At 47.8% G+C, this 140,601-nt stretch overlaps 4 protein-coding genes, 1 long non-coding RNA gene and 1 pseudogene across 6 annotated transcripts; 2 read left to right on the top strand and 4 right to left on the bottom strand.

The window, feature by feature from the left end:
• Positions 1-9,169: 9,169 nt before the first annotated feature.
• On the bottom strand, positions 9,170-16,489 carry LOC150022669 (uncharacterized). Of its 2 annotated transcripts, XR_016509655.1 has the most exons (4): positions 16,357-16,489; positions 11,834-12,008; positions 11,681-11,763; positions 9,170-9,362 (listed from the first exon to the last, which is right to left on the bottom strand). It is a non-coding gene; the product is annotated as an uncharacterized LOC150022669 (long non-coding RNA). The 2 variants fall into 2 exon arrangements; XR_016509654.1 differs by having other exon boundaries at positions 11,681-12,008.
• Positions 16,490-32,012: 15,523 nt separating this feature from the next.
• On the bottom strand, positions 32,013-44,661 carry WNT10A (Wnt family member 10A). The gene is made up of 4 exons (XM_090284073.1): positions 44,027-44,661; positions 42,775-43,037; positions 35,429-35,808; positions 32,013-33,146 (listed from the first exon to the last, which is right to left on the bottom strand). The coding sequence occupies exons 1-4, from the start codon at positions 44,140-44,142 to the stop codon at positions 32,649-32,651; spliced, it is 1,257 nt and encodes a 418-aa protein (XP_090140199.1). The 5' UTR covers positions 44,143-44,661; the 3' UTR covers positions 32,013-32,648.
• A 5,742-nt stretch (positions 44,662-50,403) lies between these two features.
• WNT6 (Wnt family member 6) lies at positions 50,404-64,813 on the bottom strand. The gene is made up of 4 exons (XM_090284085.1): positions 64,427-64,813; positions 53,923-54,143; positions 53,381-53,715; positions 50,404-51,846 (listed from the first exon to the last, which is right to left on the bottom strand). Exons 1-4 carry the CDS (start codon positions 64,504-64,506, stop codon positions 51,385-51,387), a joined length of 1,098 nt encoding a protein of 365 aa, XP_090140211.1. The 5' UTR covers positions 64,507-64,813; the 3' UTR covers positions 50,404-51,384.
• A 26,545-nt stretch (positions 64,814-91,358) lies between these two features.
• Positions 91,359-97,840, top strand: PRKAG3 (protein kinase AMP-activated non-catalytic subunit gamma 3). The gene is made up of 13 exons (XM_090284060.1): positions 91,359-91,391; positions 91,774-91,813; positions 92,268-92,423; positions 92,786-93,159; positions 94,171-94,252; positions 94,663-94,721; positions 94,837-94,882; positions 95,091-95,145; positions 95,329-95,455; positions 95,554-95,719; positions 96,949-96,986; positions 97,160-97,306; positions 97,654-97,840. The coding sequence occupies exons 1-13, from the start codon at positions 91,359-91,361 to the stop codon at positions 97,768-97,770; spliced, it is 1,440 nt and encodes a 479-aa protein (XP_090140186.1). The 3' UTR covers positions 97,771-97,840.
• A 6,284-nt stretch (positions 97,841-104,124) lies between these two features.
• On the bottom strand, positions 104,125-139,524 carry CYP27A1 (cytochrome P450 family 27 subfamily A member 1). Its single transcript, XM_090284045.1, has 10 exons — positions 139,353-139,524; positions 138,782-139,205; positions 110,703-110,893; positions 106,638-106,837; positions 106,316-106,513; positions 105,977-106,149; positions 105,248-105,414; positions 104,965-105,046; positions 104,667-104,879; positions 104,125-104,512 (listed from the first exon to the last, which is right to left on the bottom strand). Exons 2-10 carry the CDS (start codon positions 139,049-139,051, stop codon positions 104,393-104,395), a joined length of 1,614 nt encoding a protein of 537 aa, XP_090140171.1. The 5' UTR covers positions 139,052-139,205; positions 139,353-139,524; the 3' UTR covers positions 104,125-104,392.
• On the top strand, positions 108,130-108,639 carry LOC150022665 (steroid receptor-associated and regulated protein pseudogene; annotated as a pseudogene).
• Positions 139,525-140,601: the final 1,077 nt, after the last annotated feature.

Raw genomic sequence — 140,601 nt, 5'->3', positions numbered from 1 at the left:
TTGGGGAATGAAATAGACTTACAGGTCCAGGAAGCACAGAGAGTTCCAAAAAAACTGGACCCAGGGAGAACCACTCCAAGACACATTATAATCAGAACAGAAGGGCAGAGAAAGTGCTTCCAGGGCAAAGTAAAACTGAAGGAGTTCATCAGATCCAAACCACTGTTATATGAAATGTTTAAGGGACTTGTTTAGGAGAAAGAGGATCAAAACTATGAACATAAAAATGAAAACTGTATCACAACAACCAATGACAGAAGCTAGGGAACCAAAACAAAGGCAAACTAAGTAGGCAATGAGAATGGGAAAGGAATTATAGGCATGGGGAACATTATGGGGGGAGGTCAGCAGGGAGGGGGAAGGGGGGAAAGGGAGGGGGATGGTACAGGAATTAAGAAGCATATTAGGAGGGAGTGAAGTAGACAGGAAGATGTTGAGAAGAACTATATGCACAACCAATAGGCATGGACTAAGTGGGGTGGGCAACTGGAGGGAGTGGGGGTCACTGGGTGGAGGAGAACAAAGGGAAAAGAAATTGGGACAACTGTAACAGCATAATCAAAATAAATCAGGGCTGGGCTGGTGACCCAAAGCAGTCCAATGACACTCAATTCTTGGAGTTTTACTAGAAGTGCTGAGGAAAAGATGCTTTCCTTTCTCTGAGGTTGCTAAGCCAGTGGGATGAAAGCCTGAGATCCTGGTGTGATTTTAGCCCCTGCATCCAGCTGGGCCTGATGAAGGTCAATGAGGCAAGAAACACCCCTCCTCCCCATTTTTTTCTAATCGTAAGATAATTTGAGTTGAAAATCCAGTATTTCTAAGCAAAAAAAATTCTAATAGTTGTGCTTTGAAATTTTACTTCTAAAACTGTGTCCGTAACTTTAGAGAAGTGCATGTTTGGATTTAATGACTGCGAAGGGTGGTCTCTCACATCTAGTTATCAGTGAAGGACTAATTCTGGAAGAAACACTGTTGACCAACAACCTGGGTTCTGACCTCAAGGCCCATTTCCTGCTGGATTTTTCAAACCGTAGCTAGTGATAGGAGTTCTTTCACAGGTCCCATGACCCTTCCTCCAAGTAAAAGCCTTAGGATAGGAGAGCCATTTCCCCACAGCCTGCACAGTTGTCAAGTCTTCTTTCTGGGCTGCTGCCAGGTTACATTCCTTAGGTATCAACTTCCTGCTCAAATAAGAAATTTGATGCTTCATCCTCCATTATGCTTCTGAATCAAGTTTGCCCCCAGCCAGTGTAAGAGGCAGCTGTAGCCACACAGAACCATTTGTTGTGATAAGGGCCATTAGCACAGTGTCTCTGGGGGCCTGGGGTGGAGGTGGGTTTCGGCTCTAAGCTGCCCCAGGGTTCTCCTTCTGCTCCAGAACTCTAATCTGGCCTGCCTTTGGGGAGTTCTCTCAGGGGAGTGGCTGGAGCTCCAATCAAAGCAAATTTTTCAGTTACAACATGGTTCACATCTTTCTTTCTTTCGCTCCAAGACTGTTTACTTCCAAATAGTTTGTGAGTCATATTTTCCTATCCCATTCTGTTACCCAGATATACAATTTTAAGTATATTTTATTGATTACGCTGTTACAGTTGTCCCAATTTTTTCCCCTTTGCTCCCCTCCACCCAGTATCCCCTTTCCCTCCAGGAATCCCCTTCTTAGTTCATGTCCATGGGTCATGCATTTAAGTTCTTTGGATTCACCCTTTCCTACACTATTCTTAACACACCCTATTTTGTTCCTACCAATCATGCTTCTTAATCCCTGCACCATCTTCCCCAGTCTCCCCCATTTCCCCCTCCCAGCTGATAACCTTCCAAATGTTCTGCTTACCTATGATTCTGTTCCTGTTCTGGTTATTTGCTTAGTTTGTTTTTGTTTTTATTTTTTAGATTCAGTTGTTGATAGTTGTGAGTTGGTTGTGATTTTAATGTTCAAAGTTTTGATATTTTTTTTCTTAAGTAAGTCCATTTAACATTTCATGTAATAATGGCTTGGTGATGATAAATTCCTTTAGCTTTATCTTGACTGGGAAGCACTATATCTGCCCTTCCATTCTAAATGATAGCTTTGCTAGATACAGTAATCTTGGTTGTAGGTCCTTGCTTTTCTTCACTTGGAGTACTTCTTGCCAGTCCCTCCTTGCCTGCAAAGTTTCTTTTGAGAAATCAGCTGATATTCTTATAGGCACCCCTTTGCAGGTAACTCTGCTTTTCTCTTGCTGCTTTTAAGATTCCCTCTTTACTTTTAAACATTGGTATTTTAATTATGATGTGTCTTGGTGTGGTCCTCTTTGGGTTCAACTTGTTTGGGACTCCCTGTGCTTCCTGGACTTGTATGTCTATTTTCTTCATCAAATTAGAGAAGTTTTCTTCCATTATTTTTTCAAATAAGTTTTCAATTTCTTGCTCTTCCTCTTCTTCTGGCATCCCTGTGATTCAGATGTTGGTATGTTTAAAGTTATCCCAAAGGTTCTTAAGCCTCTCCTCACTTTTATGCATTCTTGTTTCTTCTTTATGTCCTGGTTGAAAGTTTATTTCTTCCTTTTGTTCTAAATCGCTGATCTGAATCCTGGCTTCCTTTCCTCCACTGTTGGTTCCTTGTGGATTTTTATTTCACATTGTGTAACCTTCATTTCTTCTATTTATTTATTTATTTACTGTACTTTATGAGTTCTCTGAGCATTTTTATCACCAGTGTTTTGAACTCTGCATCTGATAGGTTGGCTTTCTCCATTTCATTTAGTTCTTTTTTCTGGGGTTTTCTTCTGTCCTTTCATTTGGACCATATTTCTTTGCCTCCTCTATTTGGCAGCCTCCCTGTGTTTGTTTCTGTGTATAGGTAGAGCTGCTTTGACTCCTCGTCTTAGTAGTATGGCCTGTGTAGAAAGAGGGGGGAAAACACTGATATGTGAGAGATACACCAATCAGTTGCCTCTCCCACTGGCGACCTTTTGGTTCACAAGCTAGCACTCAATCCACTGAGCCACACCAGCCAGGGTGAAACTTCCTGCTTTTAAACAGTTCATATTATTAGGTTAGTTAGGTTTACCCAGATAATCTCCCTATTTTAAAGTCAACTGATAAGTAACTTCAATTACATCTGCCAAAATCCCCTTTACTACATTACATTACATAATAATGGGAGTAACATGGGAAAGATGGACCAAGGAGGCCATCTTAGAATTCTGTCTGTCTGTCCATCTTTCTATATGTATATCCCTCTACTGAAAGACAGTTGTTCATATTTTAACTTTATACAAGTAAAACTATATGATATTACTCTGAACTATTAATGTTCTGGGGCCAGGCCAGAATGATAAAAAGAATAAATTAATCAGAAAAAAAGATAGACAACTCAATTATTTAAATAGGTAAAAGACTCGAGTTAGTGTTTTATAGATGGAAATGTCTAAATGGACATTAAGCTTTTGGAAAGGTGCTAAACTTCATTAGATACCACAAAAATGTGAATTAAAACTACAGTGAAGCCCTGGCCAGGTGGCTCAGGTAGCTGGAGTGTCGCCCCTGTACACCAAAAGGTTGCGGGATCCCGAGTCAAGGCACACACAAGGGTCGGGGTTCCATTCCCATTAGGGGTGTGTACAGAAGGCAACAGATAGATGTTTCTCTCTTACATCAATACTTTCCTCCCTCTCTCTCTCTCTCTCTCCCTTTCTCTTTCTCTGAAATCAATAAGCATATCCTCAGGTGAGGATTTTTTAAAAAATAGCTACAGTGAGATTCCACTATAAACCATCAAAAAAGCTAGAATTAAAAAGACAGAAATATCAAGTGCTGGTAAGATTATAAGTAATGAACTCATATACTGCTGGTGAGAGTGTAAATTGATATAAGCACTGTGGAAAATGCTTCTGCAATATCTACTGATGCTGAACATATGTGTATTCCATGACCCGGCTTTTTATTTTTACTTCTAGGTTTATATCCAACAGAAATGCACATATATTCACATAAGACATATGTTAGAATGTGCAGAGCAGGAATATTTGAAATAGCTCCATACTGGAAGCTATCTTAATGCCCATTATATTAGTTACCTTTTGCTGCATTAAAAAATGACTCTGGTCTGGCCAAGATGGAGGCATAGATAGACACGTTGCGTCTCCCTCCACAACTAAGAAGGAATACAACTACCTCAAAACTAGAAACAACCAGAAGTTCCAGAAAATCAGACAGCATGGGAGTCCAACAAACAAAGATATAAAGAAGAAATACTCATCCAGACAGGTAGGAGGGGGCGGAGCTGGGACGGAGAGGACGCAGTATGGTGGCGACAGCAGCGGCAGCAGTGGCAGGCCAGCGGAAAGTACAGTTTCACATTTTAAAAAGTCAGGAGGGACACCTGGAGAGCATTCCCAGCTCCTCACCGGACCCCACAGCTCATGGTCCCAGTGCCAGGGAAAATAAAGCCTCATTGCTTCTGAGGCTATCAGCTGATTTCTCAAAAGACACTTTGCAGGCAAGAAGGGACTGGCAAGCAGTATTCAATGTGATGAAAAGCAAGGACCTACAACCAAGATTACTCTATCCAGCAAAGCTATCATTTGGAATGGAAGGGCAGATGAAGTGCTTCCCAGACAAGGTAAAGCTAAAGGAGTTCATCATCACCAAGCCATTATTATATGAAATGTCAAAGGGACTTACTTAAGAAAAAGAAGATTAAAGTTATGAACATTAAAATGACAACAAACTCATAACTATCAACAATTGAATCTAAAAAATAAAAACAAAACCCAATTAAGAAAACCAGAATAGGAACAGAATCATAGGTAATGGGATCATTTGGAGGGTTATCAGCTGGGAGGGGGAAAGGGGAGAAATGGGGAAATGGTGCAGGGATTAAGAAGTATAATCGGTTGGTACAAAATAGACTGGGGGAAGTTAAGAATAATATAGGAAAGGGTGAAGCCAAAGAACTTATATACACAACCCATAGATATGAACTAAGGGGGGGTGGGATTGCTGCAGGGAAGGGGGGTACTGGGAAGAGGGGAGCAAAGGGGAAGAAATTGAAACTATTGTAACAACATAATCAGTAAAATATACTTTAAAAAAATGCTCTGAAACTTAGTGGTTTAAAATTATAAACATGTATTATCTCACATCCTCCCAGATCAGGAGCTTGGCTGAATGGTTCTGGTTCAGGGTCTCTCATGAAGTTACAATAAGGTTACAAGGAGAGGACTGCAGAATTTGGAGACTTGACTGGGGCTGGAAGACCCACACCCAAGCTCAATGAAGTGGGCATTGGCAGGAGGCCTCAGTTCCTCACAAATGTTTGGCTGGAGGTTTCAGTTCCTCACTGTGTGCACCTCCCCATTGTATTAATTCTGTTTTCTTGCCTTGATTTTTTTTTTCTTCCAAGATTTCTATTTACTGTGTGTTGAGTCTTACTTGCCTATCTTTAATATTCATAATTTTCTCTCTTTGAATTCTTTTCATCTTTTAAAATTTCATTTTAATTTTTAATGTATTTCTTGTTTTCACCTCCTGTTTCTCTTCAGGCATTATCTACTATATTAATTCACTCTAGTGTTTTTTCCAATTTAGCCTTCCTTTCTGAAATTACTTTTTCATTTCTAAATCTTTCCTGAGTTGTTACCTCATTTCAGAGTTTCTCTAACTTTATGTTGTTCTTTTATGTCTTGTATTATTTTTAATGTCTTTTATCTTCTTCCCAGATAGTTACGGTTAACAGTTTTTATCTGCTTTGTGCATATGTCTTTCTGACACGCTTTCTTTGCCTGTAGGTATTATTGTGGTTTTGCTTTTTACTTTCTTATAACTCTGTAATTGATTTGGCCTCAATACTTTCTTTGCTTACTTATACATGAAATTAATTTTCCTGAACTTTTAGAAGAAAGTGTGGGCCAGGGTAGCTCTCCTAACTAAAAAGTCTCATTTTCTGTTATTTTCATGTAGTAATAAAAAAGATGGCAGCATGCTTTCTAAGATTTCTTGGCTCTGCTCACCTTTCCATTTTTATCTTGGCCTTGTCTTTATCTTTGATGTCTCTCTCCTGTTCAATTTTGCTTCTTTTCCTAGCATTTTTTCCTACATGTGAGATTCTGTCCCAGCAGGGAGCCCTGATGGCCAGTCTTGCTAGAGAACTTCATTTATTTCAGACCTTGCCACAGCTTGCTGGCTCTCACCCACCACTGAATTAGGCAAAAACCCTCCCAATTTCTGTTGCTTTCTCAAATTGACCCATGAACACCTACCTACTGGTTATTACGGTGTTCTCCTATCCTCAGCTCCATCAGAAGCTCACTATTCCCTGCTTTCTTCTGCACACGTGCCAGTTCCATGCAGATGGTGTTGCCTTGTCCTGTATTTCGAGGTTTCTGGAAACACCTTGCCACCTAATTTTGTTGTAAATATTATCCATGGGCTTTTAGTTGTTTTTTAATTGCGATATAATCAGCTAATGTAATTAACATTATATTAGTTTCAGGTATACGAGATCTGTCTGGAAAATGTCCAGCCATTGTTAATATGACAGTTTGCGTGACATCATGTAAGTTGGCAGCCGAGGAGAGTGGACTGGAACGCACATGCATGAACAATGACAGCTTCACTGTACTAGTCAGTGGGGCAGTAGATACACTGAGTGAGCGTGTGTACTGTGTGGCGGTTGTATTTAAAATGACTGCATGAATAGAGCAACGAGTCTCCATCAGATTGTACATTAAGCTTGAACATTCCTCTGCAGAAACTATTTGGATGATTCAGAAGGACCCAGCTCTGGGCAGCTGATGATTGGCAGCTTCATTCTCACAACACGTCCACTCATGCATCACGTCTCGCGCAGTTTTTTTGCCTAACATCAAATCACCCAGTTGACTGAGCTCCCCCCCACAGGCCCAGATTTGGTGTCCTGCAACTTCTGGTTTTTCCCCAAACTAAAAACACCTTTGAAAGGGAAAAAGATTTCAGACCATAAATGATATTCAGGAAAATACGACAGGGCAGCTGACGGCAACTGGGAGAACTGTGTGAGGTCCCAAGGTGCCTACTATGAAGGGGACTGAGGTGTCACTGTCCTATGTAGATGTTTCTTGTATCTTGTATCTTCTTCCATAAAGGTCTCTATTTTTCATATTACATGGCTGGATACTTTCTGGACAGACCTCATATATCTTCTTATGGATGGTGGCTGAGTATGTTCACTTTATACAATTTCACTGAGCTGTGCCCTTCATATTTGTGTACTTCGTTTATGTATATTATAAATTATTGTCCTGGCTGGTTTGGCTCAGTGGATTGAGCATCGGCCTGCGAGCTAAGTGTCGCTGGTTCGGTCTTCCAGTCAGGACACATCAGAGAAGGAAAACTCTGACTCCAAAAAACCTCCGCTGCCTTGCAGCATACCTCTTCAGGGGAAAGGCTAAGGGAGTAAACCCCGACAGAAAATCCGGAGCCGGAGTCCCTAAGGCGGTTTGACGTTGTAGTCAACACCGGCAACTCCTGCGGCGCACCTGAAACCAAGCTGTATTGACTCCGTCTTTCCCTTGGACCTTCGGCTGCGAAGAGAGGGGGGGTCTGCTGCATGGGCAACAGCAGACCCTCCATATCACCCTGCCCAGGCTCTGTAGCTTCAGCTTCACTGGAGAGGACACTCCAGCGTCATCGCAAGATGTCGATTCAACACGGGAGGAGACAGATACCGTGTCACTCCCGAGTCGGACTGCACAGCCATTCTCGGCGGTGCAGATAGACTCTTAAGAAACTACACCATCGTCTCTCGAGACGGACGGCTGCCGACGACGACGATTATAAATTAATAGAAAGTTTACCCCTGTATTGTTCGAACTTCTCCAGAGAAACAAAAGATGTCCGTGTGTGTGTGTGTGTGTGTGTGTGTGTGTGTGTGTGTGTGTGTGTGTGTACGGAGAGAAAGAGAGAGAGATTTATCTTAAAGAATCGGCTTACGTGATTATGAAGCCTGGCAAGTCCAAAATCTCCAGGGAAGATAGGCATGCTGGAGACCCAGGGAAGAGCTGATATTGCAATTCAAGTCTGAAGAATGCCTTACAATTTGCCATATTCCTCATAGAAAGAATCATAATTTGAACTTATAGATGAGATGCTAAGTAACTTACCTAAGGTCATGACTACATAGTAGTGCATCCTGTAGTAGAACTTAGCTCTCCCTGAAGCTAGAGTTCATTTTCTTTCCACTATACCAGGCAAAAGGTGTTCTAATGGGGTCTGGCCTCATCTTGATAGCTACATTGTAGGTACAAGGCATCCTCCTCCTCAATGGGGGGCTACAATGGTTTTTGACTGTTCTCACTACTTTTACCTTCCACACACAGTAGCCCGAGTGATCATTTCAACATGCAAATCTGATTCCGTCACCTGGAATATTTCAATGGTGCATTTTAGTCCATTCAGCCTGCTCAAACAAAAATACTGTCTCACAGTTCTGGAAGATAGGAAGACCAAGATCAAGGTGCTGGCAGATTCGGTGTCTAATGAGAGCCCACTTCGGTGATGACTATCACTGACAGATGACTATCTCCTCACTGTGTCCTCACATGGTAGAGGGGTAAGAAAGCTCTTGGCAGTCTCTTTTTTAAGCGCACTAATCCAATTCATAAGGGCTCTACCCTCATGACATAATCACCTCCCAAAGGCCCCACCCCCTAATACCATTGGGTAGGATTTCAACAAATGAATTTTGGGGAAGCAGAAACATTCAGTTCATAATAGTCATGAAGAATATAGGTATACCCCTCCACACCCCCACTCTTATTAGGGATTTCTGGACCCAAGGGTAGGTAGGACGATGATCATGTCCAGCTTGAAGCAGCTAGAGGAGCACAAGACCTTCGCCCATTGTCCTTTATAAGATTATAAAAGGTCTTAAGTCTGAGAGGGGGGAATTGTTATTTTTTAATGTTATAAAAAATAATTAATTAATTATTTTTTAAAAAGACTAATATAGGAAAGAATGAAGCCAGGGAACTTACATGCATGACCCGCAGACATGAACTAAGGGGGGTGGGATTGCTGGCGGAGGAGGGGTGCTTGGCAGAGGGGAGCAAAGGGGGAAAAAATTGGAACTATTGTAACAATATAATCAATAAAATATACCAAAAAAATAATATAGGTATAACTGCTATGATAAAGACAGAAAAATAAAAACAGTAGTTTAAACAAGTTAGAAGTTTATCAATGTGTCACTTATAGTCTAAGTTTAACAGTCCAGGGTGGCTATGGCTGCTCCATGGTGCTGGATGTCCAGTTTCCTTCTATCTTGTTGCTTTGTCATCCTCAACATATGGCTTCCATCTTATGGGCTGGGGTGGCTCCTCCAGCCCCGACCATCAATGCTGCATTCCAGCCAGAGAGAAGAAAGTAGGAAAAAAATAGAAGAATAGAAGAAAAGCCTCATCCTTCTCACTACCCATTTGGTCAGAACCTGGTCACACAGGCAAGCCCATATGCAAAGGAGCCTGGGAAATGGGCTTTAATTGGTAGCCATGTGCTGAGCCAAAGCTCTGGGGTTTGAATACTAAGGAATAGAGGGGAACTGGACAGCTAACACTTTGTGCCACAACTGTCTTCCATTGCTCTCACAAAAATACTTTACATGTCTCTTGGCTTTACCCTGCCAGGCTCCAGACTCACCTTTCAGCACAACTCCCTCACTTTCTGCCCTCTAATCACGTTCTCTTTCTTCCAGTTCCTTGAGTGTTTCACACTCCCCGTACCTCCCACCCCAGGGCCTTTGCAGGAACTATACTTTTTGCCTGGAATGCTCTTCTCCCACAACCATCCAGTAAACTCCCACTCATTCTTTAGATGTCAGCTCAAATGTCATTTCCTCAGGCAGACCTTTCTGATTCTGTTCTAAAATGGGTATTTTTCTTAACTACCCTTTTCCACCATGAACCCTTCCTCTATAATTCTTAACTGAGTTATAATTGCACACCTATTTGATAATTATTCAACTAATTGCCATCTCCTCCTCTAGACTGTAAATCAATAAAGGCAAAGCCATTTCCGCTCTGCTCACTGTTGTATTCCTAGCATGTCACAGGGTGCAGGGAACAAATACTTGTTTCTCTTTAATGAATGGGCCAGTCAAGTAAGTCCTTAAAATCATCTGGATGATACTGACAGGACAATTTTAGTTGTGTGGACAAGTTCTCAGACCACATAGCTTGACCTAGCGAGTTTTCAGCTTTGTAATCACTATAGCAAGTCTGAATTATCTGCGTCCTTTTGTGGTCAGAGAGTGGGTTGTTTGAATTCCACATTATAAGGCTTGATTCTAGCATCTAGTGCATTGCCCTCTTGCCCCCTAACTGCAAATATTCTGCCAGTCTTTTAGCTTTTAGCTTTGATGGGGTTGTCTTTAAAAGAAGCCAAGCAGGTTGAACCCTGCCAGGTTGCATCTCTGCACAGAAATTCCCATGGCTGTATCATGAGTGGCTGGCTGCTCTGAGGTCCAGAGCTCAGAATATCCAGAAAGGGGATGCACTTGGGAGTGCCTGGTAGGGTTAAAAATGGAGTAAACTGGAGACTTTCTGAAAATCAAAGATTTAACTCCCTTGTTCTGCATATTCCAGATCCAAACACAAGGACCTCCATAGACTTCAGAGTTATATATCTGGATGCTTTTGGCTACAAGTCACAGAAGACTCCCTTCTCAGCTAGCTTAAACAATAAGGAGTTTCTTATCACACATCACAAGGAGTCTGGAGGCAAGACAGCCCAGGGTTCTTTAATTCAGCCATTGAAATATTCCACAGAGGACTTGAATTCTTTCCATCCCCATTTTACACAAATGGTTCTGCCCCTTGCTTTTGAGAAAAAAAAAAATGAATTTGACAATACATCATTCTGAACAGGACACATAGGTACCTTATTCTTTACTTTCTTTTTAGACTGAATAGTGTCCCATTTTAAAGAGATATCACAATTTGCTTAACCACGCCCCTTCTGATAAACATTTAACTTGCTCCCAGTCTTTTGCTATTACAGACAACAATATGATGGATACTTGGGCATAAGTTATTTTACATATGAGTAAGTGCACCTGAGGGTAAGTTCCTAGAAGTGAAATTGCTGGGTCACAGAATTATATGCAGCATTTACAATTTTGACAGACATTGCTTATCTGTCTTCCTTACAGGTTATACCAATTTACACCACCCCCCAAATGTATACAGCAGTACTTTAAGTCTTTTTGACACTTTAACTTAAACATAAAGTAGAAAAAAATGCAGCAGATATCTGAATGGTTTCTGCAGAGAAACAGTAGGTGGATTGCATATCAACTCGGTCATTTTAACTGGTAGCAACACAAGCCTCAAGCCTCCTTCTCAATAAGTCATTAATCCCTGCGCATTCTTCCACCCCACCGTTGTCTGTGGGTGCCAGGCTGCCATGAGCAGTCCATATTTCAGAACCCAGGCAGTCTCTGTAACTTGGTCATTCTCACTACAAATGACCAGATGTCTTTTCTACCCCTCTCCACCCGGCCATCTCCTAGTCCTCCCTCAGAACCACAGGAAATGTTTCCTCCTCCATCAAACATTGTCTGACACCCTGAGGCAGAATTAGTCACTTTTTTCTGCTCTACAGAATTTTGTTCACACCTTCATCATAGTACAAATCACCTGTGAAATAACTGTCCACTTACCTGCCTCTCTCCCACGCTGCGCTCCTCAAGGATAGAAACCTTCATGTTCTTCATCTTTGGGCCAGCACCTCCGCATGTGGCACCTGGAACATAAAAGGTTCACAGTAAAGGCTTGCTAAAATGAAATGAGTCAAGGGCACAGTTTCACAATACCTGGTGGCATATATAACACTGCTTCTCTTTTTCCTTTTCTGGTGGTGTTGATCAGAGGTTCAAAACTACAGACACTCCTGAATATTTCTTTATTTCTTTGTTATATTTCTGGACTTTCCTCTTCTCCTGGAATCTGTTCTGTTCTCTGCTATGTTCTCAATGCCTAGAAAAGTGCCTGGGAGACAACAATAAATTTTGAATGAATGAATATCTCTGATCAGAAGGAACATTTACAGTGCAGCTGGTCTTCCTTTTTTTCTTTCTTTTTTCTTTTCTTTTTTTGGCCTGCTTGCTATAAAAATGAGTAACATTATTAACCAGTTTGATCTAATTACTATTTATAGACCACCCCTCTCAACACCACCAAAATACATATTCTTTCAGTTGAATATGCAGGACTGTAGCTTAGGAGAGCCATCTATGTAGGAAACAGCCTTGAAAACCATTAGCTTTAAGCCCTGACCAGTGTGGCTCAGTTGGATGGGCATCATCCCACGAAGCGAAAGGTTGCTGCTGGCCAGGGTACATGCCTGGGTTGCAGGTTCAGTTCCCATCAGGGCACATATAAGAAGCAACCCATCAATGTTCCCCTCCCTCTCTTTCCCTCTCTCTAAAAATATATAAGTAAAAGTCTTTCTAAAAATATTTGCAAAATACTCATATATATCTGATAAGGGACTTCTATCTAGGATATATTAAGAACTCCTATAACTCAATAATAAAAAGACAAATAACCCAATTAAAAATGAACAGAGGGTTTGAATAGAACCTTATTCAAATAAGATACACCAATGGCTAATAAGCATGTGAAAGTATGCTCAAAATCTTGTGCATTAAGGAAATGCAAATCAAAACCAAAATGAGGTACAACTTGATACCCAAAATGATGGTTATAATACATTTAAAATGGAAAATAACAAGTGTCTGTGAATATACTAGTTTGCTAAAGCTGCCATAACAAAGTGCCATAAACCAAGTGGCTTAAACAACAGAAATCTATTGTCTCATAGTTATGGAGGTGTTAAAAGATAAATTGAGACATATTTTTAAAGTGTTAAGTTTATTTGAACAAATGTTGATTTGAATTGGGCAGCAGCCAATCCAGCAGATAGAGAGGCGCTCCCAGGAGCTGTGTAACACCTTTATAAGCAGAAATAAGAAAGTTATACTAGGCAAAAAGTGGGTTGGTTACTTTAAGGTTACTTTCCTTCCGGAGGTGGCAAGTCCATCAGGCAGATCACCTACCTAGTGCTGATCAGGTGGTTCCTGACTGACTGGTTTGAGATACCATTTCTGGGAGAGCCAAAACTAATTAAGTCTTGCTTTGGTGGCATGGGGCTCAGCACAAGGGACTCCATTTTGAGCCTGTTGTTTTGTTTTTAAAAGAGGCAGGAAGTCTGGAATCAAACTGGCAGTAAGGCCACGCTCCCTGCAAAGGTGCTGGGAAGAATCTGTTCCAAGCTTCTCTCCCAACTTCTGGTAGTTCGTTGGTTTGTGGCAGCATAACGCCAATCTTCACATGGCGTTCTCCCTGAGTGTGAGTCTGTGTCTACATGTCCTCTTTTTATAAAGAACACCAGCCAGAGGCCTAATCCTAACTAATGACATCTGCAGTGACCTTATTTCTAGATAAGTTTACATTATGAGGGACCTAGGGTTAGGACTTCAACATGAATTTTGGAGGGGCACAATTCAACCCATACAGCAAGAACGTGGAGAAACTGGAACCTTCATACAGTGCTGGTGGGAGTATAAAATGGTGCAGCCACTTTGAAAAAACAGTTGAGTAGTTTGTCAAAATGTTAAACATAGACTTATCATATAATCTAGCAATTCTCCTAGGTATATAGCCAAGAAAATAAAAACATGCTCATACCAAAAAAATAATTATACACAAATATTCATAGCAGCATTATTCATAATAGTCAAAAGGTAGAAACAACCCAGATATCCTTCAGTTGATGAATGGATAAATAAAACATGGTATAGTATACCACAGAATATTATTATTTGGCAATAAAAAGAAATAAAGTACTTAAACTTGCACAGTGTTATATGTCAATTATATCTCAATTTTAAAAAAATATAAAAGAAAATAAAGTACATGCCTCAGCATGGCAGCATGGATAAACCTGGAAAATATTATGCTAAGTGAAAGAAGCCAGTCACAAAAGACCACATAATGTATGGTTCCATTTATATGAAATGTCCAGAATCTTCAAATTTATGGAGACAGAAAGTAGACTGGTTGCCTAGAGTTGGGGAGATTTGCAGGGAGGAGGAGTGACTACTAATCAGTACAGAATTTCTTTCTGGGGTGATGAAAATGTTCTAAAATTGCTGTGATGGTTGTACAACTCTGCATATATTAAATTGAACTGTAACACTCTAAATGGGTAAATTTCATGGTATGTGAATTGTATCTCAATAAAGCTGTTATTTTTAAAAAATAAATAAATAGGTCCCTGGCTGGTGTGACTCAGTGGATTGAGCTTTGGCCTGAGAACCAAAAGGTCACTGGTTCGAGTCCATCCCAACCAGGGAACACGCCTGGGTTGTAGGTCAGTTCCCCAGTTGGGGGTGTGGAGAGAAAACCAATTGATGTATCTCTCGCACATCGATGTTTCCCTCCCTCTTTTTCTCCCTCCCTTCCCCTCTCTCTAAAAATAAATAAAATCATTTTTAAAAATTAAAAAATAAATAAATAGGAATAAACTTCTTACTATGGAAAAAAAAAGAGGAAAGGGGAAGAACATTCCAGAAAAAAACAGTCACCAGAAGGTGAGCTCCAGAACAGCAGCAACTTCTGCTTGCTTTGTTTGTTGTATCTCCAGCACCAAAACAAGGTCAGGAGTATAATAGATGTAAGTAAAATAGTATATATATTGTTAGGTACAAATAAAATATATGAGGGGGGACCCCCAAAAACCTGGAACTTATTTATTAAAATTTTTGTATTTATTCTTACATGTTTAAACTTCAGTCACCTTCAAAGTACTCTCCATGTGATTCAATACACCTATTGAGACGTTTTTTCCACTGCTCAGTTTTTTTTAAAATAATTTATTTATTTGTTCATTTATTTTATTTTTAGAGAGAGGGGAAAGGAGAAAGAGAAGGAGAGAAACATCACTGTGTGGTTGCCTCTCACTTGCACTCCCAACTGGGGACCTGACGTGCAACCTAGTCATGTGCCCTGACTGGGAATCAAACCAGTGACACTTGGCTCGCAGGCTGACACTCAGTCCACTGACCCACAGCAGCCAGGGGCTCCACTGCTCAGTTTTTGAACTCACCAATTTTGACGCCTTTTAGTACTTCTGCCATTTTTTGTTTCACCTCTTCCATACTGACAAAACATTTCCCTTTGAAGACTTTTTTCACCGGAGAAACAAAATAAAAGTCACTCAGGGCAAGATCGGTGAATAGGGAGGGTGAGGCATGGGGGGTCATGTGGTTTTTGGTCAAAAACTGCTGAACAGTCAGGCAAGTGTGGGCAGGTGCCCTTGTAAATCACTCATCATGAAATGGGCAAAGGCGTTGAGTCTTCAAAAAAATTCACTGAAGCTGAATGCAACCTCTCACAGCAACACCAGCTGGTACACTGATACAGAGGGGTTCCTAGAACACTCACCTAGTGGGGGGAAGCCTGCACTACAAAGGACTCCTCCTCCAGAAGATAATTCTGGTTTTTTTGGGGGGTCCCCCTCATACACACACACACACACAGGTGCCAAAATATAAACATAATACATTAGTATAAATAAAATAGGATATATATTTATATGCAATGGGTAAAGAAATGAGTATGTGCAAAAGCTCTGTAATCAGGAAGAGAGCATGCCTCATTGGCAAATGAAAGATTAGTGTATAACTGGGATGGCCTGGAGAGAACTGGGTCTGGCCAGGCAGCTCAGATTTGGATCTTAATCCTAAAAGCGATGAGGAGCTACAGAAGGACTTTAAATGGAGGTAGATCAAATTTACATTTCAAAAGAATACTTGTAGCCCTGACCTATGTGGCTCAGTTGGTTGGGCAGTCCTCCCACAAAGTGGAGGGCTGAGATCAGGGCACATGCCTGGGTTGCGGGTTTGGTCTGATCAGGGTGCGTAGGAGAGGCAACCAATCAATGTTTCTCTCCCTCTCTACCTCCTTTCCCCCTCTTTAAAATAAATAAATAAAATCTTTAAACATATATAAATAAATAAAAAGAACACCTGTAGCAGGGGGGAGTCAATTAAGGTAAGGACTGAAAAGTTGGATTAACAACAAAGTTTGGTGACCTTACACAAGATCAGTCTAGGTGGGGAAATGAGGTGACTAATTTTGGAAATTGGAAAGGAAGCAGAGCCGACAAAATTAAACTACACTTGGTAAGGCCTCTCCATATTCTCAAGTCTCCAAGGAAACCAACCAAAAATATACTTGGCTTGAAAAATAACAAAAGACATGTTCGCATGCATATGCACACACAGCTGGTTCACCGGTTGATTCTGTTTCTATCTGAGGGTTCCACACTTACCTGACACAGAGCGAGGACCCATGGCTGCAGTTCTTTGGCCATTCTTTCCCACCAGATGCTGTCCTTTCATTGCTAGAAGGGGTTGGTGCGAGGACACAAAGAAGGCTGCCGTCATCTGAGATTTGGCAGCGGTTCAGAAATACAATTTGTTCCCTTTTAGCTTTACTGGGCCTCTCATCTGTATATTGACCATCGGAGACACAGTCATGCCCTATTCACCGAAGGCTGAAGGTGAAAGGTTTTGGAATAGTGCACTTGCTCCTCGTGTCACCAGATACCTGAAGTGAGAATTGGAAAGGGCTAGGTTCTAGTTCTAGTTCTGCCAGTCACGGTAGCAAAACCTAGGGCAAGTAACTTAACCCCTCTGGGCTTCCATCTCCTCATCTCAAAAATTAAGAGAATAAATATGTGTCCCGTCCTGATCAGAGTGGTTAGCAGAAGACACTCAGGCAAGGAGATACGGATTATGTCATTTCATGGGACTCCTTTAAGAAAAATATAAAATTAAAATACAAAATTACACATATATATGAATGTATATTTATAATGAGAAATTACATCAAACTACAAACTTTAAATAGTTAATAAAATACCAAAATAATCACAAAAATATTTTAAAATGACATTTATGTTAAATTAAGTGCTTGACCTATACACTTTATTTTTTTACTACTTTTAGCTGCATATTCTTTAATGACCTTCTCAAAGACAACAATTTTGTAATGCTTTCTATGGAGAGAACAGGAAGATAATTCATTCTTTCCTCTCCTGTGGTTGATCAAATTTTGCTCTTTATTATTGCTAGTTTAGAAAAGATTCTTACAGCTTCCTAATTCATTGTTTTAGGCTGGTTGTCAAATTTGGGCAGATCTATCGAGCTTCTTTTCTTTGTGAGCTATAAGATTTCAAGGAATTTCACATTTCTTGTGCAGTGATTAATATTTTATATCTCCTCATTCTTCTGGGGCTGCAAATCCTAGGACCAAAGGATTTCTGGCACCTTCGGGTCACCATGCTTGTAATTCAGCACCGGAGCATTCCTAGAAGCCATTCCTTCACCCGGACGGCCGGAGATAACTTAGTTGTGTATCCAACCTATCTCTAGATAGGTAGGTAAATAGATGGATAGATAGATAGATAGATAAATAGATAGATAGATCCCACTTAACTCAAATCTAGAGTACTCCCTATTCCAACATGCCTAAAAATACCTACAGTCACTTCAATGCCCCATATAGGGAAGTCTCCGTGGAAAGACGGCGGTCTTCACATAAATTAAAATATCTTAGTTTGGCTAATTCTATAAAACATGATCGTAGGGTCTCTTTCATGCCATAGAAGGCGCCTGGGCAAGAGAGGGCTCAGAAAGTGGTTTCATGCGTTGGGGCAAATCACGGCCGTGGCCACCAAAGCTCACTAAACCAAAAGAGGGGACCGTTACTAGTGTTTGGAGGGAGGGGCGGCGGACCTGGCTCTGTCCTGTGGAAGCAACGAGTACCTCGCCAATCTGGCTCGCACAGCATGGCCGGCCCGTAGTAGCCGCCCCATGAGTGAAGCTGTGGCAGATGCCAACCAAACCTCAAGCAAAGGTCTCCGCTGAGCCAGCTGCTCCCTCCGGGGCCCCGGATCTACTCCTACAAGGCACAACAACCTCCAACCCACTCTTCTCCTCCGCAGGCCTGCGCCTCCGGTTTCAAAAGGGGCGCTTTGCCGGGCGCCCGCCCCTCACTTCCGGTCTGGAAGCCCATTGGTCTTGCCAGGTCTCGCGACATCACGTCCTCTCGTCTGACCGAGCTGACCCAGAGTAGCAGCACCCGTGGGTGTGCTGGTGCTGGTTGCGCTGGAAGGTGATGGGGATCGGAGCTCTTCGTCCGGTCCATATCCTAGCAGCACTGACGGGGCTATGAAGGCCCACCGTCTCATTTAAGTCCACCGGGTCCTAACGGTTCAGATCAGAAGCCAAAGATCAGAAAACCTCCTTCAACCCGTGTTCTTGCCTGACCACGGCCCTGGTGGAGTTCTGCTGTGTACGGGTCTCAAATGCTAACGACTGCCTGTCCTATGCGCTCACAGGGTCCCGGACTCCGGGCTCCACATCATCGTCGCCTTTAATCCCCACAATAACCCTAAGAGAAAGGTGTGGTTTTTTAACCGTCGTTATACAGATGGGGAAACAGGCTCGAAAGTGAAGGAGCCTAACCGGGGCCACAGAAAGGATGCGACCAAAATTCAACCCCAGACAGTGTTGACTTAAGCACTAAGGCCTCGTTGCTCTGGTAGAGCAATTTGTTAACATATCTCACCAACCCCTAGACTCTTGGAAGACTATTTCAGTGAAAAGTGTCCCAGCTTTGGATTCACACAGACTCAGGTTCAAATGAAAATCCCGACACTTTTTATGTTGTGTGACCTTGAGCAACTTCCTGAACCTTTCCGAGACTCTTCCACTAACCCTAACACTTCATGGGATCATTGTGAGCACTGGATGTGTGCTCAGTGCCTACTTCAAAATAAACACCCAATAAATGGAAGCTAATCTTTATCCCCTTACATGCTGTATGGTGTTCAATGTGTAGGAGATGCTGTTATCAGCCCTAAATGAATGAGGGAATGAAGGGAGAAATGAAAATAAGTCTGGTCAGACATTAGGTGGCCCTTGCCTCCAACCCTCTACTCTTTTACCCCCCTTCCCTGATGTGGTGACACCTCAAAGGGCTTGAAGTGAGAAATGACTAAACATCCACATTTCTCAAACAGTTGTGTGTGTGTGTGTGTGTGTGTGTGTGCGTGCGCGTGCGCACACGTGTTAACTTGTTGTTGAAGCAACGTACAGAAGAGTACACAAATCTCAAGTGCACTTAAGATTTTAGAAAATGAACACACTGAGGTATCCAGACTCCTGATGAAGAAGCAAAATGTTGTGAGTCCCCAGAATCCCCCTTATGTTTCCTTCTAGTCATTACTTCCCTTGCAGAGGTAAGCACTAGTCTGTCTTCTAACCGTATAAATTGGATTTGCCTATTTTTGCACAGGATGCAACTGGAATCTTACAGCATGTGCTCTTCTGTAACCGTCCAGATTTCCATGTCTCCTCACCTTCAGCATGAGTCCAAGAAAGAATCCAATGGGGTTACCTCCTACATGGTCAGAGCTAAGTTCCAAATTCCACCCATCTTACCATCATGCTGGCCTCTCTGCCTGTCCCCTGGCTCATGGACCCCTGGCATGCCTCTCTATCTCTGAGATAGGAAAGCATCTTCTAGTTCTTTTTCTCAGCTCTTTCATAAGAGTTTCCGTGGTAAAAATATGTGTCCCCAGTGACCCCTGTGAGCATTGGATCTGTGTTCAGTGCCTACTCCAAAATAAGAGCTCAATAAATGGAAGCTACTACTAATCTTTTTATCCCCTTACATGTTGTACAGTGTTCAATGTGTAGGAGGTGCTATTGTAAACCATAAGTAAATGAGTGAATGAATGGAGGAATAAATGAGATAAGGCCCTGGCACAGTAGGGGATGGGGATGGTGAGCCACAAGATGGTCATACCCAGCCTCACACCATTCTTCTGTATACCCCTCCCCCTTCCATGAAAAACTCTTTCTCACCCAGGGTGGTGAACTCTCAGGGCCTCCGCTGTTTCTCCTTGCAGTTTGGCATCCACCAATTGTGGGAATGGTTTTCATCCTCTTCCAAAAGATTCCTGATGCCATGCAGGATTAAGGGATCTGGGCATTCTGCCTCGAGGGGGCAGTGTTGCCTCACATCATGAGACAGCCCAGTCCATAGCCAAGTCAAGAAGCCCCGTTACACAGATAGTATCACTAAACCCATGCTACATATGAGGAGGGAAAAGCTCAGATGTTTAAGGACTTTATCCAAAACCATAGAGTTCATAAGTGATAAGAATCAGATCTTGGAGTACCATTTAATGTCTAGAAGGCTGGGTATCTCCTAAAGGCCACCCACTCAATGAGACTAAATGGACCGGATGCATAGATATTTCACATATTTTACATATATACTGCTCAAAACAACTCCAGGAGATAGGTGATTTATTTCTATATGGCAGAAACTGAGGTTCAGGGAAATTATGTTGTTCAAAGTCACAGGGATAGTGAGAGACTAAATTAAGATTCAACCTCTTCCATCCCACAGCCTGACCCCAAAGCCTGCCTCTTTCCTCTGCCCTGTGCCATCCTAAGCAGAGAGATTTTGACAAGAACAGATATAAGTGGGTATGTGGATAGGATAGGGCAGTGGGGGGACATTCCAGGGAGAGAAAAACATGCACCACAAAGGGGCTGTTTCAGTTTTCTATTACTGTGTACCAAACCACTTGAAAATTTAGTCACTTAAAATAACAATTTACTATTGTCTCTCACAGTCCTATGGGTTGACTACACTTAGCTTGGCAGTTCTCACTTGGGGTCAGATGGAAGCTGGGACTGGAGTCAACTAAAGGCCAACTGGGCTGAATGTCCAAGATGGCTTTTTTAAATTGCATGTCTGGCACCTTATCTGAATTGGCTGGAATAGATCGGGACTGGCCAGGCATTTTTCTCTCCACACAATCATTCCATGTGGCTTTCTTAGGTTTCCTCATAGTATGAGACCACTTCATACTTAGGTGGTTTCAAGGTAGACAGACCTCATACATGGCAGCTGACTTCCCCCTTGCAGCTGAGGCAGAAGCTGCAAGACTTCTTATGACTTCTCTTTGGAAGTCATGCAACATCACTTCCACAGCATGCTATGAGTGAAAATAAATCACAGGTCCAGCCCAGATTCAAAGGAAGTGGAGATACATAGGTATAAATATCAAGAAGTATGGTTCAATGATCTTTGGAGGTAAGCTGCAACAGGGGCTGAAGCAAGAAGGATCAACTCAGGGAACTACATGCAGTCCTATTTCAGTGGAGCTTGGTATGAAAGGGAGAAATCTGGAACTGACCATTTGTGGCAGGTGGTGAAGGGCTTCAATGACATGCCCAGGAACCTGTATGTGGGTACATACTGGCCTCATCAGCTGCTCAGCATCTGAGTCTCCTCCCTGTGTTGGAGGATCCTCCTTACCGGAAATCTTAATGGGAGGTTAGATGCTTGCTCCCTTGACCCCTGGCAGGAAGGTCACAGAACTGTGACTTCAAAAGTGTGCCAAATCAATGATCCACTCAGGACTGTTTATAATTCATCCTAGAGGCAGCAAGAGCCAGATCTCAGGGTAGTGATGGCTGTGTGAGAGGTGGCCCTCAGAGCCCAGGGGCAGCAGCCCCCTAATCAGGCTGCACCTGGGGCAAGACCTGGCTGAGGTTCTGGCTGCTTAGCTTCTCTTAGTTCCTGCCTGTTTCCTGACACTGATTCTTGAGGCTTCTTGTCAATTCTGTGACTTTCTGCTATCATTCCAATACATTTCTCTTCTACTAAAGTGAACCAGAGTTCATTTATGTTGTTTGCAATTAAGAATCCTGATTGGAGGACTTCCAGCCAAGATGGAAGCGTAGACAGATACGTTGCGTCTCCCTCCACAACTAAGAAGGAAAACAACTACCTCAAAACTAGAAACAACCAGAAATTCCAGAAAATCAAACTGCATGAAAGTCCAACAAACAAAGATATAAAGAAGAAATACTCATCCAGACAGGTAGGAGGGGCGGAGCCAGGGTGGAGGGAACGCGGTGTGGTGGTGGCAGCAGTGGTGGCAGCAGCAGGCTAGTGGAAAGCACAGTTACATGTTTTCAAAAGTCAGGAGGGACACCTGGGGAGTGTTCCCAGCTCCTCACCAAACCACACAGCTCATGGTCCTAGCACCGGGGAAAATAAAGCCTCATTGCTTCTGTCTGTGCAAACCAGTGGGGGTTGGGGTGAAGGCAGAAACTGCCAGTCTCTCAACAGAGTCCACTTGTTTAAAGGGCCCCCACAGTCCTAGAATATCCATAGACCCACCCACTCTGGGAACGACAGCCAGGGCAACAGCTAGAGAGGCACCAGTCCCATACAAAGTGGGAGAAGTGCCTGGAAAAGGGGCAAGTGCCGGGCAAGTGGCATTGTTCCCTCTCAGACCCCTTCCCCCACATACAGCGCCACAATGTGGTGAAACAGGCCTCCCTGTACTGATAAATCCCTAAGGCTCCGCCCCTTACAACATAACAGGAGCAACAGCTCTACCTAAGACACAGAGGCAAACACACACAGGAGCTTGTCAAGATGAGGAACAGATCAAGGTTACAGTGGGAGAACTAAGTGAGGAGGAGGTAGCCAACCTAACAGATGCAGAATTCCAAACACTGGTGATAAAGATGCTTACAGGCTTGACAGATATGCTTAAGTATGGCAAACACGTAAGAGAAGAAGTGAAGACTATGCTAAATTAAACGAAGGAAAATCCACACAAAACCAATGGTGCAGGGAAGAAAACCGGGTTCCAAATCAATGATTTGGAACATAAGGAAGAAAAAAACAGTCAACCAGTACAGAACAAGGAAACAAGAATTGAAAAAAATGAGAAGCCTGGGAACGTCTGGGACAACTTTAAACATGCCAACATCCGAATCATAGGGGTGCCAGAAGGAGAAGAGGAAGAGCAAGAAATTGAAAACTTATGTGAAAAAATAATGGAGGAAAACTTTCCAAATTTGGCAAAGGAAATAGACATACAAGTCCAGGAAGCACGGAGAGTCCCAGGTGAGCTGGACCCAGAGGGGACCACACCAAGACACATCATGATTAAAAAGCCAAAGGTGAAAGATAAGGAGAGAATTCTAAAAGCAGCAAGAGTGAAGCGGAGAGTTGCCTACAAAGGGGTGCCTATATGACTATCAGCTGATTTCTCAAAAGACACTTTGCAGGCAAGAAGGAACTGGCAAGCAGTATTCAATGTGATGAAAAGCAAGGACATACAACCAAGATTACTCTATCCAGCAAAGCTATCATTTAGAATGGAAGGGCAGATGAAGTGCTTCCCAGACAAGGTAAAGCTAAAGGAGTTCATTATCACCAAGCCATTATTATATGAAATGTCAAAGGGACTTACTTAAGAAAAAAGAAGGTCAGAATTATGAACACTAAAATGACAACAAACTCACAACTATCAACAACTGAATCTAAAAAATAAAAACAAAATCCAAGTAAGCAAACCAGAATAGGAACAGAATCATAGGTAAGGGGATCATTTGGAGGATTATCAGCTGGGAGGGGGAAAGGGGAGAAATGGGGAAATGGTGCAGGGATTAGGAAGCATAATTGGTTGGTACAAAATAGACAGGGGGAAGTTAAGAATAATATAGGAAAGGGTGAAGCCAAAGAACTTATATGCACAACCCATGGACATGAACTAAGGGGGGTGGGATTGCTGGAGGGAAGGGGTTACTGAACAGAGGGGAGCAAAGAGGAAAAATATTGGAACTACTGTAACAACATAATCAATAAAGTATACTTTAAAAAAAATCCTGATTGGTACAAAGCCCCATTGAAAGCTTCAGTCAGAGGAAATAACATGGCCAGAGCACTTTATGGGAGAGAAAAATAGAAAAATCTGATAGAGATAGATTAAAGAGGCAAAACAGGAACAAGAGAAGCCAGGTGGCAGGCTGTTGTGACATTTGAGGTGTGTGATGAACTACAACATTGACGGTGCTGATGAAATAGGAGAACGGGCAGGTTTTGGTCACTGATTGAATACAGAAAAGAGAAGAGAAGGGAAAGTCCAAGTTGGCAGAAGATTTGAACCTTAGTAACTAGGAAAATTATGATGTTACAAAGAGAAACAAGCAAGTCAGGGAGAACTAGTTTGGAGGAGGAAATCAATCATTCATTTATTCAATGACTAGTAAATGTCTGCTATACTATGCCAGCTGCTGTTCTAGGCAGTGAGAAGGTAAAAGGAACAACAAAAAGGCTCAGTCCTTAAATTAACAAATACATACATGAGATAATGAAACTGCCTTCGTAAAGCTTTAGTTTGTGGAGCCACAGATGCACAGCAAAACATGTCTAGCTGGCAGCCAGAACTTTAAGAAAGATCCTAGAAAGGAAGGCTGGGCCTAATGACAGATTGGTAGTCATTTCCAAAGACATTCATTCACTCATTCACTTATATTTACTAAGTACTTACTTATGTACATAGTATCCTTCTTGCCATAGAAAAACAAAAACAAAAAAGTGTCTCAGCTCTCATGGAGTTGCCATTACGGAGTACAGAGGGAGACAGTAAACAAATAGGCAAATGTAGCAAATATGTGCTGGGTACTGTGAAGGAAAATAAAGTAAGGTAATGATGAGAGGTGGCTTGGTATTTTAGACAGGATGGTCTGTGAAGGCCCCTCTTGCAGGGAGATATTTGAGTGAAGTCCAGAATAAAGAGAGGCAACATCCATGTGGTTGTCTGAGAGAAAACTATTTCAAGTAGAGAGAATAATGGGTGCAATAGCCCTGAGACAGGATAATTTGGTTTGTTCAAAGAACTGTCCGGAGGCCAATGTGTTGAAGCAAAATGGATGAGGGTGAGAGTAAGAGAAAGCAAAGTGAATGTGGTTGTGGGAGCCAGATCTGGTAGGACATTGTAAGTCATTATAAGTAATTTGCTAATGGTTTGGATATGAGGTGTCAAAAAAAATAGAGGAGTCCAGCAACTCCGAAGTTTTCAACAAGAATAGTTGGGAGAACAGTTGCCATTTGCTGAATAAAGAGGATTGAGAATCACAGCTAAAGCTTCAAGAGAGAGTAAAATTGTTTCTAGCCTTCCTGCCTGCCTGCCTGCCTTTCAGAATAATTTAGCTCAAAAGCATCCATGTGAGGGCAGAGGTAACACTGGCTGGCATAGGTTATCAAGGCCAAGATGGGAGAAGACAAAGTCTGCAAGAGGATTGAAGGAGGTAGCAGCAGTGGTGGGGAATAAGTTAATTACAAAGGGGTTATTCCAGCAAGAAGGAAGTAGGAAGTTATATAACTAGAAAGGGAGAAGATTAGAATGAGTCTTGTGATTTTGGATTGGAATTGTAAGTATAATGTGAACCCGTGATCTTCCCCATAAAGAGATTGATAAATGATAGGTAGACAGACAGAGAGATATAAATGTGTGTGTGTAATTTCCCAGCACTGTCTACTGAGAGGCCTGGAAGTAGTGATATCCCAAGAACAATGAGCACATTTAGCATCCAAATTTTGACTTCTAAATATCATTTGCCATTAAAAAAAGCAAAGATTCCTTGGAGAAATGGCTGATTGCAGGGCTGGAGCAGAGAAAGTATAAGATGAGCTTGGAACATCTTGTGCCAGAAAGTAAGGAAGTACTCAAAGAATTATGGTGACAGGAGCCAGCCTGGCAACTGGCCAAATCTGGGGAATTTTGAGCATGAAAATAAATAATGAGACAGTGAGTGAAACACTCACGTCTGTAATATTGCTGCTAAAGCTACACAACCCAAATCTAATTGTGAGGAAACTACAGATAAACCCAAATTAAGGGACATTCTATTTATAATAGGTCTGTAGTCTTGTAAACTGTCCTGATCATAAAAGTAAAGGAAGCTTTAGAAACTGTCTCAGACTGATGGAGACTGGAATACAGTAAATAATTCTGGACGGCATCCTGCCATCACCAGGCCAACTGATGGAAGTCCAATAAGGTATGGGGATTAGACAGTATTATCATATCGATGTTAATTCCTGATTGTTAACATTGTGTTAGGTTATGTAATAGAATGTCATTATTTGTAAGAAATATACACTACTGTATTGGGGTGATGGGGCATCATGTAGACAACTTACTATCAAGTGGTTTCAGGGAGGGGAACGTTCTTTGTATTATTGTGATTTTCTGTTACAACAAAAGAAAATAAGAAAAACAATAAGAGTGAATGAAACCCTTGAGACAGTAGAGAATGAGAGGAGGGCCAGGCAGTGTAACATCAACTACATGTACTAAAGGGTTAAATATGTCCAAGGAGAGAACAGTTAATAATGTGTACTGCCGTAAAGACATCGAAGAGGATCAAGACTGAGAAAAGGGAATTAAACTTAAATGTTTTTCTATATTGTTAATTATGGCAGTATCTGCAGTACATTTGCAGTACAATCAAAAATAAATAAGCTATTCCATTCACAATAATACTGATATATATATGGATTTGAAGACCCTTCTAACAACTTCTCAGGTTTCCTGGTCTCTGAGGTTCAGAGGTTGGAAGCCTGCTTTCACTGCAATCATTATTATTTTAAGAATTAAATCCCAGTGACTTAATCATATTAGCTCTTGCCAGGAGGTCAGGTCCCTCTAATTTCTAATTTTCAAAGGGTATTTCCTCTTTTAAAAAAATTATATGTTATTGTTTATGGTATTACAGTTGTCCCAATTTTCCCCCATTTGCCCACTTCCACCCAGTCCTCCCCACTCCCTCAGGAAATCCCCACACCATTGTCCATGTCAAAAGGGTTCTTTCTTACATTCAATATATCCTGATGACATAATTTGATGCTCACATTTTGGGCAAAAGTATCCTGGGTGTGGAATTATTATTGTAGCCAAGTGATACACGTCACATTCATTATAGACAAAAGAAAAATGTAAGTAAAAAGAGAGATTTTAAACCACCTTACAGTCCCATCATCCAAAATAATTTATTAGCATTCATTTTGCTGCCTATTTTAGACTTTTTAAATGCAAAAAAATCTATAATTTTTGTTACAATAACGGAGGGACCCTATACCCTTGCTATTTTATATTTTGCACACACGCACACACACAGATAGAGCAAACATTGTCTCAGACACTAAATATACTTCAACCACTTCAGTTTTAAGGACGCTGTGAGGAATTCCATTGAGCAGATGGGCAGTGATTTATGTAATCATGTTCCTATTTGCAGACTTTTATCTTGGACTCTAAGAGATCGCACCGCACCACGTGCCTTCGAAGCCAGGAAGACTAGAGAAGGTGGGAGATTGGGGAATGCTTAAGTCACTGGATAGATTTGAAGCACGCGGAGAAGGAGGAAAGAAGGTCAGCGAGGCTGCGGCCCGCGGAATGCAAAGGGCCTAAAGGAGTGGCCGTGGGAGCGCCGTAGTGCAGAGGGCGGGTTGTACTCAAGAGCAAGGGGCGCTGTATGGTGGAACGCGAACCCACCAAACTGGAGCGAGACCCCAGGCCGGCTGCAGCGGCGGGCTGTCCAGGCTCAAAAGCTGGTGCGCCGCCGATCCTCACCAACAGAGGGCGCTGGGTTCGTAGCAGTTCGCAGTGGGCGCGTCCCAGCTGCCCGCCAGATGTGAACAGCTGGACCGCGGGAGAAATGAGCCCGACCCTAGCCGTTGCAGACCCCAGGCAGGGCGAGAGTGAAGAAGAGTTGACAGGGGGCAAGGGTAGTGGCAGAGTGCCCCACCGTCGGTGCTCTGCAGGCTCCCGGATTGCCTCTACTAGTGGGTCAGAAAGGGAGCCTCCCGCCCAGAGGGGGCGCCGTTTTCTGATTGCCACAAAAGTGCGGTGTGGAGTGGCCGGCCCGGGCCCTGGGGCTGGCTCAGCAAGACAGTGTCGGGTCCACTGGGCGGGGCCCAGGGCCAGTAGAGACCCACGCGACCGTCTGCGGCGGGAAAGAGAGCCGACCTTGAGGGCTTTGGGCTTCTAGAATGCCCAGGACTCGATTTCAATACTCCAACGTCCGCACAGACAGAAACTGCTCTTTCTGCCCTGGGTTCGGTGTGAAATCCAGAAGAGAGAAACTGAGGCAAAGCAGGACGCAACAGTTTGTAGAAAAGTCCTCTCCGTATTGTCTGGAGCGACGAAGTTGGACTAAGAAGACCTCCACCCGAAGCTCCAGTTAAGGACCCTGGTCAGGGGGCAACCCTAGAGAACTCGCCCTCTAGACCTGCCTGCTGCTGTCCCCACCCCTGGCCGCTTCCCGGGCTCCGGAGTAATCAGCTGCTGCTCGCTGCTGTAATTGGCGGTGCAGGCCCTACCTAGCAGAGGACCGGCGCGCAGCGCAGGGGCAGCCGAGGGGCTTAATTGCAGGGCTTCGGGTCGCAGTCTGGGCTGCAGCTCCGCTCGGGGGGAAGGGAACAGACACTTAGCTCGGAGAGACCATCATCGGAGGAAGCCAAAAGACCTTCGGGTCGGTAGTAGGGTATCCTTTCCCCGGAAACTGAGGGATTGGGGGACTTGAACCCCAGCGAGAGTGCGAGAGGAGCGGAATGTTCCCGGAGAGCTGGGGGGGGGGGCAGATTCCAGACTCCCCACCCCAACCCCAGAAGTCCTGGTTAGTCTTGTCCGAGTCTCCTCCCACGTCTTGACCCCCCCCCACTCCTCTTTCTGCTACCCCCGTCACCCCCCTTCTCGTATCCCTAAGGCGCTCCCACCCTGGGGAAGAATGTGCCCTACTAGCGCACCCTTGCCATGGTAACGGCACACCCCCACCCCCGCGCACCGCAGCAATCGGGCCTGGCCCGGAGGGCGGCGAGAATAGGTGGGGGTGGGCGCCTCCCAGCCCTGCGGACACACCTCGACTGCCCTGGTTGCCACAGCAACCGGGGGCGTTTCGAAGTGCGCAGTCGCAAAGTGGCAAAGGGCTCAGTTCTGCTCAAGATCCCTCACCCCTCTAATCCACCAACAGAGGATCCTGGTTCTGCGGGAGACTGCCCTTCCTTAACTTCAAGGGCAAAGTCCAGAGGAGGATCATGGGGTGTCCCAGCTTTGCCTAGGGAGCAAAGGCAACTAGAGAGCCCCAGAGAGCCTGGAACCTGAAAAGGGATCCCCCCTGTCGCCAGCCGGTCCTCCACTGCCAGCAGAGCCCGAGGGGGGCGCTGGCAGCAGGAAGCCGGGGTAGGCCCCGGAGGCGCGCAAGCCCAACAGCGGAGCGGTGATTACAGGGACCTGTCCCTCCCGCTCCCGGCTCCCACTCTCATTAAGTCATTTTTTCCCCTGTTGGAAAGTCCCCGTGCCTTGAGCGCAGGGGTTGGGGCGACCGCAGGCAGCTGCCGGCAACCACATGAGAAGTGGGGGTGGGAAGGGAGGAGGGGGACTGCGACTAGGGCCTGGCTAGACTCCAACGTGGAAGGCCCCCTGCTGGGGGCACCTTAATTCCGGGGAAGGAGGGGTGGGGCGCGAATGCCCCTGACCTCGCTTCTCACCCACCAGGGCCCTCCTACAGCCGCCAAGGCCTCTACTTTTGCCTCTCCCCTCCTCTTTTTTCCAACCCTCGGATCCTGTAAAGCAGGATGATTGGGTTCTGATCCCCACCCCAATCTGTTTGCCTCTCCCTGACCCTTAACCCCACTACTGCCTGCTGATCTGTCCACCACCCTCATTCTCTATTAGTTCCCTCCCTTCCTCTCCCTGGGACCATCCAGGCTCCATTAGACCATACTATTTTTGCCTCCTGCAAGAAGATGACTCAGTGTCAATCAAGATGAAAAGTGTGGGGGGTGGAGATGGTCCCCTTTCTGAATGTTCTCTGGTCCACCTTGTTCTCACTTACAAATCGCAACCCTGGTCCTCTCTGAGTTGTTGGAAAGTTCTTCCATCTACCTCCACTGTCCGACTTGATTTCAGCCCATTTCCCCTATTTGCAATCAGCACATTGATTCCTGCCTTGCCTCTCAGTCAGTATGCATAAGCCCAGTGCCTCTTGGGCCCCATTTTTCCACCCTTCATCACCTCCACATCTCCCTTCAGGGCCTTTACCAAATTCTACACACCCCTGACTGTTTAGTTATGGGGTCCAGCTTTGGTCCCAGGTCTCTAGTCAGCTTCAGGCCCAGAGAGAGGATGGGGGTGGGCAACAGCATGTTTGTTCCTCCCCTAACTTTTCCTCTTCCTTTGCAGGTCAGACTAGCATATGTCAGATCACCACCACTTGACTGGACTAGTGTCCAACCCCCTGCTGCACCCCACCCCCCCTCTACAGGCAGTATGTTCTGCAATGTTACAGCCTCCATACTTCAACCCAGGCCCTATAGCCCTTATCTTCAGTCTCTCCTTCCCCCAGCCCTGTCCTCCTTAAGCATGGAAAGCAGAGGGTGAGGCCAAAGCCAATGCTGTAGTGGACACTGCTAGGATGGAAGTGTCCCCCTCCCAAGGCCACCACTCCCCCACCCCTTTCCTTCTCCTCCCTGGGACAGGATAGCAGGGAACCCAGCCCCCACAGCTCTCTCCTGGGTGAACAAGAGGAAAGGAATGAGGCAGGTGTGTCTGGCTGCTCCTGCCTACCCCTCCTCCCTGGGGACTCTTACCCGCCTGCCTGCCTGCCTGCCTGCCTGTGAGGCTGTCTTTTGGGGGATGGGGAGAAAAACCCTGTATTCCACAGAGGCAGAAGAGTTGAGCATGTGGAAGGAAGGCCATGCTGCCTTAGGCATGTCTGGAAGCTGCTGGGATACAGACACTGGAGGGGAAGGAGCTGAGGACAAGCTAGTGGGGTCAAATCTCCAAGCTGGTGGGCCTACAGGAGTGCATCTCACCCCTCCCCAGGGGTAGGGAGCTGTAGGATAGGGCTAGAGAAATATGGGGGACCTTTGTAGGCTGGCAGTTGAAGAGAGGAATAAGACTTCATCCTTGTCTGGTTGATCAAGAAGGGTGCCATTCAGGGGTGAACTGAGGCAGACAGCGGGGTCCCCAGTTGTGAACAGCAGGAGACCTGGATGAAGTAGGTGAAGTGTTCTTTCCCCAAGAGCTTGATCCCACCTTCTCTACCTCCCTCCTCCTCCTTGAGGGTCTGTTCCAGAAAAACATCAGATCTTAGAGCCAAGGAAAGTGGCACTGAACCAGCTCAGCAGTGTTGACCTGCCAAGGGCACCCTGGTTGGGGATCTGGGGGCACAAGAGGCCCAGGAAGGATGTCCCCCCTATCCCTAGTCTTACATACCCCCTCCCCTACCTGGAGTCCAGAATCCAGACAGGGAGTCTCCTGGCCCTCCCCCGCCACCCTTCTCACAGCCGCACCTTTTAGCCCCACCTGCTCCCTGGGGCACTGGGCTGGGTTGAGCTGGGTCTTGCCCAGAATTATTCCTCTCAGAGTGCCTCCTGTCTCTGCTGAGGGGTGCTGCTGAGCACTGCCACTTACCCTGGCTTGTGGCAGAGGGTTCAGGCACAAAGTGGAGGGCTAGAGCTCTGGTATCGGGGCCCTTGATCCAGCCCCTTGTCAACATTCCCTGCCTCCATCCAGTCCAGGCCCCAGCTCTGGTTTGGAAGATAGCCAGTCTCCTAACTGGCCCCCCTGCTGTCAATGTGTCCCCCTTCACCCAGTTCCCCATACAGTAATCCACATGGGAATCAGACATGGCACTTGCTTGCTTAAGACCCTGTGAAGATTTCCATTCCTCTTAAATAAAACTCCAACTCCTTACATAGGCCAAGGACACATGATGTGACCCCTGCCGCTCACCCAGCTCCTTGCCTGCTGATCTGCACCTTGATTTCTTCACTCCAACTACATTGGTGCCTTTGCTGTTCCTTATCAGAGTTTTGCATTGACATGGCTTCTGCCTGGAAAGCCCTTACCCTCAATCTGTGCATGGCTCTCTCTTCATCATGCATGTCTTAGCATAACTGTCCCAACTCTGAGAGGCCTTCCTGGACCAATCAATGACTTTATCTAAAGGATCCCCACTCCCCAAATCACTCTCTACCTAGCACCCTGCTTTAGTTTCTTCATCACACACAGCATTGTCTGAAATGATCTTGTTAGTGTATTTACTTGTTTATTGTCCATCTTCCCTGGCCAGAATGTAAACTCCAAGAGGGCAGGTGCTGTCTCTTTTATTCACATCTGTATCCCCAGCACCCCTTATCCCCTGAGGAGTACCAGGTCACAAAGAGTGCAAAATAAATATTTGTTAATTGAATGATGAGGGGCAGAGGCCTGTTGGGGACGGTGTTTGGGGCCTCTTTAGAATTACTGCAGCTCAGTTATGTCCATTTCTTTCTTTCTTTCTTTCTTCCTTTCTTTTTAATCGTCTTCCCCCTGCCTATCAGCTTCCATTTATTCCCTCTCACTCCAGGGGAAACGGTGAAGGGATGAAAGGAGACAGGCCTGAGGTTGCCCGGCTGACACTTGCCCTAGGGTGTGGGCAATTCCCAGCCCAACTGAGCAGTCTGAGCTTGGGGCAGGGACGTGGGGAAGTGAATCAGTCCTGGAGCTCGCAGAAATGAGTGATGAGGTCTAGACTTTCCCTCGATTGCAAACCTGGCGACCCTCAGAACTAGGAGGTTCCTATAAGATTTAGTGGTCCAGCCTCCTTTCCCAGGAGCCAAAGCGACTCTGCCAAGATCGCAAGCATCGAGAAAGGGCCAGTCTCAGGGAAGGGAGCCCTCCGATCACTTGCAGACGCTGACCCACTCGGTGATGCGGCACTCCTCGCAGACCACGAAGCAGCACCAGTGGAAGCGGCAGTGGCAGCGCTCACTGCGTGTCTGGCGCAGGATGTTGTGGCCGCGACCGCAGCACATGCTGCCGCAGCTGTCGGGACCTGTGCTACTCTTGTTGCAAAGGCGGCCCACGGTGCCTGCCGAGTCCAGACGCGGCTCGCGCTCGCAGAAGTCGGGCGACTTCTCGAAATAGACCAGGTCTGCAGGGTTGGCCCGGCGGCGTGGCCCGGGAACGCCCGGGACCGGAGAGGGTGCCCCGACGGGGCCGGCCTCCAGCTGGCCGCCGTTGCGGTTATGCGGCCGGATGAGCGTGGCTCGGTGGAAGCGGTTGCGCAGCAGCGCCCCCACGGCGCGAAACTCCGGCGTCACCTGCCAGCACGTCCTGAGCTGGCAGCTGCCTGACGTGCCGTGGCACTTGCACTTCCGCCGCATGTTCTCCATCACCGCCTGCAGAGGGAGGCCAGGTGAGAGGTGACGCCTGCGGCCAACCTCACTGCCCTCCTTCCCACACAAAACGCTGGCCCGCGAGAATCAACGGCTTTTGAAACCAACTCCCATTGAACAGAGGCAAAAGCTGAGGCCCCAAGCGGGCTTGGTGGGGGAGGGGTGGTGTTGGCACAACTCCTGAGCCAGGTTGTCCAGAAAAGCGATCTGCCCACCTCCCACCAGGCCAGGCCCTGGGGGAATTCCCTGCTTCCTGCTTCCCCTCCTCTCCTGCCCGCCTGTCCCAGCACCTGTAGGGGGCCCTTGGGGCTGGAGGCTCTGGCTTCCTGAGGGGGGATCCCAGATCTTCAGGGAAATTCCCTCTCCTTCCATTCCTCGGGTGGGGGCTAAGAGCTGGGGTTTGCTGGCCCCACTACATCCCATCCCCAAAGCCTCTGGCCTTTCTCCAGGCTGTGAGTGGGGGCTGCAGGGAGTCTGAGAAAGCTCCTTTCCTCATCTGGGCCCTGCAAGCTCCTTAGGCTTAAGGAGTGGGGGAAGGACTGGGGAGACACCCCTTCCCCCAGTACACTAGCTGGGGCGTATTCTGCCCAATGCTGAGTGCCAAAGTTCCTCCTAGAAAACAATGAACGCCAACAGACCCCGAAGAGCTAGATCCCCAACCCAATGAAAGTGGAAAGAGGTTCCCAGACCTCCAAAGGAGGTGGTTAGTGAACAGAACCTACCCATGGCCTGCCCAGCTCTCAACCTGCTCTGGAGTTTCCTCCCAAAGAAGCCTCACTAGAGCTGACCACATCCTTCTCTCTCCCCATTCCACTTCAAAAACACCCTCAGATAGGGAGAGCAATAATCTGAGGCCCTCAAACCTGGGCAGTAGGGGCATAAGAGAGCGAGCCTGGTCCTCCCAAGCTTTAAAGGACTCCTCAGCCTGTATGTACAGCCTGCAGTGTCAGCACGACGTGGGAACCAGCCCAAGGCCTCCCCTGGCCAACAGCTCCAGAACATCTGCTTCCCACAGGCAGCAGCCATTAATTAACCAGTTTAACGAGGAGGAGGAGGAGGCACGGCTGGTATGGGCGGGGATAGTACTGAAGCTTGGGAAAAGAGTTGCACGGACAGGGCAGGGCTGGGTGGGAGCTGGACCGGACCTGAGGGTGGGTATGCCTCAGTCTACCTCACCTAACTCAGAATGGGAAGAGTTGAATCAGCTTGGAGCTTTTGTGGAAGGAGAAGGTGATCCAGCCTGGGCTGAGAGGCCAGGAGAAAGGGGAATGAGATGGAGAAGGTGTCAGCCCAAGTGCAGGGAAGCCAGGACCAAGGCCTCCGCAGGCCTGACAGGGTGAGAGGACTAGGGGCCAAGTAATCAGGAAAGACGGGTGCTGAGCGGCCACAAGGGCTAGGAGGCACCTCAGTGTGTGTGTGCACATAGAATAGACTCCACTGTAAGTAAAAGAGCTCAGCTGCCTGGGGATGAATCCTGCCTCTACCACTTTCTTACTAGTTACATCACCTTGTGCAAGTTTAAGTGTCTCTGAGCCTCAGTTTCTGTATCTTAACCTGAGGTTCATAACCCGCAATAGGAAGTTGTATGGATTAAATAGGCTAGTATGTAGTACAGTGCTCCAAACAGTGCCTAACATATAGGGAGCACTCAATAAGTCCAGTTAATTATTGCTTTCATTTCTTCTCATCCTCTCTCTTTCTCTCTCTCTCTCTCTCTCTCTCTCTCTCTCTCTCTCTCTCTCTCAAACGAATGAAACCTTTGAGTTACTATGAACATTTGAGGGTAGGGGAGCCTAGAGCACAGTTCCAAGGCAGTTCCTAGGAGCCCCACTTTGAAAAATTCCCCATTCTGCACAGAAAGGTTGGGAGAGGAGGGCAGTTGCTGCAGAGGATATCGCAGAATCATGGAAGACTAGAGCTGATGGGCCTTCCGGGTGATCCAGTTCAACCTTCTCACTTTATAGGGGAGGAGAGGGGGTGGCAGAGCCAGGTCTAGACCCTCGAGGTCTGACTGCAACCCTGTCTTTCAACATTATTCCCAAAGGAAATGGGCAGAGCAGGCTGCTCAGCAGAGGGTGAGCTAAAGAGGGCACAGGCTGTTTCTGCCCTCCATCCCCAGGACTAATCAAGTGCCTAACACACAGTAGGTAGACAATGGGAAACTGCTGAGTTAGGGGGGCCCTGTGGTCCCCAGAGGAGAGTGCAGGTGGAGGGTGAAGGGGCGGGGGTAGGGGCCCTTGGCGGAGGGATTTGGTGCAGGAGGGCATGGGGAGGGGAGCTCTCACCTGCCTCCCGACTCGGTTGTTGTGGAGCCTCATGCGCGCGTGGATGTCTCTGTGAGGCTCCCGGGAATCCAGAAAATCTTTAGAGAAGCGCTCCCCAAAGCCCACATCCGGGCTACAGCCGCCCCACTCCCAGGAGTCCTGCAGGCCAGGGCTGGCAGGGGGCAAGGCTGGGTGTTCAGGAACCCCATGGCTCAGGCCCTTACCGCGCTGCAGCGCGTCCAGCTGCAGGCGGTGCAGCTTCCGACGGAAGGCCTCCTCATCCCCGCGCCGGGATGCATCGCAGCCACATGCCCTCAGTTTGCCCAGGGCGCACGCATTGGACACCGCGTGCACCACGCCGGCTGCAGCGATGGCGTAGGCGAAGGCACTCTCCCGGAAACCTGCGAGTAGAGATCCCGGAAACGTAGCCTCTGAGAGGCCTTGACATCCCATCCCTCTGCCTTCCCTACCCAATCTTTTCACCATACAGAGGGGAAACTGAGGCCTGCTGTTGGGGGAAGGTCTATTACAGGGCCCAGAGTCAAAGGGGGTCAGAAATCACACCGGAAGTTCTGCACAGAGGATGGAGTGGCAGATTTCTCCCCCATAACCCTCTTTTTTCACACTCCCTTCCCCATTTCATTAACACTACCCCTTAGCAAGCTCAAAATTTGTGTCTACATCTCTCCTGTTGAATAGAAAGTGTCTGGTAAGCTTTCTTTTTAAGATCAGGTACTTAATCTATTACTACTCGTGTAATCGTTGCGTTTTAACAATAAGCCTGCAGAAATAAGGCAAATGTAACCTAAAGAATAAATTACCAGCCATGGAATTCCAGGCTGTAGGAAATGTTAGTGCACAGAAGGGTTAGTCAGAGGAGCTGGTGTCCTCAAGCTTGCCTGCCTGGTGCCCCCCCCCCCATCCACCATAGAACCCTCTCTGGGGCCAATTTGAGAGGCAGAGAAATGAACCAGCAGCTTCCCCTTTTGCTGTCCACAGGACATCCCTGAAAGCCTGCTGCGAAAAGGGCACCACCCAGCCACCTATGGTGAGTCTAGGTGAGCTGAGGGCTGTTTGAGGAGGGCTGGAGGCAAGTCCTGTGCCTTGCACAGGGTCAAGCATATGGCAGAGTTACCAACGGAGAGGGAAGGGTGAGCTAAGGCAGACGCTTTCCCTGAGATGCTCAGGGGGCACAAACACTCCCTGATGAGCCGCTCTCAGGGGCTCAGGGCTGGGCCAGCCTGGCCATGGACTTGTCTACACTGCTTTCCTCCTTGGTGTGCCCAGCCTGAGCCACTCTCTGGGAAAGCCCTGGTAGGTCTCCGCCCATGGCAGGGGAAGGTCTACTTGCAGAGGAGTGTCTGGCTCCTGGACCCACAAGCTGCTTCTTGCTTATTCTGCATCTGAAAGAGGACTAGCTAGGAGCAGGTTCTGGTACAAGTCTCTGACCAGCCTCTGAAGCTGTGTGAAGGATGGGAGAAGCCAAGAGCAATAATAACCCCCATATGAGGAGGAGAATCTATCAGTGCCATGGGCCTCTGTTGAGGAAGCCCAAACCTGGCCAGAGGCTGATGGCCTTGGGGGAGGTCAGAGGTTCAAAGAAAAAACTCTGGGTTCTTCTGTCCCAGCACCAAAGGCTGGGAGGACATGCTCTCAGAGGACTCACAGATCCAGAGAGCAGACCAGGACTGGACAGAGACCCTTAACCCCTCCTGCCCCTAAGGCTCACCATCTGCATCACAGCGCCTTCCTCCTTTACCTGCCCAGCCAAAAAAACAAAACAAAACAAACAAACAAGCAAACATTAAAAAACCCCACACAAGATGTACAGTAGTAGTTAAGAATATGAACTCTAAAGCCGGATTGCCTGGTTCAAATCTTGGCTCTTTCACTTACTAGGTATCAATAGCTATGTGACCTTGGCCAAGTGACCTGACTTCTCTGGGTCTTAGTTTTCTCATCTGTAAAACAGGGTTATTATTATCTGCCTCATTGTTATTCCTAGAATTACATGAGTTGGTAAATTTAAAGTGCTTAAAATGATACCTTACTTATAATAAGTACTATATAAACATTAGATGTTAGTGAGTTCTTGTTATCTGATCTTACTCACTATTTCTATAGTTTTAGGACATTGTTTTTAGTTTCCCTGATCAGGGACAAAGCCCAGCAGCTCATAACACACTAGAATAAATCATGTGGGCCACCAGAAGCCCATAAAGCAGACTGTCCCTCTCTATTTTCTCTTTCCAGCTCATGGCATCTTGGGAGCAGACAAGAAGGTATGGGGATTGGGCTGGAGCCTTCAAAGGGGGTCCTGGGAAGCTGCAGAGGAGCAGACACTGCTCTGGGAGGTAGGGCCCAAGGGAAAGGAGGACAAACCCAAGCTGGGGTGCACACCCTGTATTTATCCATTGCCTTTTGTCTGTGGAATTCTGAAACACTTCTCCTATTGCTGAGGGAGTCATCAGTCTGCTCCTAGGATGCATGGCAATATTCAGACCTCCAGAGGTAGTCCAGGCCTCAGAAATCACCCCCCTCCCACAGAGTCACAGGGGTTATAGAGCTGGACCCAGCCCCGGCTCTCCCAGCTCCCACAGCTGACAACTTTCTGCTGAAGAGGTTTAATTCTAGGGGAGACCTGCTGCTGAAAAAGTAACCCAGGTAGCCCAGTTCCCAGTTTTCATGGACCTGTCTCTGCATGGCACCAGGAAAGAGCAAGAAGCTGGTCCTGCCCTGGCTGGTGTGGCTCCGTGGATTGAGCTTCGGTCTGCAAACCTAAAGGTCATTGGTTCTGTTCAGGTCAGGGCAAATACCTATGTTTTGGGCCAGTTAGGGGCATGTGAGAGTCAGCTGAGCAGCCGATCCATGTTTCTCTCCCTCCCTTTTCTTCTCTCTATAAATTAATAATTAATTAATTTTTTTAGAAAAAAGAGGAAGAAGCTGGTCAGGGAAGATGTGCTGAGCCAACCACCATCTTACCAGCTCTGTTATATTCAAGGAAGGGCTGGGGGGATCTGAAGAAATGTAGCCCACAGCCTGCAGAGAACACCCATGCCTACCCCCAACCCCAACAGCAAAAGAAACCACCCCATGGCCTCTAGTCGCTGTCCCAGCCACGTGTAGGTGTGCCCAGGCAGGGTTTGTGTGGCCATCCTCTGTTTTAAGCACCCAGGCCTCAGAGAAGTCCAGCCCTCTGGGTCTGCCCCCAGCTCGCATTCAGGGCCCCAGTTTCGGTCCTGGCCCCGACTGTCTGGGGCAGACACAGGCACTGTGCCATCTGGCCAGCTGGAGGGGGAGAGGGGTGGGGCCATGGCCAGCTGGGCTGCCCCAAGCATTGGTGGGGGGGCTCGTTAAGACGCACAATTAGCTTCCCTGCCTTTGATCTGGGACAGGGACTGCCAGCATCTAAGTGGAGTCAGCTGCTGCTACAGGCTGAAGCCAACCCAGGAAGGGACTGTGGGAGGAGGTTTGGAGGGTAGGGGAGTGTGGAGGAGAGAGGATTCAGGAGCCAGTGGGAACCAGGAGGGTCTAGAGAAGCTTGGGCCCTGCCCCTGTGAATCAAAGAGACAAGGAAGGTGAAAGGTCTGCTCTCCATTCCCTCTGTGCAAATTAATCTGTGCATGCTTGTGTGCCTGGGCTGAGAATTGTGTGTATGTGGGAACACTTAGGGATGACACTGAATGTGGGTACATGTTTGCTCACACATGGGTAGGAGTGTGTGTGTGTGTGTGTGTGTGTGTGTGTGTGTGCATCACTTTCATTCCTTGGACTATTCTCTCATTGTACAGCTCACCTCTGGGCACACGGAGCTCATGGGAGGCAGTATGGCAGGGGTTGAGTGCAATCTCTAGTCAGCTGGCCTGCATTTGAGTCCTGGTTCTACAGCTCACTTTACAAGCTGTGTGACTAATCCTCTCAGCTTCATTTGTAAAATGAGGATGATAATAGGACCTACTGAGTGGGGATTGTTGTGAGGGCCCTAAAGTATAGATAAAGTGCTTTAGAAAAGTCCTGACACACAGCAAGTACTTAGTATGTGTTGTCTGATTTACTGGGTGCCATTAGACTAACAGGACCTTAGGTGACCCTGGGATATGATTATCTGTGCCTCTGTGTCCCCATTAAGTGCTACCACATACCCCAAGCCTGGAGACCTAGGCATAAGACCAAGACTCTCTGAGAATGAATGTAAAAGGGAGGTGGGAGAAGAAAGAGCCAGGGACTCGGAGAACAAAGGCTGCACTCTGATTTGCTGGCTTCCCCTGCGCAGGGACCCTGGCTTGCTGCAAGGCCTCACTCACCTTCTTTGCATTCTTTTCGAACAGGCCTGGGCCTTAGGGAGGGCAGTGCCTAAACTGTGTGGGAGCCTACTCCTTGAATCTAGCGCATTCCCCTCCATCAAACCTCTCTGTCCTCTCATCTGCTCTCACTCTGGGGCCCAGGTCCAGACTGAAGCAGCCGCGTCCTCAAATCCCCCTTGGGTCCCTGCATCCTGCATAAAAGATGGATGGGTTCTCTAGTCCTCACAATGAAGAGCTCCCCTGTAGCTGCTGTTCTGCCCAGCATGCCACCTACCCAGACACCAACCCTCTGGGTCCTAGAACAAAAAGTTGGGGATATCAGTGCCCTTAGCACTTAGGTCACAGCTTTTTTCTGACTCTAGCTCCTTGCCCCCCAATCCCAGGCTCCAGCACCCTTCCCACCATCCTCTCTCCTTGGCTAGGTAAAGCCCTATTATATGTCCTGTCTTCCCAAGCACCTACTACAGCTTCTCAATCTCCTTTCGTTCTCTGTCCCACGTTAGAACGCTATCCCTTCAGCCCAACCCACCTCAGGGAAGGTGCCAGAACAATTAGATGACCGTAACAGCATTAAGATGGAAGCCTCAAGGGAGCACCTCTTTCTAGCAGTCTGTATTTTAAACATGGCAAAATGCACCTTTAAGAACCCCTATTGGTGGCCTGGGGCAGAATAGGGCTCAGAACCCTGGTATTCCACTTGGGGGGAACTGAGGTCACCTGACCCCACAATGCACAATCCATAGCTTAAAAAGAAGTGAAACTTGGAAAGGGCTCAGACCAGGGACTGGGCGCCACCAAGAGTGGTCCCATGGGATTTAAATTTAGCTGGTCCTTGAGGTGATGGGCCAAGAGGCACCAGGAAATGACCGAGATGAGGGTGAACAGGGATGTGGCCTGAGAGAGGGGGAAAAATGGTGGTCCTTTGAGGGAGGAGTGACAATTTCTTTCCAGAAGCCGAGAGTCCCCTTCTCGAGGGAGAGGTACAGATGAGGTGTCGCAATGCGGGGAGCAGAAGCCAAGAAGTGCACGACGTTGTTCTGAGGCCAAAGGAAGGAGCCCAGCTCCCCCGCCGAGCCAGGAGCCGCTGTCCCGCCCCCTCCCCGCTTTGGGCACCGCCCCACCCGGCTAGCCCTGGCAAGTCTCCCCCTCCACCCCTAACCTCTCCCCCCACCCGTCCCCCCAGCTCACCTCCCGCTTATTAAACTGCAGGTGAACCCGGGAGCGCCTGGCGCCGCGCCAACTCTGCACGGTTCCACCGCTGAGAACTCGCCCCCAGTGTCAAAGACCCCACGTTCTCCACCAGGCGCAGCCGTTAGGACGCCCGGCTTCACTCACTCTAGAGGGGACAGGAGGCCCAGAGGGGAAGAGGGGACACCGAGGCCCGGGAGGGGTACCGAGCTGGCTTTGCCTTGCCCCTTCGGAAGCGTCGGGGTGTGAAGCTCAGCGCCCGCCTGGGTCCCCGGGGGAGCGAAACCGAAGCGAGGGCTGCAGCGTCCTCATCGCCCGGGCGCGAGCACTGGAGGGACATCGAGGCTGCGGGGTACGCGAGTGACCCAGAAACCCGGAGTGGGAGCGGGTGCGCGGCGGCGACGAGCGCCGGCCTGGCCCGGCGGGGCAGGAGAGATGCAGAGGCCTGTCACTTCGTGTCGGCCGCGCGGGCGGCGGGGCGGGGCGGGGCGCCGGATGGGCCGGCCAGCGGGTGTCCCGGCCTGCAGCTCTCGGAGGGCTGGAGAGGCTAGAGAGCTGAGGAGCGGGCGGGGCTGGGGCGCAGGTCCGGGTGGGGGGCGCCCCCTTTGAGAGCGGCACGGCTGGGCCCGGGAGCCGTCTGCCGCGGCCCGCAGGGGATTAGTTCGCGGCTGCATGCCGCCACACGCGTCGGGCTGGGCTCAGCCAGGGAGAAACAGCGCCCCAGGCTCGCGGGGGAGGCAGGAGGGAGAGCGCGCGGGGGCGGGGCGGGCGGCTAGGGGCTGGGCTGGGGGAGACTGGTGGCCCCTGACTTGGGGCCCCAGGAATGCTCGAAGGGGTCCTGCTGAAAAGAGAAAGGCTGTGGCTTTCTAAGCGCTCTCTGAAGTTGGGGTCCATTGGAATCTGATTCTCCCAGAAGCCTCAGACCCCAGGGCCAAAGGGTATAGTGGTACCCCTCCTTTCTCCTCCACTGTCAGCTCAGAATTGGACAAGTCTCAAGGACCCGGGTCTCCACACTATCCCACCCCAGCAGCTGAGAGGTGGAGATATAGATACCCAGCCAGGCCATCCAGAAGGCAGGACCCCCATCTTTCCCAAAAGATATGAATTAGGGCCTAAGATACCAACACAGGAGGTGGGTGTGATCAGAAAGGAGTGACAAAATCTTCCTCCATCTGGGAAGCCATTCTGGGGGTTACTGGGGTGAGACCTGGGTCACCCAGCCATCAGGAAGGACAAAAGCGGGCTTCTCTCTGAGTTGTGAGGGGAAAAGGAATTGGCAGGGCCACCAGGCCCACTGCGCTGGAGGCACACACACACCCAGAACCTCTGATTCAGAGAGGGTTTTCCAAGGCGGTGAGGATGACACAGAGGCTGGTGGTGTACCCTGCCGGGAAGAGCTGCTTCGGAAGTACAGACCTTTTACCTGCCCAGGCTTCCCTCACCTACACCATTTGGCAAAAGTCCCTGACCCCTCTGCATGCTGATTCTGGGTACTTTACCACAGGCTTGCTAACCTCAGTGCTGTTTGGTAGGTAGAGGGCAAAATGAGACAGATCACAGATATAGCTATTTCCTGAGATCTGCAGTGTCAATGACAGGACAGGATAACCCATGAGTCCAGTTCTTAGGCATGGAACCTGTCACCCTTGGCCCACACAGCCCAACTGGGAGCCACATCTGCACCATTTGTCTGCTCCCCCTCCCCGGGCAGGGGGCTTTCTGAGACCAGGCAGAGGCAAGAGAGCAGCCTGGCTGGCAGATGGGCACCTGGGGAGGTTGCCAGCTTGAGGGAGTCGGCTGGGAAGGCTAGCAGATCCATTCTGGGGTGGAAGTGCTGGATGGGGTGGGGACAGGGGCAAGATGAGGGGCAGCTACCTCTGCTGAAGATGGGACTCTCGTAGGGGATCTTATTTCGAGTCTCGAGACTAGAGCAGTTCCAGCGCTGGTCCCGGAACTGGTGCTGACACTCGTGGATGGCAATCTGGATGCCCTGGATGGCTGAGGCGGCCACGTCAGGGTGGCGCACACACACCTCCATCTGCCGCCTGCTCAGGCCGGGCAATGTCAGGCACACGGTGTTGGCGTTGAGAACGGGCTCCGGGGGAAGGCGGAGGCCCAGAATGTCATTGGGTGCAGACCTGCAGGCGTGTGGGAGGGGGGTGGGTGAGTGTTTGGGGGACTACAAGGACCCCATCTAACAATACACAGTCTGTCCCAAAGGCCATACTCCCTGTGTTTCAACCCTTGCCTTTAAATTTGGGTGCCTCAGGGCACCGCAAAAGCACTTTCCTTTCCTTGACCTTCTCACCATCATCACCTCCAACAAAACCCACCCAGCTGCACACCCACACAGGTTAACATGTGCAAATACACACATCCAGAATGCCTGTGCACACAGTATTTAATAAGTACATCCCTGGGCATAGCTGCTCACATACACACAATTTCCCAGAAGACCACTCTTAAAGACATGTTTCAGAGAGTCATATTCTGCACATCGAAGTGAACACCCAGACTCAGGAACACACACATGCACATTTCATCAGACATAGTTACACACATACACAAAGACACGCAAATATATACGGTGTTCGTTTTGTACATTAATCCAGGACCTCTTACATGTGCACATACAGACTGCTGTTTACAACATAGCTTGCTGGACTCACTCAAACACACACACATACACACACACACAGAATACTTCCATCTGCAGTCTCTCATTGACCCCACTTGGGCTATACCCTTCCAGCCCCCAACCTCTGTCCCTGCCTCTGGGCCATCTCCAAGGTGGAGCAAGGCAGTTTGAGCTTCCTGGGGTGGGATGCATTCCCCCAGCACAGCACTAACTCCAACTTGGTACTTGCTCCCCACCCCCAATACACACACCTTCACTTCTGGTAGCCATCACTCTCCCCGGCACTGCCTGTCTCCCTGGACTGCCCATATTCTGTCACCAGTTCAACGTCCTCCTATGAGAGCACTGTCTTTCATTGGGCACCAGAACTTTCCTGCGACACTGTCCCTCCCTCCTTCCAGGGTCCCCTACCCCAGCAGGAGCGCCAGAGGTCCCTGTGGCTGGGGGTCCCAGCTCTCCAGGAGGGCGGAGCATAAGGTGAGGGCTCACCTGGGCAGGGCGGCAGCCAGCAGCAGTAGGAAGAACAGGAGCGCGCAGAGCGCGGGCCGCGGCTGGGGCCCAGGTCGGAGAAGCCGCAGCCAGGGGCACGGGTGGGTGCTGCCCATGGCTCGCGGGCCGTGACGGGTGGGGAGTGGGGGGCTCACAGCCCAGCGGGACTGGAGAGCCAGGGGCGCCGGCGCATGATCCGCGGGGGTCGGGGCGGCTGCGACACACAACTCCGACTTGGGTCACGGCTCCGGGAGCAGCCGGCGCCCGCCTCCCCGCTCCATGGGGCAGCGCCCCCGGGCACCGCCCCCGGGGGGGGGTGGCGGGCGGGCACACCGGGCACCTCCTGGCACAGGGGTCCAGGGAATTTCCCGAGGCCCCCCTGCGACAACTCCTGGTGCCTCTGGAGGGTAAGGGGGGTCCGGAGGTGCTGCGGGCTGGGGATGAGAGGCTAGGGTGCTGGGGAGCCCCCCAGTGCTGCGCTGCTAGCCTGTGCTTCCGAGGGCGTGTGGGGCGGAACGGGGTGGAGGGTGAGGGGGGGCGGCGCTGGCTGTGCCGGGCCCCACCGCCCAGAGAGTGAGTGACTGTCCCGGCTCGGCTGGGGAGCTCTGCTGCCTCCCCACCACCACCAAGTAGAGTGTCTCAGGGCTCTACCCCACGTGACGTCACGCCGGGGGTGGGTGGAGGCGTGTACACGACTTGGGGCCACTGCATCCACTCAGGACTCCGGGTGGGAGCGGCCACCGGCGGGCAGAGGAAGGAAAGGTGTTAGAGTCTATGCGCGTGGGCACAGGGAGGTGCCAGTGCTCGGGATGAGCTGGTTTGTGTCGGGAGGTGTGTGTTACTCGGAGGTGTGGGTGCCTGGCTGAGATGCAGCTGCTGCGGACTGGTCCCCCTCCCCACTCCCTCTGCCAATATACACACCTGCAAGGGCTGGAGGGGAGAGGTTGGCCCCTCTGCTCGCCTCCCCCACCTCAGGAGGGACTTCCCAGGCTTGGCTGGTGAGGCAGGTGTGGGATCCTACAAAGGGGGTTGGTAGCTTCTGGATCTTGCTCTCCTTCACTGTGTGACCTTAAACGGATGCCTGCTGCTCAGTGAGCCACTCTCTGTCCCTTCGTGAAATTAGATTAAGGAGGCCCACCTCATCTAGTCACCTCATCTAGCCAATGAAGGTAAAATTGCTGAGACTCCAGCAGCAAATGCTTGTCTGGGAGCAGAGCACCAAAGGGAGGCACATCCTGGGAGGAGGGATTAGAGCCTTTTAATCCTGAAAGTGTGTTTTAAGGTCAACTTATTTTATCCCCTTTTATTTCACAAGAAAATATTGAGGCTCAGAGAGGGTCATGACTTACTCAAGGTCACACAGCAAGTAGGTGGCAGAGCTGGAACCAAACACAGTTGGCTTGACTCTGAGCATAGCAGCAACTGCCCCAACACTGAGTACTGCTTGCCAGGGCCCTGCTTTCTGATGGTCCAGGTCTTGCTCTGGCTCTGCCACCTACCTGTACTTGGTCCTCTGGGAGCTTTCGCACACCAGCCTCCTGGCTCAGGCCCACTCCACTGGGATCCCTTCCTGTCTTCCCTCCATACCTGAACACTGGACTGAGTTTACTGGACCCAGGAAAGGCCAAGAGCCAGAGGGTTGGGGACAGAGGCTTCAGCTTCTGGTTCTGGTTCTAATCTGGGCCCTGATAGTGAATCCTACTCTCATTGTGGCCTTGACATCCTCCTCTATAAAATGGGTACAAGCCTCCCACTCTAGACAAACACCTCCCTCCCAACCTCTCTGAAGAGAGCCCCTATTGGGTAAGGACAAACTACTCTGAACCTCTGGGCTCAGAGACAAAAGGGGCCCTTTCCTGGAACTGGCCATTCCCAGGGAATTGGAGGAGAGGGGTGGGGCCTTCTCTGTCCCCAGACTGTCAGGTGGTGGAGGCAGTCTGAGCAACAGCAGGCTGACAGTGTACTCCCCCTTTCATTCCCCCATTTCTGCCGGCAGGCACTGCAGCTGTCAGGAATTAAGGGCTTGAGGCTGCTGGGGGTGTGTAGGGGGGTTGTGGGGGGGGCTGTGGGGGGGACAGTCTGGCTGGACAGCAGGAAAACAGCCGGGGGCAGGAAGCAGTCTGCGTCAGCCAGAGCCTTGTTTGACCCTATCCACCCCCTGCCTTCCCCACTCTCTCCCACCACACTACGGGCACTGGGAGTTTGAGAAGGGCATGGGCAGAGACAGGGCAGAACCAAACTCAACACAGGAAGGAGGCCTGAGCCCAGGGTGGGAGAGGACACCCGTGGGGGCAAACCAGGTTGGGGAGTCATGCTCCCATTGGCTGCTGGGCAACGGAGGCCCAGAAAGGATTAGGAACACACTCAGTTAGGAATGTGATGCACCGCATGAGTTCCTAACCCTCCTTACTCCCTGGCTAGTGCTCACACTAGCAGTTCCCACCATCCGTGCATCATATATGTATATCCCCTGGGGAGGGCCATTGTGGGAAATACTGATTCTATCCCCGAGCAGCTGATTCATCCTTTCTGGGCAAGGCCTGGGGGTCGGCATTTCTAATCAGCATCCCAAGTGATTTTTGTGAGGATCACATTTGGGAACACACTGCTGATCTGCTTGAGTGACTGATTTTTTTCCCTTTGGCCTCCCTCTAATGAGGGAGGGTCTCTTTGCTCCCCCTCCCCCTACTGTTCATGAACTGTAGATGTGTACAGGAGAGAGAGAAGACCCTCTTTTTGAAAACCTCAGCAGGCAAACAATGATGCCCAAGCCTTGCTTGCACTAGGGCGAGGTTCTGGACTTATGTTATGAGGGTTTAGAAGCACCCAGGCCTGGGGCACCTCTCCACAGTTTAGGGAAGAGAGGGCATTGTAGGCCCAGGGCCTTGGCCTATGTGCAGATGAAGCCCAGAGTGTCTGGCCCAGCCCCATGTGACCCATGCCATGGGTAGCCCCTAGGCCCCACCCTGGCCCTGCCCTGGGCTCTGGCCCTCAGCCCAGGCCCAGCCCCCGCAGCCGCAGCCTGAGACCACAATTACAGGAGCCACTGGGGGTGGGGGAGCACCAGGGCTGAAAGGCAGCTCGGAGAATGGATCCAGCTGTGGTGGCTCTGGAGGAGGTTTCAGGGAAGAGAGAGCTGGAGAGGCGTCAGGGTGAGAACAGGTGGGACCTTCAGTCCTGATGCTTTGCCAAAGTTCATCTTGGTGAAGAAGAGAGGGAAGACATTCCAGACCAATAAGAGGGCTCTTTGTCCTGTTGTCTGGGTCTCAGGGACCACTGCCCTCAGCAAGGTAAGGGAGCATAGCTTGCTGCCCCACTCTCCCAAACACCTGATTTGTTTGGTCATTGAAGGAAAGGGGAAATGGTTTTTGGGCCCTTAGTTTCTGGCTGATCCTGAGCCTTCCAGAGGGCCTCCCCACCCATCTGCCTGCATTCTGGCTCTTCCTGGTATAGTCACACACACATCTGGAGCATCTCTGTGCTCTTCCACCCCCCTCCTTGGTTCCACGTGTCCTCCATCACTCAGCCAGCAAGAAACCTTGATGGCTCAGACTGGGCCTGGGGCTGAGCAACTGGGTAGGCAAGCGGGGTGGGGGTGGTGGTGGTGTGATGTGGCATTTCTGAACTGTGTTTCCAGTCCCTATTCCCAGGCAGCAGTGCAAGAGCAGAGCCATCTCTGAGCTTAAACAACCAGGCTAATGGTCAAAATGGTGCCTCTTGGGTCATTATTCTCACCCTTCGCAGATAGTTTCCAGACTCCTGCTGGGCTTGGTCACAGAAGATGGACCACTGACATGTGACTAGCAGTTAAAGAGTGCAATCTAAGCAGTGTACTCTTACAATGTACTAACAAGCTACCAGGCACCTCCATTTCATGATGGGAAAACTAGGGCTCAGAGAGATTAACTGTCTTGATCAAGGTCAAGCTAGCAAACCAGGCCTTTTTTTTTTTTCACTGTATCGTGCTACTTCCTCTGAATTCCTTTTAATCTGCTTGGGTTGGCATCAGTGCATGCCACTGCCTCAGTTTCCCTCTCTGGCATCACCCACTCCATATACTTTCCACCCCTAGAAACTAGAAGTAAAGATGGGGAAGAAGGCATCCCAGAGAGTCTGGAACCCTAGCAGCTTGACCCAAGCTGTCTGTGAGTCTCGTGCTTCCTTTCATCCAACCCTCTCTTGCCTACCTCTCTGAGTTCCCCAAAAGACATGTTGGTCGCTTTTCATAGGGAAACCGGGCTCTGTGCACCCTCTGGTGGTCTCTAAGAGAATTACAGGAGATTATTTTTGAAGGGTTGTACCCATTGCAGAGCTCTGGGGAAAGGCAGAACTGTTAATATAATCCTTGTCTATAGGAAGCTTCATTTCGCCTCCATGTGGCCCACAATGCCAGTTTCACTTTTTTTGCCTTAGTTAATTATCCACGACCGCTTTGGTCGAGAAATTCTGAGTCCAAATTCTCCAGGACACTTTCCTAACATCCAGGCATTTAACCTGAGGGAGCCAAGAGAAGCAGGAAAGAAAACCCAGATGCCCCTTCTTTCCCACAGCAACCTATACCCACCCCCACTCCATGCATGCCGCACTCCGGGGCCCCCATCTGATCCTTGAGGGCTGAACCAGGCTAGGTCATAGATGTGGATAGAGGGGCATTGTTGGGGGAAAAGAGATGCTCTGAAAGCCATGGTTCGGGTCTGTCACATCCAGGATGAGTTCCCCTTCCTTGTGTTTCATACTCTGCTGTCTTCCCTGTGTCCCTATTCCCTGTGCTCTTAAGGGGGCTTCCAGTCACAGTCACAGTAGTACATTTCCCTGGGCACTGTTATTGGCTCAGAAATAGGCAAGTGACCCAAACTGACTCAATCAGTTTCTTCCTAGGACCTCTGCTGGAAGGCTATTCTTTTTCAGATCACCAGCTCTAAGAATATAGGCACAGAACTGCCATTTAGAGAAAGTCTGTCTGCAGCAAGAGAGAATGAGGATGGCATGAAAAGAGAGGCAGAGACCCTGTGCATGCCACTGGCCAGGTAGCTAAGTTTGTCAGAGTATATACGCCAAGGTTGTGGGTTCGATCCCCTGTCAGGGCACATATAAGAATCAACCAATGAATACATAAGTACGGGGAATAACAAATTGATATTTCTTTCTTTCATTCTCTTTCTAAAAGTCAATTTGAAAAAAGAAAGGAGAGGTAGAGATAAGCAGAAACAATAGATGTGGGGGTGGGACAAGAGACATGACATCCTTTGGGCCCCTGGGTTCAGCTGTGCCTGAATTCAGTCTTACCCCTGGACTTCCCACGTATAAAACCCATTAATTAATTTTCTTTGGGTCAAACTAGTTTGAGTTGGGTATCTATTTGCAATCAGGGTCTGCCTAATACCTGCAAAAGAAGACATCAGCTTTCTATCCCCATTCTCACAGTAACTACCATTTATTAAGCATAAATTTTACATAACTTATTGTGTCAAATGCTGTGCTGAGTGCTTTTCACAGTTTGGAAATATCCTTCCCACAAGTCGATGAAGACATGGGATGAATTACGATGGCTGAAAATCCTTTGCCACTCTCCCATTGAGAGGTGGAGTCTAGTACCGCTTCCCTTGAATTTTGGCTGGTTCTGTGACTTGTGTCAACCCATAGAGAGAGAACGCAAAGCTGTGTAACTTCTAAGGCTGGGACCAAAGAAGAGACTGGCAGTTTCTGCTTCCCAGTTTGGCGGTCTATTTCAAAAGCCAACCTTATGTAAGATGTCCAACTATACTGAGGCCACCATGCTGTGAGGAAGCCCAAGTTAGGTACATGGAAGGAAGGAGGCTGCTGGAGAAGCTCTGAGACACTAGACATCCATGAGTGAAGCCTCTTGGATTGTTCAGCCCAGCCCAGCCGCCAGTGGCATAGTTAACTGAATGACCACAGCCAATAGTTCTGCCATAAGGAGCAGAACCACCAAGCTAAGTTTTGACAAATTCCTAACCAAAAGGATCGTGGGAAGTAGTTACATTGGGGTTGTTTGTTATGCAGCAATGGGTAACTGAAATAGGATGATATTTTCATTATATAGGTAAAGAAACGAGACTCACATGATCTGTACTGTAAACTTCTAAGCAGCAACACCAGCTTCAGACCTAAAGCTCTTGCTTTGCCCTACATACCCTTGATGGGAGCATTCACAGCATTTGGAATATGAGAAAATTGGGAGCTTTGAATCACAGCCACTTGGCTATGCCCTCCCCACTTCTTCTAGGAGGAAGATGGGGACATGATGTTCAGCTCTGGAGAACCCAGATCCTCAATCCCTCCTCTCTTCCCTCCACACTCACCATCAGCTTCCCAAGAAAGAACTAGAAGGAAGGAAATGTAGTTGGGTGCCAGGAGAAACCTTGGGACAACTTTTTTTGTCTCCCTCTAAGTGTAATTAGAAATGCTGTTTTGAGCAGTCCTTTCAATTGTTAACGGGGGTGAAGTTAGTTTCAGTGTGAAATCTGATGTTACTAATAACATATTTCATCACATTCTACAGTTCATAAAGTGCTTTAATCCTATGGGCTTGGGTGGCCCTAAAAGTCTACCCACAAGTCCCCCAGGGATCACAAACAAAAGGGCAGATGAAAGTGTTACACTCTCCTAGAACTTTGATGGGAGCTGAAGAAGAGCCAAGTACACCAGCAGAGGCTTCTCTCCCCGGACCGTCTCAAGAGTCTGCTTCTTTAAAGAGGGATTACTGCTTCTTCCCCAGATTGTAGATCCAGGCCCTAGATGTGTGACAAGAGTGAACAAGAAGAATGCCAAGGGGAGATCTGGCACTCTTCACCATGGTTGCCAGGAGAGCCCAGTCCCATGGGGGGAGGATAGGGACCCAGGGTGAGGATCTCTTAATTGCTAGTTCTAGCAAAACCATCTCCCTTAAGACACTCCTTCCAGATCCTGACCCCATGAAAACCCTCAGGAGACCAGCCCCCCTCCCAAACTGTGGGCCCAGTCCTATTGGTTTAAATATCTTTATTGATACTAAACTCACCCACCCAACCCATGGCCAGCAGTTCTAGGGGCCCCGCATCCAGAGTCCTAGAGAAGGGCTCTTTGGTTTCCATCTGGGGACCAAGGAGAGAGAACTCCCTAGAGCATATAGTCTCCACCAGAACTCTCTAAGGTGCGCCTGGGGCGGGAGTCCCTCCAATGCCCTGGGCTTCCTGGGCGCGCCTGTATCTCCAGCCTCACCGCCTGTTTCCAGAGGCCTGGGAGATGCACTTTGGTAAGGGTAAGCTGGGCCGGGGCAGCGCCCCCTGCTGGATCCAAGAGGTCACAAAGGTACTGAGAGGCGGGTGGGCGCGCCGTTTTGAGAGCAGCGCGGTGGGTCAGAGGCAGAGGCTGAGCTCCTTGCGCACCAGGCATTGGTGGCACTGCACTACGCAGCACCAGTGGAAGCGGCACAGGCAGTTCTCCTCGAGCTGCACACTCTCCTGGCGGTGCCCGCGACCGCAGCACAGCAGGTCGCAGCCGCTGAGGTCCAGGGCACTACTGTTGCAGGCGCGGCCCCGCGTGCCGGGAGAGCCTGTGCGCCGGTTGGGGGCGCAGAAGTCGGGTGAGTCAGCGACGTAGAGTAGGTCAGCTCCACTAGGCGGCTTAAGACTGCGGACAGCGGGCAGCAGAGCCTTGCCATCGTTGGTACCCATGACCCGTGAGGCTCCGTGGAAGCGCTCGAGCAGCTCCGCGCCCACCTCGCGGAACGGGGGCAGCTTTTGCCAGCAGGTGCGCAGAGCACAGGAGCCCGACAGTCCGTGGCATTTGCACTCGGTGCGCGTATGGCTCCGCACGGCCTGCAGGGAGCAGAGGAGCGGTGCTGATGGAGACAGATGTGGGGCACGGGGCGCGGAAAGGCCCAGAGGACCGACAGACAGAAAATAAGAAACGTGGAGCGGACGAAATTGAGGAAAACCAGAACCCCCAACCTCCAAACCAAAACAAACAAACAAAAACAAAAAAACAAACAAACAAAAAAAGAGCAAGTGCAACATGGAGAGTAGGAAGTCAAGGAAGCGACAGCCCCAAGAGGATGTGAGGAATGATAAGGGTGGAGGAGTACGAGAAGTGGGGAGCATGGGACAAAATGTAGCACGGAGATCCCAGGATGCAAAGCAAGCGAATGCGGAGAAAGTAGAATGGACAGCAGCGGTGAGATTCTCCCTGGAGGAGGTGGCAGTGGAAGCTGCCAACTCTCAGGGCCCCAGGCAGGACTCAGTAGAGACTCGGAGCCTACTCCCTGGGTGTCTGTCTACCACCACTCCCCAACCCTCTTCAACAGATATGTGGGCCTGTCAGGACATTCTTCTCTGGGCCCCCTCTTACCCTCTCCACGATGCCTCAAGTGCAAACCCCAGAGGACACAAGATATGTGTGGGGATGCGCCTAGAGCGCCCTAGAACTGTGGCATCGGGCCCACCGTGGACGCGCTACTGAGAGATGGAACCCAGGCCCTTTATTTGCTCTTTGTGTCTAAGAGTCACAGCCCCACTAGAGATTTATGGGATCAAATGACCCAGGAGGAGCATCTCTGGAAGCTCAAGGTCCAGGCTCTCTCCTTCCCTCTGGAAACAGCTGACCCTGACAGCTTTTTTTGTCCCTAAACAGGAGCTTCTCGAGCCTCCTCATTGCAGAGAGAAAGGGAGAGGCTGCCCGGGTTCTAGGCAGGGCCTGGTCTGGGGTTGCTGGGCAGCCAGTTGACAAGAGCTCATGTTCAGCTACAGCTTTCCTGGCCTCTGCCTGACCCCCTCTCCTGCCTCCACCTGGATCTACTTGTCCTTCCATCCTTTCCAAGCTCATTGCCCCTTGGGCCTGTTTTTACCCCTTTTCAGGACTCCCTCATAACCCTATAACTTTGCCCTAGCTTCTGTCCTTCCTTTCATCCCCAGCCTTTGTCTCCATCCTCTCTCTCTGCCCTGGCAGCCACATCTCTACCCACCCCAAGCTTTGCCACACCTGTCCTGTCTCAGAGGGATGCCCTTTCTGCCTGTGGTCCCTAGAGGTCCCACCCAAGTCCTCTTCCCTGGGCAACCTCTCCCTACCCTGCCCCAGGCCCTCCCAGGCCTCCCCAAGTGACTCCATATTCTAGGCTGGCTACCTCGCCTCCCACATGCCCACCCAGGCCCTCAGACAATCTTCCCAAGTGGCCCCCACTGCCATGCTGGCTCCCACACACATTAGCGTACTCCTACACGTACACACTCTCTCTCACACCCTCACTGCCTCACACACTGGCACAGATGTGCTCCTGCACTAACCTACTCTCACACAACTGTCCCGCAGCCACTGACACTCATGCACACACCCTTACACGCCCCTGCTGGTACTCACCAGCCTGCCGGCCTCATTGTTGTGAAGCTGCACCAGCGCTCGGATGTCTCCACTTCCCCGCTTGTGCCGCGCATCCATAAAAAGCCTGGACTTCTCATCCCCGAAGTCCACATCATCACCGCAGCCTCCCCACTCCCAGGCTGCGCTGCCCTCTGGGGAGCCCACAAGGCCAGGGGGCCCAAGGGTGCCTGGCAGGCCAGGGGGTCGCGGTGGGGTGCGCCTGCGGGGCGCCTGGCAGCCACACTGCAGCAGCTCACCCATAGAGCAGGCCTGCGTGACTGCGTGGCTGGCGCCAGCAGCTGTGACAGCAAAGACGAAGGCAGTCTCCCGGATGTCTGTGGGGACAGGGAGTGGCAGTCAGCCCGCAGAACCAAAGCTGAGTCTTGGGGGACTTGGGGCGTGAGGCAATGAGGTGTGGGGCTGGGTGGGAGACAGGGCCAGGACAGAATGCCCAGAGATCCATGGGAGAGGTGGGGCTCAGACAGTGTCCCCAAACCTCCACCCTCTCCTCTGGGCCCCCAGGTCCCCCTCCTCACACTGACCCTGCTGCAGGATGCGCCCAAAGGCCTTGCTGTGGCTGGAGCAGTTCCAGCGGCGGAAACGGAACTGGAACTGGCACTCTCGAACCCCAAGGCGGGCGCCCCGTGCTAGCTCGGCCACCACTTCTGGCTCCTCCTGGCACAGCTCAGCCTGCCGCCCTGCCAGTCTCCGTGCCTTCCTGCAGATACTGGTAGGGTCCATGACCAAAGGGCTGCCCACCGCCCTGGGGAGCAAAACACAGCAGGTCAGGGATGTAACTCAGAGGGCTGGGGTGACAGAAAGGAAAACCAGCCCGACTCAGCCCACAGCCAGGAGCTCAGATGTGTCTCCCCCAGCCCCAACAAAGATTGAGATTCTCCTATCTGGTTCTTTTACCATTCCATCCATGTCTGTGTCCCCTTTTCACTAGATTCTAGACTGAAATTACTACAGAGAAAGAATTCAGTCTTATCTTTGGTGCACATCTTCATTAATAAATCTTTATACGATTTTGATTCAAGGTGAAGGCAGCTGGCACCAGGTAGGCCAAGACTAAAATTCAACAGGCCTCGCCCAAAAGGGAGAAGAGGAAGAAATGAACAGAAGGACAATCAAGAAGGATGTCAAAGAAAATAAATTATTTATAGATATTAAAGAAAAGGCTCTTTAGAAAAAATTAGAAAAAGGCCTGGTCTTAGTGGACCACAAGCTGCATATGTCAACTGAACAGCCCTGATGCTAGAAAGGCATGGGCAATTCCAAGGGATATAGAAAGCCATAAGATGACTGGGGAATGAAGCCTCTGAGGAAAGTCACACTCCCTCTGTCACCCAAGTTTCTCCTATAAAATGGAAAGGATGAGCTTTGATCTCTAAGGTGGGCCCTGTCACCCCTGAACTGGAGAGCAGGAGGAAGGAGCCAGAGACCAAGTCTCTGAAGCACTGTGAAGCAAGTGACAGTGACCCTTCTGCTCCAGGAACTGTGGCCTTTCCAGAGCAGGATGGCAGCAAGCCAAGCCCTGTGTGGTGGAGTGACATAACCGATCGGAGAACCGGGACACTGACTGGGTGGGTGAACACCTCATGGGAAGTTCCACACATTTGCAGAAATCCTTCCACGTCCAGCCTTCATTCTGACAGAGAGCTACCATTTGGTTTTCATATACCATGCCCCTGCAGGTTAATTTGACTGAGTATCCACACCTGGGTGTCAGGGCTTTCCTCAGATTGCTCTTATTTGAATGCTTAACTGGGATCCCTGTCTTGTAGGAATGAGTGGATTGAGCACTTCGAAGCTGAGGGCAATTTGAGGTCACTCATAAACCATTCAGCAGAGGGCAGATAAAGACCCTGGGCAGGGAGAGAGAAATGGTTCCAGAAGATAGAAAATGTAGAGGGAAAGGGAGGTAGTGAGGTACAAAGGTCAAGGTGGCCTCTTTTCAGTTTAGCTTTAGTGCACATCCACCCCCACTGTCCCCATTTGCTCCACAGGTACAGGCTTCCCGGGCGTGTTTTGGCTCCACAACAATGAGATGTAATGGCCTTAAATAGTAGCAAGAAGAATCTAGGTCTTAAGATAAAACTTAACATTGAGGAGTGAGATGCTTGAAGAGGTGATTGCAGGAAGATGTGTAGGCTCAGTCCTTTAAGGTCTCCTACACACACACACACACACACACACACAACACACAACACTCACATACACACACAACACTCACACACACCTTATAGGTCATTGCCATCATCCCTATCCAAGCAGTCCAGGAGCCAAGGTTCTCTCCTCAGTGGAGAGACTTATAGTCCAGACCAGCGATGTACAACCTGTGTGTCACAAGAATTTTTAAAATGTGCAACACCTGACTATTTAGTCAGGGGCACTGATCTTTTTTCCCTTAGGTTGTCAAATTTAAAAAATGACAGCAGCCAACACAACAATAGTGGTCCGGCGTGAATGAATTAAAATTATATCTATTTTTTGTCAGATTGGCAAAATCTGACATTTTTATATAATATACTTATATATTTTTATAATATGTAGTATATTCTGTGCCACAGAATTTTAGTGATTAGTGTACGTGTGCCTTGAGTTGAAAAAAGTTGAAAATCACAGGTCCAGACCTTCCCTCCTCCATGCTTATGGCCTGTGCATCACTGCATTTCAACGGTAGCCTGGGACATTCCAGCCCCACCCCTTTCCCAACCCTAGAGAGGTGATGGATGGAGCAGTGGGGAGTATACCAAGGGTAAGGAGCCAAGCTGGCTCCCAGGGGCCCAGTGACCTTCAAGAATAATCTCTATCTCTCTCTTTATCTACTTACCCTGCCCCCATCTACTAATTTTACCTCATTACAAAAAGAATTTGACGTAGCTCCCCGCATGGTCTACAAGGTCCGTAGTAAGACTATAAGAATCTTAAGAGTTAGAACCACCATTATCTTTTGTCTCCTAGGTAGATTTTTAGGTGCTTAATCATATTTCCCCTCAATTTTAATGAAAAACTTGCATATTATGAATAAGTACTCTAATACTACAATGCATACCATTTAACATATGTTTTTGAGTGAATAAATGAGCCATCTAAGGAGAAGGTCTTCACTTGAGTTCAGCCCTTGCCCACATGACTACTAATTAGTTTCCATGAACATTTTATTTCTCCCACTGGATTCAGAGGCAGGGAAGCAGACCTCCCCAGGCTGTCCAGGTCCTCTCCTGCCACCCACATGTCCAGGACTCCACCTACGAGTCTGGGCCTCTGCACACTCAACCTTCCACATGCTACTAAGTTCCCCAGTTCCCCTCCCCAACCCTGCCCTCTGCTAACTCCCTACTTTCCCAAGGTCGACTGGCCTTATCATCCCAAGGTTACTCAGCCCCCATCCTTCTCCTCCCCTTTCTCCTGTCCAAGGAAAGCAGGAGAGGGAGTGGGTATGCAGAGAAGAAAGGCAAAAATCTCTTGACCTTATCTGCTTCCCAGGGGCCAGAGATAGAAGACTCCGGAGGATTCCTGGCTGCCTGGGAACTAGACTTGTTTACAAGCTGGTCAGGAGAAGGGATGGGCAGTAGTAGCGGCCAGAATCCCAAGGGACCACTTTGGTCCCTGCCCTCCTGTCCTCGCTTCCATCCTCAAGTTACAGGAAAGGGAACTCCAGAAAATGAGTGGCAGGGGAGCATTGGGCAAAACACTGAGCCTCATTTTAGTATCCTGGTCTCTGTCAGCTGAGTCATTCTGGGCAAGTCAGTTCCTTCTCTGGGCTTCAGAAACATGAGGAGTTAGCATGAAATGTTTGAATACCCCCTCTAACTTGAACACTTGACTCTGCATCAAGAAATAACTCCCTGATCTTCCCTCTTCCTTTACCCTCCTTCCTTCCCTTCTGCTTCCTTAGGGAATGAACTCTGCTATTGGTGCCTCTGACTAAGCATTGTCTTGGGATCAGCCCAGAGAAGCTGTGCCCATATGGGAACATCTGCCTGTTTTGGGGCTGGAGCACAGTGGTAGCAATAAGTATGTAATATAGAATATGTAAGGTCTGAGATCCTAATCAAATAGACATTCCTGGGCATAGAAACAATGGGGCTAGCCCTAAAAGAAATCAGTATGCAGACAAGAAGGGACAAGCCTAGGGTTAGCCATTCTAACTGGCTTGGCCTGCGCCAAGATCTTCCTCCCAGGGAGTTTGGTGACAACAGGGGCTGGCTAGTTCCTACTGGCAACCTTTGTAGATCTTGCCCAGGAGGCCCCTGGTTCTGGCCTAATCTACCTTTTCTTTTGCAAATTCACAGGGCCTACAAGAATGTCGGAGATCATGTAGTCCAGCTCCACTGATCTGACCTCCATTATACAGATGAACAGTCTGGGAAGGGAGGCCACTGATACTGGTCATTGCAAGAAACTTAGGTGAGCCCTAGCTGGTGTGGCTCAGTGGACTGAGTGCCGTCCTGCGAACCAAAGGGTCGCCGGTTCAGTTCCCAGCTGGGGCACATGCCTGGGTTGCTTGCCAGGTCCCCAGTTGGGCGCTCATGAGAGGCAACCACACACTGATGTTTCTCTCCCTCTCTTTCTCCCTCCCTTACCCTCTCTCTAAAAACAAAGAAAGAAAGAAAGGAAGAAAGAAAGAAAGAAACTTAGGCGACTACTTGCAAAACCAAAGGGCCAGATGGAAATGCCCACCAGAGGTATCAGAAGGCATCAGGTGGCCTTGCACACCATCCCCCATACAGCCCTTACTCCTAGTAGTGTTGGTTAAGTCTGCAGCCACCCCAGATTACACCGCTAAATTCCTGGACTCAGAGCCGCACCCTCCCCACCCCTAAGTCATCAAAACCTTACCCAGCTTCTCTCCAAGCTCATCTTGATCTCACTTGTCCTAAGGCACCTCCTCTGGGCCCCAGCCCTCACTGACCTCACCCTTTTCATCATTCTACCTGTCACTCACTGGGGGGTTGGTTACTTGTTATCCTGCCAATGGCATAATTATTTTGTCATGGTTTCTTGTCTATCTCTCCAATTAGATAGGAAACTCATTAAAGACAAAGATCTCATGAGGAAGCATAATGCCGGTAGTCAGAGCACACTCAAGGCTTTGGGGATCCAGCAGACATGGGTTGGATCTGGGCTCTGCCGTTTGCTTGCTCTATGATGTTGAGCAAGTGCTTAGTATATGAAATTGGCACTCAGTATTTGCTAAATGGATGATGAGACTTAACCTTCTGAGCCTGTCTCTGCACCTGTGAAATGGAAGCAAATAATAACACCTGCCTGCTTCCCAGGTGACATATGAAAGAAGCCTGTCCAAAGAGTGGGCTTCCACAGGTGCTTTTTGCCTTCCCATTCACACCCTTATCCACCTCTCGGACTGCACAGTGCAGGGCAGGTAGTAGCAGTGTAGGCAGCATTTGTGGATTCCTGAGAACTCTTTTTTCTCCAACTTTCTGTTCTTACTTCTCAGCCTGGATCCATGTGTCTCCTCGCCTATCATCCCTATCCATGGCCCAGAGGGCCCTCCAGGACCCCTGCCCCTCCTTCCCCAGAGACCATTCCTGGGTGGATTATTGAGGCTAAGGGGAGCACAGACCCTTCTGATGCCCATCCTCCTCAGAAAGGTCTCACAGACAGCTACTTTCCAACACCACCCCCCTCCACCCCAGGGTCCCTTATCTGACCCTCACCTACTGGAGCCAGCAGAGGGAGCCCCGAACCCTGGGGCTGTGGGTGGGGGCGGCACGGGGGTGGGGGAGGTGGGTGGTGGAGAAGGGGCAGAAAAATGTTGCCTGACTGCTGCTGAAGCGGCTGGGCCCGGGCCTGTGCCCGCCCGCCTGTCCTGTCCTGCTCTGTCTAACTCCCTAATTACTGCTCCCCCTCCCCCAGTCCCTACTCCCACCCCAACCACCACATCAAAGCCAGTGATGCCCCAGCTCCATTAACCCCTGCCTCCCCACCCCCCACCCCATTCCACCCCTCCCACACCCCACCTCAGTTTGGTTCCCTGTGCGCTGTCCTGCGGTCCTGGACACTGCCTGTCCTACCTCCTCACATGTCTCTCCTCTCCACTCCTCTTGGGAGAGGCAGAGGCTTTCCCTTCCCTGATGGACTTCACCCTACAGGAGCGCTTCCTATTGATCAGGGCTGGAAGAGGCCAGGAGTAGACACATTTGTCTCTTACTGGGTCCCTGAGGACAATCTGTGCCTTTTGTCTCCCATATAAATGTGGAGTATAGCCATGTGGGGGAGGGGATGGGGGAGCAGAAAGGGCCTGTAGAAGGCCCTGTACCCCTTTCCTGACTGCCATCCAGGGTGAGATCCTCTGCACGAGGTAGACTCCTGGCCCCAGCCTTCATCAACCTGCAATCTGTGGCCTTAGGCTACCTCCTATCCCTGGACTTTGCTGAACTTCTTACTGTAAGTGAGAAGGTGAAACCAGATGATCTCTAAATCCTTCATTGGTCCAATTTCTGGATTAAAGGGAGGGCTCCGTGCTGGAGGAACCAGCCAAAGGGGCCAGGTGGCCACTGGAAGAACCCTGCTGGCACCCTCAGCTCCTCCTCAGGCAGTCCAAGGGCACCCAAGGTCTCCCATCCCACTCCCTGCAGGAAGGAGGGCTCAGGCTAGAGGGCGCTCTCCCCAGTCCCCAGGCACTGGCTTCCCTGCTCCCCGAGTGCCTCCTGCTATGGCTGGCTGGGTGCCTTCGCTGTCAGCCTGACCACAGCCTGGCTGCCTGCCCCGCCCTCGCCTCATCCCCTCCACAGCTGCATTTCTTCATCAAAGTACACATTCGAATCCCCTTCCATGGGCCCTGGTGATCAAGCCTCTCACTGAACTTCCCCCACCAACTCCTGGCTTCTGATGAGAACAGGGCAGGAGGGGGCTACACCCCCCAGGAAGTGTCACAGTGCCAGGACACTGGTGGGCTCAGGGCAAGCTCTGGCCCAGATTGAGCCAGCCTCCTTTTGCCCCTACCCTTTTCTGCTGACAGCCCCATTGTCTTCCTCCAGGGGAAGCTGCCCAGGCGGGAGGCCTGGAGGGTGGGGAGGATGACCACCCTGCCCCCACCCCACCCCATCCTGAGCTTGGTGGAGACCAGCAGCAGGACTGCCCACAAAGGATGAGGGGCCCCAGATAAAGATGGGGTGGGTTTCAGGAAGAAGCCTGGTCTTTTTCCTGCCTCCCTGTGGGGCCAGAGATGAGGCTCTCTTGGGCCCGTGATTCCTGTTTCTGTGAGGGAAGGGGTGTATGTGTGAGAAGCAAGATGAGATGCGGGACTGAGCTTGCATGGTGTTTTTCCCAGTGGAACAAGGGGAAAGTCAATTTCTTTCTTAGAAAATATAAAACAGCCCTGGCCAGTGTGGCTCAGTGGATTGAGTGCTGGCCTGCAAACCCAAAGGTCACTGGTTTTATTCCCAGTCAGGGCACATACCTGGGTTGCGGCCAGGTGCCCAGTTGGGAACATGTGAGAGACAACCACACATTGATGTTTCTCTCTCTCTCTCTTTCTCCCTCCTTTCCCCTCTCTCTAAAAATAAATAAATAAAATCTTTAAAAAATTATTTACAAAAAGTCCAAAATTAAAAAAAAAAAAGAAAAAGAAAATATAAAACAAAAAGAGTAAAGAGGGAGAAAGAAAATGGTAGACTGACTTGGCTATTCTGTGAAAGTGAAGTATTTTTTACATCCACTAATTGAAAGTATTAATAAAGATGGGTCAGACATTAAGAACTTTCTGGAGGGGGGCAAGGAGCAGGCAGAATGGAGCTAGCTGGTGACTAGGAAAGCTATATCCTCTCTCTCTCTCTGCCTCATTCTCAAGATGGGTTCTGTCAGGGCCAGAGGATTGGCTAGACAAGATGGCCCCCAAGACAGTCTGGCCAATGTCCTGGAGTCTGGGATTCAGTGATTCACAAAGAGAGCGTTACTTATAGATGATGAGAGAGAGAGAGAGGCTGGAGGCAGAGTTTACAAAGCCTAACTTGTACCAGGGGAAGAAGGGGGAGAGGGAAAGAAGTGAGAGCGAAACCTCTGGAACCTGGAGCCTAGGTCCCTAAGCCTATTCCAGGGCCTGGGTCACTCCCCTCCAGGGCCCTCCTTTTCTAACCAGGACAGTCCTGTCATTCAGACTTCCTGGGGTCCTCTCTGCTCCAGTCTGGCTGCTGCCAGGTGTCACAGTGGACTGCAGTGGGCTGCTGCAGGTCCAGCGGCTTGCTGGTCAACCACTGGAGCCCTGACCTAGCCAGCATTCTCTGAAAAGCAGGGGGAAGAGAGCCAGCAAGCAGATCTTAGACATTAGTTCCTGACCTGCAAAAGCTCCTGGCCAAAGTGAAGCTGGGGGGTAGGGGTGAGGGTGGGATAAAGAGTGGTAGAAGTCTCAGGCCACCCAGGGGTGCTAGGCTGGCCCACCAGCCCAGTCCTGATTTTGGAGGGAAATGATGGGGTGTGGTGGGAACAGGAGTATAAGCAAGCAGGGTCAAAGATCCTGAGAAAGGGAATCTGGGCTGAAACCAGAGGAATGAAGTATCAGAAACAGACAGAGGAGAGTGAGGGGGCTGAGGCGATCAGGAGAGGCAGGTTCTCTCTGAGAAGCATCTGAGTGAGGCAGTCTCTGGACACCTTATCACCCCAGCCCCTCACTCTTCACCCTGCTCGCCCTGCAGCTGTGGTTGTGAAGGCTTCTGTGTTCTCCCACACCTGCCCTCCTCACCTCCTCCCCCGCTCCTTGCTTCCCAGCTCCAGGGTCAGTCTCCAAGAGACTAGGTCTCCCTCCCTCAGCTACAAATCCCAGAAACGTGAATCAACCAATTTAGCAACCCCTCATGCAACGGTCCCCAGCACCTTTAGCCTCCAGGGCCCTAAAGGACAAGGCTCTGCCTTCCAGGACCGTGGAAGAGAGACACAAGGAAACATGGTTGTTGAAATGCAGTAACTGGCATAGCTGCCCGATACCTGGGGTGCACTGGGAGCACAGAGAAGGCGAGGGAGGGAAGACAGAGGCACAGCTTCATGGAGGAAGTAGCATTTTAACTGGAAGCATGAGAACAACTTGGACAAATGGAGAGGGAGGGGAGGGAAGGCAACAACTATCAGGGAGAAACCCCTGTTCCTATACCTTGTGAAAGGGCAAAATTAGGAAAGATGTTTGGGAAGCAAGAGAGAGATCCCTTTGCAAAGGTTTGCTTGGGACCCCTGGATTTTAAACTTAAATGAACCCCCCTTTACACCCATGAGATCTCTGGACAGGAGAACCAGGGATGTGAAGGAGGGAACTTAATTTAAGTAGTATCTATCAATGTCAGATAGTTTTGTAAATCATCCACCTAATGCTACTACCAAGCCTGCTAGATAGGGAAGTCACTTCCCTATTTTACAGTTGAGATATTGGGGGTAGGGCTGGGGGAACGAGCAGCAAAAACAATGACTTGCCCAAGATTACAAACTTAACAAATGGAGGAGATTAGCTCTCAGGTCTATTTCAAAACTGCTACTGCCTTATGCTAAACCAGATCAAACAATGCTTGTTGCCTAGCCCGGACCTGGGTCATCCTCGATTTGCCCCCTCACTGATGCCTCTGAGGATGCTCTCCCGAATCACGGAAGAGGGATTTCTGCTAGCGGCTCCCTGTGTGGACACCCTCCTCTCTATCTCCCTAGAACAGCAATTTTCAACCCGTGTGCCGCAAAAAATGTTAAAACATGCAAGACCTCACTTTTTAGTCGGGAGCACTGACTTCTCTTGCCCTAGACTGTCAAAACAGCAAGAGCAGCCAACCCAATAGCCGCCCTGTGTGAAATAATCAAAATTATGCCTATTTTTATCAGATTGGCAAAAAATATATTTCTTGGTGTGCCACAGAATTTTGGTAATTAGTTTATGTGTGCCATGAGAAGAAAAAGGCTGAAAAATCGCTGCCCTAGAAGAGACCCATCTGCCTGCTCCACCCCTCCTTCCAAATCCCAAGGTGGGGAGGGGGGAAAAGGAGTGGAGTGTAGAAAACCTAGCCAATGACATGGCGACTTGCAAATGAGCAAGACCCTGTCTTCTTAGGATTGGCTGATGCATCGGTGATATTGTCCAAGTCCCTCCTCTCTAAACACCAAAGCTATTCCGGGACTGTCTTCGCTGGTCTCGGGACTGGGAAGGAAAAAAAAGTCCGCGGGATCCTGATTATCCCGCAGTCCCGACTGGGCACGCACCTCCCCAGTCCCTGCCCCAGCCTGCAAGTCTCAAAGTTCCTGCAACCTTCGATGCCTAGGTGTCTGTCCAGCTAGGGCCAGTTCCGGAAAGATGTCCTCATCCCTTGGCTGGCCAAGCTTCCCTCCCTTCCACCGGACCCTCCTGGGCTCCCAGTACCTGCTGAGCTGCACATTTACTTTATCCTTGACCCCATATCTGCAAAGTCCAGTCGCCTGGGTCCCTTTCCTCCTCTTCCTCTTTGTTCAAGGAGGAAGAAACAGAGAAAGCCAAGGTCCTGACTCAGTTTCCCCTTTCCATCCCTTTCCTGGTCACTACCTCCCACACTGAAGGAGCCCAAAGAGAAGTGGGTGCATTGGTGAGCAAAGCGGGGCGGGGAAGAGGCAGCCGTTTGACCCTACCTGCCTACGGCTTCCTACTTTGTTCCTCTCTTTTCCCCAAACCCAGTCCACCTCCCCTAAATCCAGAGCCCTCCTCGCACGCTCTTTTCTTGGTATCACTGACTGCAGATCTTCCCTCTGTCTCTCCGGTGGCTCTTTCCTATCCACCCACCAATTCCTTGGTGACCTGGATTGAGCGCCTAACCTCAGAGGGAGGTGGGGTATAGGACGCAGGAGGAGGAAATACAATAGGATGTGCAGGGGAGGGGTAGCTGAGAGCCGCCGAAGTGGCAGTTCACTAGCGCCCCGGGGGGAGGCCGGCAGGAGAGCGGTACGCACCTCCCCCGCACCGCCCCAGCTAGCAGGTAGAGCCGGGACGCAGCGGGACTGCGCTCCGCAGCCATCCGTCAGGAGGTCCCCGCCCTGGGCGTCTGGGGCCACGCCGGGACAGCCTGATGCAGCACTCACCACCACAGTCCGCCGACGTGCGCGGGACACAGAAGCAGCAGCAGCAGCAGCCCGAGGCGGGAGGGCACAGGCGGCAGCATCGTAACTGCTCCGAGGCGCGCGGGTGCGGGCAGGGGGCGAGGCTGCAGGGCCAGCCGGTGCGCGCGGGGGCCCGGGCTTCAGGGCGAGCGCTGCTCGGGCGGCGGCGGCGGACGGGAGGAGAAGGCTCCGGTGGCGGCGAGAGGGCCCATCCCGGGCGAGGAGGGCGCGGCGGAGGCGGAGAGCGGACGGGGCAGCCAGCGCCTGTGTCTCCTGCCGAGCTCGCTCGGGAGAAGAAATCAGAGCCGGGGGCGGAGGTGGGAGGGGAGCGGGGCCCGGGCGGGGGGCAGGGAGGCTGTTGGGGTGGCAGTTGCGACAGTCAGGCGGCGGGACTCTCGGGAGGTAGCCTTGAGCCCCGGGGCGGCAGGCGCGGAGCGCCGTGGAGGGCGGGAGCGAGGGTCCGGGGCGGGGCCCGAGAGCGCTCGTGGCTGCGCGTCCCGCCTGCCTCGCCCCCTCACCTAGCCTCTCGCGGAATGGGAGCCCCCCGCCGCCGCTCCGAGTCTGGGGCAAGGAGGGCGGGGGAGTAGGGTGGAGCAGGGCGAAGGGGGTAAAGAAGAGGAGCTGAGGAATGGGGGACGGGCTGGAAGGGAGACGTTTGACAGGTTTGTTGACTGTAAAGAGAGAAAACTTCCCAAGAATGAGGGAGTTGGGGTGGGGGGGCGGGGAGGGCTGTGCGGAGGGCGATGCTGGAGCGGGGGCCAGGAGAGGAAGTCCGCCTGGGGCGCTGGGTGCTCCGGGGAGGAGTGTCTGTCAAACCGGAGGGTCGGACAGGCAGACTCTGGAGGGGGTCACCTCTTACCAGGCCCCGCCTCCGCGCCTCGCGCCCCTTTCTCAGCCTTTCCTTGAGAAAAGGAAGAAGCCATAGGCCTCCATTCTTGCTCCCCAACCACCCCGCCTCTCCAAGCCCGCGTTCAGGGGCGGGGGGTGCGGAGGGGAGATTAGAGAGCAAGAGGAATCTCTCGATGGCCTGCGCTCAAGTGCTCGCACGCGTCAGCGAGCGATAGAGCGGAGGCTGCAGCCTTGCAAGAGACTGAGGGATCAGAACTCGCTGCAGCCGGGCCTCACGTACCCGCGCGTTCCTGCCTCACGTTGCTTCCCCAGCTTGGCGGGGCCAGGAGGGGTGGGAGAGCCAGCTGCAGGTGAGATGGCATTTATTCGATTCCCTAATGCCACAAAAATGTCTTTGATGCCCCTGGCCCCCTCCCCACGTGGGGAGATCAAAGGCTCCGTGGGAAGGAGCTCCATTCATCACGGCCCTGGGGCTGGCAGAGGCTGCGGCCCCTGCTCCTCCCCTCAGGCCCCACATGCCCCAGGGGTGCTGAGGGACAGGTGGTGCAGGACATTCCACAGCAAGGGCCAGTCTCCGACCCGCCATCATCTATCCAGATTGGCCATCAACCTTAGGGAATGTACTGAGGCAGGGAGAACAGATCTAGGACCTCAACCCTGAAGTGCAGATACTTCAGGCTCCCAGAGGAAAACTCTTGGTGGTTTGAGTGGGAGAGCCCCTGAACTTGGGGACGGGAGCCGCTTCTAAGAAAATACCCCTGGTAAGCAGACAGGAGGCAAGATTCCGAGTACCCCACAGTGTGGAGACAAGTGCATCAGGGTGAGACTGGGGACCCAGGGGGTTTGACAGAAGACCACAGGTGTCTACCCCACGGGAGGAGGCAGATCTGGGAAAGCAAAGGAGGAGGGAGAAGTGAAGAAGAGAAAAGACGTGGAGAAAAGTTAACCTAGGCACAAAGGGAAGCCTCTGGGTTTGCTGGGAGCCCCGCCTCAAGGCCCTGGTGCCTGAGCTGTGATGCTCTACTTCCTGGGTACAGAGAGTTCTGGAGAGGGGCTGGAACATGTTAGAGAAGGGGGAGACACCCTGGGGGAGGGGCTGGTGGCTGAGGGGGTGAGGAGGGCATGGCCCAAGTGCTGCCTTCATAGCATCCAGATGCCATGCACAGTCCCTGCACCTATTCATTTCGAATGCAGTTGCTGTTTCTGCAAGGCAAGCCCAGCTCTGGGCACTGCATATTCAAAGACTTGTCCAGGTTAGGCACACACTCAGGCCAGATGGTGCTGAACAGACTGTTGGGGGCTCTGTGGGGGTCCCTGGAGGCTGCAGGTGGCCAATGACCAGTCCCCCCACCCCACCCCAGCCACTGCCTGGGTTCTGAACCCCCTGCCCCCACCCTGCTACTGTTATTGCAGATTATGAAATGCTCTCCTTATCCTGCATTCTTCTCGGAGGCAAGAATTTTAATGTATTTGTCTTTGTCATCAGGGGACCAGGGCTGTGGGACCGCCCTGCCTTTGCCTGAGGAGGGAGCGCCCCAAATCTGGTCCCAGCTGCTTCCAGACCCCACTCTCTCTCCATTACCACCCCCTCATGCCCTAGCCCTGCCCCTTGCCTCCCCCTTCTAAGACACAGTCTCTCTGTGGGGTGGATAAAAATGATGTTATTGAAACAACAGAATTGGGAGCAGTGGCAGGGAGCAGGGATCAGCTCAGGAAACTGGGGCGTTTGCCAAGAAGACTTCTCCCCCGCAGGCGGCCTTTCTGCCCCCACCCCCCACCTTTCCTACAAACACACACAGACCGCCCCACCCCTCCTGTAGTACTCTCTCTGGTCAGATCTCTCGCAGAATATTTGTCCATCCCTGGACTCCGCAATTCCTTGTCCTCTCCGCCTGTAAGGCAGGGACAAGCAGAGTTCCACTCCAGAATCAATTGGCTCAGTGGTGTCCGCAGAAGCACCAGGGCAGGGGAGGCGTGGGCTGTAGTCTTTGGTAGATACGCCTCCTTAGCTCCCAGGGCCTGGGCTGCAGGGGAAACCTTGCCTCTGCTCACTCCCTTTTGCCTTCTCTGCACCCTTGTCAAGCAGTTGGCTGGCATCTTGGCAAAGCCAGAGTAATGGCTTCTACCGTTATGCCTTCCAAACCTTCAGAGAGATGAAGAAGGTTACTGAGACTTCAGTTCACCACTATCATCTTAGAACAGTGATCCCCAACCTTTTTGGCACCAGGGACCAGTTTCATGGAAGATAGTTCTTCCACTGACAGGGGTGGAGTGGGCGGGGGGTGGTGGTTTCCAGATGATTCAAGTGTATTACATTCAAGCTCACCTCCTGCTGTGTGGACCCATTCCTAATAGGCCTGGACAGTACAGCACCATCCATAGCCTGGAGGTTGGGGACCCTTGCCTTAGAAGATTTTCCACAGAGAAGGACTGGGGGCCCAGGAGATGGAGACAGAGGCCCACAAAGACAGACCAAGATGCATACACACACAGAGCTTGGCACAGGCTTTCAGATAACTCCACAGAAACCACAGGACAGCCTCACCTCCCCCAGACAATGCTGGATAACCCACTCGTATAAATGGACAGAGATGGGCTGGCTCAGGATGAGATGTATGCCTGCCTCCCTGGAGATCAAATATGTGTGTGTGCATATGTGTGTGTGTGTGTGTTTGGGCGTGCACCCAAACCCACACACGCACACACACTCCACCTCTGCACAGGCATGTATGTAGAGGAACGGTCACAAGAGATTGCAATGGAAACACAGCAGCCCAGACATGGGCAGCATGAATGGAGTGGTGCCACTCTCTGTCCCCTGGGCTTTGGGCCCCCTTCATTCTTCCCTGCACTGCTCTGCCTGAAATCCCAAGAACCTGTTAACTCTACTCAAAGGCCCTGATGCAAAAGGGAGATGGAAAAGAGAGACATGGGCGTCTGGCTGTGGGGTTGGAGAGGAAGGAGGGGCAGAGTTGGGGACTGCGGAGGGGGCGAGAGGCACCTGGAGAAAGATAACATCAAAATTGCTGCAGGCACAAGCAGAGCCCTCTCTCTGTAGGATTCTCTCTCTCTTTCAGTGTCTTTTCGTGTCTCTCCCATCTCCTTGATTCGGTCCCTGTTTGTGTCTGTCTCTAAATCACTTTCTCTGTTTCTTTGTTTCTCAGAATGACTGAAGCTGCAGGAGCCCAGGAATTTGGGCCTGTGACCCTTCCCCTCCCAATAACCTCGCTCTCTCTCTTCCTCCCTCCCCATCGCCCTCCCTTTCTCCTTTCCCAGCAATGGGACCTAATTCTCATTCCTTCAGGGTGGTGATAGGACTTGGGAATTCCTAAGGGCCCTGGGTCTCTGCGTCCCTGGAGAACAGAGGAAAGGCCAACTCTCTAGAGAGATAGAGGGAAGGAAAGAGTAGAAAAGAGTCACTTTCCTCTCCCTTCTGTGCCCAGATCCCCCCACTCCAGCTTTCCCCAGCCCACCTGGAGTCATGAGAATGCACCTTCCTGGCTGAGAGGGTGGGAACTCAAATATCCAAGCTTTAGTTAGGCTTGTCCCTGCCTTGCCGGTCAACTTTTCTCTGGATTCCCTCTGGGCCTTTGTTCAAGGTAACCCCCCACCCCATGCCCCAGTTCCCCAGAGAGCCCACCTGCCTCCCATCTTCCACTTAACCTTATCCATGTCCCCATCCTTCCTATCACCCCATCAGTCAAAGGGAGAAGGAAGGAGGTAGAGGGGGGTGGGGAGCAGGGGCCGAGAGGGAGGGGCTGCTGGCCCACCGGGACTGGGCTGGGAAAAGTCAAAGGACATTTGTTTCCACTTAGCTCAGCCCCAGTGGCCCTGGGTGGGAGCGGTAGGTCCCAGGAGCTTCTCAAGTCATCACAGTCCAGGCCCGGCTCCTGCCCTGTGGACAGTGGGGTCGACAGGAGGATCCTGGTTCTGGAGGAGCCCCTGCCCTCTTCTCCAGTGGCTCCATTCTTTCCCAGGTGACACCAGCTCTCACCTCTGAAAATTTGGGCTCCTCCATCCAGGTCTCCAGACGCAGACTCTCCCCTAACTGTGTTGGTGTCTGCTGGGTGTCCCTCCCTGGGCTCAGCCAGCAAAGTTTTCATCTCGCACTTACTATGCACCAAGCACTTACTATGCACCAAGCACCCAGCTAGCTAGCGGAGAAGCAATGTTGAGCAAGAGCAGACACAAACCCTACCCTCAGGGAGTTGACGGCCATTCATCATATCATCTCACAAACAAACAGGAAACCACAACCTTGACCTGTGCTGGGGAGGACAAAGGAGGGGACTGTGAGAGGCTCTGGTGGAGGGACTGGCCAAGTCAGGGGAGGTGGAGAAGGCCTCTCTGAGAAGGGAACACTACAAGTGAGAGACAAAAACAGGTTAGGATTAACTGGGAGGCATGAAGTGGGGGGAAGGACATTTCAGGAGGAGGGAACAGCCTTTGTAAAAGCCCTGTGGGGGTCTGAAAAAGGCATGTGGGCACAGAATCAAGGTTGGCATGGGGTGGAAAAGAGGGACAAGCAGCCTGGTGGGAGATGAAGCTGAAGGTATTTGGATGATCAGACCAAGTAAAGTAAAGCCTTACAGGCATAGAAGGAATTTGTTTTTCTTATTTTGAAAGCAATGGGAATTCTACAAGATAAATACATTGCAAGAGGAAAGAAAAAGAGATGGAGGGGGGCTTCTAGTTTAAAGGAGAACTAACAGACTCGCAAATTTAAAAAAAATAACAGGTGAACTATGGTACTTAGAGATGTGTGCTTGGATGACAAAAATAAGTTGGTGCTTTCCGTAAGAGTCAGGCTGGTCCTTGCTCTGGGTTGGGGGAAGGAGGCAATTCTATTCTGAGGGAATGGCTGGCAAGGTTCTGTCTCCTTTCATGGCAGTTGGTTTCGAGACTCTTCAATTTTACATTTGATCTGTGCTCTTTTCTGTACTATCTTAATCAAAGGGTTAAAAAAGAAAAGCAAGAGGGAGCCACTGTGGAGATTTCACTGAGACAATGAGGGCCATGGCCACTTCTACATTTTGAAAAGATGGTTCTGACCAGTGTGAAGAATGAAGTGGACAGATCCAAAGCTGAAGCAGGAAGGCCAATTAGGAGGCTCTGCCGCGGCCCATGTGAACTGCCCTTGTAGCCTTGGCCTGGGTCAATGGCGGGAAAATGGAAAGAAGCAGGCAGTTCTGACTGGTATTGAGGAAGTAGGGTTGAGTGGACTTGGGAGATGTTGGAAATGGGGGTGAGAAAGAGGGAGGTGGCAAGGATGCATTGGAGATTTTTAACTGGCCCAGCAGGATGAATGGTGGTGTGTCTGCTCAGCTGAGGAGCACTGGAAGGGGACCAGCATTAGGCGAAGTCGGGGGGGGGGGGCGGCGGGGGGAGGAGTTGGGGACATGAATTAAAGGTGCTTCCGAAACATTAACAAGAGCTGTCAAGGCGGCAGTTGGATATATGGGTCTGGCGCTCAGAGGGGAGGCCTGGGCGAGTCATCTGGGTGGAAGGTGTAATTAAGCTGGGAGCACAGCTGAGATCGCCTGGGGGTGAGTGAAGAATGAGTGGAGCCTTGATGAAGAGCCCAGTTTAGTGGTTGTGTGAAGAGGAAGAGGCTGCACCAGGACAAAGGAGGGGCTCCAGGGGTAGGAGGGAAAAAAAAGAGCACGTGGTTTCCCAGGAGCCAAGGACAGACAGCACGTGGAGAAGAGGGTGCTGAGCAACCTTATCACCCACTTCTGAGAGGCAGGCAGGTGAGGAGGAAAATGCGTCTATAGGACACGCAAGGAAAACCACTGAATCGCTTAAACCTCAGGCTGGTTTTGCCAACGCACGAGCATGACCCCACCATTTTCTTGCTGTAGAAGTTCCATCTGCATACCTTCACTTACATCATCAAGTTCATGTTTCTTAGCTTGATATTCAGGTCCCACCACAGTTTGTCTCTTTGTCATCCCAGCCTCATCTTCCTTTTTGTTTCCACCTGAGCTCCAGGCTCACAGTGGCTCTTGGTCAGGCCCCAAAACCCTGCCCCGTTCTGTCCCCTCCACACTCTGCTCCCTGACTACTTCCCAGCAGGCCCAGCTCAGCCCCCATGTCCTCCAAGATCCCATATACCCAGGGTTGGAGACAATCTCTCCCATTCCCAATAACTCATAGCACTTTGAACTTGTTTTAAAGGAAGTGCGGCCTTTAGAGTTGATTTTGTTTGTACATTTCCCTCCATTTGCTTGTGAGTTTTGTGGAGGGTGTGAGCTATGTCTGGTCTGCAGCGGACGCTTCCTAAACTTCGGCTCCATTGAACTTTGAGAGAAGGAAAGATGCTGTTGGCAGGGCAAGACGCACTCAGTAGGTGTGGTGTCATGTCCTCACCAAAACCAAGTCTTCTGGACTCAGGTTGCAAACTGGGGCTTCAGGGGAGACTAGGAGATTTCTTAACAGCCCTCTCCTGTGCAAACACACAACCTACCCTGACATCACGGCTTCTTCTCAGGGAGCCTAAGCACAGAGTCACAGCGCCATCTCCTGCCAAGATGGGGGCACTGTTCCTTCAGAGAGTTTGTCTCCAAAATAGAGAGATACAAATTAAAAATGAGAACCAGCTTTCAGCAGCTTGTGGCTTGGAGGAGGGGCAGGTGCAACTTTCTTCAGTCGTCTGGAATCCGGGTCCACTCACACCAGCCACCTCCACCAGGCTGCCGGGATTTGACACAAGCTAGATCCAAGTCATATACCTGAGGTGCTGTCCTGGCCCTCAAGATCGACCTCCTGGGCCTGCCTCTAAAAAAGGTTGGTAATGACATTGCCAAAGCAAGCGGTAAATGGAAGGGACTGAAGGTGACAGTGCAACTGACCATTCATAACAGACAGGCCCAGACTGAGGTACCGCCTTCTGCTTCTGCCCTGATCATCAAAGTCCTCAAAGAACTGCTAGGAGACAGAAAGAAGAAGAAGAAGAAGAAGAAGAAGCACAGTGGAAATGTCACTTTCGATGAGATGGTCAATACTGTTCAACAGACACAGCACTGGTCTTTAGCTAGAGAACTCTCTGGGACCATTAAAGAGATCCTGGGGACTGCCCCGTGTGTGGGCTGCAGTGCCAATGGCTGCCACCCTCGTGACATCATAGAGGACCTCAGCAGTGGTGCAGCAGAATGCCTGGTGAGTTCACAACTATGGAGGATACTATCTCAGCTAAAGATCAATTGACGACAACAATGACAAAAAGGACCAGGAAGAACACCAGCCTGTTCACAACAAAATTTTAGAAGATGTAAAACTCAGAACTGGAGGAGGTGAAAAGAAGCATCTGTGGATCACTGTGGCGCCGTGAGTTTTACCAAGCTTTCTGCAGGGCGTGCTGACAAAACCGATCATATACTTTGCATGATTTTACTTCTGGTATAAGTTTTTAAGAGAAACAAAATAATCTACTCTATGCATGCACATGTAATTATACTATATTTTCTATATTAGTGAAGAGCAAGAATCTTATATAAATCCTCACCAACAGTAAGGTATAGCTAAACCAGGTATGATCTGCAACCAAGAACGATCTCTATAACGTAATACCAAGTGACAAGAAGAGCACCCAAAATGTTATTTTTATAGTAAAGTCTATAAAATAGAAAGAGTACATGCAGCAGTAAGGATCAGAAGAGGATTAAAAATCTTAGAAGTAACGGAAAAATACAATAAAACATAAAGTTTAAAAAATCTTAGAAGTAGTTGATGTTCTTTACTACTAAAGGAGCATTTTGAAGTTTTTTTTTCTTATTCATTTACTCTTTGGTTGGAGCTTGTTTTTATTATCAAGGCTTCAGCTCTTCAGTGAAAAGAAATCAAATAAGGAGGGAACTGATTAGGAAAATGTTCAAAGCTCATGGGGCTGGGGAACATCCCTTAAGGGCAGACAGGGTCAGAGACCTTCCCTGAGGCTCTTCTCCAAAACTTTCTGCCTCCTAGCACAAGGTCTTGTATGTAACATGTGTTCAATAAGTGTCTGTGGAGCCACTAAGTGTAAATGATTGATTACCTGAAATATTGCCCATCTTCCTTGGTGCCATTTCTTGCAAGAGCTCTGGAGGGAGTTTTACCCACCAGTGTCCCTTGCTGGATTGAAATGGCTGGGCCTTTAGACCCCTGCCTCACTTGGTCACCAGATATGTGAGCAGCTCCAAGAAGAGCAGAGTATGTTTTCTGGAGCTGACCCTGAAGGAGCTGACAGCTGGGGACTCTTTGCTGTCCCCACTCCCTGCGTAACAGTGATTGAAGTAGACAGAATATACTAATCAGGTGGGAATTGTAGAATAAGCTGTCCCAACAAACTCATAGAAGGTTCATGTATTAAAAGTTTCCTTATAAGTATTGTAGAGATGCTGGCAGTTGCAGCTCCTGCTTAACCAAAGAGTGACCATCACCCCAAGAAATTGGGCAACTGTCGGCAACTCATCAGAACCAGCGAAAACACTGCCTGCACACCCTGTTCCCACATATCAGCAGTAAAACTGCAGCTGGAGCAATGGGACTGCACGAGGACACACGCGGGAGACAGCATCAAAACCACGCAAGAGCAGAGCTGAGACACTGCACGTCCCCAGAAATGCCTTGGTTCCCTTCTTCCCATGGTTCCCCTGTATAAACTAGCCAGGGTGCCTGAGATGCAAAGATGGGCTTTGAGACAGGGTCCCTCAGCTTTCAGGTTGCTGGCACCTGAATAAAACCACTTTCCTTTACAGCAGCAGCTATCTCTTGAGCATTGTCTTTCAAAGCAGTGGGCAGCCAGAACTGCATTTAGTAACACCTGTAACTGGGCAGCAAGTGCTTCCATGGAGGGGAACCTGGGCGGTGCATCTCCCTGTTTACTATGGAACACTTGGCAAATGAGGAAACTGAGGCCAAAGTCAGAGTCATCAAGCGGTAGAGCTAGGAGTCCAGCTTGTACTTTTGCCTGCACCCTTATCCTCACTCTCCTCTGCCTGTCCCCCCATGGCCCACCCCTACCCCAGGAGAAGGCCCCAGGTGGGGCCACCCCATCAAGAAGGCTCCCATGGAGAAAATGTTATAGGATGGCATGGAAGTGATCAGAAGAGGCCACAGGGCACCCAACAGGGTCAGTGACATTCCCCAGGGCATCAGAAAGGCAGGCTCTGGAAGGCCCCTCTGATCTGCTCTATCTCCTCTCTCTGTCCCCCAGACTTATGTGCACCTGTTCTCTGATCTCCCTATATTCCCCTAAGCCCGATATCACACCTTGTTCATTCCTCTGTGACGACACGACCTTCCCCACTTACCTGTCCACTGTCTGCATTTCTCTGGCTCAGCAAATCCCTGCATGGCACGTTATCTTATAACAACAGCTTTGCATCATTTTACTTTTAATTTCAAATGACAAGCAAGATCACATGGCTTTGCAAATAAAGTGGGATTAAATCCAGCTAAACCACTTACCAACTGTGGGACCTTGGGCAAGTAACAATCTGTCCATGCCTTGGTTTCCCATCCACATAAGAATACCTACCCCCTAGAGCTCTAATGAGGATTGAATAACATCATGAAGATACACATCAAGATCAGTGTCTGGACTTCTGGCCAAGATGGCTGCCTACACAGACACACTGCATCTCCCTCCACAACTAAGAAGGAATACATCTACCTCAAAACTAGAGACAATCAGAAGTTCCAGAAAGTCGAGCTGCATGGAAGTCCAACAAACAAAGATATAAAGAAGAAACACTCATCCAGACAGGTAGAAGGGGCAGTGCCAGGGTGGAGATGACACTGTGCTGGTGGCACAGCAGTGGCAGCAGCAGCGGCACGCCAGCGGAAAACACAGTCACACATTTAAAAAAGTCGGGAGGGACACCTGGCGAAAACTCCCAGCAGCAGACCAGACTGCACAGCTCATGGTCCCAGCGCCGGGGAAAATAAAGCTTCATTGCTTCTGACTGTACAAACCAGTGGGAGTTGGGGCAGAGAAAGAAACTGCCGGTCTCTCAGCAGAGTCCGCTTGTTTAAAGGACCTCCACCATCCTAGAACATCCACAGACCTACCCACTTTGGGAATGACAGCCAGGGCAACAGCTAGAGAGGCGCCAGTCCCATCCCATATGAAAGTGGGAGAAGTGCCTGAAAAAGGGGCAAGCACTGAGCAAGCGGCATTGTTCTCTCTCTGACCCCTCCCCCACATACAGTGCCACAACGTAGTGATACAGGTTGCCCTGTACTGACGAACACCTAAGGCTCTGCCCCTTACAACATAACAGGTGCAACAGCTCTACCTAAGACACAGAGGCAAACAAACATAGGAGCTTGTCAAGTTGAGGAGACAGAGAAGTGTGGCCCAAAAGAGGGAACAAATCAAGGTTCCAGTGGGAGAACTAAATGACAAAAAGATAGCCAACCTAACAAACAAGGAGATAGCCAACCTAACATATGTAGAGTTCAAAACACTGGTGATAAAGATGCTCAAAGACTTGACAGATATGCTTAAGTATGGCAAATGCATAAGGGAAGACGTAAAAGCTGTGATAAGAGAAATGAAGGAAAACCCGCACAAAACCAGTGGTGAAAAAAAGGAAACCAGGGTTCAAATCAATGATTTGGAACATAAGGAAGAAAAAAACAGTCAACCAGTACAGAATAAGAAAACAAGAATTGAAAAAAATGAGGAGAGGCTTAGGAACCTCTGAGACAACTTTAAATGTGCAAACATCTGAACCATAGGGTTGCCAGAAAGAAAAGAGGAAGAGCAAGAAATGGAAAACTTATGTGAGAAAATAATGAAGGAAAACTCCCTGAATTTGGTGAAGGAAATAGACATACAAGTCCAGGAAGCACAGAGAGTTCCAAACAAACTAGACCCAAAAAGGACCACACCAAGACACATCATCATTAAAATGTCAAAGGTTAAAGATAAAGAATCTTAAAAGCAGCAAGAGAAAAGCAGAGTATTGCCTACAAAGAGGTGCCTATGAGACTATCAGCTGATTTCTCAAAAGAAACTTTGCAGGCAAGAAGGGACTGTCAAGAAGTATTCAATGTGATGAAAAGCAAGGACCTACAACCAGGATTACTCTATCCAGCAAAGCTATCATTTGGAATGGAAGGGCAGATGAAGTGCTTCCCAGACAAGGTAAAGCTAAAGGAGTTCATCATCACCAAGCCATTATTATATGAAATGTCAAAGGGACTTACTTAAGAAAAAGAAGATCAAAATTATGAACATTAAAATGACAACAAACTTGCAACTATCAACAACTGAGTCTAAAAAATAAAAACAAAATCCAACTTAAAAAAAAAAGAGTTACGTATATATGGCAACTCACTTTATGGTAAAGGTGGCATTTAAAATCAGGGTAAGAGAATGAACTCTTAAATAAATATTGAGCATCTCGGTTTCCTCTGTGTAAATAGGAATTGTGACTTCATAGGATTCTTAGGAGGATTAATTGAATTGCTGTGTGTTAAGTGTCTAAGAAGTGTTACTAGAACTGGTAGTAATAATAGTGGTGTGATTGGACTATCAATAAAAGATAAAATAGCTTAAAAAAAAAAGATCAGTGTCTGAAAGATACCAGGTTCTTCTTTTCTAGCAATACTTGTTTTTTAAAGTGAAGAACTCAGGGTGAAGATCACGTTTTTCCTGCACCAAAAGAAGTCAACAGGATTCCAAGACAATTCCTTGGGAACCAAGTACATCTATATGTTATCACCCAGGCGAAGGTGATGCATTTCCTTGGACCATTAAGGTTAAAATAGTTTTCAAAGCTTTTATTTATTTATTTATTTGGAGAGAGGGGAAGGGAAGGAGAAAAACATCAACGTGAGAGAGAAACACCCATCAGTTGCCTCTCTAGCACGCCCTGACCGTGGTGTCATCAGGGACGGAACCCACAACCCAGGCATGGGCCCTGACCGGGAATCAAACCAGTGACTTTTCACTTTGCAGGAATTTTTGCTTCACAGGACAATGCCCAACCAACTAAGTCGCACTGGTCAAGGTTGGGCCTTTAAGTTAAAAATGACACAATCTAAAGAAAAGTATTAGATAAATTATAGTCTGGGTGGTCCATGGATATGGTAAAATCGGTGAAGGGGCTGCAAAGGATGTGTCTGGGGAAGCAGAGCCTATGCTGAGGTCATTGTCACACCCATCCATGCTCTAAGAGAGAAATGAGGAGTCCCAGAGAAAGTGACAGGGTCACTGCCCAAAGCACAGCCACATTCAGCTAACATTCGTTCCTTCCCATCCATGGGTTGCCTGCTTGACAGGGAGCTCCAGAGAGTCCCTGGGGGTATGTGTGGAAGAGTCCAGTCGGACCCGTCCTATGTCTTCTTCATTCCCTCCAACAAAGGTACGCTGGAGACAGTGGTGGAAGAAGGGCCAGAAGGTCCATGCTGGCGGTTAAGGAGCTGATTGGCTTTGCATTCTTAAGCAAGTCACTTCCGCACTTGCTGCCTCAGTTTCCCCATATGACAGTGGGGGTGGAAATGGATGAGCTCAAAGGTGAGTGCAGGTCCAGAATCCTGTGACGACTGTGGTGAATCCTTGCGGCCAGCAGAGGGCAGCAGACCCTAAGGAGCAGATTCAAAGCAACGTTCAGACCACCAGAAAGAGCCACAGTGAGACAGGAAAAGTGAGGGCTTCAGAGATGGGGCGATCCTACAGACTGATGGAGGGACAGGGTCGCTCAGGAGAGAGAGCTCTGCGTAGGGGCCCGGCTAGCGGTGTCCCAGCTGGCTTGGGGCAAAGCACTTTATCTCTCTGAGCTAGTAACAGTTAGAGACTAACTGGCTGGTATTCAAAGGTAACATTTCATTCCAGCACCACCTTCTCTGGGGCCTACACTGTTGGGTGGGTGTTGAAGATTAGATTCTTTCATCGGCTCTCTCTCTCTCCTTACAAAAAAAATTTTTTTAAATACTTGGGGAAAAGAAATGTGGCATCATGTTCTACAGAAGACTCAAATACCTCATTTTTACCTCATCTAAATTCAAAATGAATTTGTCATTTGAAGATCTTTAAACAAGCCCTGACCGTTGTGGCTCAGTCTGTCGGGCATCATCTCACAAAGCAAAAGATTGCCAATTTCATTCTTGGTCAGGGCTCATGCCTGGGCTGTGGTTAACCCTTCACCTCAATGTTTCTCTCCCTTCCTCTCTCTCTAAAAACAAATAAACAACTTAAAAAAAAAGATGTTTAAACAAGGCAGCTCATTAGCATATTACTGGTAATAGTAAAAAAGCAAACAAACTAGAAACAACCTAAATGTCCACCAATAGGGAAAAAGTCATCTACATTCTAGCAAATATCATAAAATATAAACTCTCTACATATACTGATGGGTTCAAGACATACTGTTCATGAAGAAAACAAGAACAGGGTGCATCAGGATAAATCCTGTAAGAGGTAAATTTCTTGAGGGAAATACAGAAAGCCTTAACAGGGGGCTACCTTTGGGACTACAGGAAAGGGAGATTCACTTTTCAGTTTTATACCTCTGTATACTGCTTTGGAATTTTCTAACACTGCGTGTGAATTATATTTTTAAATGTCAATGGGGATTATCTGGTAGGAAGATTATGCATCATTTTTTGTTTTTATCTTTATATTTTACATTTTAATGTTTTTGTTATTTTGAATGGGTTGCACATTAGAAGGTCCAAAAAATCAGGGGAATGTAATAAAATATGCACAGAAAACTTACTCCCACCTTGTTCCCATCTACCCCACTCTATTTCCTCCCCATCCCCCAGCCCATTTTCTGCCAATCTGTTACTGGTCTGAAGTCTATGCTTCCAAAGACCAACACTCAAAATGTTCTCCGTGTTTGCAGTTAAGGAAAGGTTTACTGATTGAGAAGGCGCCAACTGAGAAGATGGAAGCCCTAGTGGTACCTCAAAACCATCTTAAGAAAGTACAGAGTTCAGGCTTCTTTTATGTCAAGAGAAGGGAGGATGGGAGGGACAAGAGGTGATGGACAGCTGCAGACCTCTGGGTGCTAGCAAGGATTTGAGAAAGATCATGCTAGTTGGCGTGAGTGCAGCCCGAGATTCCTGCAAATCTTTGCTAAACAATACATACTTCTCTTATCTCCGCAGCTGAAAGCAGAATTCCTCTGATGAGTAGCATGTCTATATGCAAGACTAAGCAGAAGCTACTAGCCTGAATGCCATGGGAACAAAGCAGGCTTGAACAAGAGACAGGCAGAGAGGCCAAGCATATCACTCTGCTACATACCCTCAGGGTAACCACTTCTATTGTTTCATGTATCCTGCCAATGTTTCTTTGGGCAGGATAGAGACATACAAATGCATATTTAGTCCCCTTTTCTTATACAACAGTTGCCATTCTATGTCCAGTGCTCTGCATCTTGCTTTTTCTATTTAACAATGTGTCCTGGATATATTTCTATACAGCTAAAAAAATCTCTCCCATCTTTCTCTTTCCCCCTTTTCTAATGGAAGTATTTAGTGTTGTAAATTTCCCTCTCAGCACTGTTTTAGCTGTTTTAGGGATGCGGAAATCAAGGCTCAGAGAAAGCAAATGATTTGCTGAAAGTCACACAGCTAGTGTGGCAATGTCTCTTAGCTGAGCAGAGCAGGAGCTCTGTTGAGGCCCAGACACTTCTCAAAGCTTCTCTGTGGCCACTGGGTAAGCTAGGACTTCTTGGGACAGATGTCCACTTGAGTTTGCAAGCTACCCAGGGGTTCTGAAGGAGAAAACTTGAACTTGGCCTATTATTAGCATTTAAACATGTGCAGTTTGTGGACTGGAATTTTTCTGAAGAAGGAGAGAGGGAGAGAGAGAAGGAGAAGGAGAGAGAGAGAGAGAGAGAGAGAGAGAGAGAGAGACCCTGAGCTCTAATGGGCCCTAAGGCAAAGTTACTGTGTGCCTGGGAGAGGGTGGTGGAATCCAGCAAAAGAGGCTATACTGGGCAGTAGGGCCAGGATGTTGCAGGATGCTGTGAATCCAGGTGGGAAGTGAGTCTGCTCTAGACAATAATTGGTACTTACTCCACGCCCTGAGACTGGGAAGGAGAAAGCTTGATACAAAGGAAGGAAAGGCATTACTAGGGGCCAGCAGCTCGGCTCTGTGAGAACACCTTTTGAAATACGTAGCTGATCTAATGGTCTATATAGACCTTTCTGTTGGCCAAAGAGGGAGACAGAAGCCACAGAGGTCTGTGACCAGAGGAATAGAGAAATGGCACAAACAGTGGTGTGGGTAGTAGGGCGGCCTCAGCCAGTGGAGAGAAGGGTGGCAAGAGCAGAGGGGAACAAGGCAGTGGGACTGCAGCCAAGCGTGATAGCTCTGACTATGTGTGGAACATACTCAAACTCCTAGAAGAAATTGGGAGGAGGGGGTTAGTCCCAGAGAGGAACAAAGCAGGTCTTTTTGCTAATCAAAGGGGTTTAATTTTGAGCTCCAGTGTTACAGAGTGGGGGTCTCAAAAAATCCCCAGAGCCTGCGGGTTGGGGGATGGGGAAAAGGAAACAGCTTTCAGGATACCTTCACATGCCTGTGGCTAGTGGCTAGTGTCTTTGTTACACAAATGGCTTTGATACTCCCAAGGCCCCAGGAAGATGGGAGGGGTTTTAAACCACAGAATGGTACAGGAAGAGCACACAGAGCCTGTGTAAGGTTCTGTAAATGGTCAGAACTGGTTACCATGCCCACTGTGTCACAGGACGCAGTTAGGGATTTAAAAATAAGCAGCAGACATTTTAGGGGAGGTTCTCCATGAAGTTTTGAGAAGAGAGAATACTATGCAGCTTTGAAAGGGCAAAGGGAGAACCATGCATGATCCAGTGCAGCACAGCACATGTTTTCCTGGACTGTTATACGGAGGCTGATGTCATCGTACTCCAGATCCTGAAGGAGACAGCTGACAGATAAGGGATGGGGAACTTCTGGGCATGTTTTTGGCTTCTAGCTTTTTGGGGAGCAAGGGAAGTGCTGGGTCCTGTGGGAGAACAGGGCTCTGAGCTGAAGTGCTCACCATCCTCCCCAGGTTGGAATATTGTAAATAAAGACCTGTTTTCCTCAACACTAGTTGTTGGGTTTTACACCCAAGGTGCCACGTGAAAGAACCCCCTTCTCTCCGTAACACCAGGATTGTGGCATATAAGCTGCAATTGTGGCACATTTATTATGATCAGCAGGTAAGATATGAATACACACAGCTCACATGGCTTTCTTTTTGTCATTTACTTATTTTAAATCAGCATCACAAGCTGCACAGAAGACATGATTATTATCATCGAATACATGAAGACACCGAAGCTCAGTTTTCCAAGCTCACGTAACAAGAGACAACCACCTTATTCTTCCACCTGGTTTCTTTTAAATCCTGGTGCGCATACCTGACTAGATGGAGAGGCCTTTGCATCTCTCAGAGATCCTGGGCTTGCACCTGGATACAGAATTGGATGAAATTTGGGTGGTATCTTTTTAAAAGGGCCGGAGTGCATTTTATTAGGCTTGGGAATGTCTGGGGGTTGTGTGTAACATAGCACAGAGGTTATGTATGAATATTGGTCAACTAAAGGGGAGGATTGTAGTTGTGGTTGTTCTGTGATGTCCGCTCCATTCCTCCTTATTTCATAGTAGCCATGAAATTGGGAGAACTGACCTTAGTCAAGGACAAGTGCTGATGAGTCTAAGTCAAACATTTTCTCTGGGTGGTGGTTCTGATATGAGCACATGGCCCACATTGGGCAAATGAGATAGAAAGAGAGATTTCCTGAGGGCTTTTGAAATATATTTCCTTCTCTTAGAAGAAAGTATAGAAAAAGATGGTCTCTGAATATTATTGGGCATCAATAAGGGGCCCAGAACTGCTACTGCCACCTCAGTACTTGAAGTTGGCACAGGAGGAAATCTGAGCTAAGAGAATCAAAGGAAAATATATCTGAGTCACTAAATTAAATTAACTGGAAGCCCAACCTGCTCTTGGATACCCTCTTAAGTGAACCAATGAATCTCCATCTGGTTTAAACCAATCTGAATTGAGTTTTCTGTTACATGTATCTGAAATCATCCTAACACAGCCTGCCCTCTGGGAAGTTCAATCTCAATTAATTCAGGATCTCCTCAACTCCTCTGGGGTGGTGCTTAAGTTCCTGAGTACTCATATAAGGCTGAGGTTTGGGAAGTGAGAGTAGGTACTTGGTCCTGTTGTCTTTTCTGCTGGCTCTTGCTCATGATTCCTAGTTTCCTTATGTATTCTAGTTATTTTCAATTATGTGGTGGATATTGTTGGAATAGCTTGTGGCTTTGGAAGCGATAACTTTCCGCAGAGAACATTTATGTTTAGTTCAGCTAGGCACCTGTGGTCATTAATAATTTAGGACCACCTTAAGCCAAGATCAAGGTCTGATACTCTCTGAACCATTCAGATGAGGAAAACCTTGACTACGCATCAATCTAAGAGCTAGTTTGCTAATGAATTGCACTTACTCTGGTGGTGTGTTCTTTGGAGATCCCAGCTTTTTACAGATGGAATTTCCTATTGTACTCCCAACCTGTATGGGTCCTGGGCCCCCATTACCCCACATGGTTCTTATTGGAAGTGGCAGTTGCCCTAGAGCAAAGACACTTTTTTTCTCCCTAACTTCACTGTATGCCTATTGCTCTTTCAGATGGTCTACTAAGTCATTACTATCTTGTCCTTTTAGTGCTTTCAAGAAAATGCTCTTCATATTTTATTCAGCATTTTTAGTTGTTTTTAGTGGAATACATTTTCTGAATAACCTAGCCTGCCAAAACTTCCAAATCTCTTGTTTAAGCCAAAGGTATTCCCTTTCCTCCCAGAAGACCTCACTTTTGAAGCTTAAACACTAGCGGAGGCTTTTTTTCCTCTCTGCATGCATCAGCTCTTCCCTGAGGCAATAAACAAGGAAACCCAAAGCTGGCACGAGAATAAGGCTACATGGTAGAAGGAAGTATCCCTCAATTTGGTTAGTATTTCAAAACATCACCCTGCCACATATGCAAATTGTTTCACCCAGTGCCCAGCACATATTTAGGGCTCAGTAAATAGTTGCTATTGTCATGATTATTATTTCCATATCCAAATCCACCTTCTTTAGGAAGCCTTCCTTCATTAACCTTGTGTCATTCCAATTCATCTTTTACTGTATTTTCTCCAAGTACCTTTTTGGCCTCCTTGTCACCCTGGTGACTTATTCCAAATTTTTTTCGAATGTGCATTTCTTTCTTGGGAAAGTGCAGTGACTGAACACCACTCCCAAAAGCCTTGGAAGGTGTCTAGGTCTTGTTTCTTTAACTCTGGTATCAGAACTCTTTCCATTGCAGGTGACAGAAGATTTGTCTCAAACTGCATTAAACAAAAGAAACAAACCAACAAACAAAAAATTATGTTAATGTAACTGAAAAACCCAAGGGTAGGTCTCCAGGTACAGTTTGATCTGGGGTGCAGTGAATGTCACGGGGACCTTGTCTTTCTCAACATATTGTGGCTTTTGTCCTCTGTTTCATCTTCATCCTCAGGCAGCTCCACTCTGCATGGTAGCAGGATCCCCACACATTTCACAGCTCCATATCCAGTGGGAAAGAGTTCTCATTAGCTCTAGCAGAAGTCCCTGGCTTCATCCCTATGGAACTAATTAAGTCAATCCCCCCGGCCCCCCACTGTGGCCAGGGGACTATGATGTGCTGATTGGATAAGCCTGAATCAGAGGTATATTTCCTGGAACCCATAGTTAAGGCCCTCAGAAAACCACATGCCCTGAGACTGGAGAAACTGTGGTTCCCTAAAAGAAAACTCAGGGGGCTGCCAAGCAAGAGGGTAAAAGGGATACTGGATAGATGAAAGCAGCATCTGCCCATGTCAATCTCCAACAGCCCACAGAAAAGGGCTCAGTAATGTAGGGCAGACTAAGTTACATTCAGAAGATGCTAAGTCTGTCCAGGTTCTGGGAACCTTGGCTCCGACGCTGCTCGGTGTCAGCCGCTCACAGACAGGATGGGACTTGGAGCATCTGGGTGACTGATGTGATGGCTGCTGTCACTGCCTCCTGACCACTCTGGCACAGAGAACCCCTTTTAGGACATGCCAGTAATGGGTCTCATCCAGGTTACTTCCTGGGCCCCCTCAAGCTGTTTTTGTTTCTCTAATAAAAAAAATACCCCTTAAAAGAGGATCTTGACCCCATGCCCCAGACAAATAAGCTACCCAGAGATGGCAGCCAAATTCATTCTAGGGTCAGGGGACAGTGTCCTTATCATACCCTGTTTTGAGAGCAAGCCAAGAAATTGGGTTTCAAGAAATAAGATACCATGACCAGAGACTAAAACCAAACACCCAAGGAGTATTTATTTCCCAACCAAAGCCAGTACCTTCTGCGGACTTGCCCTGCCAGCGAGGATGGGAGGGCTGGGGTGGCAGTAAGAGCAGGTGTGGGAGCTCTCGGAGGAAAGGGAGCTCCTTATTCATGACCAGAAAAGCGCTATGGTTTTAGTGTTGAGCAATGCTGGAGTCTGTCCCCAGCTGGCGCTCCCCTCCATTCCAACATTGGTGCCGCAACAAGATGACTAATAAAGAGCCCTCTGCTGTGCCTGCCTGCCTGCCTGCCCTCAGAGCCTCGTTGCTGGAGGTCTAAGAGGACTCGAAGCAGATGGCAAGGTAATAATTTTAGTAACCACTTACTGAGCATATGTGACATGCCAGGCTTGTGCCTTATTTACATTAAACTTAGTGGTTAAAAGTGTGACGCTAGAGTCCAGAAATGCTGGGTTTGACTCGGCTCCATCTCACTCCCTTTGAGATTCTAATCAAGTTACTTAATCTCTTCGTGACCTGATTTTTTTCATCTGTAAACTAATGATAATAAAAATATTTACCACATAGGATTGGGAGGGACCACGTGGGATACTGCACACACTGTTTTGTGGCATCTGGTAGATACTAAGCACTGCATAAATGTGAAGCATCATTAGAGACACTTGTAATTTCTAACCCTACCCCAATCCTGCAATGTAAATCCTCTAGTGAGAGAGAGGTTTGGCTGCTGTAGCAAAGGTTCCATTTGCCTGTGGCTTAAGCAACATAGAAGTGTATTTCTCCTTATAACATAACAGTCCAGAGGTAGGCAGGCCAGCACAGGAGTGGGAGGTTCTAGCGTGTTCAACCTGCAGCTTCCACCATTAGGTCCAAATGGCTGATTCAGCTCCCACCATCATATCTTAATTCTAGTCAGTAGGAAGGGGGAAATCAACCCCTTCCTTCTAAGGGTACCCTTAAAGGTTGCATATAACATTGCTGCTCAGATTCCATTGGCCAAACTTAGTCACATGACCATTCTATCTGCATAAGAAGCGGGGAAATAGTACAATCTTGTCCTTAGCTAAAATTGTGGGGATTTACTAGTTGAGGAAGAAGGAAGGGAAAACAGATATTGCTTTGCCAGAGTCCAACGTCTGTCTACCCCTTACAAAGAGCACATTTAGCAACCCCTCAAAGGGACTGAGTCAGACTTCCAACCAGACGCAGCACCAGCCCAGAGCCCAGGACTTCCGAGGGACCAGGTGTGGATGAGGTCCTCATGCCGTAGTGACTTATAAACCAAAAGGCAGGTGATCCTGCCCTCCCATTCCCCATAGACAACAGTGGAGAAGGAACAGGATAAACTCAATTAAAACATCCATGCAAGGATAATATTACTCATCCATAAAAAAGAATGAAATCTTACCATTTGCAACAGCATGGATGGACGTAGAGGGGATTATGCTAGGTGAAATGAGTCAGTCAGGGAAAGACAGATACCATACGATTTCACTCATGTGGAATCTGAAGAACAATATAAATGAACAAACAAAACAGAAATAGACTCACAGATACAGAAAACAGACTGACAGTTATCAGAGGGAAGGAGGGTTGGGGAACTGGGTGAAAAAGGTGAAGAGATTGGGAAGTACAGATTGGTAGTTATAAAATAATCATGGGGATGTAAAGTACAGCATAGGAAATGTAGTCAATAATAATGTAATAACTATGCATGATGCCAGGTGGGTACTTGAAATATCAGGAGGAAACACTTTGTAAAGTATATGATTGTCTAATCACTATGCTGTACACCTGAATATTGAATGTAAACTGTAATTGAAAAAAAAATCCACTCAACAAGAAAGAATGGCAAACACCTGGCAGTCACTGGATCTCAACAGTTACTGAATCCAGTTGGGAAGGAATCGCAAAGCTGCTTTCTAGCCCTGGAGTACATTAGGCAGTGCAACAGGCCAGCCCTGCCTCTGTTGTCTGGGAAGATCTCCCCTTTCTACCCTGCTCTGTGGTGTCTGGCGTTGCCCCCTGGGAGCTTTTCTATCCGATAACCCCTGCAGCCGCACTGAAGAACGTGTCTGCCTTCTTGCAGACATTACAACTTCCACTGCCCTCTTCTTGCTGGTGCAGAAAAGGGGGAGTGGGAATAACTGGCGGTGGGGGTGTCAAACCAGGATTTGCTGACCAGATTTGTGGTTTCTTCGTGAATACAGAAGCCTCAAAATCTTCGAAGTCTTCCTAGTGGCTTCCTAGTTGAATAACCACAGCCAATGGTCTCATAGACATAAGTTGTATGCTTGAATACTCTGGACTGCTAGTAGCTATTTTGAGGCTATCCGAAACAAATCTACACCTGATTGTGGAGGGAATGCCCTTATTCTGCCCACTGGGCTGGCTTGCACTGTTTGCTGAACACGGTGTGCTTGAGAAAGATTTGGGACCATTGGTACAGCCCTTGCTAAGCCAGCCTCCTTCAGACTACCTCTTAGAACTACCCTGAGTGCATCTCTTTTGTAGGACTTTGCTTGTAGCAGCAAGCAGCTGCCAACACCCACTGACAATTGCAGGGCTTCAGGCCAGTTTCAGTGAGTGTTTACATGCTGATAGCATATGCTTCACCTCTCAAGGCATCATAGGTGACAGACATGTCTTAGGTTTTGCTCTAACATAACAATGGTCACCAGCTTACCAGCAAACAGTGTTTTTCTTTGCTATCTGCTGTCCAGTCTAAATCAATGACACTTGTTTTAGACTTCTAAAGCAATGCCACTTCCAGATACCAAATTCTGCATTAGTTAGTAAACGTGTTTGGTTGTTGTAAAGAAGACCCAATTTAAATGACTTAAACAAGAAAATTTATATATTTTCTTAGTACCAGTCTGTTGACAGTCCAAATCTTGCAAGGTAACTCTGAAATGCTTAATAAACATCTTTCATCTTGGGTACAAGATAGCTGCTCTAGCTCCTGCCATCACATTCGCATTCCAGTCAAGAGGAAGAGACGAACTTATGTTTCTTTCTTTTAAGTCCTGGCCTGGAAGTTGCTCACATCACTTCCTCTCATATTACATTAGCCAAGTTGAGTCACAAGGCCATGTTTAGCTTCAAGGAAGGTTAAGAACTTGTGTTTATGATAGGCAGTCATTCCAGCTGTAATTCAACTGATTCTATTACTAAAGGGAGAAGAGAAATATAGATTTTGGGAGGCAACTGGCACCTAATGTTGTAATCCTCATTTTACATTTGTAGGAACAGACTCAGAGAAAGGGAGTTATGCACGCCAAGTTCATATGGTAGGCAAACAGCAGAACATAAATTCTTTTTTAATATGCTTTATTGATTATGCTGTGACAGTTGTCCCAATTTCTTTTCCCTTTGTTCCCCTCCACCCAGTGACCCCCCTCCCTCCAGTTGTCCCCCCACCTCTGCTTAGTCCATGACCATTGGTTGTGCATATAGTTCTTCTCAACCTCTTCCTGTCTTCTCCATTCCCTCCTGCTGTGCTTCTTAATTCCTGCATTATCCCCCTCCCTTTCTCCTCTTCCCCCTCTCCGCTGACCTCCCCCCATAATGTTCCCCTATCCTATAATTCTTTTGCTACTCTTGTTGCCTACTTAGTCTGCCTTTGTTTTGGTTCCCTACCTTCTGTTGGTGGTGGTTGTGATGCAGTTTTCATTTTAATGTTCATAGTTTTGATCCTCTTTCACCTAAACAAGTCCCTTTAACATCTCATATAATAGTGGTTTGGATCTAATGAACTCCTTCAGTTTTACTTTGTCCTGGAAGCACTTTCTCTGCCCTTTTATTCTGAATGACAACTTCACTGGATAGAGTAATCATGGCTGTAGGTTTTTTGCTTTTCATCACTTTGAATATTTCTTGCCAGTCCCTTCTTGCCTGCGGAGTTTCTTTTGAGAAATCAGCTGAGAGTCTTATTGGGACCCCTTTGTACACAATTCTCTTCTCTCTTGCTGCTCTTAAGATTCTCTCTTTATCTTTAATTTTTGACATTTTGATTATAATGTGTCTTCGTGTGGTTCTCCCTGGGTCCAGTTTATTTGGAACTCTCTGTACTTCCTGGACCTGTAAGTCTATTTCCTTCCCCAAGTTAGGGAAGTTCTGCTTCATTATTTTTTCACATAATTTTTCAATTTTTAGATCTTCTTCTTCACCTTCTGGCAACTCTATGATTCAGATGTTGGCCTGCTTATAGTTGTCCCATAGGTTTCTGAGCCGCTCCTCATGTTCCTCACTTTTTGTTTCCTCTTTCTGCACTGGCTGACTGTTTGTTCCTTCCCTATGTCCCAATTTGTTGATTTGATTTCTGGTTTTCTTTCCCTCACCACTAGTTTCATATGTGTTTTTGTTCATTTCAGCAGGACTAGCCTTCATTCCTTCTCCGTTTTGTTTAAGATCTGCTGTTATGTCTGTAAGCATTTTTATAACCAAAGCTCTGAACTGTGCCTCAGAAAGATTTCCTATCTGCTGCTTCCTTAGATTAGATATTTGCTGTCTGGTCAGCTGTGTCACCGGGATCTCTATCATGATCTGTGCCAACCTGACAGTTTTGTGTTTACCTTTGCTTCCTGGGTGGGGCTGTCACACCTCCTACATTATAGGGGGCAGAGCCCTGTGCACTCATCACACCCAGGTGACCCTTCTCACCATGCCGTGATGTTTTCTGTGGGGGCGGGGCTCCAAGATGGATTCCTGCTGTTCACTCTCCACTGAGAGACCGGGAGCCTCCTCCTCCATCCCCACCCCCTCCAAGCCTCACAGTCCAAGGCAATGGTGGTCTGCCTTTCCCGGCATTGGAATTGCTAGCTGATGGGTCTGGTCTGCAGCTGGGGGTGCTCCCCAGGCACTTCTCGCCTCCCCTTAAATACGGCTTTCTGTGCTTACTGCTATCCCGCCATCCTCACTGCTGCTGCCGCTGCTGCCAGCACAGCTTCATCTCTCCACCCTGGCTTCACCCTTCCTACCCATCTGGATGAGCACCACTTCTTTATAACTTCATACATTAGACTTACATTTATTTTCTGGAACTTCTGGTTATTTCTGGTTTTGCGGTAGTTGTATTCCTTCTTAGTTGTGGAGGGAGATGGAGCGTGTCAGTTTAGGCCTCCATCTTGGCCAGAAGTCTCCAGAACATAAATTTTAATTGGGTCCATCTGACCCCCAAATAGGCTTTCCATCACATCCAGCCAGCAAATTTGGTCATCAAGGTGCCCACTGTTTACTTGGAGATAAAAGATACTCACATGTGAATAGTTACGTAAATGCAAACCCAATGCACACTGAAAAGTGTCCCCAGAACACTCACCATCAGACCAGTGCAGTGAGGGTGATGCAATCAGAGAAGACTTTCTCCCAAGGGGCCCCTGCTACTGCCCCTGTAGGTGGACCATGGCTGAGGTGGAGGGGAGAGTCAAGTATTGCAGGAGAAAGCAATGGTGTCAGCTGAGCCTGCTGTGTATCTGGCTTGCCTGTGAGCATCACCTGGGGAGCATAAGGGGGTGGGGTTTTTCCAGGTCTAATGCATCACACAGCTCCAGAACTGGTCCATTTGATCTTTCTACCATTTGACGTGTCCCATTAGCTGTGCCTTAGAAGTTCCAGACAGGAACAGGCCACAGGGATCCTGTGGAAAGAGAACTGCACTCACCCTTGCACTACCCACGACACACATGGATGGGCAGATTGCCCTCCCTGCTCTGTTCTCCTCCACCCCTACCCCTTCCCCAGGCTGGACAGGGGCTTTGAGGAATGATGGGAAATATGTTCAACGAATTCAGCAAGAAACCCAGTAATCCATTACTGAGCGTCTACTCCAGGGCCAGAGACTGAGATGGAAGAAACTGAAAGAAAGAGAGGAAGGGAGGGGCAGAGAGAGAGGACAGCTGGAGCAGCTGGGTCAGCATTTCTGATTTGGACATTGACTCAGGCTCCAGGAATGCCAAGGAAGGGGGATGGGCAACCACCAGAGCCAGGCTGGGATCCCGTTGGCACAAGAAGATGTGGGGACAGGAAACACAGCAGGATGAGGGGGCTGGGGCTGCTGCACACCTGGATCTACCTCCAAACCACAGGTAGAAACAGGTGTCTCTCACCCTGAGGACAAGTGTAGGCCTCAAGGCCTCAAGCCCACTGCACACGCTCAAGGCGATCATCACAGCTCCCCCCACCTGCCCGAACCTTCCCAATCCTCCACCAGAGAGAGGACAGGCTCCTAGGATTCAGATGGGGACATCTAGACACATATTGGCCACTCTCCCGAGACCACCCACAAACCCATATCCCCGGCCTCCCAGCTGGCTGCAACTTGCCCTTTCTAATTCCAGCACCACCCACAACTGAAGTTTGTACAAGGAAGAAAGTTAAGCTCAACCTGCCTCCATTTCCCCTTGTTTGGGGCCTGAAAAAGATGAGAGAGCCCTTCAGAGAAGGAACCCAGGACACAGAGCTCACCCCCTCCTAACCTCAGTGCCCCCACATTGTTCCAAGCCACCTCCATTACATCGGGGTCCGGGAGGCAGCCCAGGACCAGACATTAAGATTCCAGTTTGCCGCTTTCCTCCCCACCCCGCCCCCAGACTGCTGGGCTGGAGCTGCTGAGCTGAGTGGGTGGACCCTTCCCTCCCAGCTGTCTGACACCCAGAGAGAAACTGATCCGGGAGGGTGGGGTGCCAGGGGCCAGGCCCAGAATAGTGCTGCCCAGCCTCATCGTCCAGCACTCGCTCTCCATTAGTCCCGCTGGCCGCATGGAGCCCGAGATGGAGCACGCACTGCGCATGGTACCAGGGTTCCAGGGAGTCCATGAGCTGGGGACACAACACATTGTGTGAATGTGTGTGCGCATGTGTGTGCATCTGACCTGGATTTTCTCTACGTATGTGAGTATGTGTCTGTGTATATATATTCCTTGGGTGAGTGTATGTGGTTCTGTGTCTGGGAACGGTTGAGTATGTGTGTTTCTGAGTGTGTATAAATATTTGTGTATGGGTGTGTGTGTTTATGTGTGTGGGGGGGTAGGTATTTATGTGTGTATATGTCTGTGCGTGTTTGTGAGGTGGGTGTGTGTGTATGTGCTCACATGGGCACTGTGGGAAAGGACAGACCTGTGTTCTGGAACACAGGGCATTTTTCCCACCCCTTCAGACATTCTTCTCCCCACAGACCCCATCCTGGAGCAGTCCTGTGGGACCTGAGAACCAAGGTAGGTGGGGTGGCCCCTCCTGGTAGGACCGGCCCCTTTTTTCTGGGCCCTCAATCTCGCCCACCCCACTAGCCTGGCTTTTGTCTTTCTCCTTTTTCTTTTCTGTTCCTTTTTGTTTCTTCTTCCTCCTTCCTCACTTCCTCCTTCCCCTTTCCAAAGCAGAGAAAGTGGATCTATGTAGTCTGAAGACTTAGGCCCTGGTTCTGACTTTATCACTTAGTAGCTGTGTGATTTATGGCAAATATTTTAACCTCTGTAATCCCAAATCCCTTATTAGTAAACTAGGAATGGTAATAATGCCTCCCTTATAAGATTACTATGAGGTTTGAATAAGAAAATGTCAGAGAAAAGCCCTTTGAAAGTTTGCAAATATTAAATAGTATTACTAGCATATTTTAATTGATTCTGTTACGTTACTCCCTATTAACCAAACAGGCCCCATTCCCCCTTCCAGAGCTGAGCTTCCTAGAGCGAGGAAATAGCCCTTCATGGCCCTCACCAGCCATGACCACCAGATCAGAAAGAAGCCATGGGAAACGGGGGGCCAAGGCCTCAAGATGGACAAGGCAGGAGGCTGTGGAGGAAGAGGACCTGCCAGGCCTGGGGGAAGGTGAGGCCAAGGCCAGTTCTGGGGGGAAATGGGGAGTGGGCACACAGTGGGAAGTCCCAGAAGCCTGGGGTTTAGGCTCTGCCCTTGATTCTTCCAGAACACAGACTTGGACCCAATCCTCCTCTTGTAGCCTCAGTCTCCCCACATGGAAGAGGACTAGCCCATTGCAGAGCCAGGGACCCAACATGGGTTACTTGGGACAGAGCCACTATCTTGTGTGACTCCCTGACACCCAGCTCTCTCATCTGCAAAATGGGGCCCACAAAACCCAGGCTTCCCAAGGCTGCTGTGAGGATAAACTGAGACAGCAGATAACAAAGTATTTCAGACAATGGAATTACTGTCCTCTCCCCCTCACACAGGTCCTGAAGCCAGGCCAGCTCCCGAGTCCACTGGGCTGGAGGCCACATTCCCCAAGGCCACACCCTTGGCCCAGGCTGCTCCCTGGGACATCCTCCCCTCTGAGTGTGCAGCCTCAGCCCCTGGCTCCAGCACAGACGATCTGGAGCCGGGCAAAGAGGTCCCAACCACGGCAGCCTGCAGGTATGAGCTCAGCCTGGTGGAGGAGAGGCCTGCCCCGTGCCCATCCCCGCAGGCCCCGTTACCCAGGCAGGGCTGGGATGATGAACTGCAGAAGCCGGGGGCCCAGGTCTACATGCACTTCATGCAGAAGCACACCTGCTACGATGCCATGGCAACCAGCTCCAAGCTGGTCGTCTTCGACACCACACTGGAGGTGAGGCCACGGCTCTGCCCACCTCCATCCTCACGGGGCTGCAACCACCACTCACACCTTCCAGGATACCCTGCCTGGCCAGGCCCCCCTGCATGTCCGGTTCCTGAGCTCTTTCTTGGCACCATGGAGACCAGTGTAGGGAGGGCTGCTACTCTCTGTCATTATAGCTGTGCCACTTAGTATCTGTAGGATCTTGGGTCGGTCACATTACCTCTCTCATCTTTATAATGGGAGTAGGAATGGCTACTTTGCCCTACAAGTTTCAAAGGACTCCTGGGACAACCAAGGATAGGTAAGAGCACTTTGCACATCCTGAACTATGTATGTGGAAGATACTGCAGAATAGTTTAGGACAAAGAGCAGGGGCTCTCGGCACCAGATAAATAAGATGAACTCTGGTCCCTGCTCTTCCATTAGGCTGAGCTAAGTAGTGCTTATAATTCCGTTCTTACCTTCATGTATAGTAAAGCAGCATTTTCCAAAGCATGGTATGTGTGTTATCCTCAGTCCATGATCTTCTTCTAGTGACATAAGAATGAATATATTTGTATTAGTAGCTTTCTATTTTTTAAAATCTGCATTAGAAATACAACCAGCATGTTTCGACAGCATTGCTTAGGTTGAGGCCAAAATGAGTCAATGTAAAATTTATTTAGAGAAAAATATTTTGTAAATTCTATGTAAATAATTACATCTTTAGTACTTAGACTAACAAAATTATACTGTGTGTGTCTGTACACATCTGACTTCTGAGTGAAAACAGTTTTTCATACCCTGGCATGCCTGGTGAGGGGGTCACCTCAGTGCCTCTGGCCATCAGCAGCCTTATCTCTGGAGCAAATGTCCCCAGCAAGGATTGTGTCTGGTGTGTGCTGTGACATGAGGAAGGCAGGCTGGCCCATGTGGAGGAGGACCCATGAGAAAGCCCCATAGAGGGAGACCCTGGTTGGGACAGGGTACCACTGAGGAGCAGTGAGAGACTCACCCTCAACTGTCCTCCCTGGCCCTCAGATCAAGAAGGCCTTCTTCGCCCTGGTGGCCAACGGTGTCCGGGCAGCACCTCTATGGGACAGCAAGAAGCAGAGCTTTGTGGGTGAGGAGGGGCTGGGGAGGCAGAGGTGTTGGGGAAGGGTCCCTCAGAGGAGGGACCTTGTGAGGTGTCTCTGCATCGATCTTCCCACCTGTGGAAGTGTTGTGACCAGCTGACCCCTCTAGCTCTAGTGCCCCAGGGTCACAGGTCATGGATGCTAAGTAGGAAAAGAGAAAAGGGGAAGGAAGAAATTATGAGAATAGGAGGGTGTCAGGGGAAGAGAGAAACTGGAGGGAAAAGGGAGAGCTCATTTCTCAGGCACAGGGCGAGCTGCCCTCCTCCCCTCCTCCCACCGTTCCCACTGCCGTGTCAGCACCAGGCCACCGGCAGGGCCTGGGAGGAGGGTCTGGGCCCTCAACCTGCTCCCCACCACAAGGTCCCAGGCTGACCCCCTTTTCCCCCCCAACCCACAGGGATGCTGACCATCACAGATTTCATCTTGGTGCTGCATCGATATTACAGGTCCCCCCTGGTGAGAAGTGGGCTGGGAGTCTGGAGGACACCCCCTGGGCTGGGTGGTGGGGATTTCTGGGAGCCTGGTGCCCGAGGGGCTCATGTCTGACTTCTAGAGTCCTGTCTGTCCCTAGGTCCAGATCTATGAGATTGAAGAACATAAGATTGAGAGCTGGAGGGGTGAGCGGGCGGAGGGGACCTGGAGAGGGGCTGAGGGTGTGTGGGTGATCGTGGGGCCAAGGACCTGAGGGAGAGGATGGGCACTGGGAGGGAGCAGAGGAAGGGTGACAGGGAGCCCAGGGGCCTAAGGGAGGGGTTGCACTTTGGTGGGCTGTGCAGTAAGGCAGGGTAGCCGGTTCCCTTGGCCTGATTTGGGCTTTTTCTGCAGAGATCTACCTTCAAGGCTGCGTCAAGCCTCTGGTCTCCATCTCTCCCAATGACAGGTAATCATCCCCAACCTGAGTCCCCTTGCTCTGTACCGTCCTCTTCCCCACCCCTCAGTTCTGAACTCACCTGCGCATCTTGGGAGGGCTACACGGCAGACTTGGCACCCCGTCCTCCCTTCAGGTGGCTGGGATGGGGTGTCTCTCCCCAGGCTGCCTCAGCTCACTGCTCCTACCCCACAGCCTATTCGAAGCCGTCTACACCCTCATCAAGAACCGGATCCACCGCCTGCCAGTCCTGGACCCTGTCTCGGGCAACGTGCTCCACATCATCACGCACAAGCGGCTACTCAAGTTCCTGCATCTCTTTGTGAGCCCGGGGTGACCCTGACTGCGGGGGAAGGGGGCAGCCTGGAGCGCGGGGGGCTGCTGCACCCTGACGGCACCACATTTCCCCAACCCAACCAGGGCACTCTGCTGCCCCGGCCGTCCTTCCTCTACCGAACCATCCAAGATATGGGCATTGGCACATTCCGAGACTTGGCTGTGGTGCTTGAAACGGCTCCTGTCTTGACCGCCCTGGACATCTTTGTGGACCGGCACGTGTCTGCGCTGCCCGTGGTCAACGAAGACGGTACCCACCCCAGGACGGGGCTCGGGGGGCAGTGGGGGGAAACAGTGAGGAGCGGAGGTCTATGTAGCATCAACTTGGGTCCCCAGGTGTCCAAGGGCTTTGAGCCTAGGACCAGTTACTTAGCCTCTCTGTGCCTTGGTTTCTTTATGTGTAAAGTAGGAATCCTATTAACACCCATCCTCCCACTTAACAGGATGATTTGAAAGGATTATGTGCAATCAAATGAGCATACTGAAACAGTAGATGAGGTTTTTCATTTTAATTCATCCTAAAATGGGCCAGAGGACCCAGTCTGACCACAATTTCTTGCTCTGAGAAAGGGTCAGAGGAATTACGAGATCACTTCTTTGGTAAACCATGGTTGTAAATGATTTCCAAGTCAAAATTGCCATAATGAAGCTAGATCTCAAGGAGTATTTTATTTTTGATTATGAAGATTTTCAAATGCATGAAAATGATAAAAGAAAAAGAAAAAGAAGCTCTATAATGAACCCCACGTATCCATTGCCTGGATTAACTACTTGCCACAATCAGTTCTTTTTCTTTTCTTTTGCTCAAGTAATTTAAAATAAATTATAGACATCATGCCATTTCACCCCTAGACATTAGAGTCTGCATCTCTTAAAATGTTTATTTCCTGTATCACCTAACAAAATTATAAATAATATTATCTACTATCCAATCCTAATTCTCATTTCCCCCAAGAATAACTTTTTTTTACATTTGATTTTTTCACACCAGGGTCAATGAAGGTCTATACTTTGCATCTGCTTCTTTTGTCCCTTAAAGCTCTTTTAATATAAAACAGTTCCCTCCCCACGTAGTTTTTATGACATTGATGATGAGAAGCCTGGGTCAGTTGTCCTATAGAATGTCCCACCTCCAGGTCTGCCTGTGTGCTTTCTACAGGAGGCCTTTACCTTGTTCCTCTAGTCCTGTGTCCTGTAAACCCAAAATTAGTTTAAGGCTGGATCAGATTCAGGCTAGAATATTTCATAGGCGATGCAATGTACTCATATGAGGTCCCACCAGGAGGCGTGATGTCTGGTTGTCTTTCTCTCCATGATACTGTTTGCTGAATAGGTTCAGAGTGGCTGCCTGATGCTTCACTCTAAAGCCTGGAGTCGGTGGTGGGGAATGTTGGGGAGTTCATTCCCCAGGGCTTTGCACAGCATCCTGGTTCTGATCTGAACCTATTCTTTCTCTCACCCCACCTGCCACCCCTGCAGGTCAGGTCGTGGGCCTGTACTCCCGCTTCGATGTGATTGTAAGTGTCAGTGGGGAAGAGAGGGGAGCTGGGTGTGCTGCAGGGAGGTGGTGGGTGTGAGACACAAAGGTATCTGTGGACCAGGAGGACCTTTTCAAGTGTGTAGGGGCTGGTATCTGTGGAGCTAGAGCCTGGTTGAAGAGGTACTAAGGGGCACTTCCCTCCCTGCCCAGCACCTGGCTGCCCAGCAAACCTACAACCACCTAGACATGAGTGTGGGAGAAGCACTGAAGCAGAGGACCCTGTGTCTGGAGGGCGTTCTTTCCTGCAAGCCGGAAGACAACTTGGGCGAAGTCATCGACCGGATTGTCCGGGAGCAGGTACCCCATGCTCCCAATACACTGGGCCCAATCCTTCTCACGAACTGCTCCAGCTCTCCCTATGCATCAGGCACCGACCCTGTCCTATTTCATGGCCAAGTTCTTGATGTCCACACTGGTCAGAAACTGGTCCTGTCCATGGGGCCCATATGCCATGGGCCACACAGCCAGCTGATCACCCCAGGGAGGTCAGAACCTCCCTTAACTGGTTTCTAAGAGACACTCTCCTGCTCCGTCTGTTATGTCAAGTTGTCGCCCCTGATTTTCCCCTGATTCTTGATGCCAACCTCACTGGTTGCCATAGCCACATGGCTGTGCTGCCTTACTGAACATCTGTGGACCCGCAGGTACACCGGTTGGTGCTAGTGGATGAGAACCAGCATCTCCTGGGTGTGGTGTCCCTCTCCGACATCCTTCAGGCGCTGGTACTCAGCCCTGCTGGCATCGAGGCCCTCAGTGCCTGAGAAGATCAGAGTCCTCATTCCCAGGCCACCTTCCACACCTGGAGCCCATGAAGAGAGCTGGGGCATCAGCCTTCATCTTCCCCCACCCCCATTAGCTGGTTTGACTCTGGTTCAGGTAGGTTCTGCTCTGGGCCACTGGCCTCAGCACCAGACCCTGGGTCTTTCTGGGCTCCCAGATCTCAGACTGGGGCAGCCTGAGGATGGGGAGTGGCCCAGCTCATAGCTGAACAGCCCCATGAAAAGTACAAGTGTCGGAACTCGCTGCAGGGCCATCACGTTGTTCCATTCTCAGTCGCGGTCACAGAGCCTCTCATAAGTGGGGTGCACAGGGGCCAGGCCAAAGGCAAGGGCAGTGTGATGCAACTTCAGGTGCTCTGGGGAGACTGACCTGCCCTTTCACAATTCAATTTCCACCTGCTTGGAATTCCACGCCTGGAAGGAAGCAAGTTAATAAAGCCTTGTTAAATGGAATTTTCTTGCTCAGTAGGAGCTAAGGCTAAAAGGAGGGAGCTTCTAATACTCATCTCAGCAAATCTGACATGGTCTCAGACCTTTGCTCAGGAGCGTGTTTGCTCGAAGTTTGCAGAAGGGTGGGGACGCAGATTCCACCTACTTGGCAGCGCATGGCAAGACTGAAGTTCTCCTATTGGAAAGCAACCTCTCCTCCCCATTTAGTCACCGTCTTCCCTTCTCTTTTCCTCACAGGCTTCTCCAGCCCTCCCTAAATGCCCTTGCCCTGCCTAAGCTCCCGGAAGCCCTCGGGAATGCCCAGTGCCTTATGGGATGATGCAGTTAAGGAGAAAAGCTGAGTCGAGCCTAGAGGCCCCTCCACCAGAGGCACTGGGATGGCCCAGGCCGACTGCTCCATGCCCACCCACATCACTTTCCCCGACCTGGCTTGTGACGGGCCCCATCGGGGCCCATGGGTTTAGTCGGGGGCTCTGAATTCTTCGGCTTCTGGACTACCTGCTGCTCTGAGTCCCAGCTCCTGGGAGTCCCGGCTGTTCATGAGAACTGCCTTAGTGGTTCCCACAACGTTGCCACTGCCCTCCTATTCCCCCTGCATGGACATTTCAGGGCTGCTGGGGGCACCATGGAGCCTGTTCTTTGTAGAGCTGCCTGTCGGAGTGGGGTTTTCTCTCCATTCTCGGCCTCAGCTCTCACCAGCAAGCAGGTTCTCAGTCCCCAGTGATGGCCCTGTATTCAGATCACTGAGGATGTACAATAGAGAAAACAAAAAGACCAACCGACCCACGAGCTTAGATTTTATAAGTTTCACTCAGAAAATGATACAGTCATTTGATCTGAGCTTGTGGCAAGATCCCTGTACTTTCTGCATTCAAAGATGCGAAGGAAAATCTATAATTGTCAAACGCTGCAAGTGGCATTTCTTTTGTGCATAGTGTTATTCCACTGAAATTTTTTTCATCTTTTATTTATAACAAAACCATAAAGTATTAATCAGTTACTTGCACAGTAGCTACAACTCACTCCATAAACTCTAATCTGCAAGAAACCCTTTTTTTCTAACACTGAATGTAATGTCTATTATGAAGCCCTTTTCACCAGGTGGTAGAAATTAATCTCAATTTGGGGTTCCCCTCCCATCTTTTCCTGGGGTTAAGTTCAGTGAGGAGGAAGAGGCTGTCAATAGTGAGTTTCTTCCTCAGTCCACCCACGTCAGCTCCTGTTAAAACATCCCTATTCCACCTGGTCGTCACTGGGGGGTCATTGGTGGGCCTGGCCCCTGTGTGGTGGTCCCTCACTCCCTGCTGTGCAGCCTCTTTGGGCCTACCTGCTCTTGGCACATGAGGACACCCCGGCTCCCGGCCCTGCAAGCCTTTGGGCTTCAGGAAGCTCTGTGGGGCTGTCTCATGCCCATCTGCTGAGAGGGCCGGCAAGTGGCCTGCTTGTCTCTGAGCCTTGAGGGTGTTCCCAGGAAACATGGGGCCCAGGGGTCTTCTAGCCTACGACCACCAAAGCCATTGGTCATCCTTCCCCCTCCCTTCAGACACAACTCCTTCTCAGGGACCCCGGAACTGCCCACACTCTGCTTCCCCTACCCTCATTGGCCCATAGAATCTTTACCCAGTGGGGACGAAGGGGCATTTTTCTCTAACCCATCACATCTCCTTCCAAATCCACTGTGTGACTTGAGTTTTTGACACCCACCTTTTGAATTTTCAAAGCCAAGACTGAGCTTCTGCTGTCACCCTCCACTGTCACCATGGACACTGCGGGTCGAGCTGGCCAGTGCAGAGAGAGAGGCTAATACGTTCAAACTAAGCTCCTGCCCCACTTACCTCACAGACCAACAGAGTGGAGACATGAACCTGATGGGTCGGGCAGTAAATAAAGGCATTTTCTGCCCTGGCTGGTGTGGCTCAGTGGGTTGGGCATTTTCTCAGACTCTCAGCTTCTGTTTCTGGTTTTGCTCTCACCCACAGGTCAGGTGCTGGCTCTGCCCTATCCCTCCCTGGGAAAGCACTGGGTCTTGGGCTCAAGTGGGAGGATGGGATGGGGTGCTTGGTCACTCAAGTGACAGCGTCCTTGGGGGAGCGGGCAGGCTGCCTCCAACCGCGCTGGCCCCAGGGAAAGTGCAGCAGCCTCAGTGAGACTTTTGGGGTGGTGTCCTGGGTGGCTCCGCAGGAACAGACCTTCAGAGGTCCCAGCACAGGTTTTAGGTGAAAAGGGCAGCCCGAGGAAGACAGTCTTTCCCCCTCCTGCTGCCCTTGAGAGCAGACAGGTCTCCAGCCTCCCGGGTCCACCCTCCTGAGGATCCAGCAGTTCACCCCTCTGGGAGAACTTTCCTTCAGTCAAAGGCACATCTGCTGAGCTGAATGCATGTTTACCCCTCTGCAGCCATCCTTAGTCAGGGCAGGGTGGGTCACCCGTGAGTCTCTCCATGACATCCCTTCACTGTGACGTCTAGGGGCGGCACAGAGTCCCTGAGACCTCAGACCCTGGAAGGGTGCCTCATCACTCACTGGCCACTGATGGGCTTTGTGCCAAACCTCAAACCACAGCCGATGTTTTTCACCGCCCATAGAGAAAGGTATAAGGAAAAGAACCCATGCTATTACATCACATCCATCCTGTCAAAGAAAGTACTTTTTTCATTTACATGAAATGTCTTGTCCAGGCATTGTGCTGGAACATAAACGAAAAGAGGCCATTTTCAAGCCTCCCCTCCCCAAGATAAGCAAAATAATTCATGTGTACATATGCTATATATCCACTGTTCAGCAGGTATATTTCAATCAAAATCTTTTTTTTTTAATTAATAAAAAAGAACCTCTTTGGCCACGTTGTATTTTGTTTACCTCTGTTCAGGGGAGAAGTCTTGGATTCTCTTTGCCCCAGAGCCGTGACTGTGGGCCAGGGTACAGAGTTGTGCTAATAGCTCTTTGGCTCTTACATCCTGTAGAACACAACGTTCACTTGGCACTGAAGGCAAAAGCTTTCTGAGGGGAGCATTGGAAGCTGTGCCTACACCTCACCTGCTCTTTAATTAATCCTCCCAAGGACATCATTATATCACCAACCTGCTTAGCTCTTGTTTCAGCTCTGCATTTTTAAGAAAAACTTTATTTGCTTCCAGAGAGAGGGGACGGGAGGGAGAAAAGGAGGGAAAGAAACATCCGTGTGTGGTTGCCTCTATAGCTCGCCTTCACCCAGGGACCCAGGCATGCACCCCGATCGGGAACCGAACCGACAACCACGCGGCTTGCAGGCTGGTGCCCAATCCACAAGCCACACCCGCCAAGGCCCCAGCTCTGCATTTCTGATTCCCAATTGGAGGTTGCATTTTAGGACGCAGAGGCGCAGAGTGGAACAGTGCCACCCCAGAATCTCCCGCGGTGCCTCTAGAGGTACTGTGAACATCGGCAGCCATTTCTACAAACTCATCTTCATAGATTTTTCTTCAATTGAGATACAATTCACATACCCTTTAAATTCCTTCTTTCAAAGTGTGCAATTCAGTGGTATCTCATACATTCACAAAGTTGTGCAACCATCACCACTATCTAATCCCAGACCATAGTCATCATCCAAAAAAAACCCCATATTCATTAACAATCATCCCATTCTCCCTCCTCCCCAGCACCCAGCTTCTGGCAACTACCAATATACTTTTCGTCACTATGAATTTGCCTATTCTGGACATTTCGTGTAAACAGAATCACTTAACATGGGGTCTTCTCCAAATATATGGTGACAGAAGGTAATTTAACTGGGTGATGAGCACACAATGCAATATAGAGAACAGGTATTATAGAAATTGACCCTTGAAATCTATACTCTTGTTAACTAATGTCATCCCAATAAATTTATTTTAAAAAGATGTAGTCTTTATTTGGACTGGTTTCCTTCATTGGTACAATGTTTTCAAGGTTCATCCATGATGTAGCATGAATCAGTACTTCATTTCTTTTCTTATGGCTGAATAACATTCTATCCTGGATACATAAGCTCTTCATAGATTTTAATGGGAAACGAGCCTATACATTCATTCACTGAGCTGCAGGTCATGAATGCTAACACTCTTGGATAGACAGTACAAATCCCCAATTCCAAGCCATCTCACACCAGCATCCCCTCACCCAAGTGCCAGCACTAAGGGGTTCATGAGTCTTGGACAGCCCACCTTTGGTGGTCTGAAGGAGCAGCACACTGGGAAAGGCAGGAGTGTTCTTTGGTTGACATGGTGACAAGGATCCTGGCACCCTCAGAGCCCAGCCCCATCCTTTGCATTTGTAAGGAGTTCTCACAAGTGAAACCCTGCCCAAGTAGGGTCGAGATCTATGCCTTTATCATCAGGACTTCCTTCCAGTTCTCTCCAGGTTTCTCTTCTCAATATGGAAAGCTCATACCCATCCCTCCCTCTCCTTCCCCCAATTCCAGTCTCTTCTCATTCAACAAACACTTATTAATCACCTCCTGAGTGCTAGACACAGAGTTAGGCACTGGGATCCAAACTGGAAGGGGCCTGATGTGTGCCGCCCACGGGGTTCACAGTGGGTCGGGGAGACAGGCATGTTTACAATCAGGGCAATAAACTGAGTGCTCAGGTCTGTAAGAGGAGGGGGATACAGAAAAGCACGAAATGAAGGGCTCACACTACTTACCCAGAGAGGTCAGGGAAGGCTTTGCAGAGGCAGTGACATTTGAGCTGAAGTCTAAGGAATAGCAAGTTCTCTGGGATGACATGCCAGTTGGTAAAGAGGATGTTCCAAGGAGAGGAGACACTGAGTTCCGAGTATTGAGGTCAGAAAGAGAATGACATGCTCAGGGAAATACAAGGAATTTGGGCTCGGCTGTGGAAAGAGCTGAGGGTGAGAGGGGGGTAAAGGGGGGTTGTGTGCCAGAACAGGAGTCTTCTAAGCTACAGGAAGGATTTTGAACTGAGGGGAGCCACTGAAGCATTTTAGTCAGGGCAATTGTGTGCTTTTTTAATGGGCGCAAACTCAAAAATCCCACAGACATAAGATGATTGACTCTTGTTTTTGATGACTCAGTAGAAATTGACAACTGGAACTGGGGCTCTGTGAAGCTGGGACTCCCTGACTTCTCAGGCTTGTGATAAGGTACATTGGATCTCAACGCAAACTTGCTTTCATTCTAGTTGGCTTTCTGCACTAAAGAGGTTTGGAAACTAAAAACTATAATCCTCAGGCTTCCTTGTAGCTAGAATTCCAGGTGGGATTTAGGTTCCACCTCTCAGATGCATGAGGGATTTGGAAGGTGGCAGTGAGACAGAGGCCACTTCTCCTACTCCTGACCTTTCCAGAGGCGTTAACAGAGGTCCAAGTTCAGTGACTACTGGTTTCATGGGTATTAAGAGGCAGGAGTGGGGAGGGAATCTCCCTTCCTCTCTTCTCCCCTTCCCTCTCTTTCTTTTGCCAGCATAGACCTGGGAGACATGGAGTAGCTCTGGGGCCAATAGTTGCCATAAGAACTTCCCAACTCTCATCCTCCTGAGTGTGGCCAACATGTTGCTCCCCAGGCTGGTCAGTGCCCTGGTGACGTCCTAGAAGTCACTCCTGTGGGCCTAGCCTAGAGGTCTTCCCACAACTTGCCGCCTGTATCTAAGCACCTTCTGTTCAATAGAGGGCGGTGTTCTCAGCGCCTGGGAGCACATCTGCATTTCCTACTCAGGCAGGGCCTCAGCCAGTGCCAGGTGAGGCCAAGGCCTTTCGGTGACATCTGGGAAAGCATATGCGGTTCTCAGTTTCCATATAGGGAGGCAGCTCTGCCTCCCACCAAGATTCCTAAGTGGGGAGAGAGCATTCCTCAAACACAAAAAGGGGTCCAGATGCTGGGTCATCAAAAAAAATGACCAAGGTCTCCATGTACCAAGAAAAGTCCCTTTATTCTATTTCCTTGAGGATAGCAATGTGACAAGGGCGTGGCCTTTTATCTAAGAGGAAGATCAGCAAAATGATACAAGGAGCAAAAGGTCAGGCTTCTATGTGAAGTGAGCTTCTTCAGCCTTTGGTACCTGGCAGCCCCCTTTTCCCCTCTTCACCCGAGACACAGCAGTGGCCAGAAATCCCTGTGCCAGGGCCTGGGCAAGATTCCAGGGCCTCTAGGGAAAACCCCAGGATGGCAGGGGCCCCACTCAGCACTGTCTCTGCAGGAAACGCAGGCCCACCTTCTTATTAGGCACAAGGACAATGCGGGCCACACTCTTCACCTCCCCTGTCTCAGGCGCCAGGACCACCTCGTACTGCTGGATCAGCTGGGAGGTAAAATGCACATGGGGCAGTTAAAGTCTGTGGTCTTCATCCTCTGCCCTCCTCTGCACGCTCCCACCCTCTCTCCCCCTTCATCCTCTCCCCAAGGCCTCTTTCACCCCTCCCTGGCTTACACACCTCCTGCCTCTCCCCACTCACCCTGGCCAGCAGCAGCTGCATCTCCAGCTCTGCGATCCTGCGGCCCAGGCAAGCCCGGACCCCATAGCCGAAGGGCACAGAGCCAAATGGGTGTTGGACCCCGAGGCTATCAGGCTGATTCTTCTTCAGCCAGCGATGGGGCTGGAAGCTCTCGGGCTCAGGGAAGATGCTGGGGTCCCGGGACACCACATAGTGGCAGAGCACAAACTGGGTCTTCAGAGGAAGAATGGGCAGCACATGAGCCTAGGGCTGTGGGGCACCCCCTAGAAACCCCAGCTGCCCATCCAGCCCCACTCACATTCTTGGGGAAGAGGAAACCACCAACTTCAATTTCTTTTTCCATGATTACCCGGGAGTTTATGGGGACCACAGGGTAGAGACTGTAGGGAAAAGAAAACGCAGGCCTGCCTCTGAATCCAAGGAGGGGCAGAGTGCCCACCCCTTCCTCCCCACCTCTTTGGTCCTCCAGGCCCCTCTCCCATCTCACCTCTGGCCAGCTAACCTCAGGCCACCTGTCCCCACTTCCCATTCCTGAGTCATCTGCCCGACACAGACCCTGCGCTCTGGGAACAGCAGCTTACCGCAGGGCCTCCTTAAGCACAGCTTTGAGGAGGGGCATGTGGGCAAAGTCCTTGTGCTGGGGCACCTGCCCAGCTGGCACCACGCCCACCACTTCCTCGTGCAGGGCTGCCTGGATCTCTGGGCTCTTTGAAAGATGGTACAGGGCCCACGTCAGCGTGTTGGATGTCTGGGAAATAGAGTGAGAGATGAAGTGAGAAGGGATTTCCAGGGGAAAAAGCCAGTGAGGTAGTGGGAGGGTGTGTGAGTGGGTGCATGCAAAATGTGGGGAGAAAACTAATTTGCCATGAGTATGACAGAATGAGATGGGAGTTGGTGGAGCCCTCCATGCTAAGTGTGACTCCACAGTGGGATGAGGACCAATGATGGAGAACTGCACCCTGACAACCGAGGAGACTAACACAGAGAAACCCAACATGAAAAGAGGTCCAACAAAGAGTTTGCAGGTGGATAAACTCTCCAACTCTCCACTTAAATTATAGCATGAAACAGTCCCATTAGATGTGAAATAAAGCTCCCCAAATTTCAGCAAGGCTCCAGAAGGTGGTGTAATGCCTGTCTCTGCTGGGCTGAGTGACCTCCCCACCCCCATTTTCCTTCTACCTCTACATCCATGTTACAGAAAGAGAAGCAGGTACCTGGAGGGACGAAGGTCAGGTTCAGGTGGGGGATAATGGGGAACTGGATCAGGATGGGAGCCCCTGATCTCCTCGCTGGCCCCCCTCACGCACCGTGTCTACTCCAGCCATGAGCAGCTCAGGGAGGCTGCCCATGGCCTCATGAGGACTGAGCTGTCCGCTGGTCAGCAGGAAGTGTAGGTAGCCAGATATCTGGACCCCATCTGGCCCTTTTGTCTGCAGTTGGGCCTCTATCTCTTCGAGTTTCTGATCAATCAGCTTCCTCCCTACAGAGACAATGGACAATGGGGGAGCACAAGGTCAAAAGTCATGATCTCCAAGGACCAGGCGCCACTCCAACAGCTGGTAGCATGAGGGAGAAGGTTCTGGGACAGACCGCTAATGCAGAGTCCCTGGGACCCACCCCCCAACTTCATTTCCTGGGTTCCTCACCAAAAGAGAAGATGGTGTTCCAGCCATCCAGGTATCTCTTCCAGAAGGGCAGGAAGGGACGGGTCCACTTGGGGAGGAAGTTGGCATACAGTGAGTTCTGGAACATGAGCCCGACAGAGCTGACGAAGGCCTCAGTGTCCTGGGGGATGGAGCGCTCCAGGCAGCCAATACGTTTCTCAAACAGGATGTAGCAAATAGCTGGCAGTGCAGAGGCCAATGCGGGATGCAGTGCCACGGCACACAGAACCCAGGGGGCTTCGAGGAAGGTACACCAACCTACCCCTGACCCCTGCCCACCCAGCCCCTCTCCCAACAAAGGTACCTTCTAAGGCGAAGTAGTAGAACTGGTGAGCCATGTCAGCCACCTGATCCCCAGAGGCACTCTCTGCCCGAAGCTCTTTCAGTCGAGCCATGAAGCTGTCAATCACCTCATTCAGGGCATCTGTGTAGAGCGCAGCCTCAGCTGGCTTCAGCATCCGCTGGTTCAGAACCTGGCGCAGCTGGTACCAGTGATGGCCTTGCCTGTGGGGAACAGAGGAGCAGCACAAACATAAGTATCTGATGGGGGTCAGATTAGAGGGCATCTTCCCACCCTGAGACCCCTATGGAATCTAGGAAAATCTCGTTGTTGAGACTGAAAATGATAGAATCATCAAACTTTCAAAGGACAGGATCTTCGGATCACAAAATTTTAAAAACTATAGCAGAGTGGAAGCGGTTAAGGTGGGCATCCAGAACCAGACTGCCTAGGGACAAATCACAGGTATGGTGATTACTGGCTGAGTGGCAGGCTCAACTAAATACCTCTGGGTCTCAGTTTCTCCTGTAAAATGGGAATAATAAAGAGTGCCTATCATAGTAGGCTTGTTCAATGTTTAGATCAGTGCCTGGGCACACGGTGGATGCTTAGCGATTGTTGACTATGATTATCTTAGGATTATACAACTCCAGAACCTTCTGTATGTGAAATGAGGAGGCACTGCAGTGGTTCAGTCCCTCTGTGTGGAGGATGAGGAATAAAGGAGGAGACATTTAGGGTTCCCAGGGTGCTCATATCATGAATCTTCATGCTTTTGGCTCAACAAGCTGAGGGGACAGGGAACCCCACTAGGCCGATGCCCCAAATTGTCTTGCCACAGCCATCCAGTAGGTGCCTTAGTCCCCACTCTGGTTAGTCGGGGATCCTCACATCATTGGGTGCATGCTTCCCATGGGAGCACTTACTGTTCAGGGGCTGTCCCCACTCTCAGATATACCCCAAATCTATTACCTTTCCTAAGCAAGCCAGGATGAGTCCATTTTTAATAAGCTAGTTCCAGAATAATGAGTATTGTACAATATAGTCCAATTTCAAGAGGAAGAGAGGAAACCCTACATATCTATATGTATATTTGCATGGTTCTACAAAAAGTAGAGAAGAATATACACCCAACCATCAGCATTACTTAGGAAGATGGAAGTGAGAGGTAGAAAGATAATATTGTATTATTGAAATTTTTACAATAACTATTACTTTTGAATTTTCAAAACCCATAGCGTATTTTAAAAAGGAAAATAGTAAAAGTCTTAAGTCTAAAATCAGATTTTTAATTTTTAAAAATATCTATTTAAAAGAACCTCAAACCCCAGTTTTCTTTATTATACTGTTAACCTACTACAGCAAAAAAAAAAAAAAAAAAAAAAAAAAAAACCACCCTGAAAAAGAGATAAACAAAAACAAAAAGTGTTGCCAACTACATTCTGGAACAGGCTGCCAAAAACTGCTTCTCCTCCCAACACTCGACCAGGCTAAACCAGGTATGGTGACAGCAGCCATGGCTTCATCAGAAGACCTCAGGGACCAGAGTGCCAGCCCCAAAATCATGGGCCTTGGAACAGATCTGGACACCAGTTCAGGTGGGAAGCCAGCCCACCATTAAAAGGCCACCGCCACAGCTCACCTAACTTTCCTTGTTGACTGTGCCCGTGGGAAACAGCTCTCACTGGCAGTGCCCCTGGTGCTGCCCCAAGCCCTCAGTCCCAACCTAGGCCCTGCCACCCCTCCAGTGAAGACCTATATCTTGTTCTGTGGGGACAGCCAGCCCCATCTGATTCAGGAGGCCTCCTTGGGTGGGGGGCACCTTGCCCACGTTAGGGGCACCCTGCCACCCTGCAGAGGGACTGTGGCCCCAGCTTTCTCCCCAGTCAGCCCACTGTGGTCCCAAGAGCCTCCTGAAGCCAAGGGGAGCTCTTTGAAGACAGTGCCCACAAGGTCTTCAGCTTGGGGAACAGTCATGGGCTCGCTCAAGGCTTTCTCCTCCTGTGTCTGTGGGCAGGCAGATTGATTGGAAGAGCCTGGCCATGGGACAAGGGGGTGGCATGCCAGGCTCAAGTATCCAGGGGCTGCCATGCCCAGAGCCCACTGTCTCTTTGCCAGGATCTGCAAAATGCCAGGGAAAAACACAGCTTTCTTAGAGCTTATATTCTTGGAGTTGGGGGAGAGGCGGGAAGAAGGTTAAACAACCAAATAAATAAAGATGATTTTGAATGGTAAAAAAAAAAAAATAGTGTTGCTGAGAAAAACTAAAAACTAGAATAGACCCATTTATTGAAACTTCAGGATGTAGGTGCTTCTCCAAGAGTAAAACTCTCCAACAGTAGGAATCAGATTTGCAGAAGTTAAATGAGAGTATTTCTGTGGTTGATAAAACATTCTTGGGGAAACAATGTTTCATAAAACGAGATTTAAATATATACATTTATATATATATAAAAGCGAAAACACCCTTATTATCATAGGCTAGCAAAACAGCCTTTAAATGCATACCTATGGTATAATACACATAGGAAACTGGCTTTAGCGTATCAAAGCATAAGTCAGGGACAAAGGGGTGTACATAATCTTCAGCTCTAATTCTAACCCTGAGCGTTGAAGTCCAGAGGTGGTCTGACTTGGTACAAGTCTGCGGCCCAAATCTTACCCTCAGGGTCAGATATCAAGTTAAAGAGCTTTTTTCTTTTTTCTTTAAAGACTTTATTTATTTGCTTCTAATATGTGCCCTGTCCAGGGACCATACCCACAACCCAGGTATATGCCCTGACCAGGGATCAAACCAGCGATCTTTCCCTTTGAGGAACAATGCCCAACCCACTGAGCCACACGTGTCAGGGCAAGTTAGAGAGCCTGGAAGAACAGTCATGCTCTATTTTCTTCCCAGGACTTGGCAGGATGGGCCCAGGAATTGATCAGTTCCTGTGAAGAACCAGGAAGGAGAAAGAACACCATGCAATGGAAGAATGAGTGGATAGGCATCAGAGACAGAAGAAATGAACCCCCCAACCACCTGGTTTTCTTTCCCAAAGTACCAAGGCAGTAAACCCTTGAGTTTCAGCATCAGAGATTGGTTCAATCACTTGCCACTTGTGTCACCTCTGGCGAGTGATGCAAAAGCCTCTCTCAGCCTGTTCCTCCGCCTATAAGACGGGAATGAAAATCTCCTTCATGGGCATGTTGTGAGGATAAAATGAAATGATCACTGTAAAGAGACGAGCCCAATGCTTGGCATGTCACAAATGCACAGTTACTACTGTCACTGTTGCTGCTGCTGCCACCACCACCAGGATCAACTTGAATCCCTTAAGAAATGACTAAAACATGGACACCAAACAACTAGGGGAAATAAAATGCCACTCATTGTTTTTGGAGCTCTGTTAACATACTATAGCAGAAAAAAAAAAAAAAAAAAGGCCTGTAATATACCCAATTACAACCTGTGACATTGGGAATGGTTTATCACCAGTGATTCTCAATTATTTACCTCAATTGACATATGGGTCTAAAACATACTCAGCCCATCCTTCAATTTGTCACTGCCAAAATAATCTTAACTTTTCTGGGCATAACTTCAAGACCGAAACCTACACCTGTCTCTCGTGTATGGATGGATAGCATCCGTGAAACCTATATCCAACAAGCACACAATACATAATGTGGGAAATATTTTTAAAATGAAATTGAGCCCTCCCAACTAATATGGTTTTAATACTTTTTCAACTATGAACAGATATGTCCCATTATGATTTGAGTTGGTGTATTTTTAACCATAATGTAAACTAATGGAGCTGGAAAGGTCCTAGAGTTACCCTAAGATACTTTAGTCCAAACTTCCCACTTTACATATGAGAAATGTAGGGTCAAGGAAGGGGAAGTGATTCGTTTGTCCAAAGTCAGTCATACAATATACTAGCAGAAAAGTCAATGAACGGTCCCTAGGCTTTAGGCCATCCCAAACACTACGGAGTATCAGGGAGATTCTACCCTGCCCAGTATCTATTGGTTGCCCAGTGCCATTGTCCTTGGGCCTGGCCCTCTGGGGCCCCGTTCCAGTCCCTTCAGGCCCCAGCTCACGTGGTAAAGGGCCCATATGCCAGGCCCTGCAGGTCCCGGTGCTCCTTCCATAGATCCATGTCGTTCCGTACTGGGTACTTGCCCTCTTGCCTCATCACTTGCTCCAGGAGTGGGGCACTGGCCAGGTTCACATGGGTCTGAGGTCCTACACGGGTTATCCACATTGGACCATACTTGGCCTTGCTCAGCACCTGTGGGGTTCAACCAAAGCTGAATAACCATGACCCAACCAGGCAGGCACTTCATGGAGAGAAGATCGGGGAGTGTCTGGTGGCCACACCAAAGCAAGGGGTTTGGGCAAAGTCACATTGTGTAGGAGGCAGGCACTGGGATGGCCTATAGTTCCAAAAGGAGAATGCTGGAAAAAATGGGCACACAGAGTTAGAGTCTTGAGAACAATGCTTATCTGATGGATCTGGGGGAACTGAGGTCCTTTGAGGAATGAGATTTTGGAGAAATGGGATAAGTGGCAAACTGGGGTATGTTGAGGTATAGATATTTGGGGGCCCAGAGTTTTAGAAAAATGGAACCCTGTATAGTAGAATGCTTATGGCTCCCCCACAGAAGCATTTAAATCTCCTGTAGCTTGCTGTCACAAGATGAAGATAAATATCTCATGCTACACTAGAAACTCCAGGAAAAACAAGAAGCTGAATGAGAAAGAATCCAAATATGAAGTCAACTATATGGTATGAATTTTTTGAATAAAAAGTTTATTATCTGTATTATGTAATTCTCAACTATTTTCTTACAATTTCTAAAGCACTTGGCAATACTCACAGCATCTATGAAATTAACATTTCTATGATGTTTTATATCTGCTGAAAAATGAGGGAGGAAATAAATATATTTTGGTTTGGGGGGGTAAAACTTAAAAAGAATCCACAAATATTGAGACTAAATTTACTGACTAATTAACACTTATAAATGGAAAGAAAATGAAACAGTGGTTTCCCAGGTACTTCACCTTTCACAATGTTACTAAAGACATTTTAAGAGAATCAGAATCTGCTCCAGTATAGAAATTAGGCCAAAGGGCTTATGTAAAAAGAGACATCAATATTATAGAGATCTATCATTCAAATTACAGACGGAAACTTCACCCAACTCAGAAAAGGGCCAGCCTTATTGGGTCTTACAAATGGCATTAAACTGGATTCTCCTCAGACCAAAGCAACATGATTGCCCTCAATATATTATTCCATTGCCCAGAATCCATCCTGAACTAACGGTGAGTTCTGCCAATTTCTAGAAAGGCAGCTTTGACAAGCCCTCAACGTCCATTTGGGCTTGTTTCCATTCTCACCTCCTAGTAACGCCTGCCAGTGCGGTATGATTTTAAACAGTTGACCATAAACTACAGTGATTCCTGGAGAGAAACGGGCATATTATATATTACAAGTGGGAGTCTAAAGTGATACAACCATACGTGGAGAACAATTTGGATATTATATCACCTTAAAAGAGAACAAAGCAGCTTTGTGTCCTAATATGGAAAGATAGCTAGCCAAGATAGAATGTTAAATGGAAAAGTAGGATATCATTTGTCTAAGGAAGAAGGGATATATAAGAATACACAGCATTTGCATTTGTTCTTATAGAGAAATATTGGATTGATACATCAGAAGCTAATTCATGTGATCGCCTGTGGGAGGGTGGAGGGGACGGTGGAGGGAGTAAGACTTTGCAGTGTAGATACTGTTTTATTATTTTGAGTTTTTTGTTTTTTTTTTATTTTGAGTTTTGAACTATCAGAATGCATTCAAATTTTTTAAATCAAGGCTCCGCCCCTTACAACATAACAGGAGCGACAGCTCTACCTAAGACACAGAGGCAAACACACACAGGAGACTTCCGGCCAAGATGGAGGCCTAGACTGACACGCTCCATCTCCCTCCACAACTAAGAAGGAATACAACTACCGCAAAACCAGAAATAACCAGAAGTTCCAGAAAATAAATGTAAGTCCAATGCATGAAGTTATAAAGAAGTGGTGCTTTGTCAGGACAAGTAGGAGGGGTGAAGCTGGGGTGGAGAGGTCAAGTTGTGCTGGCAGCGACAGCAGCGACGACTGCGGCGGGACAGCGGTAAGCACAGACACCTGTATTTAAGGGGAAGCAAGAAGCGCCTGGGGAGCACCCCAGGCTGCAGACCAGACCAACCAGCTTGCAATTTCAATACTGGGGAAGGCATACCCCCCCCACTGCTTTGGACTGTGAGGCTTGGAGGGGGTGGGGATGGAGGAGGAGGCTCCCGGTCTCTCAGTGGAGAGTGAACAGCAGGAATCCATCTTAGACCCCCACCCCCACAGAAAATGCCACAGCGTGGTGAGAAGGGTCGCCTGGTTGTGATGAGTGCATGGGGCTCCGCCCCCTATAGAGTAGGAGGTGTGACAGCCCCACCTCAGAAGCAAAGGTAAACACAAAACTGTCAGGATGGCACAGATCATGATAGAGATCTCAGTGTCGCAGCTGACCAGACAGCAAATATCTAATCTAAGGAAGCAGCAGATAGGAAATCTTTTTGAGGCGCAGTTCAGAGCTTTGGTTATAAAAATGCTTACAGACATAACAGCAGATCTTACCCAAGACGGAGAAGGAATGAAGGCTAGTCCTGCTGAAATGAACAAAAACACATATGAAACTAGTGGTGAGGGAAAGAAAACCAGAAATCAAATCAACAAATCAGAACATAGGGAAGGAACAAACAGTCAAGCAGGCAGAAAGAGGAAACAAAAAGTGAGGAACACGAGGAGAGGCTCATAAACCTATGGGACAGCTATAAGCTGGCCAACATCCAAATCACAGGGTTGCCAGAGGTGAAGAAGAAGATCTAGAAATTGAAAAATTACGTGAAAAAATAATGAAGCAGAACTTCCCTAACTTGGGGAAGGAAATAGACTTACAAGTCCAAGAAGCACAGAGAGTTCCAAATAAACTGGACCCAGGGAGAACCACATGAAGACACATTATAATCAAAATGTCAAAAATTAAAGATAAAGACTTCCGGCCAAGATGGAGGCTTAGACGGACACGCTAGGTCTCCCTCTACAACTAGAGAGGAATACAACTACTTCAAAACAAAGGATAACTAGAAATTCCAGAAAATAAAACTACACGGAAGCCCAACATATGAAGTTATAAACCAGCGGTGCCATTTGGGCAGGTAAGAGTTAAAGAGGGCAGTGCTGTTTGCGGTCGCACCTGGACAGCGGCGGGCGGCGAGGAATCCCGGCTGCGGGCAAGCCCCTGGCAGTGCACGACCCCCGCTGGGGAGAGCGGCCGCCGCATCGCCTTGAACAGTGAGGCCCAGGGGGGCGGGAGGACGGATCCCGGTCTCCTAGCTGAATAACTGTGTGAATCCATCTTGGACCCCCGCCCCCAAAGAAAGCACCACAGGGCTGCAAAATAGGTCGCGGACAGGCAGGCGCCGGTCGCTGATTTGTGACGCGTACACAGGCACTGCCCCCGACAGCCGGCCCAAGAAAACAAAACGCATCTGTCAAAATGAGGCAGACAACTATAGAAATCCCGGTGACACAACTCACCAGGCAGCAGATAGAGAACCTGACAGATGAACAGATAAGAAACCTGTCAGAGGCTCAGTTCTGGGCCATTGTTATCAGGTGGCTTACAGAATTCACAAAAGAGCAGGAAAAAGATAAGAAAGAAGCGAAAAACTTTCATAACGAAAGGAACAAAACCGCATACGAGACAGAAGGTGAGGGAAAAAAATTCAGAGTTCATTTCAACAAACTGGAATATGGAGAAGGAACAAGCAGTCAACCAATGCAGCGAGAGGAAATGGGAAGCAACAATGAGAGGATCAGAAACCTCTGGGACAGCTATAAAAGGCCCAACATAAGAATCATTGGTTTGCCAGAGAATGAGGAAGATGAACTAGAACTTGAAAAATTGAGTGAAAATATAATAAAGGAGAACTTCCCAGACTTGGGGAAGGGAATAGACTTGCAGGTCCAGGAAGCAAGGAGAGTTCCCAAGAGACTGGACCGAGGGAGAACCACTCCAAGACACATTATAATCAAAATGTCAAAAATTAAAGATAAAGAGAGAATCTTAAAAGCAGCAAGAGAGAAGAAAAGAATTATGTACAAAGGGGTCCCAATTAGACTATCAGCTGACTTCTCAAGGGAAACCCTACAGGCAAGAAGAGACTGGCAAGAAATATTCAAAGTAATGAAAACCCAAAACCTACAACCACGAATACTCTATCCAGCGAAATTGTCATTCAGAATAGAAGGACAGAGAAAGTGTTTCCAGGACAAAATAAAACTGAAAGAGTTCATTAGATCCAAACCACTGTTATATGAGATGTTAAAGGGACTGGTTTAAAAAAACAGAAGCTAGGGAGATGAAACAAAGGCAAACTAAATAGGCAATGAGAGTGGAAAAGGAACTGTGGGTACGGGAAGCATATTGGGGGGAGGTCAACAGGGAGGGGGAATGGGGAAAGGGAGGGAGATGATTTAGGAATTGGGGATCAAGGTAGGAGGGAATGGAATAGACGGAGAGAGGTTGGGAGGAACTGTATGCACAACTAATGGACATAATCTAAAAGGGGGGGACAACTGGAGGGAGGGGGGCCACCGGGTGGAGGGGAGCAGAGGGAAGGGAAATTGGCACAAATGTAATATTTTAATCAATAAAACACATTAAATCTGAAAAAAAAAATGAAATCATAAAAATTATAATCATTTACATCAAAAAAAAATTAAAGATAAAGAGAGAATCTTAAGAGCAGCAAGAGAGAAGAAGAGAATTGTTTACAAAGGGGTCCCAATAAGACTCTCAGCTGATTTCTCAAAAGAAACTCTGCAGGCAAGAAGGGACTGGCAAGAAATATTCAAAGTAATGAAAAGCAAAAACCTACAACCATGATTACTCTATCCAGAGAAGCTGTCATTCAGAATAGAAGGGCAGAGAAAGTGCTTCCAGGACAAAGTAAAACTGAAGGAGTTCATCAGATCCAAACCACTGTTATATGAAATGTTAAAGGGACTTGTTTAGGAGAAGGAGGATCAAAACTATGAACATTAAAATGAAAACTGTATCACAACCACCAACAACAGAAGCTAGGGAACCAAAACAAAGTCAAACTAAGTAGGCAACAAGAGTGGGAAAAGAATTATAGATATGGGGAACATTGTGAGGGGAGGTCAGCAGGGAAGGGGAAGTGGGAAAAGGGAGTGAGATGGTACAGGAATTAAGAAGCATAGTAGGAGGGAGTGGAGTAGACAGGAAGATGTTGAGAAGAGCTATATGCACAACCAATGGGCATGGACTAAGTGCAGGGGGGCAACTGGAGGGAGGGTAGTTACTAGGTGGAGGGGAACAAAGGGAAAAGAAATTGGGACAACTGTAACAGCATAATCAATAAAGCATATTAAAAAATTTTTTTTTAATCTAAAGCAGAAAAAAAGAAAGTGTTTCCTGAAATAGTAAGTTGCCCACCATTGATCAGGTCATTCAAGAAAACAGGAAAGCCTTGCTGAATCTCTGAATTTATGTATACACTCCTCAGATTTAGAAGGGGCCCCTAGATATTCATTTTGTTGATTCTTAAAGTTTCCATTAAAAAATACTTTTCTTATAAATCTGTTTTTGTCTACTAAATTCCATAGGAGAACTATCCTAAAAATAAGCTTAATTTGTATTTTCTGTTTGGTTTATTTAAGACAGTAATAATTTAGTATTATTATTAATAATAATAATAGCAAACATCTCTGTGGAGTTCAGCATAAACCAAACACTGTCCTACACTCATTCAGTCCTCACTACTGCTGCATGACATAGATTTAACATTACCACAATTTTGTAGATGAGAAAACTAAGGCCCAAAGAGGTTGTTCAAGATCATTTTGACGGTGAGACAGAGTTCAAAGTCAGACTCAACTTACTCTGCAATCTCTAATAAAACTATGTTTTACTAACTAGGAACAAACTTAGGCCCTTTAAAATGATGTCCTATTTAAAACACCACAAGTATGCAACAACTCAGGGTTCCTCACAGCACAGTTGACATGTGAAGCTGGATAATTCTTTGTTGTGGGGACCGTCCTGTGCATTGTAGGATGTTTAGCAGCATCCCCAATCTTTACTCACTAGCAACCCTGCCCCAGGTTGTGATAATGAAAAAATGTCCCCAGCGGGGTAGAATAACCCCAGGTCTAGAACCTCTGAAATAACTCCAACCTCTTTATATGTGTCTCAATTATTTAATTTTAGAGGACTTTTTTTTTAAGTTTCTAAAAGATTTTATTTATTTATTTTTAGAGAGAGGGGAAGGGAAGGAGAAAGAGAGGGAGAGAAACATCAATGTGTGGTTGCCTCTCGCATGCCCCAACTGGGGACCTGGTCCACAACCCAGGCATGTGCCCTGACTGGGAATTGAACCGGCGACTGTTTGGTTCACAGGCCGGTGACCAATCCACTGAGCCACACCAGCCAGAGCTAGAGGATTCTTTTTAAGAAATAGTATCTAATTTTGAAGAAATATTTATCTAAAGTTTAGTTTCCTTTCCTTCTGTTAAGTTCAAGTAAAATTCCATGTCACATTTTTATGAACATGTCAACAGTGGTTTACTTTTTTCTCTATACTGTGGTTTGTTTTTCAAAGTTTCTACAATGATCTTGGAATCAAAAGAAAAAAATGTCATGCTTTAAAAAAACTAAACCAATAACCATTTACTTGACTACCAGTTTCTTCCCTGGAATCCAATGAGCCTGGCACCACTTCCCAGGTATCAGTTTGGAGGTTTCTGGGACATTTCCCCCTTGCCTTCTTCCCTCTTCCTTTGTATTCCTCTTCTAAGTTAGCTTACTCGGTGGAACTTAGTGAGGATCTATTTACGGAAGAACTTATTTTAGAAAGACACCCAGAATACTTGCGGAGAGGTGTGTGCTATGTCTGCGCGCCAACCATTAGACTGTAACCTGAGCCAGTTAGAAAGCCTCAAGGTTCTCACATAGATCCCGTGTAAGTACCACTTTGCAGAACAGTCTCCTAAGGTATCTCCTCCAGCATGAGTGGCAGGGCTGGCCTCTGCCAGGTGACATTCCAAAGAAGGAGAGTGTTGAATTCATTCATTCAAAAACGGTTATAGAAGTGTTTACTGATATAGAGATATTCATATTTATTTTTTAGTAAATGGCAAATAAAAGAGAGTATATGGTATATGCTGTGCTTTCATTTTTAAAAACATGTATATATAGATGACACATGGGGGCAGGTGTGGAAGCTTATTTGCAAAGGACAAGAAGCAGGAACAAGGCTTACTTACCCCCAGGATCATTTGTGTATTTACGGATTCATTTCACAAATGCTTATTAAGCACCTGTGTATGCAGGGCACTCTGACATGTGCAGGGTGTTAAGATTATGGAATATCTGGATTTTCTTCTTTTTGCATTTTTATATTTTCTGCTCTCTTGATTTCTGCAAATAATTTCAACTAACTCAAAATGATGCTCTCTCTTAAATGTGGAATATAATCACAAATAATTAGCATGTAACTCATATTGATGTGATTTAAAAAAATAATAATAAACAAGGGTAATTTTGATTGGAAAAAAATCGCCTGTCTCATTGTCATGTGCTTTCATCTCAACTCAGTCATGCACAGCTGGCAGGACCAGTTGAGGAGTCAGGGAGTGCTTGGCAGTAGATTTTGTTCTATCTCCAGCCCCAACACTAACAGCCTTTGTCCCTTTGCTGGGTAATAGCTCTGCTGCGGCACCCTCCCTACCTTGTATGTATCCACATAGACAGAGGTTTGAACCCAGCCTTCCTGACTCTTCAGCTGAATGCGCTGTGGTCCTCCAGCAACTCCAGGGGGCTGGATGTCTGCAAGGAGCTGCCATGAGGCCACCTCGCTCTTGCCTCCGTGTCCTCTACGAGGCTGTCATGAGACAGTTTCTCACGCTCTGTGGGTTCTGATGGGGTGTGGGTTTTCAGCCTTACCCTCCTCAGAAACGAGGGCGGCTACTCAGCAACGGGGTACCCCATAACTTGCATTGCAGTCACCTGGCCCATTTTGTTTCAGTGTTATCCTTTTGCCTGTGTGTGACAATGATCTGGGGAAACTAGGACCTTTAGCCTACTATTCTTTTCGTTTTCTATGCAAGTAATAAACTGCCTAAATCTAGACATGGCCCATTTTATCTTTCCCAGAATAATTCTTAGGTCTTGGCCTTGCCTGTCTAACGTGTGAACTTGACACATTCCGTGGCCAACATAGGGCTGGTTACAATAATCTTTTAAGACCTGGCCAAGTAGGAGATAAATCGATTTCTGCAATCTAGTACACACGGTCTGGCTAAGTGTATGTGTGTGTTGGGGGGGAGGGTGTGGCAGGGGTAGGATATTCACAGTAGGGGATGTGCAGATCAGGTTACGTCAAATAAAACTGGTAGTGCAACCCAGGCCAGGTAGCTCAGTTGGTTAGAGCGTTGTCCTGATACGCAGATTCGATCCCTGGTCAGAGCACATACAAGAATCAACCAATGAATGCATAAATAAGTGGAACAACATATCTTTCTCTCTCTCTTAAGTGAAACAACATCTCTCTCTCATCAATAAATAAAAAGTATTTTTAAAAAAAGACTGGCCGTGCAGAGGATTAAGGGTCTTCCCACAGTCCCATATAGTCTGTCAGTAAGTGGCCAGTGAAAACTGAAAATGAGTGTAAAACTGTGCTTTCTGGTAGAACACCCCTCCCCAACCCGCCCTGTCCTCCATCTCCGCATTCTCTGAGCTTCCAGCCACTGGGAAATTCCTGAAGTGCCTGTGTTAAACCCTTTGCTCCACATTTCTCCAAGAAGTGACTAATCATTGGGGGCAAGTATTGCAGTGAAGAGAGAACCAATGGGAAAGCAATCATGTGAACGAGAAGCTTGTGAGTCCATTTCCTCCTACAGACTTGTTGCAAAATTGAGAAACGAGAAGAAACGTCTCATTGTGAGCATTCCTAAGGTGTTTGGAAAATTGCCCTGATGTCTGAGGTTTTCACTGTATAATGTCCTGTTGATTAGCAGGTTGAAGGTCCCCAACAACGTTCAGAGTGGTTTCTGGAAACAATGTTGGTGGAATGACAACACAATCCCTCTGGAAGACACAGAAAAACTGCTGCCTTTTTTTATCAACTAAAAAGCAATGTGTTCCTGATATAAATGTTGCACACACACACACACACACCCTGCTCCTGAAGATTGACTCCATGGGTTTTTTAACCCCTTCCCAAAACTGGTAAGATCTCAACATCCTTTTGGAATTCAGACAGCGAGACCCCGCAGGCCGACTAGGAAGGCACAGAACAGGATCCTGGCAGACATTAACAAACCTGGTGGCTGATGTGTTTACTGACAAGGTGGCAAGGGTCTTTGATTGTTGTTCCTGAGAGCCCTGGTGAGTTAGTTTTATTAGCGTTTAGAGTAAAAGAGGAGAAGGCCATTTAACTTTTTAAATATTTTATTTATTTACTTTTAGAGAGAGGGGAAAGGAGGGAGAAAAACATCAGTCGGTTGCCTTGGCCTGCAGCCCAGGCATGCGCCCTGACCAGGAATCGAACTGACAACCTTTTGCTTTGCAGAACGACAACGCTCAACCAATGGAGACACACCAGCCAGAGCCCCATAAAATGTTTAAAAGCATTTCATGGTTGTTCCTTACCTATATGTATTAGCACGAAAATGAAACTGTTTTGCTTGGACAGGTCGCTGTGACCACAGATAATACTCCCTGGTCATCAAAGGCAGTTAGTTTCTAAGAGATATGCTGAGGTCCCTTCTTACAAAGAGCGGGAAAGGAGATATACACAGAGGTTTGGGCAAAAACCTAATCAGACGCTAGAAGTTTGGTGGCATGGGCTCACAGAAGAGAAAGCCACACCAGTTCTACTGGATAAGAAGGAAATCAATTCACCACCTAATGACCAACCTCAGGCTCCGAGCCACCCTGGCCACAAACAGATTATCTGATGACATGAGCACGGAGGAAGAATAAAACTGATCACGCTGGTCGTGAGTTTTTACACCCGTATCGAAACCACCATCTGATAAGCGCCATGGGTGATAAGCAGGGAAACTATAACTTCCCTTAGGGCTACTGCAACCCCAGCCTAGATTTATAATCGGAAAACATGAGCACTCTGAGGACCAGAGAGTCACTCAAGGTTAGAGTTTGTTTAATGGGCACCATCAGGCCTTTGGAGACAGCGAATTCTTCTCTTGTCCCCCAAAATAGACTCTGGAAAACTAGCTCTGGGCAACAAACTTCCCAGCATGGGAACGCAGATAAAGACCAAGATAAATGCCCTTCAGGCTAGTGGGCACGATGGGTTGAATTGTGTCCCTTCATAATTCATATGTTGAAGTCCTAACCCCCAGTACCTCTGAATGGGACCTCCTTTTAACAGAGAATCTTTACAGAAGTTAAATAGTTAAGATGAGGTCATTAGGGATGGCCTGAATTCAGTGTGACTGTTGCCCTCCTAAAAAGAGGAAATGTGGATGCAGACTCACATGCAACCAGGGAGAATGCCATGTGAACATGAAGTCAGGCATTCACAAGGCAACAGAGGGGTTCCCTTCATGCCCTCAGGAAAAAAACCAGCCCTGCCAGCACTTTGATTTGGGACTTCTGACATCCAGAACCGTGACGCAATACATTTCGGTTGTTTAACCCACTCGGTTTGTGGTGCTCTGTGGCAGCCCTGACAAACTAATACAGGGGGCAAAATGCAGGGATACGGGCATCCAGAAGGATGAAATGTTGTAGGAACTTAACTCTTGTTTAGATCAATTAATCCATGGTAAAAGCGGTTTCATTATATGCTGTTTTGCTTCAAGTTGCAGAAGCTGGTGACACGTTAAGTGGGAACTTACTGAAGATGGCTATATATGGATTTATTTTAAGGAACTGGCTCATGCAATTGTGGGAGCTGCCAAGTCAGAAATTTGCAGGGTAGGCCAGAAGCCTGTAAGTTCCAGCAGGAGTCCATGTTGCAGTCTTGAGTCTGAAGGCAGTCTAGAGGCAGAATTCCCTCCTCTTCTGGGACTTTAGTATTTTCACTCAAAGGCCTTCAACAGATTGGATGAGGCCCACCCACACAATGGAGGGGAAACTGCTTTACTCAAAGTCTACCTTCACAACCACATCTAGATGCTGTTTGACCAAGCATCACAGCCTAGCCAAGTTGACATATAAAAGGTTACAATGGATGAGCCTCAACACTCAAGTGGTTGTAACAGATACTGCTGAATGAATGTACTGTGAGAATAGACATGCTAAATGCATGCAATTCTTCTCATGATTGTAAAGCACCTTCCCAATGAGGAACTGCCCCATTTAGAATAGGGGTAGTAGGTTGAGGAGACCACCAGGAAGTCCACCCCATTCTCCCAGCTCAGCCACATGGTATCAATAAAGTAGTACAGGATTTCAGGGAGAGGGAAAATCACTGTCTTGATCAAACAGTTAGACAGACGTGCTTAAGAAAACTTCCCACCCACAGTACAGACTGCCTTTCCACTTGGACCAGTCAGTGCTCACAGACTTCTGAGCAGCATGTGTCAGTGACTAACAACTCTGCAGACTGGAGCCTTGGCAAAAAGTAAGTGGCCATTTACGTAATGGTTCTCTAGGGTTTTGGATATGGTGCTTGCCTACTATCACCACCCAGAATTCCCCATCTGAGAGACAGATGAGTGCTGGTGACTGAGAGACTGCCAAACAAAGTGCTGCCTTAGTCTGATGTCCCTATTATGAAATGGGGCAAAAACGAGAACAGCAACGAAGTGGGTATTGCCTGACAAGCCATATGTGGAAGTGATAGTTCCAGGAAAAGAAGGAGACCGAGCGTGAAGTAGCTGGCTGTCCTCCAGATGTGCTGATTCAGATGCAGGGTCTATGCCAACATCTTGTGTTTCTTGGGAGCTCCACTGAGGCTCTTGACAAAGTTTGGGTACACTGAGGACCTGGTTCATGGGTGAATTAGCCAAATTGAAGGCCATGGAGTATACTGGCCTGCTGCTGTGCAATATCCCCCTCCCCGCAATTGTTTAAATCTCTGCGGGGAAAAGAGAACTGTTCAATATGCACAGCTATAAGCTGCAGTGCTTGGCCTGGAAAAGACCTCCCATATTTCACCTTGTTACATTTTCACTGGTTCTCATGGTGGTATGGGCTGGTACCAGGCAGCAGAATGCCAGGATGATCACATCTTAGTCCCCATGGGGATGAACATCGATGGAATCAACAAGTCAATGAGACCCATGGTGCCCATGTAAGGACCATGGCCACTTGAATACACCATTTCCCAAGTCATGGTAATTCATCTACAATTCAAGATTGGACTCCAAAGCAAGTAACTAGCACATGAAGCCAAGGAAGCATGGCAAATATGCCCAGACTGCCAGCTACATAGTTCAGTGGTAAAGGAAACTGAGGTGCATAGTGAGGGGTGCCAGACCTGTCCTGGCCTGGCAAACAGACTGTACAGGTCCCCTACTTTCCTCACAAGGGTACTGCTGGCACTGACTGCAGTGGACACCTTTGCAAGGTATGGCACTGCTATCTCCACCCACACAGCAAATGGGAGCGCACACCATTCAAAGACCCCTCCTTAGATAACTGTGCTACACAGTCAGATCCCTCAAGAGCATTCAATCAGACAATTGTGCCACCTTTGTAGTAAAAAGTACGCAGCAGTGGACAGCTCCTTGGGACATTCGCTAGACCTTTCATGCCCCAGATCATCTCCAGGAAGCAGGTGCCACTGAAAAATGGAGTGTACTGTTAAAGAAGAAATTGAAAAAGATAACTAGACAACTAAGACTCAGCGCCCGGTGGCACACACTTAAGAAAGTTTGGACCATAAACGTGGCAATTCACCAGAAGGGTACCTCCCATTTAGACAGAATTTTTCAGTATGAGCTGGGGAGGTGGGAAGAGGCCCGGAGGCTGTAAGAGACCTAAGCCACATAATTAACTTTTGTCATTCTATTACTTTTCTTCCCACACCTACCTCTTGGAAACCAGCCTATTGGAATTCTCAGGTAGCAAACTGAGTCAGGGAGTGAAATAACTTGGTGCTTCTTTTGCCTTGGCTATGCTTCCCGCCCTTGGCCAGTCATGGATATTGATGACAACACCCTGGGCCACTCATGGACACTAATGACAACTCTTCAAATAGTCCTGATGTGGCCCAGGTGCTGGGTGGTGGGAGATATTCTAAGACGGTAGGAGGTGTACAAGGAAGAAAGGACTGAGGCACCTCAGGAGAAACCAGGGCTCACATGAGGGTAAGACACAAGGCGGATTGGGACACAGAGTGAAGTAATTACTGGCGGGACTGGCCACACTGATCACATGGCTGTGGAAAGAGTAACATTTCTGGCTTGTGGGACATCAGGGGTCAACTCTGACTGGCTTGGGGAGAAGGGAGGAACTGCTAATCTCTCCTTCTCAGCACTTGTCTACAGGGCACCTGGCCAATTCTACCCAGAGTGCCACCAACCACACTCAGCTGACTTCTGGCCAAAGAGAATCCGAACCTAAAAACACACAGAAACCTCCCAAGATCTACTAACTTCAGAAAGGATCGGCTCCTATTCATGGTAACAGAACAAGATTAACTTTCTGTTCCTTAGCCTCATTCTGGTACAGGTTGTTCTGAATTCCTCAGCATGAGGAGTAAAAGGCAATCGTTCAAACTGGGACCTCCAGGGGCCAGCTGAGGCAGGTGTGCATGGTGGCTGACACCTCTAGTTGCCCTTCTGAAGGGGCACCTGGCTGCAGCCTGTAATCCAAATGGGCTTTGGGTTGTGATGAAGATTCTCTCCTTAACTAAATTATAGTCAGGATCCTCTCAGCCCTCTTCTCAACTAGGCCTCAACCTTGGCCTATAAAGACTTGAACACATTAACCTAGTTCCTAACAACTGCAGGTCCCATCCCTAGGATGACCCTGACCCCTAGGATGAAGCCTCCCTTAAAGGGACTGTGTGAGGAAACTCAAGGTTGTCAAAGAATGTACTGTCTGTTCCAGCCAACACCGAAAGTTAGGGTCCCTGTCTCCCAATCTCTGTGGGATGATAGGAGCCTCACTTCAATAAGATAAAACACTGTTCAGCAAACCCAGATGAGTTTCATTCGAACGAATCCCACCTTCCTACTTTTGTAATTTTTCACTCCCCGACTCTACTCAAGTTTCCACTGGCCCCCTCCCCACTCCTTCATGCTCCCTTTTAAACACCCTCTCCGTACAATCGGAATGGAGTTCATCTCTCTCCCCTGTTGTCAGTGACACTGAATAAAATCCATTTTCACCACTTGAACTAATACCTTTGAAAGTTGCACGTACCCTGAAAACTCAAAAAGTACTACTTAAGCCAAGAAGTGGCAACAACCGAAATATTCATCTGCAGATGAATCAATGAACAAACTGCAGGATATCCCTACAATGGAGGATTATTCAGCTATGAAAAGGAGCAAAGTAGTGACACTTGATACTTGCTACAACATGGATGAACCTTGAAAACATCATGCTAAGCGAAAGAAGCCTTTCACAAAAGACCACATGTTGAATAAGTCCATTTATATGAAATGTTCATAACAGGCAAATCCAGAGAGATGGAAAATAGACTTAGTGGTTGCCAGGGCTGATGAGGGAGGTGGACAGCATACGGAGGGAAGGGGGTGACCACTAGAGTACAAGGTTTCTTTCTTTCTTTCTTTTAAATTTATTTTTAGAGAGAGGGGGAAGGAGAGAGAAGGAGAGGTAGAGAAACATCAATGTGCGGTTGCCTCTTGCGCACCCCTAACTGAGGACCTGACCCGCAACCCAGGCATGTGCCCTGACTGGGAATCAAACCAGTGACCCTTTGTTTCGCAGGCTGGTGCTTAATCCACTGAGCCACACCAGCCAGGGCTAAAGAGTACAAGGTTTCTTTCTGAGGTGATAAAAATATTCTAAAATTGATGTGGTGATCGTTGCACAATTCTGTGAATATACTAAAAAACTATTTAGTTGTTAAATGGGTGAACTGTATGGTATGTGACTATATCTCAATAAAGCTGTTATCAAAAAAAAAAAAAAAAAGGAAGAAGAACATGAAAATAGTCCAAAAATTTCCCCCTGAAAAAACTGATAATGGAGTGCAATGTTCTATTCTCCTACTCAGTGAGCTGTTTAGTGTACTGATAGCAGGCTTCTTAGGGAGAATGTCAGCAGAGCAAAACTGCATTAAAACAGCAAGTAAACAGCCCCAAGGACAAAAGTGAACTCACGAATACCAAGGATTGTTTTGCCAGTGTCAACAAACCTGACCCTAAAAGCCATCAGTTGGATAAACAAGAGAGCTGTAACTTCAGGCCCTGGCCACTCTTTTGCCTAGGCTGACAGACGCCAGAAAGAAGGCCCATTCAGGGTCACAGGTGAAGAAGAGTCCAGCCAGGACAGTGTTGTTAAAGGGTTGTCAGGGGTTTAGCTCCAACCCCCTCACATAAGTGAAATTCACTTTTCAAAGTGACAGAAGGCGCTAAATGATTAACAGCATTCTCAGGTTCTCCTTGCTCCAAACTTTGCCTTGAATGATCTCCTCCAAGATCGGACCAAGCCGGTAACACCCTCTGGACTCATGATGAGCAATATTACTTGTACTTTTTACTATGAATATTTTAACGTGGAAAATTAAAGAAAATAACATTATAAACACCCACATACCCACCCTCCAGAATTAAGAACTGTTAATATTTGTCATATTTGCTTCACATCTTTTTAAAAATGAAAACGACCCTGGCTGCTGTGGCTCAGTGGATTGAGCGTCGGCCTGCGAGCCAAGTATCGCTGGTTCGATTCCCAGTCAGGGCACATGACTAGGTTGCACGTCAGGTCCCCAGTTGGGGGTGTGAGTGAGAGGCAACAACACGGTGATGTTTCTCTCCCTCTTTCTCCTTTCCCCTCTCTCTAAAAATAAATAAATAAATAAACAAACAAATAAATAATTTAAAATATATATTTTTTAAAAAATGAAAACGTTTTAGATACTAATTCCCCATCTTATCCTTTTTTCTCCCTCCCTCCACAAAGCAACTACTATCTGAAATTTGAAGTGTAGCTTTTCTGTCAATGTTTACATAATTTTACTACATATGTGTATCCACTGATGGCCTATTGTATTTTTGTGTGGTTTTGGCTTTTATTTTATAGACATACTATTCTATGTACATATCATTCTATACTCAACTTTGAGTTCTATACTGATACATAAAAATCTTGTGCATTCATCTGACTATTGTATAGTGTTCCACTGTACAAATATATCAGAATTTATCCTGTTGATAGTAAGTTAACATGTTTCTGATTTTACAAACAGCGCTACAAAAAAATCTTGTGCATGTGTGCAGCCATTACTTCAATAATAAAACAATTTGTTTTTGTGCAAGAAGGCAGAACTATTGTAAGTTACCGGGTAGTTAGACAGTAAGAATCTCCTTCTGATTTTATACTCTAGAGGAACAATAGGCTGAGGGAGAGAAAGATCCAAGCAAAGGCACTGCCTGGGCGGACCTCAGAGAGGCCGTCAGGAGACAGATGCACGCCCACCTGCAGGCCTTGCACACCCAGAGGCAAACCTCATCAGGCCAAGTACATCTTTGCCTATCAGCTGGGCTGGGCTGGAGTGAAATAATGAGTGTATTTCAAGAACAAGTAGTAGATGATCAGCAATAGATGCAGAACTGAAAAGAGGATGTAGAGACAGAGGTGGAGATCAAAAGTAAGGACCCAAAGCCAGACATAAGTACAATAGGAAGGGCCACAAAAAACCTCAAAATATTATGTCGGTCAGACATCATTTATCTCCTGCTCTCCATTCTTTTGCTGTTGAACTATGCCTGGGCAGGGTGAAGCCAGAAAAAACTGATAGAGGTCCATCCATAGCAGTCCTGCAATAAAAATTAAGTTTTCCTCCTACTTCTCATCTTTAGACTCCAAGACCCCTACACAGAGGTAACCATCATTATCAATTTCTTGTGTGTCTTCCTAGAGATGTTTTATGCACAATACAAACATATAAATGCATATATACTTCATACTCTTTATTATCCACATATGATGGCATATTATATAGGTTTGCACCTTACTTTCTTTCCACCTCTTAGCAAGCGGTTCATGTTCACACACATAGATCTGCCCCTATTCTTTTTAATAGTTGCATAAAATTTCACCATACAAATGCATTATAACTTATTTAACTAGTCCCCTACCAAAACATGGAAGTCATTCTAATCTTTCCCAATCAGAAATATTGCTATCTTGAATATGCTGAACTATCCCTTCATCAGTAAGATAAAAATTCTGGCAGTGCAATTGATAAGTGGTATGATTCGCATTTTTGGCCTTAACACTTAGTTTCAAATTTCCCATCCCTAAGGCTTCAAGGCAGTACACCTAATTCTGCTATAGCCTCAAGGGCACCTGTAAAGGTCTGCTAGATGAGCTGACGAACACTTAAGCCAAGTCAGGGTATCCTGGAGGCTAATCTCTGAAAGTTCTGAGGTAATGTGAGTACTGAGGAAAAAAATCCATTTAATCAGTGGTATTAGCCAAACCACAGAAAGAATGTGTTAACAGAATAGGAGAGGTCATTACAAAACCCAGAAGAGGGGAGCCAAACTGCAAGAATTTGGCAGCTTTTATCTCTCAAGATAGAGACACTTAATGTAATGAAAAAACAGCAGAGAAGCATATTCAACCAGGTTTCTCCTAGGCCTAGATGAAGTTTCCTTCCATAGAATTGTATTCCTTTAGCTCTGGGGTCTCTGCATACCAGAAGTCCACTGATGTAGTTACACGTTTCTCTCCCGAGATTGAAGATAGTGGATCAAAGATAGCCACGGCTCCTTTGACATCTGTCCCATTAAGAGGTGAGGTCTACATCTTCTCCTCCGGAGTCTGTATGGGCTCTGTAACAGCTCTGATGGGTAGAATACAGTGGAAATGATACTGTAGCAGTTTCCAGGCCCAGGCCTTAGGAAAGTGGCAGCTTCCACTTTCTATCTCTTGGAACACTCACTTTAAGGAAAGCCAGAACCCTGGAAGAAGTCTGACTATCCAGAGACCACCATGCTGTGAGGAAGCCCAGGCTAGACACATGGACAGATAGAGATACTTAGCTGTTCTGGTCAAGCCATCCCAGGCACCAAACATGCAACTAAAGAAGCCCTTTTGGAAATTCCAACCTGGCAGATGTGACATGGAGAAAAGCTGAGGAAGCCAGCCAAAAGCCAGACGCAAGGTTCAGGCATATGACCCCAACCGAATCATCCTAGTGATCTTCAGCTATATGAACTGAAGCCCCATTCCACTGTGAAGCAGAGATAAGCCATTTCTGATGTGCACAGCCACTATGTTTTGGGATAGATTGTTATGCAGCCAGAGACAGCTAGAAGAGGGGGTGTCTATGGGATGGAATACTATGATCCCTGAGAGGGCTAACTTCCTCAGTAAAGAAACATATGGGCACTCTAGTTCACCATTTGTTTCTGTGGGTTTGGCCAATGTGGGTTAGTCTTCAGTAGTCTACTCATGTTAATGTAATGACAAAATTGAATTTCTGACCTGGAAAACTGAGACCAGAAGGGCCAGGCTTAATCAATCTGCCCACCTCCCTTACTGTCTCATCTTCACTCTATCTTATGTCAAACAACCCAGATGAAGGAGCTGAGAAGAGTCTGACAAAGACGTTTACCATCAGTTTTAGCTACTGCTCAGCACCACTCACAGCCCTTTGGCTGGCCCATGAAATGTATTTATTCATCAAACACTACTGAGGAATTCTTTGTGCCCAGGGCTGTGCCTGGCACTGGAGGGGGAGGGGCACAGAAGGGGTAAAAACATAGGCCCAGCCCTCACAGCTTCACAGCCCAGTCTCTAAGCCATATACACAGATTATGTTAAGAAACATGTGCACCTATGCCCTGACTGGTGTGGCTCAGTTGGCTGGGCACCATCCTGCAAAAGCGAAAGGTGGCTGGTTCGATTACTGGTCAGGGCATGTCTGAGTTGCAGGTTCAGTTTCTAATCGGGGTGCATGTGATAGGCAACCAATAGATGTTTCTCTCTCACATTAATGTTTCTTACCCTCTCCTTCTCCCTCCTTTCCCCTCTTCCTAAAAATAAATAAATAAACATTAAAAAACAAACATGTGTACCTAAATATATAAAGCAAACATTAACAGACACAAAGGGATAAATAGATGGCCATTCAATAACAGTAGGTGACTTTAATACCTCACTTTCATCAATGACTAGATCATCCAGACAAAAAATGAGTAAGAAAACATTGGCCTTAAATGACACAGTAGACCAGATACACAATAGTTATATATAGAACATTCCATACAAAAGCACCAGAGGAGGGAGATTTGAGGCACTACTAAGGTCTTTCAACTTCTAGGTTGGTTCCTTCTCCATTAATAAACTTTTCCTTACTCTAAACTCTGGCATTTTGAGTTTTCACCTTTTGAAGCATGGGGCACATGAATGTGGGTTCAGTAACAATTCGGCAAGCCAGCCAGGAGCCCATGGCTGGCCAACTCCAGCTGGAGTTCCCCTCCATGAGTCTTGAGCAGTTGCCAAGGCAGTTTGCCTGGGAGACTCTGGAGGGACTTTCCCTGGCAGGCACCGGCACCCTCGGCACACAGCTCATTTGGAATAAATAAACATCTTAGGACTTCAGTCTACCATTGGTTTTGTTTCCAAGTAAGTTGCTCCATTTCTGGGAATCCTCCTCTGTCTGTGCATGCTCTCCCTTGGGACAGAAACTAATCCACATGCTTTTTAAAGTCACATGATCTGGGAAAATAGTTGATATTAAAGCTGGTTTTGTGTCTGGTTTGGCTTCCCCAAGGTCCTGAATCCTTCTGACCTGGGTTACAAAATCTCCTGCTTCTCCTTTTCTAATACATCTTATAGAAATGATGTGTAAGCTGCTCATACTCTGCTGTTCAAAATGCATTCTCCCCCGAACCAGATGGATCCAAACAACTCCTTTTATTTATTTATTTGTTTTTTAAATTGATTTTGAGAGAGAGAGAGAGAAAAAAAAAACAAAAACACATCAATTGGCTGCCTCTTGCATGCCCCCAACTGGGCCCACAATCCAGGCACGTGCCCTTATAAGGAATTGAACAGATGACCTCCAGGTGTGCCATACAATGCCCATCCCACTGAGCCACATGAGTCACGGCTAATCTTCCCTCTTAATTGAACCTGGACCCAGTTGTCCTTTTTCCCTCAAGACTGAGGAATGAGCAACGAAAGGGGAGATGTGTAACCACAAAACCAGCTCAACACAGTCCTATTCTGTTTAATGAAATACTGAGTTGCTTTTCAGAGACAATGAACCCAAATCACAAGTCATGCAGTCAAAACACATGCAGAGGTAAAAGCTTTGACCTGCTGGCTGCGCCCAACACACAGATACATGGAACAAAGAACCAGGACAGAACTGGAACTTGAACACCTTTGCAGAAGAACCCTTTCTTGTCCAGGAAGATCTGGAGTTGATGCCCATTTGCCGTAAATGGCTAAGTTCCAAGGCCCTCCGAGTAAAACTCGCTCTGCCAGCACTTCTGCATACCTGTTCCCCCTACCCACTTAAAAACCCTTACCCTAGACCCGCGAGCAAGATGGATTTGAGATACTATTAGGTCTCCATCTTCTTGGTTGGGGGCTTCTTGATCAATAAACCTTTATTTATTCTAAAAAATAAAAATAATGATAACAACAGAATACATATTCTTCTTCAGCACACATGGAACACTCTCCAGGATAGATCATAAATAAATTTAAGAAGACTGAACACATATGAAGCATCTTTTCTCACCACCATGGTATGAAATTAGAAATCAATAGCAAGAAGAAAACTGGAAAATTCACAAATATGTGGAGATTAAACAACATGCTATTGAACAACTATTGGGCCAAAGAAGAAATCAAAAGAGACATCCAAAAATACCTAAAGATAAATGAAATGGAAATACAACATGCCAAAACTCAAAAGGCGGGGTGCTTGGGAAAAGGAATCTGGGGCTTCAAATGTGCATGTGAGGAGTTTAGAGCTGATTTCCCAGGCCCTGTGCAGGTTTCTGAACAGGAGAGCAATATAACCAAACATGTTCTTCAAGTTGCCGCTGTGGCCATGGAGCACAAGTAGACTGCAGGGGCAGATCAAGCAGCGCGGGAGACTAAGCCCAGAGGCCATTTCTCCCCAGAGTCATGATGGGGCTGTTTGTGCTAGAGCCACGGATAAGCAACGAAGCTGATCTGGTGGAGCTGCTGGAGCTGCTGGAGCTGCTAGTGCTGGAAATGACACCCTCAGTGTTGGGCAGGACAAATCTTGCCAGCTTCAGAAAGTCATGGGTTATCTGGCCTTTGATGCTGATGTCCAGTGGCGAGCGGGACTGGAGGCTTTAGGTGAAGGATGCAGTAAGTGCTAAAAGCCAAAACTTATGGGATGCAGCAGAACAGTCCTAAGAAGGAAGTTCAAAGCAATAAATACATACAATAAGGAACAAGAATGATCTCAAATAAACAACCCAACTTTACACCTCAAGGAACTAGCAAAAAGGAGAACAAACTAACTCAAAAATTAGTAGAAGGAAAGAAATAACAACTATCATGGTGGAAACAATTGAAATTGAGGTTAAAAAGACAATAGGAAAGGTCAGTGAAACAAGAACTATTAAAAAAAAAGATAAACAAAATAGACAAGCCTTTGGCTAGACTTACCAAGAAAAAAAAGATAAGAGGACTCAGACAAAATCAGAAATGAAAGAGATGTTACAAATGATACCACAGAAATACAAAAGGATCATAGGGGACGGCCATGAACAATCAATCATACACCAACAAACTGGACAACCAAGAAGAAATGGATAAATTCCTAGAAACATGATTCAAGACTGAATCATGAAGGGGAAAATCTAAACAGGCCAATTACTAGTAAGAAGATTTAAACAGTAATCAAGAACCTCCCAAAAAACAAAAGCAGAGGACCAAATGGCTTCATTGGTGAACGCTACCATTTAAAGAATTAATATCAATCCTCTCAAATTCTTCCAAACAGTAGAAGAGGAGGGAAGCACTTCCAAATTCATTCTACAAAGCTGGTATTTTCCTGATACTAAAATCAAACAAGGACAATACTAGAAAAGAAAATTACAGGCCAATATCCCTGACAAACATATTCCCTCAACAAATATTAGCAAACCAAAATTGAGAATACATTAAAAGGATCATACAACATGATCACGTGCAATTTATTTTAGGGATGCCAGGATAGTTAAACATTTGCAAGTCAGTGTTATACACCACATTAACAAAATGAAGAATAAAAATCATATGATCATCTCAATAGGGGCATAAAAAGTATTTGACAAAGTTCAACAACCATTTGTGATAAAACTCTCATAAAAGGGAGTACAGAGGGAACTTACTTCAACAAAATAGAAATCATATATGACAACCTCCCCCCCAGCTAACAGCACAGTCTACAGTGAAAAGCTGAAGGTTTTTCCTCTGACATCAGGAACGAGACAAGAGTGCCAACTCTCACCCTCAACATAATATTGGAAGTCTTAACCAGAGCAATTAGGCAAGAAAAAGAAATAAAAGGTATACAAATCAGAAACGAAGTAGTAAAACTGTCACTATCTGCAGATAACATGATATTATATATAGAAAACCCTAAAGACTCCATCAAAAAACTCTTAGAGCTAATAAATGAATTCAGTAAAGTTTAAGTATATAAAATGACTATACAAAATCACTTGTGCTTTTATACATTAATAATGAATTATCAGAAAGAGAAATTTAAAAAACAATCACATTTATACTTGCATAAAAGAATAAAATATCTAAAAATAAATTTAACCACGGAAGTAAAGACTAGTGTACTGAAAACTAGGACATTGAAGAAAGAAATTGAGGAGATGCAAAATAAAAGATATCCTATGTTCATGGACTGGAAGAATTAATATTGTTAAAATTTTCATACTATCCAAAGCAATCTACAGATTCAATGCAATCCCTATTAAAATTCCAATGACATTTTTCACAGAAATAGAACAAACAATTCTAAAATTTGTATGGAACTACAAAATACCCTGAATAGTCAAAGCAATCAAGAGAAAAAAGAACAAAGCTGGAGGCATCATGCTTCCCTATTTAAAACTATATTACAAAGCTACAGAAATCAAAACAGTATGATATTGACATAAAAAACAGACACATAGATCAGTGGAACAGACTAGAAAGCCCAGAAATAAACCCATGCATATATGGTTGATTAATTTACAATAAAGGAGCCAAGAATAGAGAACAAGTGAAGGAGAGTCTCTTCAATACATGGTGTTGGAAAACTGTACGTACAACCACATGCAGAAGTATAAAACTGAACCACTAGCATATACCATACTCAAAAATTAACTCAAAACGGATTAAAGACTTGAACATAAGACCTGAAAACATAAAACTTCTAGACGAAAACAGGCAGTAAGCTCCTTGGTTTTTTGTGTTTTTTTTTTTTTTTTTTTTTGGATTTGACACCAAATGCAAGGGCAACAAAAGCAAAAATAAACAAGTGGAATCACATAAAACTAAAAGGCTTTTGCACAGCAAAAGAAACCATTAACAAAATGAAAAAGCAACCTGCTGAATAAGAAAAATATTTGCAAATCTTATATCTGATAAAGATTAATATCCAAAATATATAAAGTATTCATACAACTCAATAGCAAAAAGAAAAATCTAATTTAAAAATGGGCAGAGAATCTGAGTAAACATTTTTCCAAAGAAGATATACAGATGGTCAACAGGTACATGACAAGGTGCTCAACATCACTAGGCATCAGGGAAATGCAAATCAAAACCACGATATCACCTCACACCTGTTAGAATGGCTTTGATCAACAAAGTGTTCATGAGGATGTGGACAAAAGAGGAACCCTTGTGCACTACTGGTGAGAGACCGCAACTTGGTGTGGCCAGTATGGAAAACGGTAGGATGGTTCCTTAAATATATTTTAAAAAGAGAATTACCATGGGATCCAGCAATCCCACTTCTGTGTGTTTATCCAAAAATGAAAGTATTAACTTGAAAAGATATATGCAACCCTGTGTTCAATGCAGCATTATTTACAATAGCCAAAACATGAAAGCAACCTAAGTGTCCATCGATGGATGAACGAATAAGAAATGTGATACAGCCCTGGCTGGTGTGGCTCAGTGGATTGAGCGCCAACCTGCAAATCAAAGGGTCACTGGTTCGATTCCCAGTCAGGGCACACGCCTGGGTTGCAGGCCAGGTCCCCAGTTGGGAGCATGGAAGAGGCAACCACACACTGAAGTGTCTCTCCCTCTCTTTCTCTTTCTCCTTCCCTTCCCCTCTCTCTAAAAATAAATACAATCTTAAAAAAAAAGAAAAAAAGTGTGAAGCCAAGCTGTATTGACTCCGTCTTTCCCTTGGATCCTTCAGCTGTGAAGAGAGGGGGGGTCTGCTGCATGGGCAACAGCAGACCCTCCATATCACCCTGCCCAGGCTCTGTAGCTTCAGCTTCACTGGAGAGGACACTCCAGCGTCATCGCAAGATGTCGATTCAACACGGGAGGAGACAGATACCGTGTCACTCCCGAGTCGGACTGCACAGCCATTCTCGGCGGTGCAGATAGACTCTTAAGAAGCTACACCATCGTCTCTCGAGATGGACGGCTGCCAACGACGATATATATATATAGTGTGCGCGTGCGCGTGTGTATATGTGTGTGTGTGTGTATAATGGAATATTACTCAGCCATGAAAAGAAGGAAACCTTGCCATTAACAATCACATGAATGGACCTTGAGAGCATTATGTTAAATGAAATGTCACACAGAGAAAGACAAATACTGAATGATCTCACATACATGCAGAATCTAAAACAAAACAGAACGAAACTCATAGATACAGAGAACAGATTAGTGGTTGCTAGAGGCAGAAGGTGGAAGGGTGGGCAAAATGAGTGAAGGTGGTCAAGAAGTATAATCTCTGGCCCTGGCTGGTGTGGCTCAGTGGATTCAGCACCAGCCTGCGAGCCAAAAGGTCATCAGTTCTATTCCCTATCAGGGTACATGCCTGGGTTGTGGGCCAGGTCCCCAGTTGGGGGCATGCAAGAGGCAACCAACTGATGTTTCCCTTACACACCAATGTTTCTCTCCCTCTTTCTCCCTTCTCCTCTCTTTGAAAATAATAAAATATTTTTTTAAAATAGTACAAACTTCCAGTTATAAAATAAGTAAGTCCTGTGGAAGTAATGTACAGCATGGTGACTATAATAAATAATAGTGCATTATGTATTCGAAAGTTGCTAAGAGAGTAGATCTTAGACATTCTCATCACAAGAAAAAAATTTGTAACTATAAAAAAAGCAGCATGATACATGAAGTAACCAGTATGTGCACAGGGCATTAGGTCGGTCACCAATCCAGGAAGTCGATCATAAGAGCTACAGAACAGATAGCTGATCTCATCATTTTTAGGGTGACATGTCTAAAACAATACCAATTTAATATAAATTTACATATACATTTAACACATACTCACATTTCATTTTCCCAACACTCTTGACATTATTTTGGTTAGGAAAGAGAAAGGAACTAACATTTATGGATTAGCATGATTTACACATGTCTCAATTCCCACTCTACAATGCTTCCCTCAGTTGATTCGATGATTTTGTGTGTGTGTGTGTGGGGGGGATATGCAGTTTTCCACAACTGAGGGTTCTGGGAACATAATAGTCAGGTGCCCTTATACCAATTCCACTCCCCCCCGCCCTGTATGGTAGCCACCTAGTTTAGAGGGAAAGAAGCCAACCCCAGCTTTCAGAGTGAGCCTGCATGGGTCTAAGCTAAGTTAGAGTATGCCTGTGGCCACCATGATAGGTTCAGGGATGGGCAATTAACCCAAACCAGTAAACTAACTTCTGCAAGACAGCGGAGCCAAGAGAACTACAGAAAAATGAAACTGTAGCTTTGATGATCTCATGAATCTCTAGAGCCAATTGTACCTGAAGGGCACCCAACTATTAGACTTTTTGGTTATATGAACCAATAAAATTGCTTTATATTTTAAGCCAGTGTGAGTGGCATCCAAATGAATTTGAACTGATACAAAGTGGGTCAGTGGAATGCATCCTATTCTTCAATAGGGGTACTAACTAGGTTTTACAGATGTGCAGGACTCTGCTTTTTATTAACTCACAGCAGCCATATGTAGTGGGTGGGAAGGGCTAATATATTTCCCATGGGACAGGCCAGGTTCATTTGACTCCAGATCTTTGGGATATAGGAGCTCCTGAATCCTAGCCTTGGCCTCTCCTTTAAAAGGACACACATTCCTGGCTTTCTCCTGCTTCCTCCTACTCCTCCTAGGGACATCTAGAATTTCTTTGGTAGTTACTGCTCTATAGAAAATCCTGAGAAAAACCTCCCAGTAAACTCCCCCTGAGAAACGATGAGAAATCTTTAGCCTCCACCCTGGACCATTCACTGGTCCTCTCAAATTTCTAGAGGCCAAATCAAGCAAAGCAACTATACAGGGCTCTGGTTTCTTAGCCTGCTTAATTTCTTGGAGCTGAGCCCAAAGGGAATAATTTTTAAAATATCTCCGAGTATCTTAGGACCTGCCCGCTGAGTCTCAGAAACACAATGCCAACAGGGAAGGTCCCAGAGGAAACAGCAGCAGTCTGGCCAGGTGCAGAGAAACTGGTCAGTTTAGGCTTTCAAACCCTCAGTCATTTTTTTCCCTCACCCTCAACTCCCACTCCAGGTACTGCCACACCCAAGCCTTTATTACCTGAGACCCTCTCCACCTCACCTGTCTAATCCATTCTACTGCACATACCATAACCTGGACTGTGTCTCTTCACTCACCACAGCCCCTCAGAGGAACCAGGCCTTAATCTGGCCTCCAAGGCCCTCCCCAAAGTCCTGTCCTATCCCAGTCTTCACAGCTCCTCCTCTTTTTTGACTACTGCCCAGCACAGCCACATGGTAACCAGTCTGCACACCAGCCCAGTCCAGGGCCTGGAAAAGAGGAAGACCAAATATGAGATGGAACGACTCCATAAAAGAAGCCATTGGCATGAGTCTACAGGAGTATAGGAGCTGAGCAGGGCAGCTGAGGACAGGACATTGTGGACATCACTCATTCATAGAGTCACCAGGAGTTGGCACATAACACACACCTCCCTCTTCCCCCAAAGGGGTATATAAACCCCAAGAGAGTGTTGCCTTTATCTCATTAAATCCTAACACTTGGAAAAATGCCAGGGCAGAGTGGGTGCATTAATTCAGTTGATCTCCTAAAAGCCTCTCCAACTTAACTAACATTGGGGTTTCCAGTCTCTGTCCATTGTCAGTGGGCTATCCGTTCATCCCTGCTTCATACCAGTGTTCCACTGGATAAATCCTTCTTATTGGAAATTGATTTCTTAATAACAATAAATGCATCTTCTCCTTAATGTCTATGCTTTTGCTGTCATGCCCTGAGAAATGACACCTTTTTTCTCCTAAGGGGAAGTTTACCTGGCTAATTGAGGAACCTCTGTAATCCTCCTGAAGCCATCTCCTTTGGAAGAAGTCTGCGGTAGCCAGTATGACCACAGAATTAAACAGCGGTTCTGTAACATCTCGCAGCTTATACACTTGCATCTGTCATCCTGTTACCAAGACAGTTCCCTCCTCTCTCAAGGTCTGTCCGCTTTAAACCTAACCTTCCAAGTCACCTGCTTTCTGGTGCCCTCCTAATTCTTAAACTCCTCGATCTGCTCATTTCAGTTCCAAGGGCTCTGTTGACCCTTTGCACATAACCCCTACAGGTTGTGACCACAGCTCCAGGCGGTGCCGAGCTAAGGTCCCATGTTCTTCACTTTTTGTCCCACGTCTCCCCATCCGCAGCTTCTGTGTCCCAGCGTTCACTCACCCCTGTTCCCCAGTCGCGAGGCCCTGCTCGCTTACCTGGAGTTGGTGCAGGTGCAGAACGTAGCCTTGCACTAATAGCTGGAATAAGAACCGCAGCTGCCCTGGTCCTGAAAGGTCCTCCAGGCTCCGCAGCCTCTGGTCGCCAGGCCTGGTTCCGGGAGCCTCGGCTGCCTCGGCTGCCGGGAGGGCTTTGGGCATCGAGGCCATAGCTCTGGCCCCATGTGGGCCGAGGCCAAGGCGGGCCGCCCGTGTCCCCAGCAGCGCCCACCGCACCCTGGCGCAGCCCAGCGCGGCAATGCGATCCATGGCTCACGCGGCCACTGCGCCCGCTGGATCGCGAATGCGGAAACCCTGGAACCTGCCCAGAGATAGCTCAGGCGGGGCGGGTTCAAGGGCAAAAGCCGGCCAGGCCCCTTACTGTTCACTTTACCTCGCGGTCCTCAATCCCTCCAAACAGGACCTAACGAACACACAGGATTCACCTTCTGCAACTGTATGCCCCCCAACCCGGGGAAGGGACCAGGCAACACAAAGGCAGAGGATGCACGGGGGGCTCAGGGAGACCCAGACAGCTCTGGCGATGGCCGCCCCTTCCGCGACTCCGCACCTCGCACTTCCGAGAACTCTCAAGGAGAACTTGAAGTTCGCTTCCTCCGAACTCCGAGCGGTAATACAAAAACTTCTCTCTGAGGTCCGGGAGGCTTCCAAAGGCGGAGAAGCCCCACCCAGTGAGACCAGCCCTCGTCCCCTCTGGAGCCGCAGCTGAGCTTAAACTGGCCGCGACCTTTTCCTAAGGCATCCCCCCTCTGCCCCCCCCACTCCCTCCCACCCCCGCATTGATCCGGGAGTCTGAGCGCTGAGAGAGAAGAGAAAACAAAACAAAACTAAAAAGGCCCAGTGTCTGAGGGCATCTGATTCCTGGAGGGAGAGCAGGAAGCCAAACAGACCAACAAATTTAAGAAGGTTTTTTAAATGCAATTCTACCCGCTCCCCCCTCTTCCTCCCCACCCCCTACCCAGCCCCAAGTTTGGTAAAGCAGGGTTTTTCAAACTGCATGTTGGGACCAGATTAGTGAGTGTGACCAGAATTATTTTTCAGTACGATGGAAAATAATAAAACAATAGAGAAAATATTGCAAGAAGAAAAAGTATTGCTTTATGAGTTCCTTGTTTTATATATGTTCAAAGTACACTTTTCAAAAAGTTTAAAATATGACTTATAGAAATATAAAATAAACACAGGGTCAAAGACTAGTCAGCCCATTAGTGACAGAACCAGAAGGAGAGTAAAGCTTGTTGTAAGAGCATTTGAAGAATTGGTTATTTATAGACAGCCAGAGCAGGGAAAAGGCATATTAAATAACTTCAAAGGGACAACAATTAGACTGACAGCTGATATGGTTAGGTGTGGCTTCTTGTTACTTATCCTGTTAGGGGTCATAGTTTCTTGAATCTGTGACTGAATGTCTTTCATCAGTTTGGCGAGTTTTTCAGGCATTATCTGTTAAACACTACTTCTACCCCACTTCCATTTCCCCTCACCTTGTAGGACTTCAAATTATATATGTGTTAGACCTTTTGGCTCTATCCTTCCTGTCTCTTAGCCTCTCTTCTCTTCTAGTATTTTTCTTTCCTTTTGGGTTATCTAGCTCATTAATTCTCTATTCAGCTGTGTCTAATCTGCTGTCAAATCTATTCATTGAATTCTTAATTTCTATTATTACATTTTCCAGGTTTCAATTTGATTATTTTTTCAAATCTATGCCCTTTATTATATTTCTAGTTTTATGACAAAGTCTTAATTTTCATTTTTATTATCCCCTTTAATTTTGTAAGCATAGTTGTTTTAAGAATTAT

The sequence above is a fragment of the Furipterus horrens genome, unplaced genomic scaffold, assembly GCF_987537825.1.
Source record: "Furipterus horrens unplaced genomic scaffold, mFurHor1.1.pri manual_scaffold_1, whole genome shotgun sequence".
Classification (NCBI taxonomy): domain Eukaryota; kingdom Metazoa; phylum Chordata; class Mammalia; order Chiroptera; family Furipteridae; genus Furipterus; species Furipterus horrens.
Note: the sequence above shows the minus strand (reverse complement) of the source record. Positions and strands in the feature narration are given on the sequence as shown.

Bases quoted from the DNA above. Each gene is read 5' to 3' on its own strand.
- WNT10A (XM_090284073.1), bottom strand. From the start codon at position 44,142: ATGGGCAGCACCCACCCGTGCCCCTGGCTGCGGCTTCTCCGACCTGGG. The intron at 43,038-44,026 runs GTGAGCCCTCAC...ACACGCCTGCAG, and splicing joins CTGGCTGCCGCCCTGCCCAG to GTCTGCACCCAATGACATTC. The intron at 35,809-42,774 runs GTAGCTGCCCCT...CTCTACTCGCAG, and splicing joins GAGTCCCATCTTCAGCAGAG to GTTTCCGGGAGAGTGCCTTC.
- WNT6 (XM_090284085.1), bottom strand. From the start codon at position 64,506: ATGCTGCCGCCTGTGCCCTCCCGCCTCGGGCTGCTGCTGCTGCTGCTT. The intron at 53,716-53,922 runs GTCAGTGTGAGG...CTGTCCCCACAG, and splicing joins TGGGCGCATCCTGCAGCAGG to ACATCCGGGAGACTGCCTTC. The intron at 51,847-53,380 runs GTGAGTACCAGC...TGCTCCCTGCAG, and splicing joins ACAATGAGGCCGGCAGGCTG to GCCGTGCGGAGCCATACGCG.
- PRKAG3 (XM_090284060.1), top strand. From the start codon at position 91,359: ATGGAGCCCGAGATGGAGCACGCACTGCGCATG. The intron at 94,883-95,090 runs GTGAGCGGGCGG...CTTTTTCTGCAG, and splicing joins TAAGATTGAGAGCTGGAGGG to AGATCTACCTTCAAGGCTGC. The intron at 95,456-95,553 runs GTGAGCCCGGGG...CAACCCAACCAG, and splicing joins TCAAGTTCCTGCATCTCTTT to GGCACTCTGCTGCCCCGGCC.
- CYP27A1 (XM_090284045.1), bottom strand. From the start codon at position 139,051: ATGGATCGCATTGCCGCGCTGGGCTGCGCCAGGGTGCGGTGGGCGCTG. The intron at 110,894-138,781 runs GTAAGCGAGCAG...TGAACCCCACAG, and splicing joins TGCACCTGCACCAACTCCAG to GTGCTGAGCAAGGCCAAGTA. The intron at 106,150-106,315 runs GTGAGGAACCCA...TTGTCTCTGTAG, and splicing joins GAACACCATCTTCTCTTTTG to GGAGGAAGCTGATTGATCAG.